Source organism: Vitis riparia, chromosome 4, assembly GCF_004353265.1.
Source record: "Vitis riparia cultivar Riparia Gloire de Montpellier isolate 1030 chromosome 4, EGFV_Vit.rip_1.0, whole genome shotgun sequence".
Classification (NCBI taxonomy): Eukaryota; Viridiplantae; Streptophyta; class Magnoliopsida; order Vitales; family Vitaceae; genus Vitis; species Vitis riparia.
In genome coordinates, this window is record NC_048434.1 from 19,516,271 (window position 1) to 19,638,570 (window position 122,300).

General features: G+C 34.3%; 11 protein-coding genes and 1 non-coding gene across 25 annotated transcripts in view; 9 read left to right on the forward strand and 3 right to left on the reverse strand.

The window, feature by feature from the left end:
- LOC117912830 (geraniol 8-hydroxylase-like) overlaps nt 1-2,477 on the forward strand; it is a 3,790-nt gene extending 1,313 nt beyond the window's left edge. For all 3 annotated transcript variants that reach the window (XM_034827567.1, XM_034827566.1, XM_034827565.1), the window contains 3 exons: nt 1-51; nt 478-1,491; nt 1,645-2,477. The exon at nt 1-51 is cut by the window's left edge and continues 40 nt beyond it. In XM_034827567.1, coding sequence (XP_034683458.1) covers nt 598-1,491; nt 1,645-2,250 — 1,500 coding nt within the window. In that variant the 5' untranslated portion in view covers nt 1-51; nt 478-597 and the 3' untranslated portion in view covers nt 2,251-2,477. The remainder of the gene's footprint in view (nt 52-477; nt 1,492-1,644) is intronic.
- A 5,215-nt stretch (nt 2,478-7,692) lies between these two features.
- Nucleotides 7,693-10,425, forward strand: LOC117912831 (geraniol 8-hydroxylase-like). Of its 2 annotated transcripts, XM_034827569.1 has the most exons (4): nt 7,693-7,841; nt 7,952-8,102; nt 8,436-9,448; nt 9,603-10,425. In XM_034827569.1, exons 3-4 carry the CDS (start codon nt 8,555-8,557, stop codon nt 10,206-10,208), a joined length of 1,500 nt encoding a protein of 499 aa, XP_034683460.1. In that variant the 5' UTR covers nt 7,693-7,841; nt 7,952-8,102; nt 8,436-8,554; the 3' UTR covers nt 10,209-10,425. The 2 variants fall into 2 exon arrangements, with proteins under 2 accessions (XP_034683460.1, XP_034683459.1); XM_034827568.1 differs by having other exon boundaries at nt 7,693-8,102.
- A 6,215-nt stretch (nt 10,426-16,640) lies between these two features.
- LOC117913173 (disease resistance RPP13-like protein 4) lies at nt 16,641-20,103 on the forward strand. Of its 5 annotated transcripts, none has more exons than XR_004651084.1 (2): nt 16,641-17,081; nt 17,177-17,296. XR_004651084.1 is itself a non-coding variant. In XM_034828124.1 (2 exons), exon 2 carries the CDS (start codon nt 17,332-17,334, stop codon nt 19,882-19,884), a length of 2,553 nt encoding a protein of 850 aa, XP_034684015.1. In that variant the 5' UTR covers nt 16,662-17,081; nt 17,308-17,331; the 3' UTR covers nt 19,885-20,103. The 5 variants fall into 5 exon arrangements, 4 of the variants coding, with proteins under 4 accessions (XP_034684015.1, XP_034684016.1, XP_034684013.1 ...); XM_034828124.1 differs by lacking the exon at nt 17,177-17,296 and adding an exon at nt 17,308-20,103 and having other exon boundaries at nt 16,662-17,081; XM_034828125.1 differs by lacking the exon at nt 17,177-17,296 and adding an exon at nt 17,308-20,103 and having other exon boundaries at nt 16,662-17,063.
- Nucleotides 20,104-22,556: 2,453 nt separating this feature from the next.
- LOC117912213 (thioredoxin domain-containing protein PLP3A-like) lies at nt 22,557-27,395 on the forward strand. The gene is made up of 9 exons (XM_034826720.1): nt 22,557-22,821; nt 24,264-24,352; nt 25,118-25,192; nt 25,280-25,327; nt 25,433-25,575; nt 26,187-26,259; nt 26,341-26,402; nt 26,764-26,861; nt 26,932-27,395. Exons 2-9 carry the CDS (start codon nt 24,269-24,271, stop codon nt 27,039-27,041), a joined length of 693 nt encoding a protein of 230 aa, XP_034682611.1. The 5' UTR covers nt 22,557-22,821; nt 24,264-24,268; the 3' UTR covers nt 27,042-27,395.
- Nucleotides 27,396-33,038: 5,643 nt separating this feature from the next.
- On the forward strand, nt 33,039-38,479 carry LOC117912246 (phosphatidylinositol/phosphatidylcholine transfer protein SFH12-like). 4 transcript variants are annotated; one of them, XM_034826761.1, is made up of 15 exons: nt 33,039-33,177; nt 33,503-33,621; nt 33,830-34,076; nt 34,326-34,425; nt 34,530-34,796; nt 34,889-34,966; nt 35,063-35,164; nt 35,247-35,296; nt 35,456-35,555; nt 35,702-35,797; nt 35,932-36,024; nt 36,309-36,432; nt 37,512-37,906; nt 38,111-38,185; nt 38,309-38,479. In XM_034826761.1, exons 2-15 carry the CDS (start codon nt 33,594-33,596, stop codon nt 38,324-38,326), a joined length of 1,773 nt encoding a protein of 590 aa, XP_034682652.1. In that variant the 5' UTR covers nt 33,039-33,177; nt 33,503-33,593; the 3' UTR covers nt 38,327-38,479. The 4 variants fall into 4 exon arrangements, with proteins under 4 accessions (XP_034682652.1, XP_034682650.1, XP_034682653.1 ...); XM_034826759.1 differs by having other exon boundaries at nt 33,040-33,177; nt 37,509-37,906; XM_034826762.1 differs by having other exon boundaries at nt 33,040-33,177; nt 37,668-37,906.
- A 626-nt stretch (nt 38,480-39,105) lies between these two features.
- LOC117912247 (transcription factor bHLH110-like) lies at nt 39,106-42,616 on the reverse strand. Its single transcript, XM_034826763.1, has 7 exons — nt 41,945-42,616; nt 40,857-41,529; nt 40,164-40,289; nt 39,998-40,063; nt 39,771-39,836; nt 39,511-39,570; nt 39,106-39,317 (listed from the first exon to the last, which is right to left on the reverse strand). Exons 1-7 carry the CDS (start codon nt 42,073-42,075, stop codon nt 39,189-39,191), a joined length of 1,251 nt encoding a protein of 416 aa, XP_034682654.1. The 5' UTR covers nt 42,076-42,616; the 3' UTR covers nt 39,106-39,188.
- Nucleotides 42,617-45,378: 2,762 nt separating this feature from the next.
- Nucleotides 45,379-45,450, forward strand: TRNAH-GUG. The gene has a single exon. It is a non-coding gene; the product is annotated as a tRNA-His (tRNA).
- Nucleotides 45,451-49,059: 3,609 nt separating this feature from the next.
- Nucleotides 49,060-53,772, forward strand: LOC117913136 (mitogen-activated protein kinase 7-like). The gene is made up of 3 exons (XM_034828072.1): nt 49,060-49,838; nt 50,345-50,771; nt 52,652-53,772. Exons 2-3 carry the CDS (start codon nt 50,349-50,351, stop codon nt 53,333-53,335), a joined length of 1,107 nt encoding a protein of 368 aa, XP_034683963.1. The 5' UTR covers nt 49,060-49,838; nt 50,345-50,348; the 3' UTR covers nt 53,336-53,772.
- A 6,425-nt stretch (nt 53,773-60,197) lies between these two features.
- On the forward strand, nt 60,198-61,358 carry LOC117912275 (bZIP transcription factor 44-like). Its single transcript, XM_034826804.1, has one exon. It carries the CDS (start codon nt 60,664-60,666, stop codon nt 61,135-61,137), a length of 474 nt encoding a protein of 157 aa, XP_034682695.1. The 5' UTR covers nt 60,198-60,663; the 3' UTR covers nt 61,138-61,358.
- Nucleotides 61,359-64,041: 2,683 nt separating this feature from the next.
- On the forward strand, nt 64,042-84,489 carry LOC117912378. Of its 2 annotated transcripts, none has more exons than XM_034826943.1 (6): nt 64,042-64,506; nt 73,919-74,000; nt 78,482-79,420; nt 80,622-80,882; nt 83,431-83,909; nt 84,044-84,489. In XM_034826943.1, the coding sequence occupies exons 1-5, from the start codon at nt 64,119-64,121 to the stop codon at nt 83,588-83,590; spliced, it is 1,830 nt and encodes a 609-aa protein (XP_034682834.1). In that variant the 5' UTR covers nt 64,042-64,118; the 3' UTR covers nt 83,591-83,909; nt 84,044-84,489. The 2 variants fall into 2 exon arrangements, with proteins under 2 accessions (XP_034682834.1, XP_034682835.1); XM_034826944.1 differs by having other exon boundaries at nt 84,056-84,489.
- Nucleotides 84,490-85,018: 529 nt separating this feature from the next.
- LOC117912379 (cysteine protease RD19A-like) lies at nt 85,019-87,854 on the reverse strand. The gene is made up of 4 exons (XM_034826945.1): nt 87,357-87,854; nt 87,119-87,238; nt 85,728-85,974; nt 85,019-85,589 (listed from the first exon to the last, which is right to left on the reverse strand). Exons 1-4 carry the CDS (start codon nt 87,813-87,815, stop codon nt 85,312-85,314), a joined length of 1,104 nt encoding a protein of 367 aa, XP_034682836.1. The 5' UTR covers nt 87,816-87,854; the 3' UTR covers nt 85,019-85,311.
- Nucleotides 87,855-89,643: 1,789 nt separating this feature from the next.
- Nucleotides 89,644-106,214, reverse strand: LOC117912782 (uncharacterized WD repeat-containing protein C17D11.16). Of its 3 annotated transcripts, XM_034827490.1 has the most exons (18): nt 106,155-106,214; nt 104,996-105,128; nt 104,723-104,866; nt 102,451-102,644; nt 102,191-102,270; nt 102,006-102,101; nt 101,760-101,883; nt 100,365-100,423; nt 100,200-100,265; nt 93,955-94,025; nt 93,732-93,828; nt 91,375-91,449; nt 90,984-91,082; nt 90,662-90,805; nt 90,537-90,566; nt 90,369-90,431; nt 90,086-90,163; nt 89,644-89,998 (listed from the first exon to the last, which is right to left on the reverse strand). In XM_034827490.1, the coding sequence occupies exons 3-18, from the start codon at nt 104,839-104,841 to the stop codon at nt 89,915-89,917; spliced, it is 1,479 nt and encodes a 492-aa protein (XP_034683381.1). In that variant the 5' UTR covers nt 104,842-104,866; nt 104,996-105,128; nt 106,155-106,214; the 3' UTR covers nt 89,644-89,914. The 3 variants fall into 3 exon arrangements, with proteins under 3 accessions (XP_034683381.1, XP_034683380.1, XP_034683382.1); XM_034827489.1 differs by lacking the exon at nt 106,155-106,214 and having other exon boundaries at nt 104,996-105,463; XM_034827491.1 differs by lacking the exon at nt 106,155-106,214 and having other exon boundaries at nt 104,723-104,891; nt 104,996-105,463.
- Between the last annotated feature and the right edge of the window lie 16,086 nt (nt 106,215-122,300).

Genomic DNA, 122,300 nt, shown 5'->3' on the forward strand with positions numbered 1-122,300 from the left:
GAGACGGCTCGCTCAGAGTTGGAATGGAGGAGCAAAAGGACTCGGACCTAGGTTCGTTTGCACACCAATCACTGTTTCGTTTTGGGTTACGAAATATCTCTCTCTCAAGTGGGCGTTGCCCGTGGTAAAAGAAAATGATATTTTCTCTTACAAAAATATAAGTCGCGTATATGGTGGTTTCTATCACTTGATTAGATGCAATGGAAAATTGACTAGTATGAACTGATAATACCAGCACTTCTAGCTATGATCACCGGTCAAGTTAATTAGTAGGTAGTAAGAGAGAAAGTAGTATTTTACTTAATTAATGGGTATTTCTTTGTTTTCAAATGATCATTGTGCAAAAGATACATAAAAAATGAAAAATGAGTCTTAATTAATTTTATGCAAGCATTGATAAACAACTGATTAGTTAAATAACTCAATCCGAATATAAATTGGGTTTCTCTCTTCTTCTTTTTTTTGGGGTTTTAACAGGTATTTGTTCATAGTAACAAAGAAAATTAAAGCCCGTTGGTATATAGAAGTTAAGAACTCAAATCGTAAAAGTCGAGAGATACTGCTTGTTAGGGACCACAGCGAAAGAGGAAGAGAAATATGGAGTTGTTGAGTTGTCTGCTGTGTTTTCTTGCTGCTTGGACTTCAATTTACATCATGTTTTCAGCCAGAAGAGGAAGAAAGCATGCTGCTTACAAACTTCCTCCGGGACCAGTTCCGCTTCCCATAATAGGAAACCTCTTAAACCTGGGTAACAGACCCCATGAGTCCCTCGCCAATCTTGCAAAAACTTACGGCCCAATAATGACTCTCAAACTCGGCTATGTAACCACAATAGTCATCTCTTCTGCACCCATGGCCAAAGAAGTCCTCCAAAAGCAGGATCTCTCCTTCTGCAACCGATCCATCCCTGATGCCACCCGAGCCGCAAACCACAACCAACTGTCGATGGCCTGGATACCTGTTTCAACAACTTGGAGAGCCCTTCGAAGGACATGTAATTCGCACTTATTCACTTCTCAAAAACTAGACTCTAACACCCATCTCCGCCACCAGAAAGTGCAAGAGCTTCTTGCGAATGTTGAACAGAGCTGCCAAGCTGGTGGTCCTGTAGATATAGGACGAGAAGCTTTTAGAACAAGTCTAAACTTGTTATCCAACACCATATTTTCTGTGGATCTTGTTGATCCAATTTCTGAGACTGCACAAGATTTTAAAGAGTTGGTGCGTGGTGTGATGGAGGAAGCTGGGAAACCCAACTTGCTAGATTATTTTCCGGTGCTCAGACAGATTGATCCACAAGGTATAAGGCGTCGTTTGACAATTTATTTTGGAAGGATGATTGAAATCTTTGATAGAATGATCAAGCAACGGTTACAGTTAAGAAAAATGCAAGGTTCAACTGCTAGCAGTGATGTGTTAGACATTCTTCTCAACATCAGTGAAGATAACAGCAACAAGATTGAAAGAAGTCACATGGAACATTTGTTATTGGTTAGTATCTTCTATATCTATCAAAATTTTCTTTCTTCTTCCTTGCTTCATATTCCGCTATGAATTTGCTTTGGTTTTTAATGATTCAAATAGCAGTTGGCCAAATAAACACTATATTCAGGCCTATTAAGGCACTCAGAGACTATGTTACAGGACTTATTTGTTGCGGGGACTGACACAACTTCCAGCACATTGGAATGGGCAATGGCAGAGCTGCTGCACAACCCTGAAAAACTTTTGAAAGCCCGAATGGAACTCCTGCAAACCATCGGCCAAGACAAACAGGTTAAAGAATCAGACATCACTCGACTCCCTTACGTGCAAGCGGTGGTGAAAGAAACCTTCCGATTGCACCCAGCAATTCCATTTTTACTCCCACGCAGAGTTGAAGAGGACACAGATATAGAAGGGTTCACAATCCCAAAGAACGCACAGGTGCTGGTGAACGCATGGGCTATAGGTCGAGACCCGAACACATGGGAGAACCCCAACTCATTTGTGCCAGAGAGGTTCTTGGGGTTGGACATGGACGTGAAGGGCCAGAATTTTGAGCTGATTCCGTTTGGTGCTGGCAGGAGAATCTGTCCTGGGCTGCCATTGGCAATCCGGATGGTTCACTTGATGCTGGCCTCGCTCATTCACTCCTATGATTGGAAACTTGAAGATGGGGTGACAGCGGAAAACATGAACATGGAAGAAAGTTTTGGACTTTCCTTACAGAAGGCTCAGCCCCTGCAAGCTCTACCTGTACGGGTTTGAAGTTGTTGATCTTGTGTGCTGAAGTAATGTCCTGATTCTTTCAGTGCTCTGCTGGGTTTCAGGCTGTGTTGTCATTAACTAGACGTGTCAGTCCAGTTCGTGTTAAATAAACAAGTAAATCTTTCAAATTTCCAATCTAAATGGCTATCAAATATGCATGCTTCCACTCATAGCAGCAGAGGTTATCTTTATATTTTTCAATTGAAGTGTCAATTTTCGTTCATAAATGTTTTTTCCTCGTATGGAGAATGCCAATGAAAAAACAAATTCCGTGCTCTCTAAAAAGAAACTCTCCATCTACTCTCATATTTCTTCACTTTCAGAGCTTCTATTATGATCGGTTGGACAGAGGGTTGAACCTTTGGTTTTTTTTTTTTTTTTTCTTTTTTGTTAACAGAGACTTGAGGCTGCCCAAGTGGAGGGAGGAGAGAGAGGCTCTCTAGTAATTTTCAAATCAAATAAAAAATCAATTTTAAATAATTATTTTCAAATCAAAACCAAATATCAAAAAATAAAAACCAAAAAGTGAACCCATGTCAGGTTGTGCCAGGGTTCACAATGAATCTAAGAAATTTTAAAACTAGCAGCATGAAGCTCAAAAATCAACTCAATTACTATCAACATTTATTAAGGTTGATAAACACACAATTATATTTTTTCGAAATTTCGCTTTATGTTAATAAACTTTAAATCAAATAATGTTTCATGTGTTGAATTCTTTAATAAATCCAGTAACCTTTATTTTTAAACTAAAAAATTAAACCAATTAATAGTAGAATTTGCAGTATTATAATTGACTCATTCTCTTATGACATACAAATGGGTCATACTAGACTTCAACCATTCATGGATGGGCTGGTAGGCTCGGGCCGGATTCTTGTTAAATATACTGTTATTAAAAAAAAAATATTTAAAATACCATAGTTTGGAAAATAATTCCAAATCTACGGCACTTTTGAACACGTAGGATGAGATATGAAAACTCATTCCCCCCTTTCCATTTCCCTTCCCGTTTTTCTTCTCTGCATCAAAACTCCTCTGCCCGAAAACCCATTATCCCGCACGCTGATCATGGGGTGAAGATCCTTGCCTCAACACCAATAGGAAGGAAGTGAAGTGTAGATCTGAGAAACCATTGCCCCCGGTGTTTTCTGTAAGTTTTGTGGTTATATTTGGTGGTGCGGTTGTGTTTGGTCACCGAGAAAGTGTGGGAAAGTTGTAAAAAAAATAAAGTTTTTGTTTTTTTTTACAATGAAACTGAGTAGACTAAAAATAATGGAGAAAGTTTTAATTTTTTTTGTGGTTCGACTTGTTGTGATTCTGTTTGGTTGCCAAGAAAGTGTGGGAAAGTTGAAAAAAAAAATTCTCAATATTTCCTACCAGTCCAGCCTGCGCACAGGGTATCTGCCCAATTTTTTTTTATAAAAAAACATAAGCTATTTGGTAATCTGATCATGATTTGAGGGGAAAGGTGATCATGATTTGAGGGGAAAGGTTGTGTTTTTCAGCGTGGCTCAAAAATCGTGGATTTAGGGTTTGTGAAATTTAAATCCAATGGCACAAAAGCAAAGAGACCCCTGGACAGATCCAGAAAGCACGGAGCAAAAAAAAAAAGCCTTTTTTTGTTTGTTTTTTTAGGGGGTTTTGCATGGACTTTCTCGGAAATCAAAGGAGGATGAATTTTCCCGGAAAGCAAATGGGGGATGGATTTTCTTGGGAATCAAACGGGGATTGCAAAAACTTGGGAATCAAATGGGGGTTGCAACAAAATAAAAAAATAATAACCTGATTAGATTAGTACCTGCAATAATTGAAATTGAAATTCAAATTCAAATTTAAATTCAAGGAGATTCTTCACTTTTTATTTGTTAAAATAAAAAATAAAAAATACTATCTTTTTTTTGTTAAAATTAAAAACAAATAAGAAATATTTTTATTTGTTTCATTGCTCTCAACTGTTGCAAGAAGGTATGTTGATCTTTAATAGGCAATCCACATACATTAGTTGAAGAAATTCCCTTTTCAAAATTCGAAATTTTCACTGAAAAATTGTTGAAAGTGTCTCTTGAAGAGACACTTTCAGTATAAACCCAATTTTTAAAAAATTATGAAAGGCGTCCGAATATAATTCCATTTTTTTGTAATTATGGAAGGTCAGCATAAATTCAAAATTTTCCACTGTTTGAATGGAAATTGTGGAAAGTGTCTTTTGAACAAGCACTTTCAGTATAAACCAATGTTTTCAGAACCGGACCGGTGATCGAACCGGAAAAGTTACCGGTTCACGGTTCACCGGTCGGACCGGCGGTCGAACCGCTATCGAACCAGTGACGTCATAAATATATAATTTATATATTATTAAAATTAAAAATAATTATAAAAATTTTATAATATATATGAATAAATTAAACATCAATAATATTATTTTATATATTTGATATTATCAAATTAAATCATATTAAATGAAATGTATACAATATTTAAATGTGAATATATTAAAAATGAAAATTTTAACTAATTTATAATTTTTAAAAATATTATATTATTTTTATTTAATATTATAAAAAAATTAAAATCCAATATATATTGTTTTGTTTGGCATATCAAACAACAAAGCACGTGTAGCCCAGTGGTGTCCTAGTTCACTCACCAAACCTGAGGTCCCAGCTTCAAATCCTCTTATTGCATTTGTAAAATTTTTTTCATTGATATTAGTTTGCAATCCCACATCGGTTTGTGAGAGAAATAAGGGTGCAAAGGATGCCTATAAAAGGTATCCTTGTTGAAAGCTACGCCCACCTTGTGGGCTCATTAAATGGTTTGGGTGTGGGCTTTGTCATGCAAAGACATGGCCCAGTTGGTTTATGACCTACAGCTTTTAATATTTTATACAATGGGCTTGCAAAATAATGGGCCAATATGGACTGTTCGGTTCGTTTGGAACCGTCTGGTTCTACCGGTTCGACCGCTGGTTCAGGCGGTTCGTAACCGGTCCAATAGCTAAACGGTTTAATAGAGTGGACTGGACCGGAAATGTGACCGGTCGACGGTTGAACCGGTTGGACCGGCCGGTCCGGTCCGGTTTTTAAAACATTGGTATAAACCCAATATTTTTAAAATTGTGGAAGGTATCAAGAGACACATTTCACAATTCCCAAAAAATGGAATTATATTGAAGGTGTCTAGACACCTTCTATTATTTTAAAAAAATTGGGTTTATACTGAAAGTGTCTCTTGAAGAGACATCTTTAGCTTTAAAATCATTTCCACAAATAAAATACATATTGGATTTTGTGGAATTGTGTAAAGTGTCTTTCCAAGAGATACATTTAGTATAAATCTAATTTTTTGGAATTCTAGAAGGTGTCTCTTGAAGAGACACCTTTGGTATAAATTAAAATTTTTAGGAATTGTAGAAGGTGTCTCTTTAAGAGACATCTTTAGCTTTAAAATCAAATTCATAAGACATTTAAATTTGTCAAATTGTGAAAAGTCTCTTCAAGAGACACCTTTAATGCATATTGGATTTTTTGTCACGTCGAAAGTGTCTCTGCAAGAGACACCTTTAATGTATATTGGATTTTTTGCCACGTGGAAAGTGTTTTTTCAAGAGACACCTTTAATATAAATCAAATTTTCTGAAATTGTAGAAGGTGTCTCTTGAAGAGACACCTTTAACTTAAATTCAACCATGATTTTGAAAATTGTGGAAGGTATCTCTTCAAAAGACACCTTCCACATGGCCAAAACTGTCGTAAATCTATCAATATTTTCAAAACTACCATTTTTCAATTATAATTTTTTTAAATTGCCGCAAAAGTTAAAAAAGCCCGGCTCCGGCCACCCTAAGTTAAGCCTCAGTTAGGGCTAAGACATTTGAAAATAAAAATAATATAAAAGTAGGTTTGATGGTTTGTATATCAAATTTTCAATCCATGTCTAGTATTTTTCCGTATATCAAGTATAATATTTATAATTTTTCATTTTAATCCTCTGGTATCACTTGGGCCAGCCATGGGTCGGTATGTGGCTTAAATTTTTCAAAATGGAAGTGGAAGTGAATGGAATTTTTTCTGTAAATTTTTAAAATAAAAAATTAAAGTGATAAATATATTTAAAAAAATAAAAATAAAAATAATATAAATTAAAAGTAAAAAACTTTAGTGCCAATTGGAGTGTAGTGTGTTAACTACAAAAATTATTGAAAAAAAACTAAGTTTCCACACAAAATTTTGAAAAAAAAAAGAATTTTTTTTGAGAAAATCATTAAAATTTTATATATTTTTAATTAAATATAAATAATATCTAAGCATGTATAACATAATGAATATTTTTAAATTATGGATTAAAATATCGATTAAAATATAAAAAAAATAGTTTACATTTTGCACATATTTTTCATAATGTTTTAAAAACTAAACTGATGATAATTGAAAAAATTATTAATTCACGATTCAAGAACTACAGTTGATCCAGTAATATAATAAATATATAATTTGTATACTATTAAAATTACAAATAATTATAAAAATTTTAAATATATATATATATATATATATATATAAATTAAAAATGAATAATATTTATTTTTAATATTTAATATTATCAAAGTAAATCATGTATAAGTATAAAAGTATTAATATTTTAAATTTTATTAAATGAAATATGTATATTAATATTTAAATGTGAATATATTGAAAAAAAATTCATTTGTTTAATTTTAAATAAATTTATAATTTTAAAAATATTATATGGTTTTTATTTAATATTATAAAGTTTTTTAGAAAATAATATTTTTTTATTTGCTATATTAGCCATTAAAAAGTGTGTAGCTGAGGGGTACCCATGTCATCTCCTGAACTCCGGTTCAAATCCTTGCAGGTGGGATTTTTTTTTTTTTTTTTATTGCTTTGTTCTCTGGCACTGTTCGGCTTGCTCGCGTTAGCAATGAGTCAATGACTAAAATCCATACATTCATCCATCAAAGATAGCAAAGAACAACACAAAGTCTAGCACGTCTCCACTAACAAAGTACAGCATGAAAGACAAAAATAAATAAATAAATAAATCAACACATCATCTATGGAAACAAATACATGCGTAACGTTTAAGTTACTATCATTAAAAAAAAAAAAAAAAACAGTCAAATTAGTAGGAGATGTTTTGCTTTTTTCTGTTTAAAGAAAGGAAAGTCAAGCAATAGTTAGACTTTGGACATGAAACTTTTATACAAAATTCACTGAATCAACCGATTTTACAGTATAGACAATTAAAAATTTTAAAGGATCGATCGAGGCGCCCTCTTTTAGACGACAAAAAAGATATTATATGAGGTGCAGGATAGGGGGACTATAATGTCTTTGTGTTGTAGTGGGGATATAGGCGGCTATCGCCAAAGTAGACTAGCAAAAGAAAGTGAGACTTGGTCTTCTTGGGCACAATTTTGCCACCATGAGTTTCAGCACAATTTGGTTTTGGAAAGCGAGTATTTGTTTGGCTTCCTTCATTTTTCTTTTCTTTGATCATTTACTTTGAGTATTGGGTCTTCACCTTGCTGGTTATTGAGCTCGCGCGTCCTTCGGAGGTGAAAGGTGAAAGCTTTAGAATGACCTAGTAGGGCTTGGTCCGCCGTTCGGATACCTTTAATTTCCTTCCACTCTATTTGAAAGCTCTTCTGTTGAACATTTAGGGGCATTTTCAGGTTCTTTCCCTTGTGGATTTTTGGGTGATTCTGCGGGAGATGGAGGAGCAAAAGGACTCGGACCTAGGTTCGTTTGCACACCAACCACGGTTTCGTTTTGGTTTGCAAAATATCTCTCTCAAGTGGGCATCGCAAGTGGTAAAAGAAAATGGTATTTTCTCTTACAAAAATATCACTGTCGTATATGGTTGTTTCTATCACTTGATAAGATGCGATGGAAAATTGACTAGTCTGAACTGATAATATCAACACTTCTAGCAATTGGCACCGGTCAAAAGTTGGTGGATAGTAAGAAAGTAGAATATTCCTTAATTAATTATGGGTATTTCTTTGTTTTGAAAATGAATTGTGCAAAAGATACATAAAAAATGAAAAAAGAATCTTCTTTATTAATTTTATGAAAACATTGATAAGTAACTGATTACTTAAATAGTCATTTGAAAATAAATTGGGTTTCTCCAATTTTTTTTCCCGGTTTTAACAGGTGTATATTCATAGTAACAAAGAAATTCCTGCCCGTTGGTATATAGAGGCTGAGAAATCAAAACGTAAAGGTTGAGAGATACTGCTTGTTGGGAACCAGAGAGAAAGAGGAAGAGAGATATGGAGTTGTTGAGTTGTCTGCTGTGTTTTCTTGCTGCTTGGACTTCAGTTTACATCATGTTTTCAGCTAGAAGAGGAAGAAAGCATGCTGCTTACAAACTTCCTCCGGGACCAGTTCCGCTTCCCATAATAGGAAGCCTCTTAAACCTGGGTAACAGACCCCATGAGTCCCTCGCCAATCTTGCAAAAACTTACGGCCCAATTATGACTCTCAAACTTGGCTATGTAACCACAATAGTCATCTCTTCTGCACCCATGGCCAAAGAAGTCCTCCAAAAGCAGGATCTCTCCTTCTGCAACAGATCAATCCCTGATGCCCTCCGATCCGCAAAACACAACCAACTGTCGATGGCCTGGCTACCTGTTTCAGCAACTTGGAGAGCCCTTCGAAGGACATGCAATTCGCACTTATTCACTTCTCAAAAACTAGACTCTAACACCCATCTCCGCCACCAGAAAGTGCAAGAGCTTCTTGCGAATGTTGAACAGAGATGCCAAGCTGGTGGTCCTGTAGATATAGGCCAAGAAGCTTTTAGAACTAGTCTCAACCTGTTATCCAACACCATATTTTCTGTGGATCTTGTTGATCCAATTTCTGAGACTGCACAAGAGTTTAAAGAGTTGGTGCGTGGTGTGATGGAGGAAGCTGGGAAACCCAACTTGGTAGATTATTTTCCGGTGCTTAGACAGATTGATCCACAAGGTATAAGGCGTCGTTTGACAATTTATTTTGGAAGGATACTTGAGATCTTTGATAGAATGATCAAGCGACGGTTACGGTTAAGAAAAATGCAAAGTTCAATAGCTAGCAGTGATGTGTTAGACATTCTTCTCAACATCAGTGAAGATAACAGCAATGAGATTGAAAGAAGTCATATGGAACATTTGTTATTGGTTAGTATCTTCTATCTCCATAAAAAAAAAAAATTATTTTTCCTTGCTTCATATTCCGCTATGAATTTGCTTTGGTTTTTAATGATTCAAATAGCAGTTGGCCAAATAAACACTATATTCAGGCCTATTAAGGCACTCAGAGACTATGTTACAGGACTTATTTGTTGCGGGGACTGACACAACTTCCAGCACATTGGAATGGGCAATGGCAGAGCTGCTGCACAACCCTGAAAAACTTTTGAAAGCCCGAATGGAACTCCTGCAAACCATCGGCCAAGACAAACAGGTTAAAGAATCAGACATCACTCGACTCCCTTACGTGCAAGCGGTGGTGAAAGAAACCTTCCGATTGCACCCAGCAATTCCATTTTTACTCCCACGCAGAGTTGAAGAGGACACAGATATAGAAGGGTTCACAGTCCCAAAGAACGCACAGGTGCTGGTGAACGCATGGGCTATAGGTCGAGACCCGAACACATGGGAGAACCCCAACTCATTTGTGCCAGAGAGGTTCTTGGGGTTGGACATGGACGTGAAGGGCCAGAATTTTGAGCTGATTCCGTTTGGTGCTGGCAGGAGAATCTGTCCTGGGTTGCCGTTGGCAATCCGGATGGTTCACTTGATGCTGGCCTCGCTCATTCACTCCTATGATTGGAAACTTGAAGATGGGGTGACACCGGAGAACATGAACATGGAAGAAAGATATGGCATTAGTTTACAAAAGGCTCAGCCCCTGCAAGCTCTACCTGTACGGGTTTGAAGTTGTTGATCTTATGTGCTGAAGTAATGTGCTGATTCTTGGTGTGCTCTGCTGTGTTATCATTAACTAGAAATGTCAGTCCAGTTCTGTCATAGTGTTAAATAAACTCGGAAGTCTTTCTAATTTCCACTTAAATGGCTATCAAATATGCAAGCATCCATGCATAGCAGCATAGGTTATCTTTGTATTTTTCAATTGAAGTGTCGATCATCGTTCATAAATATTTGTTCCAACACAGAGAACGCCCGATGTCAATGAAAAGGCAAATGAAATATTTGATTAAAAGAGATGAAATAATTTTTAAATTATGGATCCGATCATTTTATATTTTTTTTTTTTTTTCATAGTAACTTATTTTTTATATAAATATTTTTTATTATTTATAAATTTTCAAACAAAATTAATTTTATTTTTACTATAAAATATCAAGACATTTTAGTTAAAATGAGATATAAAAAATAAATGCATTCATTAATTTCAAATTTTGAATTTTCAACACTTTTAATCACATAACCCAAAGCAAATTTCATGCTCTCTAACAAAGAAACTCTCTTATCTCGTAACTTTGAGAGCTTCTATTAAGATCGGTTGAACAGAGAGTTAGAGACTTAAGACTGCCAAGCGGAGGGAGGAGAGAGAGGTTCTTTAGTAATTTTCTAATCAAATAAAAATTCAATTTTATTTCAATTTTAAATGTTTAATTTTAAATAGAAAATATTTTTTTTGAGAAAATAATTAAAATTTTATTATTTTAATTAAAGATAAATAATAACTAAACATATATAACATAATAAATATTTTGAAATTATGAATTAAAGATAGTTGTCGTTTTGCACATGCTTCACTTGAATTCAAGTGAGAATCCATTTCCCAATAAAATTCTTCTTTCTCTGGCATCAACGGCTAGCTCGCTTCTATTCTTCCCAAAATATTTTCTTCTTTCTGTGACATATACCATATACTGTTCCCAAAATTTTCTTGCTCTGTACGGCTTGCTCCAACCAAATAAAGTCTAACACGTCTCCAGTAATACATTCATTCAAAAGATTCCATTATTTTCTCAAAAAGCAATCAAATTAGTCGGAGATGTTTTCCTTTTTTCTGTTTAACGAAAGCAAAATCAAGGGACTTTTTTCTTACGGTAATTTTAAAAAATTATTCTTAAATTATTATAATAGAAGAAATTATTACAAATATATTATGAGAGAGGGTGAACGGATAAATTTTTTTTAACCAAAATCGTTTATTTCCATTTAAAAAAAATTAAAAATTTAAAAGGGAAATTGTCTCTTGATGAGACGATTTCTCATTAAAAAAAATTAATATTTTTTTAATATTTATTACAAATTATAAATAAATAAATAAATAAATAAATAACCCAAGGGAAATTGTCTTTTGAAGAGACGAGTTCCCATGAAAAAAATAATTTTTTTTAAAAAAGTCCCAAATTAAAAAAAAAATCCTCAAGGGAATTCCCATGAAAAAAAATCTCAAATTATAAATAAAAAAAATCTTTAAGGGAGAAGAAACGAATTCCCATGAAAAAAATATATATATTTTTCTTTTTTTTAAAAAAATCCCAAATTATAAAAAAAAAAAAAAAAATCCTCAAGGAACTCATCTCTTGAAGAGACAAGTTCCCATGAAAAATAAAATAAAATAAAAAATTCTCAAATTAAAAAAATTAAAAAAAAAATCCCAAATTAAAAAAAAAAAATCCTCAAGGGAACTCGTCTCTTTTAAGAGATGAGTTCCCATGAAAAAAAATTAATATTTTTTTTAAAAAAATCCCAAATTAAAAAAAAAAAATTCCTCAAGGGAACTCGTCTTTTCAAGAAACGAGTTTCCATGAAAAAAAATCTCAAATTAATATTTTTTTCCCTGAGGATTATTTTTTTTATATTTATAATTTGAGATTTTTTTTTAATGGGAAATTGTCTTTCCCTAGAGGATTTTTTATTTATTTATAATTTGGGATTTTAAAAAAATATATTATTTTTAAAAAATATATTATTTTTTTATGGGAAATTGTCTCTTTGAGAGACGATTTCCCTTGAGGAATTTTTTATTTTTTTTATTTTATAATTTAGGATTTTTAAAAATATATATATATTAATTTTTTTCATGGGAACTCATCTCTTCAAGAGACGAGTTCATTTGAGGATTTTTTTTTTATTATTTATTTATAATTTGGGATTTAAAAAAAATATTAATTTTTTTCATGGGAAAGAGACGAGTTCCCTTGAGGATTTTTTTTTTTTTTTAATTTGGGATTTTTTTCATGGGAACTCGTCTCTTGAAGAGACGATTTCCCTTGGGGATTTTTTTTTTTAATAATTTGTAATAAATATTAAAAAAAATATTAATTTTTTTTAATAGGAAATCGTCATACGATTTCCCTTTTGAATTTTTATTTTTTAAAATGGAAATAAAATCGTCTTTTCAAAAGACGATTTTGGTTTAAAAAAAAAAAAAATTATCCGTTCACCCTCTCTCCTAGGTGGCAAAAACTACCATATATTTGTAATAACTTCTTCTACTACAAAAATTTAAGAATAATTTTTTTAAATTACCGTACTATTGAAAAAAGTCCTAGCGTACACTACACTCGTAACGTTGGGTCCAATTGCTGCACAATCCTTCTTCTGCACTCGTAACGTTGGGAACAATTGCTGCACAATCCTTCTTCTGCTAATTTTAGCAAACCCATAATAGATATAAAATCTTAAGAGGAAAACAAGTCCAAATCTTTAATCTTTTGTGGCTTGCATCACATTCACTTCTTGAGAATACATTTTGGACTGGGGTATTTTAAATTTTTTTACACTTAATGTTGAATGTAATTTGCCTTTAGATTTTTAATTTTTTTTTCTACTTATTATTTATTTTTTAAAATTATTTTATTGAATAAAAATAATCAAAATATTTAATTTTCTACTGAATACTAAAAATAATATTTTTTAAATAATTTAAACATAATCTCAACACAACCTTCACTTTATTAATGCTTAATATTTAATAGAAATAAATAATAAATAACAAATAACTTAATACTTAATAATATTTAGAATTAAGTTAAATTAATTTTTATTTAAATTTAAATTAAAAAAATTAAGATTTAAAAGTGTTAGTTAATAAGTTATTCAATAAAAAGTAGTAATGAATAAACAAGAAGTTTAGGAGTTTTTTTTTTTTTTTTCAAATTTAAGATTTTTGCAAATATAGAATTATTTTTTCTCAATAAATGTATATGTAGCTGTAGGATAAATGACTATAACCTCCTGCTTCATAATTTGGCCATAGTGAGAATGTGAAAGTAGGAATGTAAACAGATTGGATCAGGATGGGTCCACCTGCCCCTGTTCCACCTCCAACTACCACAGAATAGAAAAAAGTGAGGATCCTTCCTGCTCCGCGCCCGACCTTCAGATATGGGTCGACTTGAGCCTTTCTAAGCCAATCCAAACAAGCCTTCCAACTAGGTCCAACTGAATGGATCACAACTATGGATAACTCCTAGAGATGGGTGAATAGGTATTTTTTAAATCAATTTGAGATGGTACTATTATGAATACTATCTTTCAATCTTACCATCAAGTAAGTCGGTATAAGCAATAATAGTTGCACTAACACTAATCTCCCAATAAAATCATCGATATAATTCATATACAAATGAATCAACACTTCTAACCAAGATATACGAGGTATTTGGATCATTTAAAACAAATTTTCTCATGTCCATTAACATCAAAACCAAGTCAAAAATTATTTCACACTATTCTAAATATTAAGTGATTCAATTTTAATTCAGTACATTAATCAACCGATATATTAAATCAATGAAAATTTCATAAGTTAAAATAAATAAATGAAAAGATGAGATAAAGGTAAAGAGTCAAGAACACCAAGATGAAAATTTCTAGAAGATAAAAAATCATGGGCATACAAGTAACCAAAAGCATTCCTTGTGAAAAAAATAATTAAATACAAGGATTTACCTAACCTAAACCTTAAATTCTCTACCAAACTACTTGTCTCAAACATTCTTAGTTCAGATAATCACTTTCTTCTTCCCAAGTATATTTAGAATCTACATCAAGTTTGATCTTGACCTTTTTTTGCATGTATAAAAGAAGAAATTTAAGTACTCCAAAGATGATGATGAATATAAGAGTATGGGGTGAAATTTATACTAAATCAACTCATTTTGAAAGATTTTTTTTTTTCATTCGAAAGATGATTTTTAATTCAAGACCCATAAAAATTTCTTTCAAACCAAACAACTCTAAAATAGTTAAAGCACTTGAAGCTTAAGGGAGGCCACCTAACTCTTAAAGTTGTATTTCCCTCATTTGAGAAATGGTTTAAATTCTAGGGTTTCGAAACCCATCAAATAGTTGAGATTTTTTTTAAAAAAAAAATATAGATGTGATCAAATCTTTATTGATTAAATGAGATTGCAAAATTTTGGATATAACAGAAATTATTACCTGTAGTTTGATGAACCAATAATTGATTCAAATGTTTTAAACACAAATTTTTACTCTCTTAAATTTCAACTTCATTTTTCAACAAAAGAACAAAAGTTTAAAACTTGAATTGATCGATGTTTGATATCATCCATCACCTTAAAAATACTTATCATATCTTGTACCAACCTTCATTCACAAATAATTTAGAAATGACAAAAATCCAAAGGGGATTTGACACAATGGGAATTTTGACTTGAAATTGTCAACACAAAAAAGCACTTATACCAATAATTTAATAAATCTAATTAGAATTATTAATAAATATGAGGCAAATAATGGTGGTTGGTTTCTCACATCTTCCACTTATTTGAAGATTCTATTCTATAAGGTATCAAACAAAATAATTATTGTAAAATTTATAAAAAAAAATATAGATTATATTATCAAATATAGATTATATTATCAAATAAGAAATTAAAAATCAAATATTTTAAAGTTATGAAATAAATATCAATTAATAATTTAATATAAGTAATTGTTTATAAATCAAACTTTTGCTGTCAAATATATTTTAATAATTAAAGAAAAACGACAATCTCTTTAATTTGGTATAATTAAAAAGTGCAAAATATTAAAATTTTCTTTTACTATCGAACTTAGTACAAAGATCTTTGAGTCTACGCATTATAATGTCATATGTGAGTTTTTTGAATGTTGTAGTTGATAATACCTTTGTGAATAGGTTTGTTAAATTATTATTTGATCTTACTTATTGAACATTAATTTAACCATTATTATAAAAACTTGTAAATGGAAACGAATTTGAGCAATATATGCTTAGTTTTATCACTCTTGATATATCTTTCTTTTAATCTATGTAATATTTGTGACGTTATTTTCATATTGCAATTTCAAATTATCTCTAATGGAAGATAATCCGTATAATTCTCAAATGTATTTGGACTATAAATCCCAACCATATATATTCTGAGCTTGTTTCTTATTTCATGAAAATATTTCTAAATCATTTGAAAAAATAAAATCAATTTAGGTAGGTGACAACTTAATATACAAGCTAATAATCAATACATATTGACGATTATATCAAATATTGACTAATATATATAAAAGTTTTTTTTTTTTTATGGGAATTGCTTTAACTCTCGTTATATATTGATTGATATACCAAATTATTTAATATAAAAATTATTATATTTTATATACAAGTTTCTATTATTATCTAATTTTTAAAAATGAAAATATTCAAACAAACTCTAAGTTTTTCCTCGATCCTTATTAAACATATAGTATTCACCTGGTTTAACAAAAATGTTTACCCCCATGATTTTTCTGCACTACATCATTAGTCATATGAAAATTGAGATATGAAAATAAAAAAGTATTGATAAAATGGGTTTATGGAATGAAGAATTAATTCTTAATGTAATTTAAGAATAGGATGGTAATTGGAAAAGGAAAATAGAGGCAATAATAGGACTTAAATTAACTATTGGTTGTTAGCTTTTAAATAAGTGACAATCAATTTTTGACACAGACATTTTATTAATGCGAGGGTGGATCACCCATAAACAATTCAAATTTCTATAAATTATCATAAATTTTGTTCTATGAGTTATCAAACAAAATAATTATTTTAAAATTTATAAAATATAAATCATTGAAATGAGAGATTAAAAATCAAATATTTTGAAGTTGTAAAATAAATATTAATTGCTAATTTAAAATAAAATCAAATCAAATTTTTACTATCAAATATATTTTAACATTAAAGAAACATGATAATCTCATTAATTTAATATAAAAAAAATATTATTCTTTCTCTTCTCTTCTCTTCTTTTCTTTTATATTTATTTTATATTTACAATATATCTTACATAAAAAATAAAAATAAAAATTGCTTTTGACAAACTTTACCACCTCCACCCCAAACAAGATTGAATCGACCCAGGCCCCAGGCTCCAGGCTACCATAATCCTGCATGAATGATGAAAGTTCAATAGGATAGTGTAATAATTGCTTTTTCCACTCCAAAACCTAGTCAACAGCAATTTCCAGGAAAAAAGAGAGAAATTTCTTGAGGTGAAAAGAAAGTAGGGATTTTCCAATGGCATCGGCCTGTTGTTTGGTTTCGTTCTGGACCGAGTCCAAGCAATTGCCCAAAACCGTGTAAGGTAGGGTAGGTCCCTCGGTATCAGAAGCAGAGAAGCTTCTTGTATGGCGTTGACTAGGGACCTTGCAGCCCATATTGTTTAAGATTCACAGCCTCCTTTGTTGTAGATCTCAGCCTTTGCCCCTCTTTTTTCTTTGATTTCTGTTCCTTCGTTTCAGAAGGGGAGATGCAAACGTAAGGCTCTGGAAAACTGTTCCAAGCTCGAAAACTGTAAGTGGGCTTTGAACTCGTCATTTATCTTTATGTAGATAATTATATTTTTTTGTTCTGATTGGGGATAATCCCGAAATTCCACACTACTGCAGATCTATTTAGTAAAATTCCAGACATCGCTATTCAACCTTGAAGCTTTCATTTCCTATTGTCTTTTGAATGTATCGAGGGATTGTTAGAGTGTAAATACATAATTTCTGATTTTCTTTCTTTTTTTTGAAAGAAGATTTTTGTAAGGTGAGAAGAGATGGTGGATGCTGTTGTTACTGTGTTCCTAGAGAAACTGCTCAATGCTCTTGAAGAGGAGGGCCGCGTTCTGTTCGATTTCAGAGAGCAGTTTGAAATATTACGAGATGAGCTGCGGCTCATGCAAAGCTTCCTCAAAGATGCAGAGAGGCTGAAAAGGAAAAACGAGACTCTTCGGACGGTGATGATTGGTTTGCGGGAGCTGATCTATGAAGCTGAAGATATACTTGCGGATTGCAAAGTTCAATCGGAGGGGAGCCAAGACATCTCCGGTTGGTATGCTGTGTGTTTCTATCCTACTAACCTTCCTTTCAAATATCAAACTGGAAAGCGCCTCAGAGAAATCAACGAGAAGATCACTCGGATTAAACAAAATATCCCGTCTTTCCTTGGAGTGCCGATTCTAAGCCAAGCCGAGATTGCAGATTCACGGAACCTCCCAGTAGATAGATGGAGCTCTTCTGTGTTTGACCATTCCCAAGTGGTTGGGATAGAGGGTGACACAAGGAAGGTAAAGAACTGGCTGTTGGAAGCCAAGGATGGAATCCTAGCAATTGGAGTTGTGGGCATGGGTGGGGTTGGGAAGACTACTTTGGCTCAAGTGGTCTTCAATGACAGGGAAATGGAGGCTCGTTTTGAGAGGAGGATGTGGGTGTCTGTCACTGGGACACCTAACGAAAAACGGATTTTGAGAAGCATGTTGAGGAACTTGGGTGATATGAATGTGGGAGATGATTGTGGTGAGTTGTTGAGGAAAATAAATCAATACCTCTTGGGCAAGAGGTTTTTGCTTGTCATGGATGATGTGGGGGAAAACACAAATACTTGGTGGCGCAAAATCAGTGATGGATTGCCTAAAGGAAATGGGAGTAGTATTATTATCACTACAAGAACTAAGGAAGTCGCAACAATGATGGGAGTGGAGGAAGAGAGAACACATCGGCCCAAAGTCCTCAGTAAGGATGATAGTTGGTTGCTCTTCCGCAATGTAGCATTTGCTGCCAATGGAGGCATTTGTACTTCCTCTGAACTGGAGAACATTGGGAGGGAGATTGTACATAAATGTGGGGGCCTCCCATTAGCAATTAAGGCAGCTGGAGGAATGATGCTCTATCAACAACCTTATTATCATGACTGGAAGCGAATTGCAGACCATTTTCGGGATGAATTGGCAGAAGAGGATGGTTCTGTCATGGCTTCACTCGAATTAAGTTATGAGGAACTCCCATCGCACCTCAAGTCATGCTTCCTCTGTTTGTCTCTTTATCCAGAGGACTGCGAAATAACCAAAGAGCAATTGATTCATTGGTGGATTGCAGAGGGTTTTGTCCCACTGAGAAGAGGCAGATTATCAACTGAAGCTGGGGAGGATTGTTTCTCAGGGTTAACAAATCGTTGTTTGATAGAAGTGGTTGAAAAGAGTTATACTGGAGCAATACAAACCTGCAAAATTCATGATATGGTTCGGGATTTAGTGATCAAGAAGGCAGAAGATGATGCGTTCTCTGGACCAACAACTGCAAGTTGTCGCCATTTGGGTATTGAAGGTGATATCGACAGAAAGTACGATATGCCAAATCAGAAGCTGCGTGCATTGTTGTCCACAATCAAGACTGGAGAAGTGAACAAGGTTGCTTCAAGCAATGCAAAAAAGTTCTGTGATTGCCGATACCTGCGGGTGTTAGATGTCTCCAAAACGATCTTTGATAAGTCTCTCACAGGTTTATTGGATCATATTGGATTCCTCCAACACTTAACTTATCTCAGCTTAAGCAACACACATCCATTGACTGAAGTTCCACCTGCACTAGAGAAGCTCCGCAACCTTCAGGTATTGGATTTAAGTTACTGTCAGAATTTGAAAATGCTCCCCTCTTATGTTACAACTTTTGAGAAGCTCACAGTGTTAGATGTGAGTCATTGTGGTTCACTTCGATACCTTCCCAAAGGCCTGGGGAGCCTTTCAAATCTTCAAGTATTATTGGGGTTTAAACCTTCAAAATCAAATCAATTAGAAGGTTGTCGGATTGCTGAGTTAAGAAGCTTGACCAAGCTTAGGAGACTTGGCTTACAACTAACTCAGGGTGATGAGATTGGAGACAATGACGACAATGTATTGGTAGGTCTCCGAGGACTTCAATTTCTGGTAATTAGTTGTTTTGACAGTCATGGTGATGACCTGATACCCAAACTGGATAAACTCTCTCCTCCCCAACAGCTCCATGAGCTCTCTCTCAGATTTTATCCAGGAAAGATGAACCCAGGCTGGCTAAACCCTTTTTCACTTCCTATCTTAAGGTATCTTTCAATCTCTTCAGGAAACCTTACAAACATGAGCCAACGTTTTTGGGGTGATGGTGACAATACCTGGAAAATTGAGGGCTTAATGTTGGAATCACTATCCGATTTGGGAATGGAATGGTCTATGGTGCAACAAGTGATGCCAAGACTGAGAATTGTGAATGTTAGTTGGTGTCCAGATTTGGACTCATTTCCAATTGAAGATGTTGGATTCAGAGGGGGAGTGTGGAAGAAGGGAGAGCGCCCAAGCTAGAACTAGAAGAAATACAAAAAAACAAGCTTCTGTGTCATATTATTTGTTATACCCTGTCTTCTGTATTTAAGTGTGATAATTCTTTGGCTTGCATTTTTCTGTTATCCTTTTTTGGTTTAGGTGTAAACATAGGACACGCATCTTTTGTAAGCCTTTTTTTGGTTTAATTTTTTAGCTTTCGTTCATCTTTTAATGAAAAGCCAATGATTCATAAATAAATGAGTTCGAACCCATCAGTTAGACTATCAAGGTGAAAACTAGCAAGTGTGGTATCAATAAATAGCACATGGTTTTAGGTTCAAATCATACCATTAATGATATCTTGAATTTACTCGGTGTTGGTTGTTGAGCGACGGTCAACACCCCGAGTTTAGTTAGGATGATGATTTTATTGTATTAAATTAGTTCTTATAAATAAATGAAGTAGAATTTATTTTTAATTTTAATTTTATTAAACGAAGAATATAAGAATTTTGATTTCAAATAATCATATACTCAAGGATTAAAATATTTGGATATATCGTCCATATTTCCGCGATATATCCAATATCATGGATATCGATACAAAATTTGGGAAGATATGGATATCAACCGATATTTTCAAATATTTTATCGATATTTTATTGGTTTTTCGATTTTTTTTCATGTTTCAACTGATATTTCTAGATATTTCACTGATTTTCTGATTTTTTATTATTAAATAAATAAATTATAATTATTTTATTTTTATAATTGATTTAATTTATTACCAAAAATATAAAACATAATTTTTTAATAGATTTTTTTGTATAATCTAATATTTATTAAATATAATAAATATAAATATTAAAAAAATTATATATATATCGTAATAATATTATAAAATAATCTATAATACAACTTAATAATAAATGTATATATAAAATTTATATTTTTTTTATTGATGTAAAGGATTTTATTATCAAATATGACAATATATATATATATAATTTTAAAATATATATTTTTATTTCTTATATAATTTTTTAGATTTTTTTTAATACTTTAAAAAATTTTAATAATTCTATTAATTTTTACGTGATCATATTTTATGTCAAAATATCTATTAATATATCTTTTATATATCTTATATATGCATAAAATCAAAGTAACGAGTGATTATCAATATTTTCATCTTGCATGCTCTCATGATTGGTTCTTTTGGTTTCAAATAGCGTACTGCTTCTAGTAGGGCTAATGGCTTCTAAAGAGGTGAAAAGACTTCAGCACCCTCAGAGCCTAATTAGTAATTATAGTTTAGGGCTGCCAATGAAGTCAATGTTTGACAGGAAGCATAGGTAACTAAACGGTAAAAGTGTATCTTAATCAAGGTTGGTAAAGTTTTGGTGCAATAGTTATGGGTCAATTTTATGTCATCTTATATAATTTATTTAATAAATTGGTAGTTTTTGAGTCAATTTATATAATATGAATTCAATCATCTATTTAACAATCTGATTAATATAATTATAACTTTAAATTATTTCACCTATATTTAATTTATTTTAAATTTATCTTTAAATAAATATGTCAATTAATTCATAAACATATGAGATTGAAATATTAATTGGATGAAATAGAATGATTTGATTATTAAATGAATTAAATGAGTTTCATGAGATGTTACTTGTTTAATAATTAAATAATATTTTGATTTATGATTTTGATAGAATTATTATTCATGTCGAATTCTGGTTAATCTATGTAATAAAATATCTATATCACGTTTGGAAACTATTTTCAAAAACACTTTTAGAGAAAAGTTTCTGAAAACTGTTTTATAATGTTTTGTAGAATAAAAGTCCGTTTGGAACTTGAAATATTTTTAACTTATTTTTTCATATTTTTAAATATGTTTTAAAAATAATTTTTATATCAAATACTTTATTTGTAATTATTTTACATGTTTATATAATTATTTTCTAAAATAATGACAAGTGAAAACAACTAAAAAATGTTATTTGAAGACACCATATTTTTTATTCTTAAAAACAAAAAACGAAAAATAATTTTTAATTATTAAACATGTTTTTTTGTTTTTTGTTTTAGAGAACAGAAAATTGTTTTTGAAAATAGTTATCAAACAAATTTTTAAACTTTGACCCAATATAAATATAATCTAGCAATCTACCAACACGGTTCATCATTGTTAATATCAATAAGAACCAAATTTATCATACTTAAATTTAATGCATTTCTTTTAAAATAATTAAGATTATTTGGAATTTTGGATCATTTTGACCAAAAATAAAATAAAATTGGGACCAAACTTATATTCAATGTAATTCTTTTGTAGTTGCTTAGCATTGACTTTCACAAGTAATATTATTTTTTAAAATATTTCTTTTAAGAAACCGTGTGATAAAAAATAATTTTAAAATTACAATGCTTTTAGATATTATTAAAATTCTTTTTTTTTTTTTTTACTTTTTTGAAAAAATAAGTTGAGCGTAAAAAATAAACTTAATAAAAAAAATTCAAGATGCAAATTTAATGTAAAAATAAAATAAGTATTTAAAAGTGATAAGTTGTTATGTTTATTTTAAAAATAATTATTTTTAATAATATTTTAAAAAATAATAATTTTAAAAAATCATGCCACATGGATTTTAGTTATTTTTATTTCAAAGCGGAATAGGATTTTGAAAATGCGATCTGACGTCGTTTCCCGTTTCATCTTCCTCAGTTTCTTCTCAGTTTCCCCGAATTCTATTTGAACACCAACCCTATTCACATTTCCCTCTTCTTTCTTCTTATTTTACCCAATGTCTTCCTAAACCCTAACCTAGTCTTCGTGTCTCCATTCGTGCTCATCGCATCTCAAGCGATTGGAAGGTTTTTCAGAGTTTTCTTCTACATTTGCGATCTGAATTCGACTCTTGCTTGCCGGCGGCGATCTCTCCGACAGTCTTGTTATAGGTGAATAAATGTCGCTTTTTCCTATGTCACTCCGTCTATTTTTGCTTTGTTTGAAGATTGTGTATGTTTGTGTCGTGTGTTGGGGTCACGCTTCCTCTCTCCAGCAGCAGGATCCTTCCCTGCCGCGGTAACCCGGTTAGGAGTCGATGGCGACCTACCTTCCTCTCCGGAAGCAGGATCCTTCCCTTCCTATGGGGCTTCAAAAACAGTTTATTTATTCATTTTTTTTTTTTTCTGGAAATGACCCATTTTTGGAAGGTGGGAAAATGCTGATCCATTGGACTAAGCTCGTATTTCTTCAATTTTTTGTTTTAGAACCTTAAGCATTGGTTTATGACCTGTTGTGGAGTTATCTTTTGTTGATTAGATGAGTCAACATTAAAGTCCATGACATTTCTCTTCTTCTGGTGGGGTTTTCAATTGAATTTCCCATTGCTTGTTTATTTCCTCGTTTTAGTTCCTTACTATTTGAGGTTCTTACTAATTGTAGGAGATTTATTCATAGTTTGCTACCATATAGAGTCCAGAAAGTATCACTTCCACACAATAATGCATTTTAACCCTTCTGTCAGTGCTTAGTGGTAATGCTTATTTGGCATCTCCTCACTCTTAGAGAGACTAATTCATCTCTGCAATTGCCCATTATTGCCTTGAGTAAGTTGTGAATATAAAAGCCCTTAGTTTCCATTCCTTAAACGCCTTACATCTGTTGCCTTTTTTCACATTGCAGTACATTCGAAAACATTTTTAAGTTATCAACAATTTACAGAATTGTAACCTGTGTGCAAGTGATGAGGAGTATTCAATTCTGTTCGTTGACAGTTTCAAGTGGAAACTCTTGGTTTTCTTTAGAGTGATATAACCGTAGTTAGAACCATTTACTTTATCGATTATGTATTTCCGTAAGTATGTTGGACTTTTTTTTCAACTGAGTAATCAGTCAATTCAGGAAAAACCCTTATGGTATGGTTTAAACAGAAAAAGACATACACATATAATGATTTGGGTGGGTATTAAGAAATACTCCATTCCATATTAACTTGTTAGTACTTGACCAATCCAGTTTTTTCCTTTGCTTCATTGTTTGGGCAAACTAATAATGGCACACATACATTTGTTCTCGGCACTTTGGTTGTTTCTTTTTTACTGGGGAATGTAGAAGCCTCAGTGTCTGATGGAAAATCATTATTTCTCCTGCATAAGAAATTAGTAGCAATACATGTTGTTTTGAAATTGGTTTCCTAAACAAAATACATTGTTGTTTCATTAACTATGAGCTTTTAGAAGATGACTCTATGAGTCTATGTGGCCTTATCACGAACTAGTCTGTCCTTGAATTTAGTCCAAGAATGGTGCATATGATTTTCTTTCTTGTTTTTTTAAACTAAGGTCATCTCTACTAGAGTATTTTCTAATCTTTATTGTGCTATAATTTTTCACAGAGAAAATGGATCCTGATTCAGTTAAAACGACCTTGTCCAATTTAGCATTTGGAAATGTAATGGCAGCAGCTGCTCGAGATTATCAAAAGGTGCCTCTTTCATTTTCTTCTTTCTTTCATTTAAGAACAGTCTCTTCTCTGGCTCTTAGTTTGCTACTGGCTAGTATCTACCATTCAGAAGCATGATATGAGACTATCCATTGAAAGGCATGACGTGGACTTGATCTTAATATTTCTTGCTGCTTGCTGCTTGGTACATGATGAAAACTTGATTTTAGCATTCCATGCTATTTGTTACCAAAAATCACCCAGGCAATGCACAATAGTTATTCCACAGGATGATTTACATTGCCTATGTTCACGGATTCGATAGGAAGAATTTCTCTTTCTTTAGGAACAAGACGTGAATGCTTCTTTCCCTCAGTTGTTAAGAAACTCAAAGAATGTTATGTGCCTTTTTTTCCCCTGGAAACTGAAAGGTGTAACATTGTCCCTAAGAGGGGCTTAGAATGGAGTGTGTTACCTGTTGGAACCACCTTTCAACATCATGTCTCATAAGTAATGCAATATTTCTATCCACTAATGTTTTGATTTTAAACCTCTTGCACTGGAGGGAAGGGAACTGAGTACTATGGTGAACCTGAAGACCTGACATTCTTATGCATAAGCTAGTCATCCATAATAAGAGGCTTAAAACAATGATACTAACTTTTTTTCCTCCATGATTAAGTGTTTTCAGAGGTTTCCGTAAATATAACAGAATAATGGTGAAGGTGGCAAGTCTGATAGCTTGCAGCAAACCTTCCTCATAATTCATGAAAATTAATGCGACAACATCTTATTCTGGTCTTGCAGGAAGTGCTATCTCAGCAGAAGGCACAAGCTTCCAGTTCAATCAATCAGGAGGTTGATCTTGATGAGTTAATGGATGTAAGTGGGATAATGCATCTATGTCATGTCTTCTTTTTAATGCACTTATTTCTTTTTACATGAATTTACTTGCATGGGTGATATCAGGATCCAGAGCTGGAAAGATTGCATGCAGATAGGATTGCAGCTCTTAAGGTCAGAATTCGATCTTTGTGAAATGAACCTATATCTTTAAATATTGAGATATGTGGTAATCTTTCTGAGAATGGTGAAGTATTTACCCTATGATTTATTTGATAGAAAGAAGCTGAGAAGCGACAGGCTTTAAAGAAGCAAGGGCATGGAGAATACAGGGAGGTAACTGAGGCGGACTTCTTGGGTGAAGTCACTGGGAGTGAAAAAGTAATTTGCCACTTCTACCATCGGGAGTTCTACCGGTGCAAGTAAAGTTTATCTTCATACTTGCACACAATCTTTATTCACACATGTCAAAAAGGAAGGGTGTTTAGGGGTTGGATATGACCATGTCCCAGCTCTTATTGTGCTTTTTCCACTCTATCTCTCTCTCACACACACACTTATATGCACATGTCTAAAAGAAGTGTCTTGAGGGGTTGGATATGACTGCCCCAGATCTTGTTATGCTTTTTCCAGAATTCATCTAGTTTCTCATCTAGTTTGCAATAGGCGAGGTTAAATTTATTGCAATGAGTTAAGATTTTGTTTGGGTAGATTTCCATAGAAGAAGATAAAATTATGTGACAGGAGCGTTAGTTTCTCTCTATCAATGATGCTTATATTTCAAACATCAGTAGAGGAGAGGCTAGAGTGAAAAATGACACGTACATGGACGTATTATCTTTTGGCATGAGCCTTCATAAGCCCATGTTTAGAAGCAGTTTTCCTGACACTTTCACATTGATGTATAAGCCTCTCTCACATCAGTGAGCTTGCATTTGTAAGCCATTGTTGGAGGTGTTCTCTTGAACCTCTGTTTACATGGATGCATGTATTTGCAGATTAATATTGTGTTCCTATTGATTGATCTTTCTAGGATAATGGATAAGCATTTGAAATCCCTTGCACCAAGGCATATGGACACCAAGTTTATCAAGCTGGATGCGGAGGTCAGTTTTCGTTAACTCTTTTGTTCTTGTGCACAGTGAAACTGAGGAAAATAAGATCTCATTGTTAAAAGTGAAATGCAGAATGCACCATTCTTTGTCGCCAAACTAGGAGTCAAAACTTTGCCTTGTGTCATCTTATTCAGGTCAGGCTCTCTCTAGTACTTTTTCACTGCTCCATTTTATATTTTATGCTGCTCTTTGTAATTCTGTGAGAAGCATGTCAGTGATGTAGAACTTCATTTGGTTCCCAAGAAGAGAAAAATTGGAATCTCATTACTACCCTCTACCTCCAGTAGTAAAATTCCAGAGTTTCTTGTCTTGTTGCAAATGGGGCAAAATAATGCACACTTGTATAGACTGCTTAAAGAAAACCCAAGCAGAAAATCAATCTGAAAGATATGCCAAAGTGCACTGGCATATATGCTTGACAATTTCATGCCATATCAGACTATTTCTTTTTTGGATTAAATATATAACTTGGAAATATACAACCATCTCTTTCAGAAAAGGGATTGCAGTAGATAGGTTGATCGGGTTTCAAGATATGGGAGGAAAAGATGATTTCGCCACAAGGACACTCGAGGCTCTGCTTATAAAGAAAGGTAAAACCTTTGTCCAGTCTAATTTGCTATATCTACTGGGTAGTGCTGGCTCTAAACCATTATTTTACAGGTATAGTTAGTGAGAAGAAAAAAGATGAAGATGATGAAGACGGGGGTTATCCTGAAAGTAGACGCAACACAGTGAGATCATCTGTGGATCTAAACTCTGATTCAGACTGAAATGGAAAAAGTAATTGAAGAGTTCAATTGTGATTGTGAGTTGCTTTTGGAATGCTTATTAGTGTGATATCGGTTTCATAGCCATAGGCATGAACCAATAAACAGCTGAATTAATGATGGTATTTGGGGAGAGAGGAAGTGTGAGTATGTTCCTGAACCTCCATAGGATATCCCAGAGGTCATTGTAGATTATTTGGTTTCATTTTAATTAAAGCCTTGGAATGATCCTGTACTTATGTATGGATGTAGAGGCTTGGCCTACAGGGCGGAAAGAAAATTCGAGATAGAGATTGAGCTTGGGTATATTTGAATATGAGAAAAACTACTATTTTTGGTTGCCTTGAGGCAGTGGAATTGGGTATATTTCAAGTTAGCCATATAATGAAATCAGAAAAGCAGAAAATTGGGTCCGTTTGGGTCAGTTCACTTGGAACCTATCCGTTTCTGTAAGTATTCTGGCTCAAAGCCCGAGTCGGACAAGATCAAGCCCTGGATAAAAGATCCGGTGGAGGGTGAAGTATAGCTGATTTTCAAACAATTTATTGTGAATATATTGATGATTTTTTAAATGATTTGTTTTTTCAAAAAACGATTGCTACCAACGGGCAACTACTCATGCTCCTTATCCAAGGGTCAGAAAAGTTTTATAATGTCTAACTACTCTTGCTCAAAATTAATTCAATCAAATCTCAACCGCTCAAAATATGTTATTAAATTACTAATACTTGTAGTTAAATGTCAATTTAAATACTTTAATCAGTTGAATTTTGATATTAATTTTATATTTATTTTAATATACATTTATTATATATATATATAATTTAAATAGTAGTTTACTTTAATATAAGACAATTTTATATCGATTGAAATTTACACTAATACATTTACAATTTAATTGAAATTAAATTTTAGTTTTATATTAATTTAATTTTATAATTTATTTGCTTTAAATTTAATTTTTTTAAATACCTCAATTTAAATATTATTTTAATATCTAATTTAATTAAACATGTTTTGTTATTTACATTTTCAAATTTACAATTTGTTTACTTAAAAGTAGTTGTTTAATTAGTTCAATTTAATTATTAATTTGATATTGAATTAAAAATTAATTCATTTGTATATAGTTTATACTATATGCACTTTCAAATTTACAATTTGTTTACTTTAATATAATTGTTTAATTTCCTTTATTTAAATATTACTTTTAATTTTAATTTAATTTAATTTAAATGTATATGATTTGCAACTTATGCATGTAAAACTCCGATCTATTATTGTAAATTCACAATTCATAAGCAATGACAAGTCTAAGTGAAAGTATAAGTGATGTAGAATAGAACAAGCCAATATCTGCCCAGAGGTTGCCAAATGGCAAGTGTAGCAAAGGTCACGCAACTACTATAGTGGTATTAGAGGTATCAAAATTGTGATATTGACTCAATCAAGTGCAGTTTAATTAACTATACAAAAAAAAAAAAAAAAGTGAAGAATAAAACGGTTGAAACCTGGAATTGGTTCTTGCGAATCAAGGGCATTTGTTATTATGAATCTCTTGCTATAACATTATTGTATCCTAATGAAAGGGAATAGAAAAAGCACAAAATGTTTTTTTTGTGTGGCCGTGCAATTCAAAGTAAAGGCATCATCTAATTTAAGTGTCATTTATCACACGCAAACTCACATTCAAGCCTAAAAAGGTATTTATCATCTAAAAGGAGCAAAAATAAAAAATAAAAAAACATAAATAAATGAATTTTAGTTAAATTGTATGACATGAGAAAGTGAAAGGCAAATCATTGATGAAGATAATGATATCTACATGTACCTCGTTGATATACATCTTGACAAGCAATAGGCATATATATTGAGTTGCGATTTGAGTATTCAAGGCTTTTGAATGTAAATCACAACAATAACAAACATGTCTTTCTTAAAAACAAGTAAAAGACAAAAGAACCTTAAGATATAGTGGAAATCTTAGTGATGTGCTAACACGCATATTTGATATACACAAAGTATTCAAGTCCCAAATGTAGTACTGCCCATTGCACTATCCTCATACAAATCATTTAATACAAGACAAAAAATGTTAAATAAGTTCAAATGACAAATTCCTTTTTTATGAGAAATTTTTTTCAAAGGCATGAATGACCTCATCACTTAAGAAACGTGATGAATCAGTGCACAACAAAAATGTAACTAATATTTGATTCTAAGAAAGTATTAACGAAAGAAAAAATGTTAAAAAAAAGTAATTTTTTTTCATGTTTAATACTTTTACTATAGAAAATACAAAAGAAATCAAATATGAGAAAATTAGTTAAAATTTTATGAATTTTTCAAATGATTTAATCTTTATATAAAAGAGTTAAAATAAGTCAAATGAGTTTAAATCCATTTTATTTTCCTTATTTACTTTCCTCTCCATTTTCTTTTCCTCAATTTTTTTAGGAATCAAACATGATCTAAGTGTATAATTACTATTAAATATTTAAAATATGAATATTACTTATTAACTATGTTTGTAGTAACATTTACTTTTTTCATTACATATTAATATTGTAGGTAAGAGTATACCCACTCTACCTTTTTTATGAGATAAATAATAAGACCTAAGATATGAAGTATAAGGAAATGGAAGCCTACATTGATAACCAAAGAGAAAAATGGAAGACTTATGAATGTATCATAGTGTGCGATAAATGGATGGGGCTAACCAAGTTATTAATTTTGTTGTGTATTCCAAAGGCATCACATGCATGTATGGTTTGCTATATGATGATATCAAAGATGTTACCCCAACAAATATGGTCTAAATTGTCATAAACAATGGTTTGACATTTGTGAAGTTCAAGTAGTTGTTGACGTGAAAGTTCAACTTAAATTGAACTTTATGCCATGACATATTGCATCAATTTAATGTTTGAAAGCAATATAAAAGAGAGAATATTGTAGATGTTATAAACGTGACTAAAAAATAACCAATTTTATATATAATCATGGTTGGTTACTTGTGCAAATGAAAAAGATTTATGATGAAGTTATAGTCCAACTTAGGATAACATGATTTGCCATTATCCTATACAATCATTTTTTTTTTTTGAAAAAAAAGAAGGCCAAGTTGAAGAAATTGTTTATAAGTAATGAATGGGGTCTAGAGCAAAGTAAGTTGTATGACAATGGGAAGTGGAACAAAAAATGTTTGACCACTCTTTTTAAGAGTAAGTGGCAACCATTGTTGCAATTTATGAACAATACATGCAGATTAATTTTTTACCATAAATCCCTTCATATACAAGTTGGTTGCCATGATGAAAGAGAATTTCAAACATTTAAAGGGCATAACTTGAGTCTAAAACACATCAATGAACCATGAGATAAAACATTCGTTGATCCACTTCATGTGATAGGAGATTCTATTTATTATCAAGTTATTAACTACTATTAAAATTAATAATTGTGAGGTACAATTTTTGTGATAATATTCTTTTACAAAAAAATATCTTTTTGATTCTTTCGCTTTGATCACAATACAACGAATAACGATGAAAACGTTTTCTTGATTTCGTAAATCAATCGAATGCTATAAATGACTTATTCTTAAATGAACTTATTTCACGATGAAGATCATGTGTGTAGATGATGAAGGTTTTTTTTTTTTTTTTCCAAAATCAATTGAGGGCCTAGAGTGGCATATTCCTTAATGACTTTGTCGAAAAGTAAAGAACATATATGTAGTTCTTCTACGATTTCTTAGATTTGAAGAAAGATTTTGTGAAACTTTTTATTCTTTGTAAAACCTCTTTTCCTCGTATAGAGTCGTTTTTGTCTATCCAAAGTCTAATTTGGAATATCTAAGATTTGATTTGTTTAATTCAAAGAATATTGTCTCCTTCATTAAGGAAAATCACCAACAAGAGAATTTTTTTTAGTTCTCTTTTGACTTCAATTAGAAGATCTATTTCCTTTTCAACAAGAGATTTTTTATTTATTTATTTTTTTAATTTTCTTTTGATTTCAATTGTAAACTTTGATTTTATTTGTAAGACCAATTTTTGTAGTATTCCAAATTTTGTCACTTGTCACTTTTGGATATATGTCATATGTCAAATGTATATATGACTCATCACTTGTCAAACTTAAATTTTATTGAATTGAGAAGCCATAATTGAGGACGAATTTTATGATAATTGGACCAATTTCGTAATAATTTAATTTACTAAAAGTTTTGATGTCTATAAGGGCAACATATGGACATGAGAAAGAATAAAATAATTTTCAAAGTTACAACAAGTTTCATCATTAAAGCAAAACATACATCCTAAAACAACATCCAAATAATCACCAAGAAGCCTAAAAGTTTTGAATTTAAAGAAACATTAGAAAGATTCAAAATAAGACAACTCTAGGCATTCAACCATGCAACTAGTCAGAGCCTACATAGGAGCATTGTCCAAGACAATCATACATAAACAAATGCTTTCAAACAAATTTGCAAACAATTGTGCCAAGATATTGGTCTAATTAATTTATTTTGTAAGAAATTCTCACTTTCTCAAGCCTCAAATCATTGTTAGGAGCTAAAAAGGCTAAGAATAAGTCCCATAAATTCTAATTTGAAAAGAATTATAATATCAAGAAACAAGAAATCAAAGATTTGGAAAGAAAAAAAGAAAAAGAAAAATGGACTTGTATAAGTGTTGGCCAAAACATGGGTCTCAATTAATTTATAAAGCTCTAATCCTTCTAATTCTATTAAATGAATATGAAATGAGATTCATAATATATAAGTATCAAAAAAACATTTCATCACATTCAAATTTCAAAAAGAAGGCACAAAGGCATATAAGAGCATTCACAATCAAGCATACCCTTAATTAATAGAGTCTTATGTGTCAAAGCCTATGCCTGCTATTAATGAGCATTAAACCATCACAATTTTAAGCCTTAAATGAATATGAAATGATATTCAAAAGGATTGAAATATGGCTTATAAAAATCAATTTCAAAATTCTTTGGAAATGGGCAAAAGTTCAAGAGCAAGATTAAAGCCCGTGATCTTGAAACCAATCTTTGGCCATCAAATGAAGCTTGAACAAAAATGAAAATATGATGGTTACAACCAGTAAGGTTCAATTCGGGAGAAAAATGAAAATCTAAGAAAAATGACTCTAAATGACATTTTTCAAGGAAAATGATTTAGATTAAACATCTTATATATGTTCCTTTGATTAGTTTTTTTTCTTCAAAAATAGTGAGAACACATCCAAAATCTGAGAAAAATAAAAATGATTTGTGTTCATCAAGATTTAAATATAAATAACATAATTCACGAAATAATTTAAGTCTCATATCGTGTTTAAAAGTTTAATGAACTTAAAAAAGGAAAATCAACTCCAAAATCAAGCAACATATCACCATCCTAGGCTCAAGCAACAAATAAACATAAAAATAAATATATAGATATGCATCTAAAACCAATCAAAGGCAATAAAAACCGAGAAAATCGGTTTAAAGGCTATGATCAAAGAAAAACTATATCTACATGCCCAATAATCTTCTAAAACCCATATCTCATGAATTCATCATCAAAGAAAGCTAAGACAATTCAAAATTAGCCCAAACATACCTACAAATCCTATATTTAAAAGTTTATAAATAAAAAATCACTGATCTAAGCAAATGTTTGGCTTCTAGTATGTAACATAGTCTTCCTTGAGAGCACTCCTTAATGTAATTTCTAGTAACAAGTCTCTTTATATTAAGTGAAATATATTTTAATCTTTTAATATTAAAAAAAATTACTCTTTTAAAAAAAATAATTTTTATTGACATTTTATCCCAAATTTTACTTTTAAAATCAGTTAAGGAATTGGGTGGAACACCTTGGGTTTCGGAACTCCCTGTCTTCATCTAATTTACAAAAAATAAAGACAGAGAGAAAGAGTGTGAGAGTAAGAAGCTAAAAAAGGGCATGGAGAGAAGACTGGGTCATAATGTTTCATGGTGATGGTTTACATCCAACGCATCAATCTTCCATGTTTGTTTTCCAAGTGACCTCCATCCCCATAGAGGATTCTTCGGTCATTTATACTCTCCTTCTCTCTCCCTAACCCCTAATTTTTTTCCAAAGGTATTGTCCATCTTACTTTCTCTCCTTCTACCTTTTCTTCCTTTCTCAATTTTGTTCTATTTGCTCAATGTAATTACATTCCTTCTATCTATTTGTTCCTTGAATTTATTTTTTGGATTCATTTGTTTTATCTGGTTTTGGGTTTTTGGAATTTGTTGTAATTTTATTAGCTTCATTTTGATTGCCAACAAAATGAGAGGAAAAAAAAAAGCCAAAATTTGGATGTTGTATCAAAGCTTTTTTTAAGATCCAAGTGGTAATGATTTAGAGAATGAGCTTTATATTGTGTTCTTGGTTGCTAAGTTTTGTGCGGTGGGATATGCAGGCATTTGCCAAGGCCTTTGGTTCTGGCATCTTGATATGAGTGCTTGACACTTCTGCCCTTTATTGTCTCACAAACCAACATTTGAGGGATCATGTCTGAACCTCCCTCTCGAAATATTGGTAAATACAATGTTCTCTTTTCATTGCTACACCAAAGTGTACAAGATTAACAATTAAGTCATTAAATCTTACAACTTAATCATTAAAAATTCCGGGACCATAGATCATACATTGTACACACCTTCCATCACAAAAATCTGTCAGTTTTGTGTACAACAATTAATATTTAATTTATGATACCTGACATTGATTGTCTATGTATATACAGAAGTTGACCACTCCGAGTGTGAGAGGGAGAATAGAATTGGTTCTTTGAAGAAGAAAGCAAATAATGCCTCCAGCAAGCTCAGACATTCATTGACAAAAAGGGGTAGGAGAAGTGGTAAAGTTATGTCTGTTGACATCGAGGATGTGCATGATGCTGAGGAGTTGCAGGCTGTCGATGCACTCCGTCAAGCACTTATATCGGAAGACCGTTTACCCTCAAGACATGATGATTATCATATGCTGCTCAGGTCAGTGACGGAACTCCCCCTATATATATATATATATATATATATGCGAGATAATTATTCGTAATTCATGAAACTATAGTTGTAGAATGGTTGAAGTTTTGTATAGAAGCTTGTTATGGTGGAGTTATTTCTGTATTCTAATATTGTGAGGCAATTCTAATTTCTACTGTTCCTCACCCAACTGCGGAGACCATTATTTTATGCTTCATTTCTTTAACTAGCCTTCCAACGTACTCTTTCGTAATCCAGATTTTTGAAGGCGAGGAAATTTGATCTTGAGAAAACAAAACAAATGTGGATTGATATGCTTCAATGGAGGAAGGACTTCGGTGCTGACACAATTATGGAGGTATTAATGAAAGAAACTGGCGGTTGATGCTTGAAAAGTTTGGATGCATGACAATGAGATCCTCTCTTGAGTTTCCCATCTTTTGCTTCTGTTATTTTTGCAAGGACTTTGAATTCAAGGAGCTCAACGAAGTCATTGAACATTATCCTCAAGGTCATCACGGAGTCGACAAGGAAGGCCGACCTGTTTATATTGAGAGATTAGGGAAAGTTGATGCTAACAAGCTGATGCAAGCCACAACGATGGACCGCTATGTAAAATACCATGTACAGGAGTTTGAGAGGACTTTTGTAATCAAGTTTCCATCTTGTTCGATTTCAGCGAGGAAGCAAATTGATCAAAGTACAACCATCCTAGATGTCCAAGGAGTGGTATGTTAGAACAATAAACAACTACTGCAATATGGTTTTTTTCAGTCGATCTTATAAAGAGAGTTCGTATACATCATTGTTTAATACTTCAGGGACTTAAGCATTTCACCAAATCTGCAAGGGAGCTTATCGTAAACCTTCAAAAGGTTGATGGTGACAATTACCCTGAGGTACTAATTTCTCTTGGTTTCCTGAGTTGGCTTGTCCTGGGAGTCTGGATTTTTTCTTACAGGTTTATGATGTTATGTGCATTTTCGTCACTGTAGACATTGAATCGCATGTTTATCATCAATGCGGGTTCTGGATTTAGGCTGTTGTGGAACACTGTTAAATCTTTTCTTGATCCCAAAACCACATCAAAGATCCATGTAAGTATACATCTCCTTGTGCTGAAACTTTTACTTTTAATCAAGGAAATTTAGTTAATCTATGAGAGGCAATATTCACCAGGTTCTTGGTAATAAGTTCCAGAGCAAGCTGCTTGAAATTATTGAAGCTAGGTAAGCTTCTTAATTATTTCAGTCAAATAATTCAACTTCTGTTCCATTTTAGTTTCTTTTTTTTCTTAAATCACTGCTTCAAAGGTCATAAATTTCTATGCTTAAAACTTGTGTTTATGGGGCTTCTTAGTGTGTCCTTTTTACTTGGCTTCTTTCTAGTGAGCTGCCAGAATTTTTAGGAGGTACGTGCACTTGTGCTGATCAAGGAGGCTGTATGCGTTCTGATAAGGGCCCATGGAAGGACCCAGAGATTTTGAGGGTTATCTACTGCTCCTAGTTTGTTTTAAATTTTTTTTTTTTTTTTTGAATGATAATTCAATTCATATATTTCTAGTTAATTATGTTTTATTAAATTCACAATCCTGTGGTGAGTAACGGACACCTAGTTGATGTTCTGACTTGCAGATGGTTCAAAGTGGTTATGCCATATGTAGAACGAAATGTGAGAGTCAATCCACTGCTGAAAAGACCATCTCTGAGGATGAGATTGTTTACCCCAAGGTCTGTCTCATGTTGTCTTTGAACATATTTCTGCCTTTACTTTTTTCCTTCTTGCTATATACTGTTGGCTGCATGCTGAGTGCCAGATGAATTTATTTTGCTGAGTTATTTGGTGTTTCTCTTCCAATGTGGAGGTTTCTCGAGAGGTAGAAGACATTCAATCACTCTCCCCTGAAGTTCCTAGGAGCTACATCGAGCATCCGAATCTCTCTCCTGTACACGAAGAAGTAAGTATTGTAAATTCTGGCACAAAAAGATCCAAGAAGGAATGCACATATGCACAAATAGAGACTTCCTTTTAGTAAAACTAGAAGAAGTGAGGAATCCATTTTTTTTTCCGTCTGTAAAAATTTTATGGATCCATGGGGACCTAAAAACCTGCTAGACTGTCTTTCTTCCTTGACATTTTTCATACCAGTCATTTTCCCTCTTTTTTTTTCCTACATTATCATCGTCAGGTTGAGTTGTGATATATTTTCTTTCGTGTTTCCTTCTTGGGCAAAAATTGCAGGTCAGGATTAATCAAAATTTCCATAAATCTTACAATTATGAAGATTTCATCCCAATCATTGATAAGAGCATGAACGCACCTTGGCAGAGTGTCATGGAGAATGACAGATATGCTCTCTCCAAAGGTACATTACCTACTTATAATTCTGCATCCACATATATGACTGACTCCCTTTGAATGAGTTATGAAGCTACTACATATGAGTTTGAGAAAATGATCATAAGAGAAAATGATCATAAAGCATGTCTTTTTTCACTTCCCGAAATTCTTATGATGGAGTTTGTCTCTTCAGCATGTTCTTCAATCTGGTTTCATTGTTCGCAATGTTATTGACTCCTCTGATGTGTGGAATTGGATGCTTTATACAGCATAATTTTAATCGACTACTAAATCAGTATGTTGCAACATGTTAGCACAGATAAACAACATAAGAGTTGAGGATTGGATCAAATGGCTAACATGGATCATGTCAGGATTCTTCTTTCAGCTTAGATTTTTAGGTTTGCAGTAGCTTTGTGATATGACCATTATTCATGCCAATTAGTGCACCAAATGCTCTTCTAATATTTCATGATATGGAGGCTGCTTCCTATTCTTGAATTGGATTTTTATCTTTGACATTAGTTTGATTTACTCCATTGGTTTAGCTTGTTGCCCAACGGCTTCTTTTCATGGAGTGAGATCTCTCCTCTGGGATTTCCCCTAAGATTTCCCCTTAGTTACAGAAGCAAAACTAAGAAAAAACAAGAACCAGTAGGCAGATAACACTTGAAGAAAGCAACCATACTAATACTTCGAAGCTTTGATATACAAGCCAGAGCTTAAGGATTCCCCTATTTATCCCCTTCTCTGAAATGGCATCACAACAACCAGGACCAATACATCACACTATTTTAATAGTTGTTTGCTCTAAATACTAGTGACTTGTATTCCAAGAACCTGCAAGCTGCTCCAAAGTATTCTTTAAGGTTGTAGAAGAGTCGAGGTCTAGAAATCGAACCCTGGTCTAGTACTTATTTCCCATTTCTTTGTTTATGTTTTGTTGTTTGCCTCTCCAAGGTCTGAGCCGCGCAAGGGAAAGTGTTGTTTCGATTACATAGTTGGCAACTGCTGGTCTAACATTTAACAGGCTGCCCAATAAGAAATTATCCATCTTTCCTGAACCAAAACAATATATAGTAACTTTTCTATAATTTACAGCAGCGGATTGTTTCACCATACATGATGCTTACAAGGCTCCTGACGGTTTTAGCACTCAGATCTTCACTGGTGTCATGGCCTTGGTTATGGGCATTGTGACCATGATCAGACTGACACGAACAATGCCCAAGAAGTTCACTGATGCCAACCTCTATCCAGGTCCCATCTACTGTGTTGATGCAATGATTAAAAGCCACCCATATGCACACCAGCTAGCTGCCCCTGTCATTACCGGCACAGAGTTCTTGGCCTTCATGAAACGCATGGCTGAGATGGAAGATAGAGTGAGTGTTCTCAGTGTCAAACCTACGGCCATGCCAGCTGACAAGGAGGATTTGCTGAATGCTGCTCTTATCCGGATCGACACCTTGGAGCGAGAACTTGCAGCAACCAAGAAGGTACCCCATTGTTGGCTTCTTTTGAGTTCTGTCGTTGCCTTTATAATTCAATACAGCCTAAAAGATTATTCAGTTTGTGGGTTCAGCCCACAAACTGAATCCATATTACACAATTTGGTATCTAGCCTTCCCTGGTAGATGAAGTAACTACAAGCTTTAAATAACCTTTTTATTGATATCATCCACTGGCCATTGTTCGTGCAGACTCTGGAGGAAGCCATGGCCCAACAGGAGGAGGTCCTGGCCTATATTGAGAAGAAGAAGAAGAAGAAGAAATTGGTATTCTATTAAAAGATCCAAATATCATTGCTCAGCTAGTTTTTGCTCATTGGCATTTGTACCTAGTTGAAGTCATCTCATTTTCAATTTTTTTTTTCTTTCTTTTTTTGGCTCATAATGTAGAATCCATTCAGCTGGTAAATAGATGCAGGCTTGCCAAGAGATGCAGTCAAAGCAAGTTGCAGGGCGATTTTCAATTCTCCAAGGCCATCCAATGCCCTGTGACTTAAATGTTCCACTTACCATATACTAAACCCAAGGCTTTTGTCAAATATACAACTTGCAATTCTTTCACGGTATATATATAAATAAAACTCCACATCATATCAGTCTACTTAAAAATGACAGAATAGATTTCAACCTGTATATCCACTACCCTTTTCTACTTAAATTAGTATAGGGGTCTCCAACCCGGTAAATTTTTCACTTGGATCCTTAAATAATATATCATCATTCATCAGACATGATCCTTGAATTTAGATTGAGCCCAGTGTATATATTAAACAATCAGTCATGCCTTGTTCTTTTTCCCTTACTCTATATCCCTTTGGTTATCCCCTTAGACCAGCAGAACCAGTAGTGTGAAAGGAAATAGCGGTTAGTGGCCTTGTTTGATGGCTTTCCTCCATAGTTATGCAGTTTTTATTTATTACAACTCAAATGTATGAAAATGTTCTCTATGTAACCCAAAATTCATTTTTAATTTTTACCCACTAGCCTCTCCTTTTTTTTTTTTTAATAATAATAATTTGGTCTGAGTTTTTCCCCTATTTGATCCACAGCCAAGATGTGCTGAAGTTATGAACATAGATGATGCTTTTACCTTTACAAGATTAGCTTTTGCGGCCCCATTAAAGCATGACCATTGTTCATATACACCTCTGAAGGGCACATAAAAGAGCAATCAACTAAGCAAGAGAGTAAAAAAAAAAGGCCTTCAAACCTTTTTGATTTAGGAAACCAAGAAGAGTTTTAGCATCTTTTTTCTCTTATTAAGACTAAGTCAGAGAGGTGTCCAAACGCCCCCACTGCAAGCGGTAATATATGATGTGCAAGACACGGGCACAAGGCATAGTCCTCTACTTCTAAGATCTCGTTTTGCCCCTTCCTTTCCGTCCTCGTCACTTGAACCCTGTCAAGTCCCATCATTAACATTCAACAATCAACACTAGTTAATGAGATTAAAATAAATAAAAATCCATATAACCAAAAGAAAATAATACTGGGTCAAAATCTGTTCACTCTCCCCTTAATTATTGGCCCAGATTTGGGGCTTGTGTGCTTTGTTCTAACATAGGAGAGAGAAAGAGTATTTTGGTCCTTACCCATTGCATTGGAACAAGAGACTTGCTCTGGGATGACTTCATGTAAGGCACGCTCAATGTCTGCAGGGAATAAACATTGGTTTGAGTTTCAGGCTAACCACATTCCCTTCCTTCAACCGTGTTTTTTATAATATTTGCCCTGGTGTTAGTGTTATTTATCTTTTAGTTATCCTCCCGGCTCCTTCACAATGTGTTAGAACACCAAATTCAAACTGAACAAATGAGAAAGCAAAACAGAAGGTTGGGAAATGAAAAATAACCTGGATCTGGTCATGAAGGAATTGAATGTACCCAATAGCCTCTGTCAATACGGAGGCAGTATCTGTCTGCAAATTCCTCCACACGAAAAAGTTCTCTATCAGCATCACAGCATGGGCTAACAACTTAATATAATGCTTATTTCTCTCTCTCTCCGTTAGTGGATTCTGATGAATAAGGTGTGTGTGTATATATAGATATACACATATATGTAATATAGAAATGGTACCTTTCCAAAGGGTGCCACCAGCCTCTGAAGAGCTGCAATCCTGTCTCCTAGTTTCTCCTTTCTAACCTGGTGAGATGCCATATATATCTCTCATAATCACTACAAAGCCACGGCATATGATAAAGAAGTTTCAAGCTTTGGTTTTCATATTTAAAGTTATTCTTACCTTCAGGGGTGGATATGAGGATCGTGGTCCGAATCCAGACATCTTAGTTGCTGCATGCAAAGCCTTCGGTGCAGTTCTACTGCGGGTTACCTTTGTTCTTGAAACTCCATTCATGAAGGCTGATGTCTATAAAATTAAGTAAAGAAGTAAAGTTCAGTTTATGGATGATAATGACATGAAGATTTTGCCAAAGTTATCTCAAAGAAGAAACTCATAATTCTTATAAAGATCAGTGTTGTGGAGTGCAGAGAGCTGAAAAGAATGCTCAGCATGTAGCAGAAAGACAAGGCTTTCCTTACCCTTTCTTCTGATTCTTTGACATATTTAGGATATGTGTGTTTGCTTTACATTATAGATAGTATCAGTTCTGAACATTTTTTATTAATTAATACCTAAAAAAAAGGAGCACAATAAATTAAATAATGTGCAAATTAATCAAATAATAACCGCATTTCAAGATGTATTAAAAGAAATTAATTATGACTGATATTGATAGTATAAGGTATGCATATATGTCTTAATTTCCACTGCCCTAAGTTAAACTATAATCCAATGTATAGCCTTATACATTACTAGCTATTACTATTTTCTATTATTGTTATTGTTATTATTATGAAATTAAAGGAGTATTAACAAAGGCACAGCAACATATATGCTAATTCTAAGAAGAAGAATGTATAAAAATATACCAACCATTTTAGAGCTGTTTGATGGATTGTGACTTGATTCTTGCATATGATCATGATCTAAAGGCATACTTTCTTTAAAAGGATCAAGATCATCATGTGAAGATTTGCTAGACCCACCACCATAATTTGCAGAAGCTAAGAGATCCAAAGTTTGTAAATTCAACCCCAAGGAATTGGAAACTAATGAAGACGAGAAATCCAGGTTGGGAAGATTTGTACTTGGAAACCCATGGCTGAAGTTGAATCTGCTAGATGTGTATGCACTTCCATAACCTTCAGATTCTCGAGCATTTGAGTAAGAATTTCCGGCCAAAAGTTGAAGTCCCTCAGATGAGTTGCTGCTTAGCCAACAGAGATTCTCACTTAGATCTCGAAAGGGCTGTTGGCCATGTTTCATGTAGCTGCCTATGGAAGGTACTAAATGTAATTCTTCTACATTGGAATGATTGTCAACCATTTCACCAAACTTGGGAAAAGAATTGGGCAACTCCTCTTTGATTTTGGTAAAGTTCAGTACCTCAGTGGGTGACTGATGAGTGAAGCTTCTTGCATCATGAAAACCCAAGTCCTGAATCATGGAAGCTTTAACAGGAGGATCCATAATGGCATTCTTTAGCCATACCTCCCTTGAGTTTGGGAGGAATATTTCGTTCCCATACGTATGGTTGCTACCATTCCTGCAATAATCATACAAAAGAAACTATTAATATGTGTACTCTGAATCCAAAATTCGTCATGGCCAAGAACACTTAGAAACTGTAGGCCAAATAGATCCGTGAACTAAATCCAGAACAAGCCATGTTAAGCAACTAAATAAAAATGATATGTTTGATTGAAGAGGACGAGAAGTATAAAAGAAATTTTGGAATTATTACACCTACCAAAATTTGCTTTTGTCAGTTCCTATTGTTGGAGAATAAATGATACATAAAAGAGTTAACTCCAAATCCTATGACAGACATACTTGATAGGTGTTGTTGAAGCCATCATAAGAGTCAAAAACGAGTGAATTGCAGTTAAACCCTAGGAGCACTGAAGCTTAATGTTCAGAGGATTTAACAGTACTGGCCCTAGGAAGATAGGTTTACTTACATGGTGATGCTTGGGCTCCGGCCATGGATGGTTGGAACTCCATAAACAGCATGGGTGTCCAGAGAAGAACATCCATTAATAATAAACTGTTCCTGGAGCTGACGCTGGCGATGGACATCTACAGACTCCATAATGATTCTTTTAAGAGACTTGAAAATCCCAAGAAGGGTAAATAAAATTAACTTGCTCTAGAAACCCTTCACTCTATTCAAAGAAACTGTTCAGACGACACCCACAAAACCTCCTGCTTTTAGCCACACTTTTCTTTCTTAGTTTTCTCTCTTTACTTTTTCAGGTCTCAGCTTAAAGCGGCCTTTAAAAAAAGAGATGGGGATGAAGATACCATGCGTCTCTTGTCTTTGAGAAACCTTTTGCAGCTTCACCTGCTCTTGAAACCCTATATTTGTCTTCCTTAAAAGACTTTTCCGCTCTCTGCAATAACAGGGATATGATTATACTTCCTCTATGCCATGATTAAAATCACTGTCTTCAATTTAGAAGCTTATAAGACAAAGGGTGTGAAGAGAAAAATCATGGGAACCATGCTCTTGCTCCCCAGATGTTGAAGAACCTAGCTTCCATCATTATGCTGAGTACTGTGGGCACCCAGCCTATAACGTATATGGGCGTGGCGTGGGCTGAACATATCAAGGGTACATAGTAAGTTTGTGTCCTACATGCTAGCCCACCTCAAACTATTATCAGGATCCATGTCCTAGTTAATCTGCTTCTTTATTTCTTCTTCTTCCTTTTTTTTTTTTTTTTTTCTTTTTGGGTACTTGATAATCTTCAAGTTGTAAAAACTTTGTCTTGCTTCACTACTTATCAGTAACATGCACATAGAGCATTAAGCAAAAGGCTATAACCCTTCTGTGTAAAATTTTCAAGTCCTTTCAATGTCAAAAAGTGTGGAAATAAAATTTTCAAGTCCTTTCAATGTCAAAAAATGTGGAAATTCACTCCCAACCATATAGATATCGAGGAGATTATCACACAATCACTCTTTTCATACAAACACAATATCTTTATTGTATACCATAAAATTATGGGACCATCAAACAAACCCCCACACGTCAAAGATTAGTTTTGATGCTATTTTGTGACATCTTACACCTAATTGTATAGATATTATTTATTGTAAAGCCAAATAACTCTTACGGTTTTAAAACACTTTTATTAAATAAAGAAGAGTTTATACATATATGGTATCAAGAACTTTCTTCTTTATCATAAATATAAAAAAAAATCATAAAAGATATAATTTTAATTTTTTAACCATTTAATTTTTTGTTGATTAATGCTAAGTGTTTCCCTTTTTATTTGGGAGGGGATTCCGCTAGTTTATTGGTGTATAAGACATGTTTATCTTCTTAGTATATGAATAAAATAAGTACATAATCTCCGATAACAATTTTAGCATCAGTAAAGATAGAGCAATGATGATGTCTGACGGGACAAATAGACAGTTGGTGAGCTAGAAAATTGAGTTCGGCAAAAACAAAAATAATGAACTCTTAGGAAGACAGGTTCTTTTCTTTTTGTGTTCACATATCCTTATTGAAAGGAAAAACAATTTTATGCTAATGTTATCCTAAAATTCTCAAAACCTTATTCAAATTAGATTTAGAGTATATGTAATAATGATTTTAAGAAGTATTTTCGCATGTCTAATATTTAAGAAATAAAGATTTTCAAGTTTTAGAAGGGTTAAAAATACTTCCAACATTCCTTACCTAACACACTCTTAATAATCCATTATATATAGTATAATATCAAGAAAATACTAATTAATTTTATTATTGCATGAAATTGGTTAGCGGATAATAGCTGAGGATCGAGAAAAATGAATTCCATTAGGAGCAGAAGAGAGGAAACCATTTCATAGCAGTTCATCTCCTCTCTCCAGACCAACCATCAAAGATGCCCACCATCGCCATACTAACAGTAATAATGGTGATGGAGGGGATGGTTTTGCATGAAATGGGTGTCTAGAACAACGGACCCAGAAGAGTATAGTACTCTAGAATAGTGTATCATCGTCCTCCCTAAAGTGGGTTTGATAGAGAGACTGATTGGCGATTGTGCAAAACTGATAGAAATTGATTGATCAAGTAAGATTAAGCTGTCTTTTAACAAACTGAGAAGGCTTATAATAATGGGATGAACCCCAGAAAAGCCAATGTCAGAGAAAAAGGTAATGGGAGAATGTGAGATAGCTAGAGATTATGGGCAAGTTTTGTCACCGCATTCCAACCTCCGCTTTTGGCCTTTCCTTTACTCAACCAGTCTTCCCACCACCGACCCTTCTTTACCCTTATTTTATACCTATCCATACACTCTTTTGTTTAATATTTTACTCACAATAATTACAATATATATATCATTTATTTTTATAGCATTTGAATTAGGTTTATGGAAGAATATCCAATTATTGGGAGAACATGGGGGTTCAAAGATGCCTCCTCTTGCAAGTCCTTAGCCACTTTGGAATTTCAACATTCAGAGTGGGATTCCCTATTCTGTCTACATTAATCCACTTGCATTCATAGGCGGCACCAACTGCAAATCCGCGTTGGACGCATTATGCATTCGGCCTCATTTTAAAAATGTTAACACAATCGTAATTTACTATCATTCTCTACCCCTCTTTTTAGCCTTGGCCGGCCCTAATATGTGAGAAATAATTAGGGATTGACATAGACATGGACAGAGACATAGGAAGGCCACCAATAATATAGGCAACCGTACAAGTAAGGGGATGCTGCCGTATTTGTAGCCCTTGATCCATGCTATATCATATGGAAGCAGAATGTCTCTTTTGTATTGCCTATTATGTTAATGGTCATTCATAATGAATTAGATTAAAGAAGTAAAATTAAGGTGAAAAAGGAAAAATAGAATAAGTTATTTTCATGGCAAAGCCCCCTGAAAAGGAGGTCTAAAGGGATAGTCAGGGTTAAAGATGTTTGAGAAGAGGACAAAGGCTTTGGAGGGTGAGAGAATATATGCTTTGTTTAATGTAAGTTTAGGGCAAGAAATCAAGTATTGGGGGACCATGGTCTTCTTGCTTCCCATGCCCACTCCCACACACACTATATTATATTCCTCCATTATCAAATTTTCAGGCTTCACCACATGTATATGCATCTAGTACAGGCTGTACAGCTTCCTTGTTCACCGTCGCTCAAAGCATCGCAGCAGGCTCATAGAAGCATTCTCCGGACTTTTCTCTGCTGAGTTCCAAATTCCAATGACAATTTATTTTCCTTAAAGCCTGTGGGATTGATTAGTCTCAAAATCATTATTCAATGTAAATAATATTAAATTTGAAAGAAAAGGGTTATATGATGTCATCAAATAAGTAACTAGGAAAATATACCTTTCCCTATGCTTTATTTGTCAACTATTGATAGTGTATCAATTCATATCATCCAGTGGCTGTAGTTTAGTGGTGAGAATTCCACGTTGTGGCCGTGGAGACCTGGGCTCGAATCCCAGCAGCCACAGACTTTGAAAGGTTAAAGCCTTTTTCCAACTTACACTAATTCCAAAAATTAATTTTTTTTACACTTTTCAACAAATTAGGTGATGTTTGTTGTGTATTGTTATGACTTTGGAGTTTAATTGTTGCTCACATGACATGAGTTATAGTAAAATAACTTTAGACTTGTATAGTGCTTAAGATATTTTATCAAACTATAATAATATAAAAAAACAAGTCATTAAAACTTTTAATTGAACTAAATCAAATTAAAATAAGTCGATTTAGTTACTGTTCGGGCATTACGTTTCATTCCATTCATTAACAATTTTATTCATTTTCATTCTTAAGAAGTGATTTAGTAGGTGTCTGATAAATCAATTTAAGGACTTAATGTAACTCATTAAATAAATTAAGAATGTTTAATAAAATGAGTTAATATCATAACTTAAAGTAAAAAATAACTTTAAATATTAATAAAAAAAATAGTTATTTTTTTTTAGTCTCAAAACTCTTTTAACCTCTTTTACCCATGTTTAATGAAAATATATGTCACAATTATGACTCTGCATTCATAATATTTTTATAGTTATCTCATGTTTCTACAATACTTTAAATATGAATATTTAATAAATAAATTTATTACTTAAGATTAATGAAAATATAAATAATAGTTAAATTACCAGGAGTAAATATGTTAATTTGATGATTTAGAATAAAATTTAAGTTAATTTTTTCAAAGAAAAATAAGTAATAAGTTTAAATTGACAATTTAACTTAAAGTCAACCTAAGTAATAAGTTTTATCATATACCCGGTTACTCTCCATTGAAGATTTGAAATTATCAATTCAATTGAATTATCAGAGGTAAATTTGAAAAAGTTTGTTAGAGGTTAGTATGTAAAATGGTATAGATTAAATCCATTTTAAAAAATTGAGTGAAAATGTCTTCATTAATTTTTGGGAAGTTGAAATTTTATTTTTTAAAGAAAATTTCATTTGTAACTTATCCTATCATTTCGTGAACTCTCAAATCTCATGATTTTCATCTCCTTATAATACATGGATGACAACATAAATACTGGAAAGTAAGCATTTAGGATAAGCGGTCAAGTAAATATATGCATCTTGATCTTATGTAATGGATTACTAAATTAGAGATCCTAAATTGCATGGTTTTTTTATCACCATAGTTGGTGTGAAGATTTTCTAAGAAACATCTTTTCAATCCTACTACAATATAGGGTTTTTCTTTAGTTAGTATATAAGAACCAAACTAAATTATTCTTAGGCTACGTTTGGTTGACGGGATAAGATAGATGAGAGATTTTACAAAAAACACATTTTCAATCCTCTAAGTGTTATCCTATTGGAAAATGGGATTTTCGTTAGTTAGTATACAAGAATCAAACTAAAATGTTCTTAGGCTACGTTTGGTTGACAGGATATAATAGAATAAGATATATATATATATATATATATATATCATAAGACATCATATCCCATTAGATATGATATACATATAATAGGATATGATTTTCAATAAGACAATAATCATATCCTACGTGGATATGATATTTTAAAGTAACATATCTAATGGGATATGTTATTTTATATTATATTTATATTTAATTTGTGAAATGAATAAAAAATAATATGAAATATATATTTTTTTCAATGTTTAAAATAAAAATTACATCACATTCAAATATTTTCTATTTAAAAAAAATGAAAATTTTATTATGTTTGATAATATTTATGATTAAAATATTTAAACTTTACAATAATTTTTTTATATTATGTTATTTAATATATAAAAATAATTTATATATCATATATTAATATTATTTTATAAATATTTTTTTTTGTTTTTCATTTTTAATCATAAATTTAATTTATAATAAATAATAATAATTTGTAAAATGAGGATATTAAAAATTAAAAGAATTGATAAAATAAAAAAAAAATTTGATACACGAGATATGTATATCTCATCTCTTACCATAGGATTTACTTATCTACTGAAGAGAATTTTAAAAAAAAAATGGATAATATATTTCATCATTTATCATATTCCATATTTGATTGAACATGAGATAAAGTAAGTAATGAGATAACTTATCATATCTCATTGCTAATCAAATATAGGATATGATATAATATTCATTCTCTTATCTTATCTCATACTATATCCGATCAATCAAACATAACCTTAGGGTATTAAGATTGATTAGATTTTATTACTCAAAAATCAAACTAGTTATACATACCCTAATATTAGGTTGCGAAATATATTTATTTAATTTAGTGTAAATAATAATAAAAAACCATATATTTAAGCACTTTTTCAAATGTTTTAATAAGTATTTTAATGTTGTAATATTCGTATTTCAAAAAAAAAAAAAAAAACATTTAACGCCTTTTGATAACATAATATTTAAAACCAGTTTAGTAGTGATTTTAAATCAATGTGGTATTCAATAAAACTAAAACCTTGGTAGTTATTAGCTTAAAATGACTAATTAATGTAATTTTATTAAAATTTATTACTTGATTTTTTATTTTTCAAAATATTAAAATTATTTAATTTATACCTATTTGCCAAAAAAAAAAAAATTACTTGTATCATTGTATTAAATAATTAGCTTATAAAAAAGAGTCCAAATAGAAATCGATAAATTCATCTTCATAAAAGTGAATTAAAGGGAAAGTAACGATGGATGTGGAAAAAGTTAATACGGAATTAAGATTTAGGGGTTAGGGGCATTCATTATTTTGATGTGCTTTTTGACTTAAAATAATATTAATAAATTAATTTATTAAATGGTGTGGTAGTTTTTGATAATACAAGTCCATTTTAATGAATTGGACACAGCATGATTTAGGCGGCTGCCGAACAAAGGCAAAAAAAAACATGGAAGGAAAAATGAAAAGAGGCGTTAGGGATGATGAGCGGCATCAGCAGTAGAGCACATGAGAAATTGGGTAAGGAGGGAGAGCCGGCCATCGAATAGGGCGCTTCCACGTGGCATGAGAGCTTGCTTATGATTCAGGAAAAGCGAGCATTCATGGAATGTTTCTTCGAAACATTCACGACAGTGATGAATTAAAAGTGAAGCAAAGTCCCATATCTTCACTCCTCCGATCATTTAAGCAACTCCCCGCACCCCAGCTGGCTTCCCTCGCCTTCCCACTATCATCTTCCTTCCTTACTAAATCCACGGTCCCATCGCTCATGCCACCGCCTCAATTTCAACCTACCCCACAACCATCAACTAGGAAATCATGTGTTCATTTTATATATATATTTTCTTTTTTTTAATTTTTAAAATAAAATAATTTATCTTATTATTTCAAAAAATCAATTTTTAAAATTTGAGATTTTGTTTGATATTTCAAAATTTTAAAATTATTATTTTTCAAAATAAGAATCTAAAATTTTTTGTAGATATATTTTATTTTTATTTATTTAATATATTGTGAATATAAATTTTGTTCAGGAAAATGGCAAGAAAATGACGAAATTAGGTATTTTTTTAAATGTGGGCTGAGGTGAGGGGATAGGTCCATAGGACCGTATCAGTCAAATATAGCAACTTTCTAAATTTCAACAACCAACGGCATAAGAGGCGTGAGCCGAGCTAACATGAGCCGATGATGGGCGGCGTGCGATTTGTGAGTTTGTGCATGAATATGGCGATATTTCTTAAACAATTAGAGATCCGTTGTTGTCGTTCGTGGAACCAACGCCGTGGGGTGTAATGCGCCACCCCCAACCCCGTATTTATCTTTCTATCAGACTCTATCTGCTTTAGCTCGTTACTCCGATCACGACAAGATAACGAATCCCAATTTGAAAAAGATATCCCAATCTATAAGAGATCTCACAGCTCTCCTCTCTATAGATAAGGGAGATGTCTGGTTGTTTTCCGCGTCTTCAGATCCTTAAATAGCTTCGGCGGATATTCGTTGGGGTTAGGGTTCTGATTTCTAAGGAAACAGTGGTTTTCAGAGCGAATTCCAGAGTTTGTGGTTATTGTTTTTGATGGAGAGAAAAATTGAGCTTCGTTTGAATGTTTTGGGCGAAGAATCCGGAGCAAGCTAAAGAGTTTTTTCTTTGAATTCGAAGGAATCTGTGTGCGTCGAAGCTTGAGTTGAGAGAAATTCAAAGATTCAAGAAAGAAAATCGCGGTGAAAGATCTAGAATTCGTGGTTACAAGGCTTTTTATCATTCGGGATTGAGGTTTTTTTGTGCTGGAATAAGTTAAAAGTTGAATGAGTGGTGAGAGATTGTGAAAAAAAGCGAAGGAAGAAAGTGAAGAGAATAACATAAAATCGAAGAAGAGAATCGCAGAAGATTGAAGCGAAGAGGTTGAAGTGTTTCTTTAAAAGATTGCATTAGTACTGCGGCAAGTAAGGATAGATTCTAAGCGCTTTTTGTATAATTTAAATCCTGTATCTTGTTTTGCATAGCTTTCAATATCACTGCCTGTCTCACTCACTTTCTCAATTGGTTCCCTGCTACAAAGTTAAACTGCTGTTTCCTATAGGTAGAGTTGATTAGAGTTATTCGTGTTGTTATTAGCTTTTGCTCCATGAGATTTCCATTTATTACGGAATCAATTGTTCATTATTTCATGGATCTGGAAGAATTTAGGGCGTTCTTCTATTGTTTAACTCTCACTTTCTTTCTTTTTCCTTTTTCAAATGCAGCAATATGTTCAGTGTTGTGATTTTGAAAAACTATTTTTAAGAATTTTCCTTAAAAGGACTTTTTTTTTTCTTTTAATACATCAAACAACAACACGTCCGTTGTCAAAAATTCAATGATTTCAGTTTTGATGTCTTTGAGAAATTTTAACGAGTTCTAAAACACAAACCAAACGGACCCTTATGTTCTTTCATGTTCTGTTTCTCAGGGAAATGGCCACTCGAGTTGAGCCTCCAAATGGGTTTAGGTCACAAGGGAAGCATTATTACACAATGTGGCAAACATTGTTCGAAATTGATACGAAGTATGTTCCAATCAAACCCATAGGTAGAGGATCCTATGGGGTAGTGTGCTCTTCCGTAAACATGGAAACAAATGAGAAAGTTGCAATCAAGAAGATCAATAATGTATTTGAGAACCGTGTTGATGCTCTGAGAACACTGAGGGAGTTGAAGCTTCTTCGACACATTCAGCATGAGAATGTGATTGCTTTGAAGGATGTGATGATGCCTACCCATCAGACAAGTTTCAAAGATGTCTATCTAGTATACGAACTGATGGATACGGATCTACATCATATTATCAAGTCCCCACAGCCACTTGTGAATGAACACTGCAAATATTTCATCTTTCAGGTATTAAATTCTCTCAAACAATGAATGGATCTTCATCTGTTGTCTAGTTTTCACAACAGGTCAATACAAATGTGGTACTGAAAGAATAAAAATCTACGTCTTTGCTCATATGTTTCACTCAAGAATTAATATTTGATTCAATGCCTCTAAGTTGCTGGATTTGTGCTCTCTTCTTTGATGAAGTGATGCTGCTTTGGTACCATGTGAGTTTATGATATTGGCATTTGTATCCTAACTATCATTACATTTAAAACTAACATGTTCACAACCAGACTAATTACTGCGAGTTATGAACATACCTTGGCACTGAACAGGCATTTAGTGGTGGATACGATCAATTTGGATAAGACATGATATATATCTTTTTATGATTACAATGTTACAAACATATGCAAAATTTGTGTCGGTCATAAAGTGGGATTTATTAGATATCTATCAACCTTTAGCTGGCATTATATTAGGTTTAGGTATATTTAACATGCATATGTAAACATTAGATCAGTACGGAGTAATTTATGCGCTACTTCTAAGTTCATGGATAAATAATGAATTGCGACAATTGATTCCAGTTTGTATTTGGATTTTTTTTCCTGCGGTATTTTACATGTCAAATAAATACAGCTTTAATTAAGATCATTATTCAATAATTTTTTTCCCAGTTTTCTTTTGTTTTTGTTGATTTTTTGGCTCTTCATGAGTTCTGTTGCTTCAATGTGTAGAACCTGCTTGCCTGTGATACTCCTGTATTTCATCTGGTTGATCTAATTTTTAGCTTTAGAAAAATTAAACATCTTTGGTTGTGGTTGAAAGGTAAAACTAGATACATAAAATCACTATGCATACTGTAGTGTGACAATCAAGCATTATTCAGTCAAATTGATGTGCCTCTTTGGTTCACCTTTTATGGTTCAATATTATTGTTAATCACTGGGTGCCACTCCAGGATGGCATGATATCCGTTTCACCAAAAAGCAAGGGCCTTTGGTAATTTACTTATTTTCTTTCCTATTTAAATGACAAGTGCCCCTTTGTCCCCTGTTGTGGCTTCCTGTGACTGTGAGCCAAAATAGATTGTGAACTGTGGACTGAGGAATTTACGAAATTGTGTACTAAAAGGTAAATGATTCTGTGCCATGCGAAGCAACTCTCATACTCCCGCCATTCAAAATTTTTGAACTGCATGGAACATGGTGTGTTTTGGAAAATATCAGGCAAGATTCCTCTGTTTTACAGTACACTATGGATACTGTCATTGTTAATCTTGACAGTTAGTGACAAGGAGGCTGGCTGCAAATAGAGAGAACGGTAGTTCCATTTCTTGAAGAAAAGTTCCCTATCTAGGGAATGATGTCTATAGTATCATGTCATGCCTTGCATGACTAGAAAACTTTTGCACATGGTGCAAAGAGATCAAGTGTTCTTGCATCTTTAGAACAAGTTTCATGAACTCCTCAGCTGGGGAGGCATTTAAAATGATCTAGGGAGCCTCTCCCTAGACTTGTGTCATTCCATTACAACAACTAATAGAAATATCCAATTTTATTGATCTATCTTAAATATTGAAACTCCCTCGTGTTAAATGTCACCTTTAAAAATATTTTTCTATTGCAACGTTTCTTGTTGATTCATCCTATTGCTATATATACATATATATATTAATTATGTGGCTTGAGTTGGTCCCATTTTTTTGCTTTTGTTTAAACCTATAACAACATGCTGTAAATGTCGAGAACATGCAAAATTTTATCTCTGGTACACAGTTACATGTTGAATTTTTGAGATACTTAAGCTTGAAATATGGTACTTTCCTTAAAGTACCCCTCCCCCCTTCAACTTTAATGCCCTCTTGCTTGTGGCTAATCTTGCATTACGCAATGCAGTTGCTTCGAGGGTTGAAGTATCTCCACTCAGCAAACATCCTTCACCGTGACTTGAAGCCTGGGAACCTCCTTGTGAATGCAAATTGTGACCTGAAGATTTGTGATTTTGGGCTGGCAAGAACCAGCAAAGACAATGGCCAATTCATGACTGAGTATGTTGTCACCCGCTGGTACCGTGCACCAGAGCTTCTCCTCTGCTGTGACAATTATGGAACCTCTATTGATGTGTGGTCTGTAGGATGCATATTTGCAGAGATTCTTGGCCGGAAACCAATATTCCCTGGAACTGAGTGCCTCAACCAGCTTAAACTAATTATCAATGTTCTTGGCACCCAGCATGAAGCTGATCTTCAATTCATTGATAATCCAAAGGCCAGAAACTATATCAAATTACTCCCATATTTTAGAGGGGTTCACTTTTCTCATCTTTACCCCAGGGCTGACCCTTTAGCTATTGATTTGTTGCGGAGAATGCTTGTGTTCGATCCAACCAAGAGAATTACAGTTACAGAGGCACTTCAACATCCATATCTATCAAATCTGTATGATCCAAGCTGTAACCCTTCTGCCCAGGTCTCAATCAATCTAGACATAGATGAAAACTTGGAGGTGCGGATGATTAGGGAGATGATGTGGAGAGAAATACTTCATTACCATCCTGAAGCTGTTTCTTCTCATGCCTAGACATGCCTGGTAAAGCCTCATCTAGCTGTTTTGCATTGGAAATGCTGTAAAATGAGTTCCAACTATTCAGCAGAGAAGCATCCATTCTAGTGTTGTGCTGTTATCACTTGTTGTTTTCAGGAAGATTTTGTTTAATGTTTATTAGCTGAATATTGTCTACATGGTATGCAGCCTCTTGTAGCTTGTAAATAGGCAAGTTGATGCATTCCAGGCAGCACGGTCAATTCTCTTGTATATTCATTATGCATCTAGGTCAAAACCAAAGTTGGGCCAGGCGGCTCAAGTCTTTGCCTAATAAGAAACACCTGTGCAGATAGCTGTTCACTTTTGGTATCATTGCATTCTCCACTTCATGGGCGATTTAAACATATTTCCTTGTTAACATAGCCACCCAAACTGTACGGTCATCGCAAACAATAAATGTATTCAGTTTTCAAGCCTGTGGTGTTTAGAACTGATGGTTTATTTCTTGAACGGTTTAAACTTTTTGCCTGAACTTTTAATACTAGTGACGGCTTAATATAATATCAACTTTTTGTTGCATTTGGTACAATATCGGGGGCACTGGCGGAGCTAACTAAGGACCAGAGAGGCACATCACACCCCCCACCCCCCGCCCCCCCCCATCTTAAACTTAAAGGGAAAGACTGTTTTCCATGCCCCTCTCCAAAAAAAGAATTTGCAATAGGGGTTTTGAACATCTTCTGCTTATAGGGAAAAACTGTCTTCCACTGCATTATACACCATTGCCCTTCTTTTTATGCCCCTTGAAATAATTCCTCTATTTATACTCCTCCTAGAGCGCATTCTTAGCTCTGCACACCGATTGGAAGACTTGAGTTCATTTTATAGTGATTCTAAGATTCGTTTTCGACATTTTTAATATTTTAAAATTTTTATCTTTCAAATATAACAAAATTAAAAACACTTCATAAAATTATTGTCAAATATATTTTAATATTATGAGAAGGTAAAAATATTTTTATTTTTATTTATTGGTGATTATTTTTCATGGCCATCGTCAAAATTTTAATTTTAAATAATAAAAAATATTGTTAAGGGACTTATTGCAATGCTATCGGAGACATGTTGCAATTATAATGAGGACTAGTTTTTGACCAGTGGCAAATCAGTCGATATTTTAAATCTACACAATGTATGAGACCTTCAATGATACCTAGAATTTGCTAAATATTCCTTTGTACTATTATGAATGATATAGTGCAATTTGAAATATATATACATACAAATATAAAGGTCAAGGGCTTCAAATCATTGCTCTCATTGAAGTCTATGGGTGGTTTAGTGTTGTGTGGGTTGTCATAAGCATTCAACAACCAAAAATGAGTGTCATAAAGAAATATTTCTATGTAACAATATTAATTCTGGATGTCATCAAGAAATTGATTCGACCTCCAATTATTTCACAACATTCTTCCAAATAATTAATTTAATATTTAATTAAAACAATAAATTTGCTGGTTTGATTCCACATTTTGTACGAAGGAATGGCCAACCCAAGAGGGCCACCAACCCAACTCTGGTGTGGGGACCACTTAGGCAGAGAGGCTGTCCAATTCACTGGGCTTTTGAGTAGTGGGCCCGCCCAAAATCACAGGTCAAGCACTAGCATAATTTGCAACAAGTAGTGGAAAGCTCCCCAGCAAGCCACTTGCAAAATGTGATGGCCTAGAGATGCGAGCTTTTTTGCTTAGCTGGGCTAGCAGTAGCAGCCAGCGGAAGTATTCTATTCCCTGTTTGGAAGCAAAGTCCTTGAGTTGGCTTGTCACTGAGCCAATTGCCAGTTATCAAATCCTATACCAAACCACTGAGATCATAACATAATTATAAAAACATCCAAAGCACCAATATTACCGTAAAACAAATAATTTTAAGTACCTCTTCGTGACCCGAAAGCTTATACAATATTAAACGTTGATATCCGGGAGAGTCTAGAAGCTTCCAGGCTTCCAGCCACCACCCACTGTCTCTCAAAGAAACAGATGAATGAAAAAATAAGATGAAACTTTCGTTAATTTCTTTTGTAAATTAAGCAGTCAAAAGCTTTTGGGAATCTTGAGATCAGCTTCTAGGTAGATTCCTTATAAGCAAAAGCTTCAAAATAAGCATATGCTTTTCATGTTCACTAAATACTTTAAAGTTAACAGATTAAGTAGCCAAGTTTGAATGCTTTTGGCCGCCCTCTCTTCCTAAAGCAAAAGCTTAATTTGAATGAAATAATGTGATGAATAGGTATACGTGACGATCCACTTTCAATCGTATAAATATTGTCCATTTTGGACTCAAAAGGACCTTATAATTTTATAACGTATATACATAGTTAAAAGGAGTTTATATTTAGATAGCATAAAAAATTCTTCTCTATCTGATTTGAGATATCACAATTTTATAGGCATGTTTTAAAGTCGTAAGGGTCTCTTTTACCGCAAAGCGAATAATATCTAGCTATATAATTAGGTATGGGTCATTGCAAATGGTATTAGAGTCGATTTTCAATCTCGGTATGAAGGTTTGTTTGGCTCCATGACAAATATCTGTTTGTTTGGTCCTACAATCTTATGGGACACTGTAAGGACGTTGTGTCTATATGAAGTGTGTTTAAGATATTCTACATTGGATATGAAAGAAAGTTTTTAATGTTATATAAGTATGAACTTCTCTTAATCATGTAAACACATTTTAAAATCGTAAGAGTTCCTTAATCTTAAAGCGTTATACGGTTAGGTATTATCAGAGCCGATCCTAATGTAGGGATTTGTTTAACTCAATAGGAAGTGTTTGTTTGTCTGTATAACGAAAAAGTTTTTGACACTACGTAAGTAAGAACCCCTCTTAACCCGTAGATGCCTTGATACTATGTGACTATGAGTCTCTCTTAATCTCATAGATGTGTTTTAAAACTGTGACGACCTCTTTGCGTTCAGAACGAAAAACATATACACGGTTAGGTGATTGTTAATCGTATACATGCACCACCTAATATAATTAAGATTACAGCAGATCGACATGCAAGCATAGATATGGTTTAAGTCTGCTGGCAGTGCGAAATTCTGGGTCGGTGGTTTCTTTCTAGTCCCAACTGCCCAGGTCCATATCTTAGCAGCAAAGCAAGGTACTGGACCATATAAAGTAATACAAAACCTAGCTAGAAATATTGAAGTACAAGATTCAACCGCCAATGGATGGTTGGTTCCTCCACAGAATTGCTCATCTTACTCTACTACGTTTAGTCCCTTTTATAGACTACTGCTGCATGCATGGCTTTTGAAAGTGATGGAGGAATCTTTGCTTTTGGGACATGGATCTCTCTCACATATAGCTCGTGGGTGGCTTAAAGCCCTGTGGTGACGATCATGACCCGTAAAGTGTCCCATACACATCTTACCCTGGTGGAAAGTGCTGCAGTGGAGAAGACTAAGGGAGGAAAATGATGGATATTTACTTGATAAACTATATTAAGAAATTGGAGCACATTATATTGAATGCAGTTGAATTTGCTCTTTTGGAATCAAATGGTTTTGAATCCGCCATATTTTTTAAAATGTAAATACTTTCTTGGGGGGTAAATAATGTGAGGCGAGCCCACGATGTGCAGTCATCGATCTCTCTATCAAGAGGCCGCCAGCATGGTCCCTTTTCCTTTGTCAGTGTGCGTAGGTGGGTTAAAATATATTGGGATGCTAGAGGAGTAACCCTAAAAGAAAAGGCCACAGGAAAGGAAAAGAGACGAATATTTATCTTCTTGCTGCTTTAGTGAGGTCAGATTGCAACTTTTAGCAAACAAAAGAAACACTACCCTATTTTTAACTCAGAATGCTTGTGTACTATATATATATATGTCCACAGAGAAAGAACACCCACTTGAGATCTTGCTCAAACCAGCCTAAAAATAATAAGTAAATCCTTGGCAAAGTTGAATGAACATTGACCCTAGAAAGAGACCCACTATCACCCCACCCCTCTTGCTGTCCTTTTTGACCGTCCGGCTCAAAGCAATCCAAGATGACAATTAAGAAAATACAGTAGAAGCCTACCATAGAATACTGTGACCCGTCTCCTCAATTATTCCACCCCCAGCTGTGAAGGCAGTCGAGATAAACCCTAAAAACTGTGGAAAAACATTAGAGTACAACAAATAATGCAGTGCCTGTGGAAAACCCTAGAAACAACAAAACTTCAATCCTCAAAGAATACGAGTGGGGCTAAGTAAAATCTTCAAAATTTAGAGCGATGTCTTGTCTAGTGTTTTCTTTTTTTGACGGTTCACATAACATTCACCTTACTCCCAATCTGCTACTTCGCAAAGGACCAAGAAGCTTGTAACTAAGGAATTGTCTAAAGTATTTGTGTCAATATAACCCAGTTCTGCTCGTAATTCCCAATCAACCTCTATTCACTTTTTTAAATTAATGGTCATGATCAACATGGATAATTGATTTCCCACTAGAGTAAAAATCTGTGGCAAAAAGTTCATATGAAGTATTAGATACTGTACACAAGCTCAAATATATTCTTTTTCTTGGTGTTAGTTATGTTCAGTACTGTTCTTTCCCTTTCCTTCACGATGTTACCATTGTTTTTTCTTATATATGCATGAGAGTTGTACAGGATTCCCTACTATTTTCAAAGCCAAACAGATACCAACCACTATGTTAGGCAATTTGATTCAGTTCTCGTAAAAGAGATGCAGCCCAACAGCAGCATGCGCAACAGTAGTTTCATTTTTCTAAGGTGGGGTTCCCTCATAACTTCTTTTTCCTAATGTGTGACTATTCAATTTTGTCATGGTTTCTAAAGCTTTTGCGGTTCAATTCAGATCTGAGATTCCTTGCTCCAGCTCATTTGCCACTGTGATCCTGAAAGAGATGCCCCAATCAACACCAACACATCACATATACATGAATCAAAATAAAGTTTCCAATTTTTTAAAACTTTCTAGCATCTTTTGCAAAATATATATATTTAGTTCGTTGGCATTGAAAATAGAACTATTTTGAATAACTCTTTGACACACAAAATATTGAATTTGTCCTTCATATTGATCTTTATGCCATTTTCTAAAAGCATTGATTGAATATTGGAAAAGGGTGAAAGATATTGCCCTAAATCATAGATTTATACACCAGTTTCTTTTACTTGGACATGTACTTTTGTTTCCTATCCTGTGAATATGATTCCTCTGGCAATGAAAATGGATTTGGATGTTTTATGCACTCGAGGGCTTTCTTTGGTTTTACATTTTTGCTTAAATAAGGAAAAAAAAAAAAAGGAAAAGTAAAAGGAGCACACTTAAATAGAGATAACCCCATCTAAGCACACAGCATCCTGACAACGAATATGCTATGGGTTAGTGGAGATTATTGGAATCTCCATAATCACTAATCCTATTTTTAGAAAAGAAAAAAAAAAAGTGAAAAAGGAAAAACCATAAAGGAGGGCTTGGTATAATGGTTGATGCATCAAGCCCTTATTCAACTTTTAGTTTTATGTAATCATGCACTGAAATTTAGGTTGCAAATTTGTCAAATAAATATCTTACAGATTGAGGGCACATCCTCTCATATGAAGGTGTGGGGAGTATGGTAAAAATAATCAATTTTCCAATCAACCGATCTAGAAATCATGAGATATGATTCTATCATACCAATTAAAAACAAGAAAACCGAAGAAAAGGATTGGGCTCTGGGATATAATTCTGAAGGTTGAAGTAGGTAAGGATACAGCTTCAATATTACACTGGGAATGGAGGGGCGCAAGAGAGGGCCACAGAGCCAATTCCAATTGGGACCCCAGCTCCAAAGTCTGACATGATTGCATGTGATGTTGTACCGCACACAGATTATACAAAGATCCAGTACTGCTCTTCCTCTCACCTTTTCCTTGAAATTTGTGGTGTCTTCCTCAATCATGGCGTCCTCTTCCACACACTGCTATTCCACCCTTGCCTCCCCAGAACCCCCTTCATTATTATTTTTAACTTCCAAGTACAATATTTGAACAGTGCCAGTAACACGCCCCTTTTAGTTTCGTTGCAACTTGCAGGTGGCAGTGCCGTAGCAGTGACTGGAGGAGCAAGAGAGGCCACAAGCAGCAGTCTGCTCACTGCTTACACACACCGCTCATATGTAAACCCCAGCGGCCATACGTGGAATCCGAGGACAACAAGAACTCCTCCACATTAATCATATAGTACTTATAAAATAAGCAGTTTAGTAGTGGCAAATTAAACATGGGTTCTTCCTCCCAACAAACGAATCCTGTGATCTGCCACTTTGAGCCACTTGATTTGTAATCTTGCTTTTTCTTTTCTTTTTTCTTTTTTTTGGGGCCTTTTTGTCAAGTCTCAATGATATAAAATTTTCACACAAGGTGGGTCATGGGTGCCCATACATTTCCCTGTAGAAAAGCATATGATAAGTGGTGTCTTTTTATATATGTATATGCATGGTGCATGTGCCCATTGATACAAGCAATGGAAATAATAAGTTAGGTGCATGGTATTCCACCAACTGCGTTTCCAGTAAATAAAGATATATTATAGCTTTTGAAATTGCTATTCTCTTGCAATTATCAAACCGTAAGCTGTAATAATCATGCTATAGTGTCAAAACGACGACGTTCTATGCATATGCCTAGGGTATATTTTTAGTCCACGTAACTCTCAGCTCTCCAGAACCCTTCTAGATGGAAGAAAAAGACCGTCAAGACAAAATTCCAAAAGCTTACACTTTTTTTAAAATAATAAAAATAACAATTTTTAATTTATTTTCTTCCTTTCCAATGGGCTGGCCTGGTCTATAAATTCCAGTATTAAGAGCCACATAAACCTCTTCCACTTTCTTCTCGTCTTCCTTGTAGAATTTGAGGGTCTCCCTGCTCTTTTTCTGGCTCTCTCCAGATACTTTGCCAGATCGAGGTTCTGAAGCTCTTGTGTTTGAGATTCTCTCTCTCTTGTATTCTTAATTCATGATTAACATTTGGTTACTGATGTTTGAGATTCATGTCTCCAGTACTCAGTGAAGTTCTCCGTTCTGGGTTTATGATAAACTCTACCCTCAGACGCAGGACCCACTTAGTTCAGTCCTTCTCTGTTGTCTTCCTCTACTGGTTCTATGTTTTTTCATGAATCACTGATCGTCTTTCTTGGCCTTTTTATTTTCAATTTTCTTCCTAATCCGTGAACAGTTATACTAACACCATCTGGGTCCTGTGGACCTGTGCCTGTTCTTGTTCAAGCATAGTCCACCCACAAAAAATCTAGGTCTTTTTTAGCTTATTGATTTTCTTTTCTTCTGAGCCTGCATATTATGGGTTCTTCTAGTGGAGCTTCTTCAGAGGCCAGCCAACTTCAACACTCAGGTTCCGAAGAGGATCTCCGGCAAATTATGGATCAAAGGAAGCGGAAAAGAATGCTTTCGAATCGCGAATCAGCGAGGCGATCGCGGATGCGTAAACAAAAGCATCTGGATGATATGATGGCCCAAATGGTTCATCTCAGGAAGGAGAACAACCGCATCCTCACAACCATGAACGTCACCACACAGTTCCATATGAACGTTGAGGCTGAGAATGCTATTCTGAGAGCTCAGATGGCTGAGCTTACCCTCCGATTACAGACTCTCAATGAAATCATGGACTACCTCAACTCAAGCAACGTCCCCTTTGGAACTGAATATCAGGGTACCCAGATAGCTGATGAATGCTTTATGAATATTCCATGGGTTCCCCCCTTCATCAATCAACCCATCATGGCTTCTGCAGACGGCATGTTCATGTACTGAAATTCATAGATCAATCTTGAGTAACTTTATTGTAATTTTGCTAGTGGGTGTTCCTTCAGATTCTCAATAAGTAGTCAGGAAAAAAAAAAGAAGGCGGTCTTCATTTGTAAAATAGGCGGTCATAAATATGAGTCCAGCTAAGAGCTAAATGTATGCAAGTTGTCATTCTGCAATTTTTATTACCAATAAAAAGAACACTTTAGAAGGGTGTTTTTGATGTATGCATGAATGTGGTTATAGCAATGTTTATTATATAGAGTTACAATCACCAAATGAACTGTTATTATTGTTGAGCATATATAAAAAGGTAAGAATATATATATAATAGCATCATTATTGGCCATGCATGGCTTCCCATGTTGGACCTCCCTCAAAATTAATATTATTTCTGGATGGTGGTGGTCTTTTGTTTGATGAGGTGAGCTCTTTGGACATAAAGAGTATTATATACCAAAGTAACGAAATCAAACATGGATGGGCTGTTGACAATAAGAGGATAAAACAAAATCCAACTCCTAAATAATTATGCCTAAAGAACTTCAAGAATATGTGGGTCTATAGTCATTGATTGTGTCATGGTTTTTGTTTGGTAATACAATCATGTTGCAAACCATGCCTCAGAAACCCTACCCAATTCTTATGAATCATTCAGTGTGTTTCAGTGGATGTCAATTCTTGACCCATCAATCATACCGAGCCTAAGGGTCGACCTCTTTGATGATTGCTTGATTTTTAGTACTAGAATGATTTGGGTGTTGTTCTTGAGGTAGGTGCTTGTGCATTTCCTGAGCCCCATCTCACCTAGATTGAAATGATCTCTAAAATAATCAGAGATTCCTCATTAAATTCAGAGAGTCACTCGTCTCTTCAGGCCCCATATTTCTTCAATAAATTACAAGTATTGCAAAGAGACAACCACTATGGCATTTTGGTCACCACATGATGATTAGATTATACCTTTTTTAATGCCTGGTACATTTAACTTTACTGCATAAAATATACCCACCAGAGAATTAACCATAGTAATTTGACTTGAGGTTGGAAAGGAGGGCTCCCGGAAAAATTGATATTCAAATCATGATTGAGTCAACAAGGTTTTGTGATTTGTACTGCAAGTAGAATTTGACACGCCTTAAAGAGCCCGGATTTTGAACATAATATAAAATAAAGCACCTAGATTATGAATATAATCTAGATTAAGAACCTCATATTCTAACTGTATGTGCTTTGGTCTAAAGGAAATGGAATGAAGAAGTGGGACTGATTGGGTGAAGTGATCTCTTCTTGAACCATGTTGTGACTTGTGCAAGAGTAGACAAGGAAGATGAGATCACTGATTAGTAATTACCATGTCCATGTCCTTCAATCCCTATTATATTTGCCTGCATTCATTCAAGATATAATTAAATGTTCACAGTTAAAGAGGGATGATGAAAGCATCCATGTGGGCAACCATCTGCGAAACACAGGTCCACATCAGTCGAGGAAAAAGGGTGGTCGGTCACCTAACTGGGTTTAGTGGGGGGTTAGTATTAATATTAGTTTTGTGTGTCCATGGCCTGACGATAGCCTAATACTTAATGTCCAGTCTTTCTTGCCACTTGATAATTGATTATAATATGGGGGATAAAGTCATGAGCACGCTTGATGCATTAACAGCTAAAAATAATTGAAATGGAGATGAAACTCAGCCACCCATTTCAAAATATGTATATATTGGGGCAATTGTATATATATATATTAATTATTAGCATTATCTTTATGGATAATGAGAGAGAAAAGCTAGGTAGGTAGCATATATTGTCATAGGAAAGAGAGAGCAGTTGCATGGGTTTGAACTTCGTGAAACCAGGAAATGTCACCACAATACCTAATTAGAAACTTTAGCTAGCTATTCTAATCATTTTCTATGCCGAATGGTGCAATGTCATTTTCCTTAAATTTAGTTCGGGATTCATATGAATTATTAGGTACCTAGTTTGAGTAATAAATTTTGTTTAAATTAAAAAAAAAAAAAGAAAAAAAAGGTTAATGCAATGGAAGGGGGAAAAAAGTGGGGAAATAGCTTTAGAAAACTTTGAACGTTAGGTATTTTGAGCATTTTTAGACTCCCCTGCTTCATCTAATATTGGGCTTGGACAACGACAGCCCAAGGGTGAATTGTTAGGAGCTCTATCTCAGACTTGATGGTCAGTAGGCCCATTCAGCTAATGTGGGCTTTTCTATGCTTTGGGCTGATTATGGAAAATATTGGGCATCCGCCACTTCAGTAAATTAAAGAAACTGATGTAGTCAGTAGTCCTACTAAAACAAGTGCAATTTGAAATTTTTGATATCCATGGAAAATGTACTAATAAGAGATCATATCCACCGGAATATATCCGGTACAATTTAGGTCATTAAATAAGGATGCAAATAAATGAAATCAAGATATAAAGGTATAAATAAATGAGATCATGTTATAAATAATGAGACTAAAAGTTATACACATAATACCACCTAATTAGTGGTACATTTTCAATAGGTATCCAAAAAAATACCCTTCATACTATAGTTAAGCTTTATTGATTTTATGAATATGCTATTTCTTTTTCCTTAACTTCTAATTAATAAAAATACATCTAAATCAACCGTTTAAGTTTTATTTTTATGTGATTTATGATTATTTAGGATTTAATAAGTTTTTTTATATATATTAATATATTTTGTAAATTTTATGAAAATAATTATTATTATTAAATGATAAATTAATTTTTTAAATATAGTGATTATATTTTAAGCTAAAAGTTTTAGATATATTTGAAAAATAATTTTATTTATATTTTTGTTTTAAAAACATTGATATTAAGACCTAAATTACCGTGCATCTAACCATATTGGTATTCATTCGATTTTTACACCCCTTGCTTAAACCCAAAATCCTGTTCTGTTGAGCTACGAGTAGGAGTAATCAACTGAACATAGGGTAAACAGATTTGGCGATGTCATCAGAGCTTGGAACCTCCGAAAACCCTAGAAAATGGCGGTTCACTTGGGAAGCTCAATCTCACATCCCAACCCTCCGATTGTTTCTCTTCAATCAGGGCACCAAACCCTGCATTCAATGCAAGAATCTGAAAGTCGATTTGAATTTCGAACGGTCATTACTTTTAGTGAGCTGGTTCGAAGAAGAAACAGAAATGTCATTTAGGGTGCCGGTTCCAAGGGTTTTGGTTGACATTGAATCACCGATTAGTTTTAGAGCCATGGAGGATCACATTGAGGTTAAGCTCGTCCTGCTTCTTCCCGTCGATCACCACATCGTTTCGAACTTTAATTCCATATTGAATATGTCGGAAGCTACCTCGCAGCTGTTTTCTATGGATTCTGGTAAGCTTAAGTTGTCGATAATCTTGTTTATCAACTGTTTATTGAATTAGCTTTCAGTTGGCTTAACCCCCTGCTTGGTTGCTGAGAAAACTAAGGAGAAGAAAAGAACTGAAATTTTAATTGTGATTCTATTTTTTTTTTTATTGACGACAATTCTGCTCAACTAAGCATATATGTGTGTATGTGTATGTGTATGTGTGTGGGGGGTGGGTTGGGTTGTGGTTGTTTTTCTTTTCTTTTCTTACATTTTCTCAACCGTCGACCAAAGAATAAATTAGAAATGTGTGAAATCGTGATGTTTTGGTTGGTTTAACCATGAAAATAATGAAATTTTCAATGTGAATGGTTTGATATCTTTGGCTATTTGAATGCATTTTGCCATAGCTGACCTGTAATGCTGTCACCTTTTAAAATAGACGCATTTTTTTTTTTTAAAAACCAGGAGGAAACCGAAGTACTCAATTTTTTTAGAGGTTGGTCCAAATTCGTCTGAACCTTAGGTGGTGAAAGTAAATGTGAAGGCGATGATGTGAGCATTGAAATTGGAGATGGTTCCTATCTCCAAGATGAACTTAAGATTTGAGTTTAGACTTGCTAGAAATGGAAAGATGCAATTGATGCTATTATAATGTTTATAACAAGTCATGGCATGTAATGACCTATTTCTCAAAGTTGGCTCTCAATTGATCTCTCAAATTTGATAGAAATGCAATCATCCAATTTTTTTTTTTTTTTTCTATAAGTAATCAAAATTTCATTAAAAAGCTCCTAACAAAAGCAGTGTAGCCAAGTGCAGAGGAAGTACACAAGGCATGTTCGTGGTCAGAAAGGAAAGCTAAACAATACCTTAAGCTCTTCCTTAAAAGATAATTCAATCAAACAAGGAGCCAAACACATTCTCTAGTACAACATTAGACCTAGGAAAAAGAAAATCTATCAAGAAGTTTTCATCGTTTATCATGAACTTTATTCTCTTGAATCTTTCATTTCACTTGTTCAAATGGGCCACATCAAACAAAGAGGAACAGGCCTTTAAAGCTTTTTTCAACTCTTCCCCATGAAACTGCCATGCCAACCAAAGAGCAGGGAGCACCCACAACACCCCAAACATAACAAATAGCAAACCCTATGGAAAGAAAGTACTAACTATGAAGCACCAACCATGATTCATAAGCCGATTTGAGGTAAGAATCTTCTCCCAAACAACTGCCCAGGCCAAGAAGAGAGAGAGAGGGAGATAATATGATTAGTTGGCTTCTCATCCCACTTGCAAAGGAACTGACTAGGAAGCACCAACCTTGTTTCGTAAGCTGATTTGACTAAGAATCTTCTCTCACATACCCTCCAGGCAAAGAAAAGACTAATGGAACCCAAACCTTCTTAGCAGGAAAAGAAATATGTACCTTGCGGAAAAAAATCTGGAAAAAAAAAATATAATTTTGGTTGAAAATTTGCCATTCTTAGTCATCCTCTAGCCCATCCTGTCAGGAGAAATCTCTCTTCACAGCCACTGATTGGATGCACTCAAGGAAATCTTGCACCATCCCCTCCTCCCTTTCCTGGAAATTTCTGTTAAAGCTGGGGGATTAGTGATCCTGATTGGCCCTCCTCTTTCAAAGATCAGCAACTTTAACACTTCCATTACAAGCAACATCAAACAGAAGCACAAAAGAGTTTTTAAATGATCACTTCTCACAACAATTCTCACTCCAAAATTTGATTTGAATGCCATCTCCAACAACAATGTTCATACAGGAGTGAAATGCTTCCCATCCTTTTCTAATTACTTTCCAAAGACCAATCTCATAATCACTTCACTCCACTCCTCCCCTCAACGATAAAGGGGCCCAACCTCCTTTACCTCGCCAATTTTTCCCTGGATGACTGCCCTCAAAAGAAAATGTCACTCCTCCATAAAACTTTAGAACCGTTTTCCAAGTACGGCCTTGTTTAGCACTAAGAGAAAGAGAGGCTTCAGATTCCTAACCCTCTTAATTTCTTAGAGCAAACAGATGACCATCTTACACTGGCATAAAATAAATAAGAACACTTGAAATGGTGCTTTTGATCAGTGTAAGTTTCCCTCCCTCAGATAGATGTTGCATCTTTCATCAAGCTGGTGAAACTTTTCCTCAACTGAATCCAAAATCAGCTGTGACTTAAATGGAGCACTCAGCTGTATCCCCAAGTAAGTTTTTTTTTTTGATAAGTAAACAAGATATGCATTAGAAAAGGCTAAACGCCACAAAGCATACAGGGAGTATACAAGACGGCTACAGCCTCAAAAAGAGAAAAAGGACCAAAAAGAACTACCTCCCCTTAAGTGGAAGCTATCCACTCCAAAAAACCTATAAGGGAGAAAGACTCTTCACCTAAATACACTTTGGCCCAATTCCATAAGTTACAGACAAAAGAATTCTTTAATTTCTGAATATTCAACGCACCCCCCCTAAAGGCTAACCTATTCCTCTCCTTCCAAACCGTCCAAAAAATACACAACGGAATGGATTTCCAAATCTTTTTCCTTTTCTTCTCTACAAATAAACCCCTCCAGGAGATTAAAGCCTCCTTTACAGTTTCTGGGAGGACCCACTTAATATCTATCAACCCAAAAATGATATCCCATAGGGCTCTAGTCACTATACAGTGTAAAAGAATATGATTTACATTCTCTTCTTCACAACCACACAAAAAACAACAATTTGGGAGTTGCACCCCTCTTATCTGGAGTCTAGCCAGAGTGAGCACTTTCCCCTACGTAGCCTCCCAAGAAAAAAGCAAACTTTAGTTGGCACCCTATCCACCCATATTCTCCTTGCGGGAAACACTGTGGCATTAGGCTTGTCCAATAGCCTGTAAGCTTCTTTAACCCTGAAAAGACCATTTCTTCCCTGCCTCCATTTAACTGAGTCATCCTCCAGGGAAGGCCTATGACCCCTCAAAGTATGGAGCAAATCACCAACCATATCCATCTCCCAATCATTGAAGTCCCTCACAAAAACAAGATTCTAACCTCCTTGGCCCGAATCTTGGTCCCACATCTCCTCAATCGTAGCGTCTCTATGCGCGGCAAGGACAAAAAGATTATTGAAGCATTGGGACAACGGAGTATCAGTGCACCAACTATCTTTCCAAAATTTTTGCGAGGCAAAAAGAGAATCCTTGTTGTATTTGAGCTGGATCCTCTTTTGGTTTGAAGCGGCATCTGGTTTAAAGATTAACTTGGACAAAAGTGAGGTCATTCCGGTAGGGGAGGTGGAAGGGGTTCTTGATATGGCAGCTGAAATCGGGTGTAGGGTGGGACAACTGCCCACAATTTACTTGGGGCTGCCGCTTGGGGCGTCTAATAGGGCCTCATCCATTTGGGACGGGGTGGAGGAGAAAATGAGGTGGAGGTTGGCCCTTTGGAAACGCCAATTTCTGTCCAAAGGAGGGAGACTCACGCTTATAAAGAGCACGCTGGCCAGCATTCCTTTGTATCATATGTCGTTATTCCGTTTGCCTAAATCAGTGGCAAAAAGGCTTGAAATGATTCAAAGGAATTTTTTATGGGGAGGCGACAATGGGGGGAACAAGGCTCACCTAGTCAAATGGGAGGCGGTGTGCGCGGACAAAGAAAAGGGAGGGTTGGGGATAAGGAAGCTTGTTTGTTTGAACAAAGCACTTCTAGGCAAATGGATTTGGAGATTCGCGCGTGCAAAGGAGGAGTTTTGGAAAAAAGTGCTTGAGGCTAAGTACGGGCAAGAGGAGTTTGGGTGGAGGACTAAGAAGGCAAATGGGGTTTTTGGAGTTGGGGTTTGGAAGGAAATATTGAAGGAGTCCGATTGGTGTTGGGAGAACATGGTGTTCAAGGTGGGAAAAGGCAATAAAATAAGGTTTTGGTTAGATCCTTGGTGTGGAAACAGTGTGCTGTCCCAAGGATTCCCGGACCTATTTTCCATGGCTGCCCAAAGGAACGTCACTGTGGAGGAGTATTGGGATCAGAATGTGGGTCAAGGAGGGTGGAATTTAAGGCTGTTAAGAGACTTCAATGACTGGGAGTTGGGGTTGGCGGGTAATCTATTAGTAGAGTTGAGGTACCATAGAGTAACCTTGGAGGAAGACGCGGTTTTTTGGAAGGAAGGAGCGGACGGGCTGTTTAAAGTAAAGAAAGCGTATAGGGTGTTGGATAATGCTGATGGTGCGGATTTCCCTCATAGCAATGTATGGGTGGGCAAAGTGCCAACCAAAATTGTTTTTTTTGCTTGGGAAGCTACATGGGGGAAGGTTCTCACATTGGATAGGTTGCAAAGAAGAGGGTGGCAATTCCCTAACCGGTGTTTCTTGTGTGGGTGTGAAGAGGAAACAATCAATCATTTATTAATTCATTGTACAGTGACAAAAGGATTGTGGGATATCATACTTGCGTTGTGTGGTGTACAGTGGGTGTTTCCTTATACTGTTAAGGAGGTCCTTAGAAGTTGGAAAGGCTCTTTTGTGGGGAGAAAAAGGAAAAAAGTGTGGAAAGCCATCCCGCTTTTTATTTTTTGGACAGTTTGGAAGGAGAGGAATAGGCTTGCTTTTAAGGGGGGAGTGTTAGCTTTTCAGAAGTTAAAAACTTCGTTTGTGTATTTTTTGTGGGGTTGGGCTAAAGTGTATATTGATATGGAGTCGAACTCCCTTATAGACTTCTTGGAGTGGTTAGCTTCCAAGTAGGGGTTGGGTTGTTTGTTTTTTGCTTAGGGGTTGTAGCCTCGTATACTTCCTGTATGCTTTGAGGTTTCTTGCCTCTTTTTCAATACAATTGCTTGCTTATCAAAAAAAAAACTATCTTTCCAAAATTTGATTTTGGAACCCTTCCCAACTAGAAAAGCCAAATTTTCCCAGCACCATTCAGATTCTTTCATAATCTCCTTCCAGACCCCTACTCCAGCCGCCCCACTAGCCTTCTTAGACCTCCAACCATATTCCTCTTGCCCATATTTCGTAGTAATCACTTGTTTCCAAAGGTTATCCTTTTCACAAGCAAACCTTCAAGTCCACTTGCCCAGCAAAACTCTATTCAGAGTGGCTATTCTCCTTAATCCTAGCCTTCCATTGAGTTTTTCTGTACAGACCACATCCTATTTAACTAGATGAACTTTTCCCTCCAAGTTTCCTCCCCCCCATAGGAAATCTCTTTGGGTTTTCTCCACTCTTTTAGCAACGGACTTGGCCATTCGGAAGATAGACATTTGGTAAATTGGCATACTAGCCAAGGTACTTTTTATGAGAGTGATCCTCCCCCCTTTGGAGATGTACTGTCTTTTCCAAAGCGCAAGTCTCCTCCTGACCCTCTCTTCCACTCCATCCCACATAGAAGTAGCCCTATTGGGGACCCCTAAGGGGAGACCCAAATAATGAGAGGGCAGAGACCCCACCCTGCACCCTAGCTCAATTGCCATCTCAAGAATCTCCTCCACTTCTCCAACTGGAATGATTTTGCTTTTGGCAAGATTAATTCGAAGACCCGAAGCCGCTTCAAACCAAAAGAGAATCCAGCTTAGATGAGAAACTTGCTCTTTGCTCGCCTCACAAAACACAATTGTGTCATCAGTAAAAAATAGGTAGGAGATATTCAAGGAAGTTCTACTACCACCCCGAATGTTGCATCCTGATAGATATCCCCCCTCCACCGCTCTCCTGATAAGGACGTCCAGAATCTCCATTCCCATAACAAAGAGATAAGGGGATAAAGGATCCCCTTGACGAAGCCCTCTAGTGCTAGGGAAAAACCCAGCTGACACTCCATTAACAAGAATAGAGAATTTAGCAGAAGACACACAGCTCCACATCCATCCCACCCACTTGGTCCCAAAGCCCATTTTTTGAAGGACCTTCATTAAGAAATTCCAATTGATGCTGTCATAAGCTTTTTCTATATCCAATTTGCAAATAAGGCCCTTTTCTTTTCTCTTCTGCCACGAATCTATCACCTCATTAGCAATTAAGGACGCATCCAGAATTTGTCTTCCCATTACAAAGGCATTCTAAGCAATAAAGACCACCTTACCAATCACTTTTTTGAGCTTATTAGCTAAGACTTTAGCCAAAAGTTTATAGAGCCCCCCCAACAGACTGATAGGTCTAAAGTCTCCCAGATCCTCAGCCCCGCTTTTCTTAGGTATCAACACCAAAAAAGTATTGTTGAGGCTCCTAACAAAGGAATTATGCTCATGAAATTCTTTAAACATCTCCATGATCTCCTCTTTGGTAAAATCCCATGCGTTTTGCCAGAAGGCTACAGAAAAACCATCCGGGTCAAGGGCTTTATCCCCATTCATCTCCATCAACGCCAAGTGGATCTCAATCTCTGCAAATGGGATTTCCAGACTCTCTGCTTCTTACTGGCTGATGCAACCCACCGGAATTCTACCAATATCCGCCTGCCAAACCATATCTTCAGAAAGCATCTGCTGAAACGAATTCACAACTCCTTCTCTCACCTCCTGCTCCTCTACTAGCCACTCCCCATTAACCTTAATTCTGTCCATAGCGTTGTTTCTTCGATGAGCACTTGCCATTCTATGGAAGAACCCCGTGTTTCTATCCCCCTCCCTTAACCAAATCTCCCTTGAGTGCTGTCTCCAATGGGCTTCCTCCAACAGGACCCATTTCTTAAAGGAGTCTTTAGCTTCCTTTTTTAATTCAGCTTCCTCCACAGTCAAATTTCTCTCACTTTCCACCCGATCCCAAAAATCTGCTTGTTGTAAGGCTAAAGCTTTATTAGTTTCCAGCCTCCCAAAAACCTCTTTGTTCCAAACTTTCAGTTTCTTTTTAATTTCCTTCATTTTAACAGCCAATCTATAGCTGGCGTTGCCCCTGACTTCAATTCCCTGCCACCAGGTTCTAACAATGTCTTTAAACCCCTCAACCTTCAGCCACATATTTTCGAATCTAAACGGGGTTGGGCCTCTTCGAATTCCACCCCCTCTAACACAATTGGGAAATGATCAGAAATTGGCCGAGACAACCTGCTCTGAGTGACTCCACTAAACTGATCTAACCAGCTAGGGGAAACTAAAAATTTGTCTAGTCTTGCCCACGCCTGATTATTAAGCCCCCCATTCCAGGTGAACTTTCCCCCCTGAAGAGGCAGGTCCACCAGCTCTAGATCATCCACAGTCTCTGCAAATCTCCTCATAGCTGAGTTGATTCTTCTTTGGCTACTCCTTTCTTGTTGAAACAGAGTGATATTGAAATCCCCACCGAGACACCAGGGATCATCCCAAAGGCCTCTTATTGCCCCAAATTCCTCCCACATACCCTCCCTTTCCACTTTGGTAAAAGGACCATACACTCCCATAAAAACCCAAGTAGCCCCATTTTCTATAGTCTTGAATCTACAAGACAATGAGAAATGACCCTCTTCCCAATCCAAAATATCCAAGACCCTCTTGTCCCAGCAGATCAAAATGTCACCCGCAGCCCCCTCCGCATTTAGGGCTCTCCAATCTATAAATCTCTCCGTGCCCAGGCTTCTCACAATGCCCTCCGACATCTCCTGAATCTTGGTTTCCTGAATACACATTAGATCCACCCTCTGGTCCCTTATATAGTTCTTAATAATTTTCCTCTTAGAGCTGTCATTAGCTCCCTTCACATTCCAACTTATAATCTTCAGCTTCATTGGGCAACTATCAACCGATTCCCTTTGCCCTGTGAAGGACCTTTCTGCTTATTCCCCCCCTCATAATTGACAGAGCATTCTAGCTTCTTAAGTTCCCTTTCAAACTTGGACTTCTCCAAGAGCTCTTTGTTGTGTATCTTTTCCCGCCTCTTTCCGATTTTAATCAGAAAATTCAATATCTCCTTTTCCAGCCCCTCCGTAGAGAATCCCAGAAATTGGCTAAATTTTGCTAAGCTACAGTCCTCCCATAGTTCCTCTTTCTCATTTTCGGAATCTTGAGATCCAGAGGCACCAGTATTCCCCTCCTTGCCCCTAACCTTGTCTTTGTTTTTGTTGGCCTCTCCCAACTTCCAGGATCCATTCTCGTTCTCAACGTTCCCCTCATAGACTGTTAACCAAGTAAGTTGACAGCAACTTTACCACCTTACACCCAGGGATTGCCACTAGCAAATCCAAATTCATCAACATCTCCTACCAGAATAATCTCCCTCTATTGAAAATTAATTTTAAGGCCACAAATCACCTCAAAACAAAAGAGTGTCCACCTTAGAAACAAAAACCAATCATGATGTGCATCACAAAAGAAGGGAATCATCAGAAATAAATAGGTGCAAAAACTCTACTCTCTTTCCACCTCTCCCTCCCGTCTTGAGATCTATAATGAAACCACCCCCCACGGTTCTACTGAGAGAACAGCTCAAGGTCTCCATGACTAATACAGATAACAACGGGTAAAGGGGATCATCCATCATCCTGGCACATGCTACAAGAACTGAGACATAAACCAGTTGGTTTTCCATTAACCAACATTGAGATGCAAGAGCCTCCATTTTTTTTTTTTTTTTTAATTTTGTTAAATTATACTTTCTTTGTCAAATTAAAAGAGAGTCAAATCCATCCTTCATGTTGTTTGTTTGTAATGAGTGAAAAATGTGAACCTGTATCAATGCCCTTGTCTTATAGAAGTTTGTCTTAGCATCTCCATTTCTTTGCATCCTTTTCAAACCCGATGAGATCAGTTTGCAAATTTCCCTTATATCTTTTTGATTGAAAAAAGTTGAGGTGGATCAACCTTGATCAGGGTATTTTGGAAGTAATCTAATCTAATTAATATAATTACCGAACAAACTGTTTTCAGCAATGGTTGAATTTGCTTCTCCTATTAATTCAATTGGGATAGAGCTCAGTCTTTCTTGCTTTTGTTCTTTTTGTTTGTCCTACTGTTCTTTTCAAGATTAGCCTAAGCATGGAGTTTGGTTTTGAAAATTGGTGGAAGAAAGTCCTATCAAAAAAAATTTGGTGGAAGAAAGGCAGCATACTTTGTTAGGCTACTATTTGGCTCTCAGAAGCAGGATAATGAAAAAGAAAGCCGAGGCTTTAAGAGTCTTTATAGAATTAAGGCCTTTGAATATTTTGTGCTTTTATTTCCGTCTGCAATTTTACCATATCCAGCACATTATTGTGCTTGCTCAATATTTCCCATGAAAGGCATGCCATTGCTCTAAGCATGAAACCTATCATACACTGGAAGGAGTTCCTGTCAAGTTTTTTGTGATTGGAACAGTTTGGAAGCTTTTCACCTATGAAAAACCCCACTGGTTGTTGGAACAGTGTGAGCTGAGACAGGCCATGCCTAACCAGTTCTTGGTACCTTAGTCTTTAGAAGAATCTAGAAGAATGTGCTTTTTGGTAGGCTCTGATTTATTGTTATCTTGTCCTTTCCTCTATGCCTTGTTTCTAATCTGCCATGAGTTTTTGGTTCAGATATAAAGAGTCTATCTTCCAGAGGAGAAGTGCACTTCTACTGCAAAAGTTGCTCAACTAATTTAACTAAAAAGCCTCTCAGGTAGGGTTTGTCCCCCCAATTTATGCCTATTAAATTGTCACTTTCTATTTTCTATCATGCTTGTGCTGCTGTGCAGATGTTGGATGTATTTATGACATTGCCTTTGAACTTTGAGTTGTTTGACATGCGTTTTATCTCACTCCTCTTTATTTTTATGTTTATCTTTTGGCCACAAATATTTCTTCTTACATAAATAAGCAAACCAATATGGTGTCTAGATGCTAATCGCAGTAAAGTCAGAGTGGCCAGTAAATCAACTTAAAGCATCATACTTTTGGTTCTTAATCCATGACTTTATTGATAAACGATATGAAGATTTTATTGTCTATAGCCTATCAGAAAGATCTTTTGCTTTATAAAATGCATATCTCCCTCATTCTTTGCACAAATAGTTGTGAGGGTCTCATTGTTATACCTTCTTGTGAAAACACTGCCGATCTTATCTGAGGTTTGATTTAAAGATTATTTTAGCAGTTTCAGGTCAGGGTAGGGCAGGGCAACCAAGTTCTGTTCGATTCTGAAGATTGCAGTTTGGCAAACAGCCCATCCCCCCACCTGCCCTGAGTGCTGGCCCCTCATACCTGTCCAATTGTGAGTGCAGCAGCTTAGTTTTTCAATCTACCCATACCATTACCATCCCCATTGAGAATTCTCTCTGCCTATACTGTATGTTTTGCCGGATGGCCCCATTGAGAATTCTTTCTGGTTATGCTGTTTGTTTTGCCCTGTGGTTCCTAGATTTTAGATCATTGATTCTTTGAGAATATCCCCTTTTTTGGACAGGCTACCAACCAGAATAGATTAAAAAACGCCTGCTAAAAGAGTGGGTACAACCCAAATGCACATGTATACAGATCCCACAAGAATATGAACTCTGCTGATTGAAAATGTGTTAGGTTGCTCCAGGGAATTAGAGATTGTGTGTTGTTATATACAACGACCTTATCTCTCTCCACACCCACCTCTTTTTTTTTTTTTCTTCACTGAGGTGGGTGTGTAGAGACAAATGATGAGTGTTTTTTTTTTCTTTTTTTCTTTTTCTGATAAATAAGCAAAATGAATATATTGATAGCACCAATGAAACTATACACCAAGGTAGATAAGACAAATGTAATAGGTGTCACTAGGCTTTGCCAACAAGAGAGAAAACATAAAAAAACTACTCCCTCCCTTACCCAAACCCTACCCAATCGACAAAATCAATTAAATACATTGATGCTTCTAATATCTACATCCTAACCAATAACATCATACTTCTAAGCAGTGTTTGAAAAATCGCAATTTTTCACCAAAATATTGGAAAAAAGTCACTTATCAGCGGTGTCTGAAACAAAATCGACCATGGATAATCTATCTGGCGATTTTTCAGGAAATTTCCCAACTTTTTCGGTCAGTCAATTGACGGTCAACGTGCTGCTGCCCGTTCAAATTTCACCTGTGCCTGCCCCTTTAAATTTCAAATTTTTTAGGTTTAAGTTGCAGTCAAGGGGGGTTTAAGCTTGGTTACCACCGGACCAAGTTCTCCTTTGTTAATATATGATGATAATAAATATGTTAAAGTTCATTATTAAAAAATAAATAAATAAATTTTAATTTTTTTATTTTAAATTTTATTTATTTAATTAATAAATGTATAAAAACTATCATTATAATTTTCTTAATAAATATTTTTTAATATCATTTATATGATAATTAAATATTAAAAAGTCATATATGCATCATCATTTATTTTACATTATTAAATGCATTTGAATTAAATTAATTATAGTTTTAATATTAAATGTATCATCATTTATCTCATTAATCATATTTTAAAAAATTACTATCACTTCACTTTTAAAAATTTTTATATTTATTCTTTTAATTTTGAATGTTTTTGTTTAAAAATATTAAATATATAAATTTATTCAAAAAATACTAAAATATAAAAATAATAATAATAATAATAATGATGTTCTAATATTTTGGTAGGAAGATTCATTTAATTAATTGGAAGGTGGTGTGTACTCAAAAGGAGAAGGGGGGCCTTGGTATTAGAAGGTTGGGGTTATTGAACAGGGCCTTATTGGGCAAGTGGGTTTGGAGATTTGTCGTTGAGAAGGATGTTTTGTGGAAGAAGGTAATCGGGGTGAAGCATGGGATGGAGGGGTGTGGCTGGATATCTAAGGAAGCCCGGGGGCCCTTTGGAGTGGGAGTTTGGAAGGAGATCTTAAAGGAGAAGAGCTGGTGCTGGAATAACATGAAGTTCAAGGTGGGGAGGGGAACAAGATCAGGTTCTGGACTGATCATTGGTGCGGTACCGGAGCGCTGTCCAATGCATTCCCCCTGATTTTTGAACTGGCAGTGTGTAGTAATGATCTGGTGCATGATGTGTGGGACCCAAGGCTGGGCCAAGGAGGGTGGAATATCAGGTTGATTAGAGATTCTAACGACTGGGAGCTGGTGCTAATAGAAGACTTGCTCCTTTTGCTAAGGACATCAGAGTAAGTCCAGAGGAGGACTGTGTGCTATGGAAAGGCGGGGTTTCTGCCAGTTTTAGGATTCGGGAAGCTTACAATCTGCTGGCAGCCCCTAATTCTTGTGTTTTTCCGGGAAAAAATGTTTGGGTGGATAAGGTCCCAACCAAAGTGGCTTTCTTCGCATGGGAGGCTACTTGGGAAAAAATTCTTACGTTGGATAGGCTGCAAAGGCGTGGTTGGCAGCTTCCAAACTGTTGTTTTTTGTGTGGTTGTGAAGAGGAAAATGTAAATCACATTCTTTTACACTGTACAGTGGCTAGGACCCTTTGGGATATCGTCTTTGCCTTATTTGGGGTTCAGTGGGTGTTTCCAGAGAAGGTTAAAGAGGCGTTGTTCTGTTGGCGGGGTCCTTTTGTGGGCAAAAAGAGGAAGAAGATTTGGAAGACCATTCCGTTATGTATATTTTGGACGGTATGGAAAGAAAGAAATAGGCTAGCCTTTAGAGGGGGTCTCTTGGCTATTCAGACTCTCAAGAAGTCTTTTGTAAGTAGTCTATGGAGTTGGGCTAAGTTGTATAGGGGAGAGGAGTCCTCTTCGCTTATAGGCTTCTTGGAGTGGGTTGCGACCCCATAAGGGCTAGTGAGGTGTTTTTGTTTTTGGCTCTTTGGCCTTGTGGCTGCTTTGTATACTTCCTGTATGCGGTGCGGCCTTTCGGCCTTCTCTAATATATTTTCTGCTGTTGCTTATCAAAAAAATATTTTATAAATTAAAATTAATTTAATTAGATAAATAATAAATTATTAAGATTGATATATCCTTGCTTACCAATATTTTTCTCTTTGACCATACCTTATGTCAATTACACTTAGAAAATAACTTTAATATGCGTATTTTTATTTATTTTATGATTTTTTATTTTTTCTAAATATTTTCATGAATTTTGAATAATTTTCACCTTACTAATATTTTTGTCAAAATATTTACCGATATTTCCGATATATCCGTAAAATCCAAGTACTGATATATTCATATTTACCGATATTTCAAACCATGTTTCTGAGGAAAGAGTAGTATAGCAATTGAACCATTGGCTCCTCATTTTGGATTGCTCTTCCATTTCTTTCCTTCCAATTCTCAAAAAAAAATGTACAACGAAGCAGTTCTACACACCTTGCATTTTCTTCCCACAAAAAAGTCATGCCACCTAAAAAGACTCTCCATAACTGAAGAATGAAGGGGTCCCAAACAATGCCGAACAAAGAGAAATGCAGCCGTCATAACACCCTTACTTTGGCACAACTCACAGTGAAGGAGGATGTGATCAATTGATTCTATGTTCCTCTGATGTTGGTCTAACATAGGAAAAAACTGGTGTATTTAACAACATCCTTAGAGATCTTATAGTTTGTTAATTTGGCATTGACAAGGCAGGTATTTTTTTTCTAGATCATCTACTTGTTATATGACTATATTTGTGATTTTTCTTGCTAAATGATTTTTTTATTTGGCCCGAGCTATGGCTCCACATGTCTATTGCATGTCCAATTGTATCCGCCATTGGATATATGCATGTTGGAGTATTAAGTCCGACCATAGTACCATTTATGTATCAAAAAGAAAAAAAAAGGTTCACCATAGTGTCCAACACAGATGTTCTTCCATTTTAGAAGTGTGTCTGCTACTGTGATTTTTCTTGCTAAATGATTCTTTATTTGGCTTGAGCTATGGCTCCACACGTCTGTTGCATGTCCAATTGTGTCTGCCATTGGATATGCATGTTGGAGGAGTGTTAAGTCCACCATAGTGCCATTTACCTATCAAAAAAAAAAAAAAAAAAAAGGTTCACCATAGTGTTATAATATATATTGGTCAGATTTAAAAATTCTGCTGCTATTAATGCTACTTTAATGACTTTCATCATTTCATGAAGACTTTTAGAGACTGTTCTTATACATGTTTATTTGAGTTTGCAAATTGCATGAAACAGGTTGAATTTAACCTTTTTTTCTCCCATTTATGTAGTTCTTTTGCTGAGATGCCATCAATCAATTGGCGAGAGGTTGCTGACAACTGGTTTGGTGCTTGTTGCTGTTCATTTGGAGGCATAAGTGAGAAGCTGGTAGCTAGATATGCAAATTCCTATTCATGTGGAGAGGAATCATGCCTATTAGACGCTACATCTGTTATTCTTTGCAAGGATGACCTTGTGGGATTTGAGTTTCCAGACAGGGATGGTGACAAAAACTATGAATCTGAACCTGATTGCACTGAAGATGACTGTATAAATGAAAATATGCAAGATGCTGGAGGCAATCATGATGGAAGATGTGTGTGCCCTACAGTTAAAAAAGAGAAAATGTCTGATCTCAGTGGAAAATTAGACTCCTTGCATATTCAGAAGGAACCCTTTGTTGATAGCCCAGGATACAAAATTATCGAAAAGGAAATTACTGTTCCCAGTTTGGTTGGCACGGTTCCAGTATCATATTTTTCAGAAAATGTAGCATCAGCACCTGGATGTTGTGCTGATAACAGAATTCATGTTCTGAATCATGATAAGGAAGTCTGCACACCTGACACTGTATCATATTTTTCTGAAAATGTAGCATCAGCACCTGGATGCTGTGCTGATAACAGAATTCATGTTCTGAATCATGATAAGGAAGTTTGCATGCCTGACACATCCGAAATCTCAAAGGAACAGAAGGTTGCAAAAGCTAGTGAAGTCCTGGCAAATAAGAAGTCTTTCCTTAATGGCTTTCTTGGAAACATTTTCATGGCTAGATCCTACAATCTTTCAAAAGATGTTGAGTGGATTAAATTTGCATGCACCCAGTGTTCATCTCTTCTGGGAGCATACCCTTGTGCTGATGGTTATGCACCCTTAGATGGTGGAGTTCGATTGTTTAAATGTTATATCTCCACTTGCTTGCCAGTCTGTGAATCAGGTGACCTTTTTAGGTAAGCAAATAGATGTCTATTATCTGCTTTAATTCTTCCACTTAATTTTGTGGATGACACCTGTGGGAGAATCTATTTTTTGGGTTTTGCTGCATTCATCATCTACTTAAGTTAGCCTTTTGTTTTAATTAATTATAAGCTTAACATGTCATAAAAAGTATGGCATGAGTTTGGGTAAAAGGGTAATTACTTCCTGAGTTCTCAAGTATTGAGAGTATTTATCAAATATATATATATATACACATATATATTATGGCTTACAGTGTTAGGTAAATGTGGATAAAGTTGACTTTTACTGGTGTGGAATATAGAATTAACCTAAAAAAACAAAAGGCAGTACACCACCCCCCAACCTCCATCAAAACAGAAAAATAAAAAAAAAAGTAAAAGGAGGTTTTTTTGCTTTATGATTAGCTTTTATGTAGTGAATTATATAGAATTCAACACAACCATTATTGGACAAGGTGGAGTGTATACATATAACCTTTTTATACCAAGGAAAACCAAAAATCCCGCTGCCTGGACCAAGGTTTTGCTTGAACTACAGCCTCATTATGAACTTGACTTTTAAATGCCTAAATTGGTGACAAAAAAAATCCCAGGACTGCTTGTATTGTGTCCCATTAACACTGTTAGTTAGGCCGGGCAATCCAGTTGGTGCTCGAGCACATTATGGTTGGGTCGAATAGTATCCAATCTAACCTGGGCTCTCTGGTTTAGGGTTGAGCCAAATGAATTAGAAAACTTTGATTAAAGAAATATATATTTAAATGATTGATAATTTAACTATATAATGAAGCCTCTTTATAACAAGGTTTCAACCTATAATTTAGTTGACTTTGATTGGTGAGTTGGGAAAGCATACTGCTTGATTCAACCTGTTCATAATCACTAATCAGGTTGTGTTTAAGTTAACCTGAAATCATGTAAGTTGCATGAGATGGCAATATAAACCTCTTTATTCCAGGTTTGTCTTTTGATAGTTAATTTTTCGGTTGATGGACTTAATTGTCATGGTTATGATCCTCTCTCTCACACATATATGTGATTTTCTGCTATCATTTTATTTTCACTCTTAGTAATTAGCATCAATATGCTCCCTAAAAGAAACATTTAATTGAGAAAATCGAAAGGTTCTAAGTTTAGAGGTTGTTTCTTCAGTATTAATGTAGAGTATATGTTTGTTTAATCATCATGACAGGAAGTATACCCTGGAAAGAATGTTCACAAGTCAGCTGTTGGAAAGTGCAAAGGATGAATTGTCATTTAGGACTGTGGTTAGGGATTTGAGAACCAAATCTCCAGTGCTTCAAATTGTTCTTTTAAATCCAAATTCCTGGTGCTGTACTGGCTATTGTTTGGGAACAGAGGACACGGTGGATCCAGTTGCAAACATAAATCTGTACCCTGCCATCAAAGTTCTTTTTTCGGACTGCAGTTACAGGACTGAATCTCAAATAAGGTAAGTTTATCAACTTAGCTCTTCATGCACTCTGTTTTCCTTTTTTTCTTTTTCTTTTCTTTCTTTTCTTTCTTTTTTTTTTTCCCCCTTTTTCTTTCTTATCAAAAACAAATCTACTCTGTTTTCCTTGAACTATCATAATTACAGAGTTCACTCATTGAATTTGTTCCCAATCTGATAAGAAAACTCATGAATGATGTGATGTGAAGGAATATTATCTCCATTGATAATTTTGTCATGATAAAAGCTTCCTTTGTTCTACATCTGATATGCTGTAAATCTAGACTGTTAGACATTATTTGAGTTAGGTTGTAATCCCATTTATATATTATTTCTCTGGCTGTTCACTTCTAATCAGCTATTGAATTCTAGTTTCATAAAGTGGAAATATTATGTCTAATACTATTTTTACACGGACTACTTGGATTGCACCCCTTTTTTTTCTAGGCTATATAAGATGGTATCCCTTTTGACTATTGGAAAGCAAGAAAAAAAATACTATGTTACTTGGATATGACACAATGAAAGAAAAACCAATTAGAAGCAAAAGTTAACATATCCTTGATTTTAAAAAATAAAAAATATAAAACTTTCTGCTCTCCTTGGCTGAAGTTTTTTTTTTTTTTTGATAGATAAAAGGATGTATTTTAAACGAGAAGAGGAAGTACCAAAAACAGTGCCCTTAAAGTACAGGGAGTATACAAAAACAGCCCAAAATCGCAATCCGAGGGGGAAAAGATAGAAACACACCACCTTCCCTTACTTAGAGCCTAACCAATCTAAGAAACTTACAAAAGAAGAAGGGTTCAAAACTATAGACACCCTAACCCAAGACTAAATATTACATGCAAAATAATATTTCAGTTTTTGAAGCAAAAGCTCCTCATCCCCAAAAGTTAACAAATTCCTTTCTTTCAGACTGACCAAAATATACATAAGGGGGCCAATTGCCCTTGGCTGAAGTTGGGTGATGCAAACGAAGAGTATCACACCCTTGATTTAAATCCAAATGGTTAACATCAGAAGCAAAATGAGAGTATTCAATGAGGATCCTATACTCACATTTTTGTCCTGTCGTATCAACACAGGTTTGTTGGGTGAAGTTGAAGAGTCTGGGTAACACAGGATTTGGGTAAAGGGCATACCTAAAACCTTTATTTGAATCTCTTAAGAACATGAATTTGAAAAATACTTGGAAATTACATTTTGTTTAGTCAATATTACTTAACCAAGCTAAATAAGATAATCAAATCATTATTCCTTGTCATATCAGTAGTTTCAAACTGGGAATTTGAACTAATTCTTATCTCTTGAAGAAAATGGTGTTTATGTTGACCTTCATTTGGTTGAACAAAGTGTGAACTGATGATGATGCCATTAATCTCTTCTAGGTTATGGATTATTTAGCAAATAATTCTTGCAACCTATGTTGGGTTAAGAAGATGGGGAACAAATCTTATATTTTAGAAGCGTTTATCTTCATATCTCACTTAATGAGGCTTATTTTAGTTTATCTGATGGGTATTCTATAATGTCTCCTGTATCAATGATATTTTTGAAATCATCTCATTGTAATGAGTAGATTGCCTCTTTCACTTAACATTTTTGTATTGTAGAGATCATGAGGAAGTAATGGGACATTAAACACATGACTGATTGCTGTTGAAGTGTTCAGTTCCCCATGCATGATGTCTTTCTTCCATCAAACTTTTAATGTTGTCAGAGTGTGGGAATTGAGATTGGTGTCACACTAACTGCAGGGATGAAGTATTTTGTGTACTAGGAACCCCAAAGCTTTAGGAGATTTGTGTTGGAGTCACCAACTAGTTCAGTTTGGCTGGGTTTTGTCAGTTATAATCTAGGTTGGGATGAAAACTTCCCAGACCATACTCTACTATTAAGGGGTAACCAATACCAAGAAATTTGTTCACAAAAAGGTTAAAGAAACATACAAAATGTTCTATATATTTTTACATAAGAACTAATTAACTGGGCTGGGTTCAAGTGGATTGCCTTTTGGAAGCCTATATATTAGAATATAAAAGATAAATAAAAGAAAAAGAAAAGTTGATTGCCTTTTGGAAACTAGCTTAGACATAACTTGTTTATAATCTGTTTCAACTTGTAAGCTGGCCCATTTAGCAGAACATTGATCCTAAACCTGTTTCTTGGCACACTGGAAATTTCATGCCAGATTTACCCAACTCTGGTTGTCCAAAGATGGTGGATTTGTATTCTTTGGAGCCAGAAGAAATCAATCCATCTGCACTAAAAATATATGCTTGGAAGAATGCTTAGAAATATTTTAATTGGGGATATCAAATTTTTTGTTGTACATGTAATATCTCATTAAAATACTACTAGAAATATGTCCGACATGACCAAAGAGCCACAAGTAATTATCACATGCTGTATACCATGATTTGCATATTTACATTCATTTTTTCACCAAGTCCATTAAAGATTCACCTAAAATGATTTCCTTACCTCCCACCTGCCCTCTTCTTTTGTGATATGTTCTGCTGTCTAACAAACAAATTTGATGCAGGATGATAGAAGAATGGGTAACAAAAAATCAAGCTGATGAAGTCTACATGTTGGACCATCTAATAAGTGAATTAATTGTATCCTTGGAGGCAGCAATGGATATGTATCCACCTTCATACACCTTCCTACAAGGTTTGCCTTTATCATCCTTGCCGAGGTAATGGTAACCTCTTGATTTGCATTGAACTTTAGTGGGATACCAATTTTATTTTAAAGAAGGGTGTGGATTCACTCCAACAATGGATGGCACTAGTAGTTTCTGCATGGTAAAGATTGGATGTAATTTTGAAGATCAATGGTTCACTCTGGCGATCAGTTTCATGGCAAGAGTTCTAGTTCTTTGCAATATGGTTTTTGTACTCTGGGGTTTGTTATTGGGCAAAAGTCGCAGCAAGTTTCTGAGTTTTCATAAAGGTTGCACGTTGAAAACTTTTGCCTTCTTCCTCTAACATCAATCAAAGCCATCAAAAGAGTGAGATGGTAATCATCTAACTTTATGCATATCATTTTCTGTTTTCAATGAAGTTCATTGATGATATTATCTGTCCACAAATTTAATAGATCATGTTTGTTTTACATTTTCTTGGTCCTTCAATCCCCTCATATTGCATTAGATTGTCATGCAGAAAAGAAAATTTGTATTTGCCGCTCACATCAGTCCAAAGCACCCATGCTGTTTGGAGATGAATTGCTTAACTGTATGCAGACGCAGGCAGAATCAATTCAAGAAGCTTAAGGCTGATCGTAACCTGGTGGATCAGCAAAGAAATTTGAAGAGGCGAATCCAGTTTAGCGATTGGACTTCAAGTTCAGACAATGTGAATGGAATAGAGGTTGAATCTCAATTGGAAAAATTGGAAGTAGAAGTAGCATTCAGTCAAAAAATATCAATAAATGTATAATTAGTTTGCAAAATTGCTTTATTTGTGTTTTAGAGAGTTTTAAAAAAGGTACTATTTGGATAAGTATTATCGCTGCAAAATCATTAAACTCTCTGAAATGATCAGGATTTCAAACCTGGTTAGGATCCCGCCTCATAAATATAAAACAACATTTTAGATGAAGGTAGTGATTACTGATTAATGCTTTGTAGTGGCTCCAAGGAATGGAAGAGAAGTCTACGAGTGGAGCAGAGGCCATACATTTTTTTGTTTATTTGCAGGATGATCTAGTTTTGAAATGATCTAAAACTATAAAAATCCGTACCTCCAAATTCCTCAATAGACTTATATGATATAATATCTATATCTGTTAGTGTGAAAATAATATAATTTTCTAACCATATTAATAATAAAAATTTAGTAACCATGAATGGTAGATGGGTATAAGGTGGGCTAGGCAGGGCTGCCTCAGGAGTGGGGTTGCCTGAGGGAGACAGGGAGTAGAGTGTTTTTGGGTTGGGGTGGGCTGGGTCTGAGGAAGAAAGGAGGAGACTAGTTCATGGATGGGCCAGCCCACAAGCCAGGCCTGGCCTGAATCAAAATCCCAGACGAGACTGAAATTCTCCGACTAATTTTTTGTCGTCCATGCCAATTTCAAGCTAATAATTGGATTCAAAAGTTAAGCTGTCAGGCAATGAAATAATAATGAAAATCAAGTCAATTTAGGTTAAAACCCTAATATCACTGGCTTGCCTCCACATAATTATATCATCAAATCAAACATAGGCGAAAAGACAGTTACAATATGAACGACACATACTGGACTAAAAACTACATGCAGCTCCTGAGGCAAGTTTTATAGAATGACTGCTGGCTTATTACAATCCATTTGACCATGCCTACGAGAGACCCCTTTTCAGATGTATTATATTATATTATATATATATATATATATATATAAGGGTGCCACAAATCTAGTACCTTCACAAAGGATTCATAATCTATTGGGTGGTGGTCTGGATAGCTGCTACAGTTGAGACCATGGAATCCACTCCACATGCGTTATGACCTCTGCAGATCTTGTAATACCCATCTTCTCCCCAGCTTTCTCCCCAAGAGTTCTTTATGATCCAGTAAGGCTTTTCCTTGAACCGGATAGGGGCATAACCAGCAGAACCATATCCAACTAGAACCACTCCATGATCCAAATTTCTTGAGCAAATGTATGGGCATGAAACTCCCTTCATGTATGTTTGCATGAAAACTGCGTTGATACCCACTGTATGTACAAAGCAACAGAATTATTGAAATTTCAAGTCAATCATGAATTTAGTTCATCACTAAATCAACCTCATCAAGCCAACAAAACAAACCTAACAAACAAGGGGAAAAAATGCCTGCAAATGCAGCTAACTACCTGCAAGAGGGCCATTCTTCACCAAATTTGCAGCAATTTGATCTTCATCAAGTGAAACAACACTGAAGTTCGATACTGATGCAACAATTTGGCTTTTGTTAAATTTGCAAGAACCACGATCAGATCCAATATAAGGATAAGTCTCTTCTCGCTCAACTCCCCCTGCTTTTAGTATGTACTCAAAAGCACTTGTCATCAACCCGCCATTGCACCCTTGGTCACAAGCACCATATTCTTCTGGATCACACTGCAAAAGGTACAAGCTTAAGTTGATTAGAGATGGCACTAAATTTTTCGATTCACCATGGTATGAGGCAGAGAATATAAAACAAGCAAGTATTATTTTTACCCAGAGTTATAGAGAACCAAGCAAATTGTAATGAATTTGAGGACAATGTTTTGGACACCTCTGGAGAAACTATTAGCACCAATCCTACTAGTATGCATGAAGTGAAAGAAACATAATTTCTTGTTCCAAATGTCCACAACTTTGGATGTATGATTCAGAAAGTCTAGTACCCATAGTTATTCTACTATCCCATAGGAAGAACATATTTTCTGCTCTTAACACATGCATTCTTAAACCATATGCTTTCACAGAAAATTATGCGGGCCTCTTGAGTGTTGATTACAGTGTTGGTAAGATGTAAAAGGAGATAAAAAGTTAAAACAGTTCTGCAAGCACCCTCAAATATACATCAATACAGTCAAAGAGCGCTAGCATTCTCATCCCCACGCACCCTCAAATGTTATATATTCAATATGGCATCAGGAATTTTTCCCACGGAGAAAACACGAAAATGCAAGGGCCAGTTTGTTCTTCTTCCCACAAGGATAGTGGGATGTCCAAATTGGAATGAATAGCCACATAGGTTGAGAGGTGGGATGAGGGTGGAGTATGGTCTCAAGCGGAGGTACCTCCAAAATCATTAAAAATTAATGCTAACCAGTTATCCTATGTGAATTGTGCTAAAAGGAAGCATTTTTCATTTGGAAATTAATTGGTAATCCTCTCTCCCTCTTAATCTGGTCAAAGCAAGCTTACCAATGTTTGGTTGTTCTTGCAATGAACCTCTAACTTTACGGATCAAACCATCTTATGTGCTTGATGGTCGGTCCAACCCACCAAGAAGGTGCACGATGCCTATGTAGGAATCCCAAGCATTCCCTTTAACTCGGGAAGCACTTGATCCTTTGTAACTTGGAATCATCAAGGGAAGTGTAAGAGATAAGTTCAGCTTTGACGCAATTGAGACATTCTTTGGCAACCACCTTTTTGGAAGGGTGCAGAAGTGTAGGCAAGTTCATGGTCATCCTTCCAGGTAAGTGTTACTATCAAATTACACACCAACACAAATCGAAAAGTAGTGGGAAAAGAAAGAATATCCAACCTCATGGTCACAATCCACAAGCTGTTGCTCACTCATGCTAATAAGATTTCCAGTCGTAAGAAAATGAGATCCTTCCAAGGCTCCAATTGCACTGAAGGACCAGCATGATCCACAGGAACCCTAATATCTCAAATTAAATCAAACAATAAACATGAGTGTTTTGAATCAAATTCTTTGAAAATAAAAGTACCATCACCCACTAACAAAATCTTTAAAGCAATAGAGATCAATTTCATACTTGATCTTTAACTGGGGTTACGGCACCATGATCTCTCCAGTCAAAATCGGCAGGAAGATCGTTGGTCGGGAGGATCGGAGCCTTTTGTGCATCGGCTGGGAGCCGGAGCGGCTTTAATCCGAGATAATTCCGGCGAAACTCGTCAGGAGTTAAATCGGAGAACCGAGTGACGCCGTGTACAGCAGAAGGATCAAGTAACTGGTGCCTTCTAGCGCGACGCAAGTTAGCCTCGAAGACGCTGAAGCGGTAGTCGTGCTCCTCCACAGTGGAGTAGGTTTTGCCGAACTTAGCCTTGAATAAGCCGAACTGGTGTTCAGCGCTCAATAGATCGTCCCCCTCCGGCACGACTTGGCGGATCAATAGGTCATCGGATTCATCGGAAGATACGTCGGAGACGGCCGCAGAGAATAATAGTGTGGGAATGAGAAACAGGAGAGCGGAGCGAGAGACGGTACCCATAAGCACTTACCAGCCACAGGATTACCAGCTACGGAGCCATATTGGGGCGCTCTGATATTTATCTTCGCTTTCCTCCCATTGGATTTCTCTTGACACGTGGCTTCTTATCTTTTGCTAGTTGTCCAGCGAAGTTGGACTCGGAGCAAAGAAAAAAAAACATGTGGTAGGTATTTGATTACAAAAATCTGATGTGGACCAAATTTCTTCAGTTTTCAACAACAGTATCGAAAGTTGTAGCGTGACGACAGAACATCGTTGTGAATTTGTGCACTACGTCTCTCACAGCTTCAATTGAAAACAGCCAAACGTTTTTATATTATTGTCGCTATGTTTATAATTTAAGGGCACATACGACAATTTACGAAGATAGAAAAGTGACATGGCGGCTGGCCTCCGTCATGGATGGCGTCATCCTGTGCAATAGATTAGGAAAAAAAAAAGGTGAATAATAAGTTTATGAATTTATTTTTAAAATATCTCTGATTAAAAAGAATTAAATAATAGCTGTATTTGGAAAAAATACTTTTTATGTATTAAAAATAATGATGAATATTTTTATTTTTGATAATAATTATAGACTTCTCATATGTTTGCTGGCAATCTATGCTTTGGTCAAAGGCTTCATCTACAAACTGTCTAATTATTTATTCCCCTAGTAAAATTTGCAATTCATTGGCCAACACGCACATGTTAAGTAACTTATCAAAATCATCTATAATAATAGTAATGCAATAGTTAGAAAGCAACATATTTGCAAAATATTTGGAGGATCCAAATAAATTGTAATGATCACGAGATTGCTTTATAATGATAAATATTGAGAACCTTTAGAGTATTTTTCATCAATAATTACTTTTTGTTTTATCATCATACATGTACTTTTATCCAACATTTTATTTTATCTTATTTCATGTTGTTGAATTTTATAATTAGTAAGCATGTTTTTTCTTCTTTTTTTTTTTGGATTAATTTGAGAGATTTTAAAACCAACTATAATGGCATGCAAGAAATAATCCTTAATTCTAATCATTGCAAGCTTTCAATTAGAAAAATGAGGAGGAGACACTTTGTCACCTACCACGAAATTTTGGCTTGTAATAAATCATTATAACTCTTTTTGTTATATATTTGTTAATTCCATGGACACTATGGGGTGTTCAATTTCTAATTCATACATTTTACACTAAAGTTTAAATTAAGAATGATATGCAATTAACAAAAAAACAATGTGCTTGGCAGCACCGAATATAAAATTCTAATATACGAAGATAAGGGATGCAATATCATGGGAAGATCTTGATTTTGCAAAGAAAATCATGTGTTTCAGTTGCATGTGGATTAATCCTCATTGCTTGAATTTCTACTTCGCTCATCATACAGGCGAATTTGGTGTTTTTTTTTAAATTAATTTACATGAAACGAAAAATAACTATAATGGCATGCAATAACTAGAAAACAATCTGAAATTCTAGTATGGTCAAGTCAGCTGGTTGGAGTCTTCTTATCAAAAATTTCCTTAAACATTAGCTTGTCCTCCACAATTTATTAATATCTCATGTTTGATGAATTAATAATCTCATTTAAATAATAAGCTTAGTATATACATAAAATAATAATTTAAAAAAAAATCCTTAAGAATCCAAGAAAATATAAATTAATAATAGATGAAATTCATAAACAAGCTATTATCCTTATTATTGGCTTAGTTGTGTTTAATTTTTGGAATTGTCTACACCCCATAGGCCGAGGCATCACTGGGTGGGGGTTCCAGAACAGGCTGTGTCCAATAAGGAGGAGGGTGCATCGATGAAATGGTTATGTGCTCAAGTACAAATAAAACATTTCTCTTCACATACTGAATTCCATTTAGAACTTTCATTATAAGATCCATCTGAAATTTTCAAAAGCTTCTAAACGTCACTAGAAAGATTAATTTATTTTCAAGTGGTGCACAGGACCATTATAATCATGTACTATTTCATTTTCCAAATCACACACACAAAATTGGCTGATGCATGAGCAAATACGCTTTCCTATCACATTATCATGTAAGCTCTTAGGCTGAAAACCAAAACTGCATCCTTAATTTTCTAATTCAGTCAAGCCTCGGGTTTAGATATGCTCTGACTACTGTAGTTGCCAAATTTTCTTGAGACTGCAGCTTCAGATAGTGTATCCCATACCTGCAAGTAATCAAAACCTCAATAGAATGGATTAGACAGATAAAATTACAGATGGACCAAAAATTTGGGAGGGAATTTCCACTCTACCTCCAATTTTCCCGTAGAACCCCCTATAGCCAGCAAAAAGGGTCTGTCCTCTGAGAAGGAAATGGAAAAGACAGCTCCCTGATAGCATATTCCAAAACAAATCTTAAAACCCACACACATGTATACATGCTTACACACACATGGAGAGGAAAAAACAACACACCAAAACCTATTTGGATTGGACTTGAAGAATAACAACGATGAAATTGTCCTAGTAACTCTAGAAGACTCCCTGACCCAAAAAATGTTCACAAGAATAAATACAAAATTGAGGGTTCCTTACAGCTTTAGGATTCCTGGTTGCAACACAGGAAGGTTGGTTATTTGACAAATCCCAAAGTTTTACCTGAGGCAAAATGGAAAAAAGTTCAATCAAGAGTATAGAACCATTTGTGTAATATGCATGCAGGGTAACAAGGTAGAGGCCAACACAAAGATCATAGAAGATTACCATTTTATCTGTGGATCCGGTTGCAAGAAGCTGTAGAGAAAATCAGAAAAGAAAAATTACATAAACCAAATGTAGGAAGCAAGCATGCAAATATTTTTTCTAGGAGTGCCAAGATGAATATATACATTAGGTGCCAAGGGATTGTAGGAGATTGTGCAAACAGCTTGGTCATGTGCATGGAGAGTGAAAGCTGGCTTTGACTCAGAAGCCGAATCTGACTTAGCAGTACGAACATCAAAACCTTGAACTGTACCATCCTCCAAACTGACCTGAAAACATATTTGCAAATTATAAATCCTAGTTTTTTTTTTTTCAATGCTACTTAACTAAAATCTTAACAAAGAAATGTCATTCAGTGCAAAATGACTTCTGCATTGCTTTTCTATTTAAAAGATCATGCAAATAAATTAAGGAAGATAGTCATGGATACAAGATTGAAGCCCGCACCACAAAAGAGTGATTAGTGTGTGGATCCCATGCCAAGCTTTCAACATCAGCTGTGACTGACCACTTAAAACCAGCATGCGTTGGTATCCTCCCATCCTTCTGCAACAGATAAGAATAGTGAATGAATCACTGCAGTTCAGAGAACCAAAGGGCGGCACACTTACAAGAAAAGGAAGAAAAGAAAGGAAAAAAAAAAAAAAAAAACAAAAACAAATACACACAAGATAAGAAAAGAAGGATGTGGGTTGAGGTGCTCTACATCAGGCTGGATTTAATGAAATGACATTACGAATAGCAAACTAGGATCTAATATCTGCTCATTAATAGCTTTCATGAACGTGCAGAATATTAGTTCATTATGAACGGTATAATAAGCAAATATCTCCATTACCATAACTACTGAACGATCAAATGATCCACTTAGAAGAACTTGGGGCTCATGGTGATTCCAGGCAACTGCTTGAACCTGTAAGAAATTCATTAGAAAGAAGGTAGCAACACAAATAATAACATATGGCATTGTAAACCAGCTCAAATAAGTGAGTGCAATAATCCTAGAAGGTCATTAATCAGTAATAAAAGACTGATAACAAGTTACTGTAGCAACCAATTGCCAAATATAATACAGAAACCAACTTAAGTTTGTCAACAATATCCAGGCAGTATTATGACAGGGTTTGGCACTACAAAACAAGCTCCAAAAGCTCCTGCTTTCATATTCTATATTTATCCAAAAGTTTACAACCTAAAACAAAATGGTCATTGAGGCTTTTAAACCCCAGCAAAATCTGGGGTTAATCCAAGGCCACAGCCAAACTCAACCAGATTAGAATTTATAAATTATTGATTTTTTTAGAATCTTATTATACTTCAAAATCATCCATTTTAAAACAGTTTATTAACATATTTGATGTAATCTTTAGATATAAGTGGCATGCAGCTTCACCCAAAAATACATGGATCGGGTTTAGGATGCATCTCTCAAACTGATGATTAATAAGGTATGCTCAAGAGTAGCAGCTCTGGACATGTACTAAACCCGACCCATTTGAACCCCTTAAATCAAAAATTGAGCTTTCAGCATAAGGACCTTGCTACAAGCATGTTGATGACTCAAGTGGCTCGCTCTACCACTCCAACTGCCTGTTTACAGCTACTTGCTGAGATTCTCGACTCTGAACTGATGCCTTTCTTGGTACTCACGAATTATCACTCAGTGGATTATTACAATTTTTTTTTTTAGATAAATACTCAGTGGATTATTACAATTGTGATAATAGAATACTTGTATGCCTCTATCATGAAGTAACCATCTTTCTATAATCTTAATGTGAAAGTGGAGTAGCAAGAAGTTCAGATCAAAGTTTTTAAAGGCGAGGTGTAAGCCTCAAGGCGTTGAGGCTTAAGCCTTTTAGGACTCTAATTTTCATAGTTAAATAAATATTTAAAATAATTTTAAATCAATAAAATTAAATTAAATCAACAATAAATTCATTTTCATAAAAAACCATATTAATAATTCCATAATGTAAAATAAAAAATAATAATAATTGCAGTACATAGTTATTTTTATTTGAAAAATAATAATAATTCAATCATAAATTTGAATATAGAAAAAAATATACTATAAAATAGGAAAAGAAAATAATAATAATTAATAAAGTAAGTGACCTATATTTCTATTTTTATTATAATATTCTTATAAATTTTATAATGATTTAATGGAATGGAAAAAAATTTCTTTCAATAAATTTAACTATAAAAAAGGGAAAAAAAAATAAATTCAACCACTGGAAATTGTAAATAAGAAATAATGATTTAGAATTTTAGATGCATTAAAAGGGCACATGATAGAGCTTATAGCAGGTTGACTTTTTCCACAAATAAAAGAAAAAAAAAGACATAAAACAAAGAAACGAGAGAGATGAAGAGGGGGAGAAACAAAACAAGAGAAAGAAAACGAGAGAGATGAGCGGAAAAACCAGAGAAATGTGAGAAAAGCAAAGAGAAAATCTGCAACCCGAGAAACAGAAAAGTGACGACCCCAATGAGAGAAAAACAGACCGAAACAATGAGGATCTTCTTGTATCTCTCTTTCTTGATCTATTTCTATTCGATTTTTATTTTTTTGGGCACTTCAGTACCTCTGTTGAGGCTTACGCCTCACCCAGAAGGCGTGAAAACCGCACTTGAGGTGCGCCTCAGCCATGTGTTAACCCCTAAGGCATACACATTTTAGGGTTTATGTTTTTTTTTTTTCTTATGCCTCAAAGCGTTTGGCAACCGCCTCGCCCTGAAGCGTGCCTCGATGTGCGCTTGAAGAACGCCTTTAAAAACTTTGTTCAGATTTCATAAGCAAAGAGAAGAAGGATCAACCCTCCAATCCTAAATTATGTCCAATATCAATATAGCCCCATCTATTAGGATTTTATGTCAGAAATCGATGAAAGAACCCATACGACAAACACGTGGGCATTACCCAACATAGACATAAATTTTAATTGATATTGTAATGTTCATGTGCCTATATCACATACGTTTTCGATTTATTTTTGATGAAAAATTACAACAAAAGTGCTCATTTGACCTTTAGACATAATTAAAGTTTGGCATTACTTTAAACAAAAAAAGACTTAAGAGGCCAAATTGAGACAATAGTGAAAATATAGAGAGTTTTTGTAATTTACCCTAAATTTTTTTTAAGCCATGAAGTAAAATACAACGGTGAAAGTACAAGCCAATACTTGCCTTGTCCGTATGGTGATCCATGGTGATATTGCATTCTCCTGAAGTGACATCCCAAATCTTGACTAGTTTATCAGCACTTGCACTAGCAAGTATATTCCTGCATTTAGATTTAAAGAATTTAAAAATTAAAAAAGAAAAAAAAAAGTAAAGAGAACAGTAGATCTAGCATAGACCTAGTATTATAAATTTATATATATATATATAACCATAGACAAGCACAGACCTGTATTCCTTGTTCCAAGCAAGACCAAGCACTGAATCGGTGTGACTGCCTTTTCTGTATTTGACCGATGTCTAAATAAAGCAAGTATGCAGATTGGTAAGAGAAGTGACAAGAAATCAACCATCTTCAGAATCAAATCACAAAATTTTTAAAAATTGCTGCCAATATTCTGAAAACAGAATTATCATGAAAACTGGCAACAAAATAAACTTCCATTGGGATAGCACCTTACTACAGATTAAAAAAAATTGAAAATGGAATTATTTATAATATACAAACAAAAAGAAAATTCATAAACAGCTAGAAATTTTTTTTGTAGAAATGATCATCATTTTATAAAATATCAAGAGAAGTACCGCACAGGAAGGAAATCACAGATCCAACATTGCACTTCTCATCAGGAAACAAAACATTCATTGTTATGAACTGTTCACTGTTATGAATAGTTTTAAGCACATGTAAATAATAAGAAATCCTTCCAAAAATAGAAGGATGATAAAAAGAAAATGGAGGAAATACCTAACAAAACAGCTATATAAATCAAGGATGAAACAATAACATATACAAAATATAGACACAATGTACAACTTAAGCGGAAAAAAATCCACTAAAAAAAAAGAGAAATTTGATGTTTGGCTTTGTGTATTGGTAATCGATCTACATCATTAGCTAAAAGTGGGAACCAAGAAAATGAACCCAATTACTATAGCTAGATCTGGAATTTGATGAAGCCATTAAATGATTCTAATATAGGGAAATTCTTTCTGATATAGTATGCATAGATATGACCAATGCTGGAGATTTTTCTGACTTTGGAATTGGCTGAAGGACCGTTTTTCTCTTCAAAGGAAGTCTGTGCCTCTAAAAACATGGGTTTCTTCAAGTGGGAAGCTTCATGGAGAAGAATCCTAACCTTGGATCAGTTCAAAAGAAGAGGGCTGTTTTTGGAAAGTAATTATTATATGTGCACAAGTGCAAAAGAATCAGCTGACCATCTCCTCATCCATTATGGGAAAGATAGGAGGCCATAGAGCTTTGCACAACATTTCCTGGATCCTCCCTTCTTTGATGAAAGAGTTACTAATGGGTTTCCATGGGAGTTTCATGGATATGAAAGAGAAAGAAGGCTAGGAGAACAACTCCTCTATGTTTGTTTTGGACAATCTATATGGAGCAAAATCGAATATCCTTTGAAGGGGTGCAACACTCAGATAAATCCCTTAAGGATTCCTTTATTTCAGACCTTTATCATTAGTCTCACTGCTCCCTACAAGACTGTTCCCTACCAGACTTGATAGACTGGTTATGCTCAAGTAGTAAGAATGTTGATGTGGAATATGTTTGTGCTTCTTATACTTTGTGTTTCCACCAAAAGAATTTTATTTATTTTACTTTAGGGGCAGATATCATATAAGAGCCCAGCCAGGAGCTTGCATGCACAAAAAAACCTTATCCCAAATGACAATGATAGCCCAAGAGATTTAAAAAAAGACTGGCACAACCATTTTTACTCCCAAAAAATGCTCTCTCTTAAGAAAAGCTTAACCTTAACACAAATAGCAACTTTGACCTTCCATTAACAACCAAGCTTCAGCTACAAAGCTCTAGTCCTTTATACCAGGAATTTAAAACTCTAATGCAATGTTCAGAGATTGATCATCAGGAATGTATCACCACCACACCTTCCATTTAATAATGAAGTTTCAACTACAGTGCTTTCATCCTTGTTTACCAAGCCCCTAAAACTTCAATACAAGATGTTGAGATCAACCATCAGCAGATGCCACATAATTCAGATGGAAAAACCAGAACCAATTGGAACTCCACAGCAAAAACATATCAATGCAGGTAATTTGTGTTTAAATCAACAAAAAACACCCCATTCTTACTGAACAAGAGCAGGTTGTTATTCCTGTCCATAGGACAACTTATGCATAATTTCTTTCATTAAACCACATAGCAAAACTTGATTCTACTCATTTGAAACCCTGCTTCTTCTCCCAGCTCTAAATTCCAAATACTCAGTTTTAGCCATTGCTGATAACAGACCTGAAAATGGTAGGCTTTTTGACAATTGTATATCAGAGTTACAGTCATATTCATCTCAGACCCTCTTCAATAAAGTGTCTTTCTAGAAGGTAGGAGTTTGATGTTGAACCTGACATAAGCAACAGAAAATACCTTGACTTTTTTTATAATAGTCAAAGGCACACTACACATGTGCATGGTCATATTGATAAATCTCTTCAATGCTCCTTTCATTTCTCTAACCTACCATATTATCTCTATAGCATGCTGGTCATATTGTTTATCTCCATAAAGACCACACTAAGTTCTTTCACTCTAAACCTTTTGATTAATCAACCTTGAAGTTAGCTTCTCCTTGGTCTGAAACCAAACTAGTTTTAGATATTCTTTCCAAGATTCAGATCTTTGGCAATATTTTCAACCACTATCTATTGAAGCTTCACATAATAACTCTTTATTTGATATAATAATAGTTCAAGTAACTCTAAACATCTCCTTTACTCTTAAAAGTGCAGTAAATGCTTTTTCACCATTCACTTTGAAGTTTATGTAAAATTATGTGCTAAGGGCTAAGGGTTTTATCATTTTAAGAACTATTCCCACCATGAAGAAAGGTGGACTGTGAAAGTTGAATAAGTATCTTAAAAACTTTTGGGAATTCATTTATGAGCATATCCGCCAACCATATGTTACTTCTCTCAACTTAACAAAACCTTATACCAACAACTTAAGATGGGGTACATCCTCTACAAGATCAAATCAAAATGTAACCTTAAAATACACATTGGAACCTTGTCCAGCATGAGTTTATGTTTGGGTGCATCTATAGAGAAATATGTATCAGCAGATACTTTTCCTTTCAAGAAAAACTGCACACACTCTTAATATCCACATAACCAACAAGCTGATTTTCTATATGCATTTAATAACATATACAGAGAGAAATACTTGAAGCATAGTTGCACTTATGAAAAAATCAGAATTCCAAATAGCTTAGGCAATATCAACACAGTAAACATCTTGTGAGAAAATATCCCAACACTATGTTCTTAAATCTAGGCATACTTTAAGTACTCTTAAGAGAAAGGAAAAAAAAAAAAAACCAGGGCCAAACATGCTTCCAGTAAACCGCAGAAGATGAATATTCAGTAGCATATCCTATTATACATCTAAAGATGGTCCTTCAACCTTAATAGATTTTGTAGTTTGGGTGGGTTTGCGATGAGGGAGAAGGTTTTTTGTTTTTCCTTGTTGTTTTGGATCCAAATGTAAGAGGGTGAGTGTCTCTATACTGTATTTGTGTGGGTCGCTATTTTAGCGCCTCTTCGTAATACATTTCTTTTGCTTATTGATCAAAAAAAAAATAATACATCTAAAGAACCCTTATATGCCTAATGACATGCAGCTGACATAAAACAAGAGCTGTAGCATACAAACGTCAGACCAAAAAAAGAAATAAAAATTTTAAAATAATAAATATTTTAAAATTAAAATTTATAATTTAAAAATTTTGAAAACAAAAACCAAAAATATAAAATAAAATAAAAATAAAAAGCTTGTAATATAAAAGCCAAAAACCGTTGTACAGTTGTACTCCACAATCTTCTAAGTGAAAAAAAGATGTTTCCAGCAACATACTAGTGCACCCAGCAATCAAAGAAATAAAACTTCAATAAGATAACCACAACAGAACTTGCAAGATGAAGCCAATGGGAAAGCACATGGAAATACGTGCTGGTATTCATTCCATTTGGAGAAAGACAATAGATCTTCCTGAACACAAGGAACTAATAGCACAAAGGATGGGAGAGGAAGGAGGGGAAGGGGAGGAAGAATATTTTTGAATAGGCAGTGAGGTGACGTATTAAAACAAGGCATAAACCATATGCACAGGAAGTATACAAAAAAGTGCCAAAGGATGAGAAAAGATGAAAAGCAAAGGAAAGAACAATTGGCTTTGAGTCCAAGGGCCCCACCCAAAACATTAGTCCAAAAAAAGGAAAGATCTAGACCTCCTAAAGAAATGAGAGGCCAAACATATAGAATTTTGGGGAGAGCCTCTTTTAGCCACTGATCAGAATGCTCCTCCTTATTGAATATTCTGTCATTGTACTCTCTCCAAATGCACCAAACAAGCAAAAGAGGAGCAAATCTCAATATTTGCCTATATTGCTTGACAACATACCTACCATGCCATCTAAACAGAAGCTCTTTGATTGACAATGTGAACATGCAAGGGATGCCAAACAGAGATCACAAAAGATCCCACAGCAATAAAGTTTTTGCATGACCAATAAAATATAATAGCAACTCAAAACTGGTCACAATTCAATTTTCACAGAAAAAGGCGATAAAGTGACATTAGTTAAAAGATATATGGTTCATGATAATAGAATACATCTTGCAGTTGGAGATCAATGGAATCAATTTTGAGCTCTAGAGCCACTGGAATAACCAAAATGATAAGAGAACGTTCTTAATTTGATTCTGGAAGTTCCTGTTGACTCAAGTTGATAGGATCAGCTCAAAGGGCAGAATTCAGGCAGAAGACTCACAACAGGCAGCAACCCAGATCAGTATTTTGTTACCACATTCAAACTGGTTCAGACCAGAATTTGTGAAACAATGATCATTCATTCCATGATGGATGGGAAGACAAATCAGTACCCCAAAGGCTTGATTGTGGCTTGGCCGAACTAATTTCTTCAAACATAATGAACAACATTGAGCATCCACAAAAGCTAGTGGAATGTACCAAGATAAATACTGTGTCTGAACAAGGATACCATAATACTTGTAATTAAGTTGAAGATGGGGCAGCATAAAATTTTGGATAAAGCTTAAACACTATAACTTCAACCAGGTTATAAGGGGGTTAAAATAATATTTCTTTAGGCCACTAAAATAAGTTGAATCGGAGGTGGAGGAAGGGAGGGAGACTAGTATTGCAAACAAAAAAAGCAAACCAGAGGGAAGAGCTGCCAGATAAAAACAACAGAGGGCATCCTGGCCCCTTTGAACACTTCCTATGTCGGTGGGGAAGCTCCCATTTTTTATTGGTGTTTATAATATGTTTTTTCTTTCAAATGGCCACAAATAGCACATGCTTTTTAAACATAAGTTCAAATAGCCAAGTATAGTTGAGCTCATCAATCATGCCCATTGACCAATAAATATAGCCTAACCTATACTGTTTAAGACCAATGGGTTCTCTGCCTTTACTCCTGCATCAGATATCCTTGATTACAGGATAATTGATCATGCATGGACACAAAAATGGGATACCACATGGACATGGTGACACAGTGAATCCAGACCAAAAGAGAAACAAAAAAAACACAGACAGTGAGAAACAGCAATGAGTACACGGGTGTCTTTATCCCAATATAATTATATCCAACATTTCACTGTTCCAGTCTTCATGCTTCTCTTCCTTTTTTTTTTTTTTGATAGGCAAACACAGAAATATATTAGAAAAGGGCACCTTGAGGCTTGACCCAAAAGCATTCATGCTTCTCTTCCTTTGACAGAGAACTTATTTTACATTACTTCTCACTTCTAGTAAAACTTTAATTGTATACCACTTAGTCTTCATAACTCAACTCTTTTATAGTATTTCAAAAAAAGCATGTCCTTGTTAAACTTCCTATGTGATGGATCCACAAAAACAGATAAATTTATGTCCTGGGCGCTCCTAGGGTCGGTCTGCTGCACATAGCACATCAACAGACACATGTTCAACACAGGCGCATTTTCTGTCCAGCAGTCTAATACGCTACTTGAAAACTAATTCATATATGGAGTTCTAGGGACTCGCCTACAGGGCAAAACATCCACTAAATACTGACCAAAATCGTTTCCAATGTGTTAATAAAAAATAGATTTGGCTTTTTTTGAGTAATTGAAAGCACTTGAAAAGACTCATTTCATAAATTTCATTTGCTCGATGATAGGCATATTAAAAGAAATACCATTAACAGGGAGCTTCATCATCAGTTTTCCCTCCTTCCAAACCATTTCTAATGCTAACAAGTCAATGCAATTTCAAAATTAGAAGAAGCACACTGAGACAAATATGATCTCGTACCAATAAATGATATTAGAATTCTAGATTTACCTAAGCCTAACACTTATTTGCAATGCATGAAGAAGTGTTAATTTGAAAGCAAAAAATCAGAATTCAAACCACCCAGCTTATAAGAATTTCACAAGCTGACCTTCTTTGCTTTCTTCTTCTTCTCAGCAACACCACCTAATACCAAAAATGGTTGGACTTCATCAATCTGAGAACAATGAAAACAGTAAGAGATTTTGCAGTAATATCTCAAACAATAGCTTTACCAACTATAAACCAATGAGATCAAGGTCCATAGCTCACATACAATGTCAAGGTCCCATATCTCAATGGAAGTTTCCATTGAGCCTACAGCTATAAAGTTCCCTGCCAACATATGAAAATCATTTAATAAAAAAGAAAAATACAAGATAAACATCAATCTGAGAAAAATACATTGAATAAATAAAAATTGTTTGCAACAAAAATGATCAAAGATGATGTTGCATATTATTCAAGCTCAATGAAAGGGAAGATGATAATGAAGTGGTTAAATTTGCATTTTTCTGAAAGACAACAGAGAAGAACACAGATAGCAGATTCCAAACAGTGTGCTTCAGCATTGCCAGCTTACAAATGAACTAGAACTGGTTCAGAACATCACAATTGAAGCTTGAGTCTACTATCTTCACACACACACACACACACATATATATATATATATGATCTTCTTGTACTAAATTCTAAAGCATTGTGAGAAATATATATCTTAGGTCCAAAACAATTCTATATAAAGGTGTCCTCACACATGAGAACCTTCTTTCAAAGGTCTACTGATTTTTTTTTCCTTTTATTTTTTTCTTTGATAGGTACTAAAGGTCTACTGATAGATACCCCACCTCATAAAGATCCACTTCTAACACCATTATTTCTGCAATTGACGTAATTTTGCACTACTGACTGCCTTAAATGCAATCATTGGTAAACAAATTAACTTCCCCAACAAAAAGATTATTCTATAGTATGGTATCACAAAAAAGTGAACCAGGTAAAAATTTTCAAATAAATAAAAAATAAGAAAATATGAAAATTCAACAAAAAAAAAAAAAAAAACTCACATCCTCATATGATACAGAGGTGAATGACACTATTGGATGGTTGTCCACATTTTACAGATGTTCTTTAATAATACAGCACACTGACAACCCAACAATAATGCCTCACCCACCATCCAAAAGCAATGGTATGCTTCTTTTCCAGAATATAATTTTACATAGCAAAAGTAGACTCAACGAAAATTAGAAATCTTTCTAAAGCAAGTTCCCCAAAAAACCTGTTCTCATGAAGTTGTAGGATTTCTTGGAAGGAAGTCAGCAAGAAACTACAAGTTACAACCATCATGATGCACACATAAAAACACCATACAGTTTTCTTCTTTTTTTTTTTTTGATAGGTACACATAAAAACACCATACAATCCAAAAACCACAATCATAAAGGTACATAACTTAGTTAATATTACCAACATAATTGTCCTTTTATTTCACTTTCCAAAATAAGGTAAAATTTGTAAGGCCAATGGGAGATTAGGCAATCATTCTTAAACAAAATTAGCATAATAAAGCAATAAACAAAAGACATAACTTGAATGAAAAACAGAAAAGTCCACATGTGCCTGCACGCACAAATTTCAAATTTCAACCAAGAAGTGGAATGAGACGCACCTTTTTCTCCACCTTTAAGTGGGCAATCAAGCCATGCTGTGCAAAGGGGAAATGCTGGGATTATGACATCATGATGTACATACATGTTTGAATCACCATCCTCTGATTCCTCAAATATCCAAACCTGCTTGTACAGATATTGAACTAACCAATGAGGGGCAATAAATAATTGGGGGGGAGGGAGGAGAGGGAGAGGAATGTGGGAGAGTTACTAAAGCATGTAGACTCTAGCTAACTATTACATGCCTCAAGATGACTGAGATCATCCGCATTACGTGCACAAACAATGACTGAATCCTCTGCTTTTATAGTCATATCCTCAACCTCTTCAGAGTCATCATCCTGTCCAAAAAAAAATTGTTATTCTAGCATCACAAGTCAAAAGACACCATCAATGCCATAAATGGTATTCAAAAGTCAGTCAAACTCACATTGTTATCCTTCAGGTATGGATCCATGTCATTACTTGGGTAGTAGGTGTCCCCAAGCCCCTTGCTAAATACCTCAATGCCTGAGTTCACAAATGACAATACAACATTTTTCACAAACAAATTATGCTATAAAAAAGTCATGATTTAGAAATGCTTCCAGACCATTTCCCCCAACTCACAACCACAACAAAAAATTAATAATAATAATAAAATTAAAAATTAAAAACACCACCAGCACAGAGTTTTGGATATAGAGATACCATCATCCTCATCATCATAATGATCCATGTCAAGTTCCTTCAGACCATCAGTTATGTCCAGGAAACTTGTTCCTGAGTTCTTTGGAGTCTTGCCCAGGGCATCTGCAGCAGCTAATGCATGGGCAACTGTATCATCCTGCTTGGCAGCATCAGCATCCATAATTTCATCATCTTCCTCGCTTTCACTATCTCCACTGCATAAAAAAAATGCATCAGAAGTACAGAATGGGCTGCAACATAGTACTCAAAACAACAATGCAGACCCAATTCTTCCAATCACAGTTTTTTTTCTTTTTTTTCCATTTAGAATATAACATTTTCCACGTATATCCAAAAAAATAAAATAATGGTAATAGGTAATATACTTAGTTACAAGCAAGGATGAAAATATTGGTTTTGAGAGATATATTGGTAACTTGATTTTACAGATATATAGGGATATATCAGGAAATATCGATGGATGTTTTTACATAAAATAACAATAAACCAAAAATTAATCAAAACTCATGAAAATATGGGTAAAAACTCTAAAAAATGATAAATAAGAAATAATATATATATTCAAAATTTTCTTTAAAAAAAAATATATGTATAATATGTTTTGTGACATTTTGTAATAATAGACCAAATTTAAAAACAAATTAAATTTAAAATTATAATATATTTAGTTTGGAATAAGTTTTTTATTTAAAAATATTAATAATCTTATTTTTAAATTTATATTTGTTTTGCATTAAAATATTATATAAGGAATCGTAAGATGATTAAAATTGATTTATTTATAATAATTTTATTTTAATTAATTTATATAGTATATATGAATTTGTATGTGCAAACATAACACAACAAGACATTCAGTCTAGTGGTTCCCGCAATCGAAAATCACACTTGAGCACTCAGGTTCAAACCTTGGCTTGGTAGTGTTTGTGCACCTTCATTTTATATTTTAGCTTTAGCTTAAAAGCTATCCCACATCAGAAATAGAAAGAGAAAAAATGGTGAATTTATTGAGGAACCCACCTTAATGGACTACAACTACACTTGGGCTGTGTGGGCCTTCCTAATGGGCTGGATATAGATCCAGCCATATGAGAGATTTTTTAAGAAATAGTTAATGCTGACATGACACTGATTAGATCAGCAACATTACTGAAAAATCGGTATAATATCTGTATGCCACCAAAATATCGTTGATAAATGCAGAAAAAAATCAAAATTTCAGTTGAAGGAGATATCGATGCACTTATCATGTCAGGCAGGCCTGACACCCAATATTTCAACTAAAAATTGGGGATATATCCCAATTTTTCTATCCTTGGTTACAATAATCCATAGATAACCCAAATGCCAGATTGTTATAATAAAATGAACCCATACATATATGGACTGAAGGTAGATCTCCTATGACAAACAAGTTGGTAGGACTTTACTCTAAAGAAAGCTGAACCACAAAACATGGGATCAAGCAGAATAAAAGTGGGAAGCAGCATTTCCAGCCTCATGACATGTAGAACAAATAAGAACCAAATTCCAAGAAGAAATAGCAATCATGTAACAAATCATTCAAAGATCTTTTCATCACTGGTAATATACCTTCGCTTGTCTTATTTAAGTGAATAACTGGCTCATGCCAAAGTTTTATCATGTAGACTGGAGGCCTATAAGAGCCAGGAAAGTAAATGATTGAAAGGAATACTGAGACATTAAATTTCTCAACAGTGGAAAAATATACTCAACTCAAAAGGTAACGCTTTAGATTTAAACAGTTTACTGTGGGCTTTACATTGATCAATTTAGAATAGTTTAAGAAGCATTGCTAAAGTTCTCCTGGCTAATCAAATAGCCCTTTTCCTTTGAAGTAACCAAAATTTAATTCAGGATCCAACAAATAAGTAAACTAGCTTAATGAAAAATAAGTAAATATACTTTAGGCAAAAGAGCTTTGACCCACAAGGAATCTTAAGGAAATGCCCTTCCTACATGATATCAACCCTAGCCTTTTGTATAGACTTCTTATTCTTGTCATTGCAATAGCATTGGTAAACATTTCCTACTAATTGTTGTGCCCTTATTTATTCAGTTCTTTCCTAACAGACTCATTTCTTCAGTGCAAAATGCTTATATACATGCACACAATGAACAATATAGGAGTTTAATCTGCAAAGCAACAATAGTAATGACTTGTCAAGGTCAACCAATATGGGACTAAATACGCCAGAGGAAATAAGTATGAATACACAAACATACGGAGGGCTAGAAAGAAAAATTTTACCATCTCTCCAAAGCACCGTTCTTGAGCATCTCTTCAATTTCCTCCTTTGAAGGTGGCTCAACCACCGAAGGAACAGACTTTGACACCCCTTTTGGGATCCATGAAATAGCCGCTATCATTCTTATTCACACCACAGTGTTCTATCTGAAACCAATTCAAAACCACAGCTCTAAAGGATGAAGATATAGGAATTTAAATGGAGATATCCGGATTGCTGAAACGATAATCATATTGAAGAAGAAGAAGAAAAATAACATTAAGGGTCAGGATTACCTCTGGGATGTGAATGGGGGGTGATTGTTTCTTGTATCTCCGTCCCCTCTCCCTCTGAGAAAAAGGTGAAACAAACCCTAGCTCTTTGAACCGACCAGGATAAAAAAAACTCCTACTACGACCTATACCGTATCTACAAATTCAATAGAGCCACCATGTATTACTTATATGATTTACAAAATGGAACAAAATCTTAATGAATCTCCACCTAAAATAAATTTCGGAAATACTTTCGGAATTTATCCGAGATATTTTGGAAATCTCTGATCAATCCGATAGCAAGAGAGGAGAGTGGGAGAGGAGAAACCGGAGAGTGAGACAGAGGCAGCGCGAACAGAGCATAGGGTTTTGGAGAGTTGGGTTTTTAGATGAAGATGGGTATAGCGCGTGGCCATCGCGTGACTGCCATTCATGGGCCGAAGAGGTGCCAAAAGTTCACTGTGGGCTTAGAATTTGTTAACATTCTCATAGCCCAAACGTTTGCATTATGGGCTCAAGCAGTGGGCCAAGCCCCAGAGTCACTTTGAAAACTCAAGGTAGCCATCAGAATTGCTAAACAAGCAAAGGATGAAAATTTCTGTTTTTTTCGCCGAAATTTCGGCGAAATTTCGTGTTTCGGAGGTCGGCGAAACGAAAGAGGGGGGCGAAATGTCGACGGAAGAAATATCGTAAACTTCGCCAAAATCGGAGAAATTTCAGATAAATTTCGGTAAAAGGAGAAATTTCGGCGATTTTTGAAAAAATCGCCTCCGGTTGGAAAATTTCAGAGAAAAATCGTTTTGTTTCGGTTTATTTCGGCGATTTTTCGGCCAAAAAAACAGATTTTCCTACCAGTCCAGCCCGCGCACAGGATACAAAATCTGATCATGATTTGCAGGCAAAGCTTGTGTTTTTCAGCCTGGCTCAAAAATCGTGGATTTAGGGTCCGTGAAATTTAAATCCAATGGCACAACAGCAAAGAGAACCCTAAAACAGATTCAGAAAACACAGGGAGTAAAAGAAAAGCAATTTTTTTGGTTTTCTTTGGGGGTTTTGCATGGATTTTCTCGGAAATCAAACGAGGACGAATTTACCCTGAAATCGAATGAGGGATGGATTTTCTATGGAATCAAACGGGGGTTGCAAAAAAAAAATAATAATAACATGTTTAGATTAGTACCTGCGAGGATTGAGAGTGGCAGAGGAAAATAGGGTTTTTTTAGGGATTCTGTCGGAGGGCATCTTCAGAAAAGGGCATGCCCGGGTGAGAGAAGTGGTGTGGCCCATTTGATTTTTAGATTTAGTAGAAATAAAATAAAATAAAATAAAAATAAAAATGGAAACAAATCATGACCCATGTGCATATGATGGTCCAAATTGAAGCCAGATGTGATCCAACGGTCAGAATTGAACCTCAAGCTATATGATAATATGTACAAATTATTGATATTTACTAGAATAAGTTTTTCATAAAACTTTATAATGAGTGTATAAGTACAACCGACATAATATAATTATGTCTAATATTACGATTCACAAATCATATTATATATATATATATATATATATATCAAAATTTTCAACAAAATAACTTTAAATTGTCTATTATACTTCTAATTACATTACTACAAGGTTTTTTTATATTTCCATGAGTTTTGATCAATTTTTTGCTTACCAAAATTTTTTTCCAAAATATCCGTCGATATTTCTCCGATATATCCGTAAAATCGAGTTACCGATATATCCGTAATTACCGATATTTTCATCATTGTAAACAAGGCATCCTGATTCCGAAAGCTGGTCACTTAAATCAGCCATTGTCATTATCACAAAAATGGCGACAACCCTTTTGGACACCACCCCATCTTCACTAGTCTTGATGTGCTTCACTGTAAACCCTATCTCCCAAATTCTAAATCCATCAGATAACAGATTTTTGTCCCCTCCCACTCATCTATTGTGCATCATGTCTTATAGGAGAGTATATTTGAGGGGCATTTCATAATTTTTTAACACTAGTCAGTACAAAAAAAAAACCCTAAAAAACACACATTGAGATCGGGGATGTGGAGGAGGTGACTATGGCAAACAAGCGAAAAAGGTAGAAGCAATGTTTTCAGAACCGGACTGGTCATCGAACCGGAAAAATTACCGGTTCACGATTCACTAGTCGGACTGGCGGTCGAACCGGTGATGTAATAAATATATAATTTATATATTATATAAAATTAAAAATAATCATAAAAATTAAAAATATATAAAATTATAAGTTTTAATAATGTTTGGTTTTTATATTTGGTATATTAAATTAAATGATAAATTTTAATATTTTAAATTTTATTAAATAGAAATATGTAATATTTAAGAATGAAGATATATTTAAGATGAAAAAATTTATAATATTTAATTTTATCTTTCTTTTCTGTATTTTATTGTTTTAAAATTATTCTATTAATTAGTTTATATTATTTTTTATAATTATTATTATAAAAATAAATAGGAATTTAAATATTTACATTTCTTTAAAGATTTTATATGATAAAAATTTGAAATAAAAACATTAATCTTAAGTCTTATTATATATATATTTTAACAACATTGCAAAAGTCCAGCCCTCATGCTTCCAACCCTCAAAGAGGCCATGTTAGTACTATTCCCAGTCCCACATCGGAAGCACATGAATTCCATGTGCTTCAAGTGCTCTATAAATAGAGACCTTGCAGCATACTTTTCAAGCCAAGCAAGCCAGCAAATTGGGCTTGGAGGCATGGCCCAAGAGAAAGATTTAGAAGTTATAATTTTATTGGATTGGGCTTGGTGGCTTGAACCAAATATGGGTTTGTAATTAGTTTAGTTTTAATAGTATTGGGCAAGGAATTGGGCTCGTTAATGGGCCTCTTAATAGTAACAAATATTTGTAGAATAGGAAAAAAAAAGTTTGGCCGGTTCGTAAAAAACCGGACGGTTTGACCGGTTTGGCGGTTCAACTGGCGGTTTGACCGATTCAATACCGGTTTGACCATAAAACGGTTCATTGGGCTGGACCGAACCAGAAAGGTCATCGGTCGATGATCGGTCGGTCCGATCCGGTTTTTAAAACATTGGGTAGAAGTAAAACGAACGTGTCGAAAATGTCAAGTTAATTTGTGGACCCTGCATTTTGCTCGATGCGTTCTCACTCGATTGATTTTTAGAAGAAAAAAAAAACTTGGAGTTATCACTTATTTTTGTTTTATTTTTTAAGGGAAAAACAAAATAAGAAAGACAAACCCTAAGTATAAGAAAAGATGGTCCGTGAAAAACCAAACCTGGGTTCGGGGGTTAGGTTACTTACTGGGAAGGTACGGTAAAGACCATAACACCCTTTAAACCCCTAAAAATGGGTCTTTACGAAATAAGGTGAAGCAAACATGACAATTAACTAGGAAAGTAATGGATACCAATGAAATTATCAAATAATAAAACGAATTATGCATAAAAATAAGAAAAGTGGGAGTGATAGCATACCTTAGCAGTAAGTAAGAGTGCCATAAAAATGGAAACAAGGTTTGCTCAAATATAAAATTATCGCATGTATACCAAAAAGCAAGCCAAAAATCAAGTAAGATCCATTAAGCGTGACAGTCAACAATCAAAAGAGAAAAACTCATATGTAAGGCCCCCACTAAAGCCCAATTGATCTTGCATGAATTAATCACACAAATTCCTTTGTTTTGGAATTATAACAATTATTTTCATGCTTATTAAAAATCAAGGAAAACGAAAAATTATTTTAAAATCAAAGAAAATTTATTAAAGTGCTTACATGAAAGGAAATGTAGCAAGTTTATTAAAACAAAATAAAATCCTAATAAACAATAAAAAGTCGTAGGATTAATGAGAACTAGAGTGGACTTAAAATTATTTGAAAGAAAACTAGAATTTAGAAAATTATTTGAAAATTGAAATTTTGAAGATTGGAATTTTTGAAAATTAGATTCGAAAGAAATTGGAGCTTCAAAAATTATTTTAAAAAATTGGAGTTTTGAAAATTATTGAATTTAAGAATTGGAATTTTAGAAATTAAATTTAAGAATTGGAATTTTGGAAATTAAATTTGAAAGAAATTGAAATTTTGAAAAATTATTTGAGAATTGGAGTTCTAAAAATTAAATTATGAAAATTGGAAACTTGAAAATTATTTAAAAATGAAAGTTTTGAAAATTAAATCTAAAAATTGGAATTTTGAAGAATTATTTGGAGATGAAATTTTTAAAAAATAAATAAATTATAATAATTAAATAAATAAATGTGAAAATTGGAATTTTGGAAACTGGAAATTAAATTTGGAAATCAGAATTTTAAATAATTATTTAAAGATAGAATTTTAAAAATAAAATAAATAAATAAAACAATAATAATAACAAAAATAATAATGATTAAATAAATAAATATCAAAAATGGAATTTTGGAAATTGGAAATTAAATTTGGAAATCGGAATTTTAAAGAATTATTTAAAGGTGGAATTTTAAAAATAAATAAATAAATAAATAATAACGAAAATAATAATTATTAAATAAATAAATGTGAAAATTATAATTTTGGAAATTGAAAATTAAATTTGGAAATCAAAATTTTGAAGAATTATTTAAAGATAGAATTTTAAAAATAAATAAAATAATAATAATAAGAATTTTGGAAGAATTATTTAAAGATAGAATTATTTAAAAAATAAATAGATAAATAAATAAGTAAAATAATAATAATAACAAAAATAATAATAATTAAATAAATAAATGTTAAAAATGGAATTTTAGAAATTGAAAATTAAATTTGGAAATCAGAATTTTGAAGAATTATTTAAAGATGGAATTTTAAAAATTGAATTTAAAAATTCGAATTTGAAAAATTAAATTTTGATATCAAATGGTGGTGAATTAATTAAAAAAAAATGTAGTCCTTGAGTGATATACTATACAATGCAAAAAACCCTATTCGGATCCCATACAGTTACATTCTTGCTGCATCTTCAATTTTTCACCTTTGCTTTGGCTAAAGGAGTAGACTTGGGCTATTGTGTCATTGTCACTAGCAGGGAGCACCATGTTCCTTGTTTACCAAAGTTACTCTCCAAGTCATGATCAGTCGCTTTCTACACACCCGTGTAACCCAACAAATACATGTAAAGATAGTAAGACCCCAAAACAGTAGCATTCAATATTAAGAGAATCACTTAGAGGCTCGACGAACACCGTAACCCTTGCTTCATCTTCCTTCTCACCATTATACCAAGCGAGCACAAACAAAATTACCGCAGCCCAAAGTAGAACCCGAACCAAAATATCCTGAAGTTGCTCCAGAATCGAACTCCAAAATGACTGCTCTTCTTGATACCGACGATGGTGCATCCATAATTTGAGAAAATTTGAACGATGGTGATGACATTTGCGGTGTTGAAGAAGCCCCGAGCGTGAGCGGCGATGAACATGAATGAGCACATCAGCTGCACTACTAGCCGATGAGTAACTCCAGTGACAAACAACCATATATGAAAATAGCCAACGAAGCACCGTATCGCCCCTGCCACGCACGCGGTTTATCGGCTTTGGACGAATAATCAAGCAGGATAACCAATGTAGAATCATCCATCTAGGCTTAAGACTCCAGATTTTCATCTTCCAATATTAAATCCTCAACTTCTAGAACAAGGTGAGTAACATTTGATTCTTTTCTAACGAGGATTGTGAAGACTTGATGCAGCAAACCACGAGACTCCTATTCATGCTGAGTAGAAGTAGCGTCATGCATGGATACGTTCCCCAAATGGATTGTGGCTATGGGCATATTGGGTGGTGAAAGGAGCAGGTTTAGTAGGTATAGAGAGATGGAGATATGGTAGTGAAAGAAAATGGGTTTAATGGGTTTGGAAAGATGGGAAGTGATGGTGGGATGGGTGTCGGCTGTTGGGAGTGAGTGTGATAGATGGCAGAGATGGTGATCAAATGGGAAATGGGTAATGGTGTGGATATGGGAGAGGAGGCGACCAGTCTTGAACAATATTCAATGGATTTAAAATTCCAACCTTACAGCCTCCATCGACGAAGAAAGAGAAATACAAACAAAACAAAGAATAACCCCAGGAAAAGCGAACAAGTATTCAAACCCTTAAACTAAATCTTGTTTCATGTGTTAATCAAAAGATCCAGAACAGATGGGAGAAATAGGGAGCAACAACATGATTAATAAAATTTCGAGCTCCAAAACAAATCTATACAACGATTATTTATTAGAGAAGCCCAAGGAACCAGGAAACAACCAAAACAGAGCAAGCATGGAAGTAAACTTGGATTCAATACAGCTCAATGTGCAACAAAAATAAACTAATGATGCTCAGGCAATAGGAAGAGATGATAAAAACCAGTGATAATGGGGAAGAATGAATAACAAGTGCACAAAAAAAAAATATAAAAAAAATTACCTGAAATGCTCATTTCTCCCGAATATTTGCAGAGAACCCCCCCTCCCGCGCTACCAGCTCTCACCCCACTTATCTTCCAAGCTACCTCCAATTTTTCTCTGAACCCCTCTTCAACCTCTCTTGCTCTCTTTTAAGTTCCCTGTCCCCTGTTTCTTCCTTCCTCCATAAGCTACCACCAACTCTATTGCTCCTTGTTCAAGGAAGATGTCACCACCCTCAACCACCACCATGGTGAGTTGGTGAAGTCCTCTGCCACACGTCTGAGCATGCAAATCACCTAGCCCTCCACTTATTGCCTAGCTCACTCTCGGGGTGATAAGAAGAAAAAAAATCTTCCATCTGAAGGGGTCTACATAATTATTTTTAATTATTACTTAAAATTCCTTTTTATTTTAACTCATTATTAAATTATTTTACCTAACACCCTTTAAATTTGATATAGTGTGTATCTAATAAATATTAATAAATAAGCATACATTATTTATTACGAAATTTAAAAAAAAAATCAAAAACAAAATTATTAATATTCATTAAATAAATTTTATTAGAAATAATATTTCTTAAATTTAAAAAAAAAAGCTAAAATAATAATCAAACTATATTTCTAACTTTTTATTAAATTAAAATAAAATAAATTATACTTCAATCATAATCTTTTAAAAAATATATTAAAGTTATGTATAAAAGCAATGACATTTATAATATTAAAAAGAGGTAAATCAAGTTTTATACCATTATTACAAGTAAAAAAAAAAAAAACTAAAATTTAAGTTTAAAAAAAAAAAGCTTAAATTTTAAATTCAAATAATTATTTGAATTTTGAAATTAATTTATTTTTACCTATAATTCTATGTAAATAAATAAATTATTTATAGAAAAAGGAAATGAGAGAAAAGTGAGATAGAATTTTTACGGTTCTTTGAGGAATAAGAAGATTATATACATATATTTTGTTCTAAAAAATATCTTAAAAGAGTAGTTAATTTTATAAATCGAAATTTGCATGTACAAATTTTATTATGTCACATGTATTTTTTCTTTTAAAATAACAATATATATATATATATATATATATATATTCTTTTAAAATAATAATAGTAGTTTTGATTAAAAAAAATTATATCTCAGTAGAGTAATACCATCTCCATGGATAGTGTGTGGGGTTCCCCTCCACGTGTCCCTTTCAAACTCAAAACCCCTTGGTCGTCTAGGACAAGTATGTAACCTGTTTGGGATTATTCCGTTCAGACCAAGATAAGTTTATGTAACCTGTTTTGGATTATTCCGTCCAGACCAAGATAAGTTACTTTTGATATCATAAATGAGAGGGTTTCCTTCTCCCACAAGGTCAGACGGAATCGACTGGGCTCACTGGACTCTTAGACGGGAAGATCTATCTAGTCTAGTCTTTAAGACTTTTGGCATATGTGATCAATCACGCATGACGTCTGATCGCTGGCCCAGACACCTAACATTCGAGCGATGGACATGACTCCATTTACATCCAAAAGTATCATGCATGACATTTGATCGCTGGCCCAGACACCTGACATCCCAGCGATGGACGAGACTCCATTTACGTCCAAAAGTCAATGTCAATTAATTGTTGAATACAATCCCAAACACTAACAGGCTAAATGGATGGTCAGCTGCACGGTCCAAGACTTTGGCACGTCAGCAGATGACACCTCTCAGCTACCCTGATTTGTGATGATTGCCCAGCCGCCCTAAGGCAATCATCATTACCATAAAGGGTAGAGTGCATAGTTAGCACTAGACGAGCATACATACGTTCACTCTCTCCCACAAAATAGTTAGAGTTATTCTTGTCTGACTTAAACTTCGGAGAGGCATGCTCAAACCATCCGTTAAGATATTTTTTTGTGCAAGAAAGAAGTCCTTCTGGTTTCAGTGCATTTGGACAGGTTCCTCAAGAAGCACGAAGAAGGGAAGAAGTCCGTCTAACTTCAGTGAAGCTAGACGAATCTGGTTCCAGTTGGCTTGACGCTAATAGATAGGTGAATTTATAAAAAGAATTATGAAATAGGTAGTCGAATTTTTAATCAAACTTCAACCTACTATATATTAGGAATAATCACTGTAATCAAAATAAATAAATAAGTATGGAAGGGATAAGATTTTTTACATGGAAACTCCACACTAAATATATCGTGATAAAAAACCATGGATCCAAAACCTCAAATTTAAATTATATGAGAAGATTTATAACTCTAAAGACTCATTTTTTAAAACCTATCAGAATCATTTTGAAAAATTGAAAATTGTAGTTCAAAAAAACACGTTTAGGTAGGGTATATATTCTAAAAAAACTAGTGGAATTTGAATCGATTTAGAAATCATATTTTATTAAAAACAAATTAAAATTTTAAGAGTTTTAAAAAGATTTGAAATATCTTATATTTTAAATCTAAAAAAAAAGATTTGTAAAAAAAAATTCTATTTAAAATTCTTAATCTTAAATCTTTAATTTAAAATTTATTTCGAAATTATTTTTATTATTTGGAAAGATTTTTTTATTTTAATTCTTAATTTTAAATTATTTTCAAATAATTTAAAAGGATTTCATAATTTCAATTAAAAAATATTATTTAAAATTATTATATTTTAAATCCTCAATTTAAAATTTCTTTCAAAATTCTTATATTAATAGCAACCTTGAATTTTAATAGAGAGTAAATCACAATCTAAAGATTTTCTTAGGCCAGGAAATAATTAGAACAAAATTACCACATATAGACTCATTGCCTTAATATTATATATTTTTTATAAATATTAATTTTACCATTATTAATGTTTGCATTTGATAAATATTAATTTTTATTTTTATTTTAATTAAAAAAATGAAAAAGGGATATGAATAGGAATTTATAGTTTAAAAAAATATGTTACTTTGATCTAAATAAGTGCAACTATCTTAGATCTTGCTCTATTTTCCATCATTCCCTTTCATATTTTGAAAAAAAAATTCTAATTTTGGAAAAAAAAATTGATTTTCATGTATAATTTAGTTAAAGAGCTAATTGCGATTGTGATCAATACCTAATGTCAACCTTGAGGGGTAGCTTAGTTGGTCCAAGGTTTGCATCCAATGGTCACCAATTCGAGTTCTCTCAAAGCCACTAGAGATTTACTTGGTTAACTTTAGGCTACTCAGGATTAATGGATATTTTTACACAAAATAATTAATAAAAATTCTAAAAATATTTTTAAAAAATTATATAAGAAGTAAAAATAGATATTTTAAAGTTATATATATATATATATATATAATTTGTTTTATTTGACAATAACATCCTCTACAATGATAAAAAAATATAAATTTTATAAATATACATTTATTATTAAGTTGTATTATAGATTATTTTGCAATATTATTATGATAATATGTCTAATTTTAAAATATATTTAATATTAAAATTATGATCAATTTTAATTTAAATATATTCAAATAAATAATAATATATGGATAATTTTTTTAATATTTATATTTATTATATTTAATAAATATATAGATTATATAAAAAAACATGAAATTAAGTTTTTATATTTTTGGTAATAAATTAAATCAAATATAAAAATAAAATAATTATAATTTATTTATTTAATAATAAAAAATTCGGTGAAATATCAGTAAAAGTATAACCAGGATGGAAAATGGTAGAAGAAAATACTTCAAATTTTGAAAATCAATTGAATGTATCAATTGATGTTCTTGAAAAATATATCAAAAATTGGGAAATGCCTAGGCAAGAAAAACATAAAATATATCAAATAGGAAGCTTTGAATTTAGAGCAACCTAAAAAATCAAAGTGTCAAAAAATACCCATTCTATAGGATCACAAACTGAAACTATAGAACTCTTCAAACCTAGAGACATAGAAATTTTAAGAAATGAAAAATTCAAAATTCTTCATATAGGAGCCATACAAGTAGCAATCAAACCTTTAATTAGATTAGGGTTAAACAAACCAGTTTGTGTTTGCCTAAGGGATGCAAGGCACAATAACTTTGATGATTCCTTGTTAGGAATCATAGAATCAAACATGGCACATGGCCTTGTTTATTTCAATTGTTTCCCTGACTTAGAGTTAAGTTGTATAGATGATTTATCCAAACAAAAGGCTTTAACTCTAAATATTCAAACCAAAGGTTATGATATGGACCCTAGAGCCAAGAATATTCTTATAGTATATCGAATATACTATAAGGCAATGACTACTGCCGTTGACGCAAAGTGTCTAGTAAAACCAAAAAAGGGAATGACCCTTTTGTTCCAATCAAATGAACATTCTTCTGTTATGACACCCCTAGAGATTCCTTGGGCATCTCTAACTCATTCAAATACTTGGAATTTCAAGCAGATAAGCGTTCCAAAACCTATTAAACATAGGAAGCCGCTCTATATCACTCAGGATGACAAAGGAGATGTCGTTATCCAGTTCCTTCCAAAAGAAACTAGACAAAGTAGTAGAATCTCTATCCAAGAGTCAGCTTAGGGGAGTACAACTTTTTCCCCTCCAAGGTATTCCTTAGATTCTCGAAGACCACCTGTCAATTTGGATAACGTAGATTTTACCCCTAACATTCCTTATCCTAGGTATGTTAAGCAAGAGTCTTCACCTCCAACCTCTCCAACACCCTCTCAAATGTTGCCACATGATGAACCTCATCAATTAATGGTAATTGATGATATTACAGAACCTTTTCAAATAGATAAAGATTATCTAAACAAAGAGTTACATCTTTCAAAGCATAGGGAAAAAAGAGAATGGTTTTTCTCTACAAAGCTTACCACCCAAACTAGACATAAGTTTAGGAAAGAATGGTATAGGAGTATGGAACGGAATGGAATAAATATTCCTATGTTCACTTATTTGGAAATTTATGCTTCAAATAATAACCTTGACTATCCCTTTGGGGAAGTCAACATGCTTCATAAGGGACAGGTTTGGAAAACTGCGTCCAAAAATATTACAGCAAACCATCCTCCTTTAGAAGAAATAACCATAATCGCTCAAAATATGGAAGTAATAGCTTCTCCGTTCAAAATCATAAACCCTAAAGATGATGAAAAAAGATCTGTAACCCTAAAAGATTGTAAAAATCTTCAACAACAGAATAATTTTACAAATCAAATGTTAGGAACTATCTCTTCCCAGCTTGATAAGATGGAAGATAAGTTAGAAGACCATCAACCTTCTCGTCAAATAGTTACTCCACATTTTCTAGATAGAAATCTAGATAAAAATTGTCCAATTTTCAAACCCGCGAAGGTAGGGAATCATAAGTTAAAATTTTCAAATGATCAACAAGATTTACTTCAAACTTTAACAAGTAAAATTGCACAATTAGATCTTTCAAACAAAGCCTCATCTTCAAACACAAAATCAATCAGTGTAATAAAAAAGATTACTCCTGAGAATGTAAATGAGATACAAGCTATGTTTGAGGATAAGGATCCTCAGATAAATAAGATTGTTCATAAGTTCAAACAACAAAGTAAGACTAGGAATTTCTATCCTAGACCCACACGTCCTAATCTTCAATATGAAGAAAGAAGTCAAATAGTCCAATCAAAGTATGATGGAGATGACATCTATGAATGGAACATAGATGGAGTTAGTGACTATCAGGTCCTAAACATCCTCCAAGAAATGATTATGGCCTCTCTACGGCCTATAAGTCAAGAGGAAACCTTGATCCAGCAATCTGCTTTCATTTGATAGCAGGATTTACTGGACAACTCAAAGGATGGTGGGATAATGCTCTCACTGAGGAAGAAAGAAGATTCATTCAGAAAAGTATAGATGAAAGCGGAAACCCTAATGCGGTTCATACTTTAATCTATGCCATAACCAATTCCTAGGAGATCCCCTTTCCTTTCAATCTCGAAGTTCTGAGATTCTTCAAAATTTACACTGACAAATTGAGTGATTACAGATGGTATAAGGAAGTATACTTTGCCAAAGTACACTTAAGAACAGATTGTAACCAACCCTATTGGAAAGAGAGATTTCTAAATGGGTTACCCAAAGTCTTTAGTCAAAGAGTTCAGTTGAGAATCAAAGAAATGTACAATGGCATAATTCCTTATGATTCTTTGACATATGGACAACTGGCAAATTTTGTCAATCAAGAAGCATTGAACCTTTGTTCCCTTGCTAAGGTTAATGTCACTATCAAAAAGGACTTCAAATCTGCCAAAAAAGAGTTAGGATCATTCTGTGCCCAATACGAGTATGATACTCTTACCCCTCCCTCTAGACATGAAAGATTTCATAAGTCAAAAAGAAGAGATTCAAATAAAAAATATTCAAAACAGAGAAAAGATCCCTACTATAAGAAATCTAAACATAAGAAACATTCAAATAAAAAATATCAAAAACATCCCTCTAAAAAGAAGGATAAAGATGATGTCAAATGTTTCAAATGTGGCAAAAATGGGCACATAGCTCCCAATTGCAAAGTCAAAGAAATCATAGCAGATTTAGACATAGGAAAACGTTTTAAGAAACAAATGATAAATCTTATCAAATCAGATACTGATTCATCTAGCCAGTCCTCTGAGTCTAGTAACAATCAGTTCTTTCTCCTTGAAGATAGCACATCCAGTGATTTAAATAGCTCGTCCTCCCAGTCCTCATGTGATTGTGTAGGAAACTGTCTTTGTCAAATACACCAAGTTAATATGATCTCTAGTGAAAACAACTTTCTCATAGAAATCATAGAAAACATTCCTGATCCAAATCTTCAAAATGAATACTTTAAAAAATTCTTAGAAATTCAAAAGCAAAGTAACCAAAAGAAGTTAGAAAATAATAATGACTACAGCCTAAAAACCGTGTTAGATAAATTTTCTAACAAACCAAAGACTGTAGGAATACAAGATCTCCAACATGAGATAAGTGAAATCAAACTTCAAATTAATACAATGCTTGAACAAAATGAAAATTTAGATTCAAGACTAAAAGTCTTAGAAAAAAGAAAAAATCAAATTGAAGAATCAAAAGAAGAAGAACAATTAGAAGAAGGAGAATCTTCTCAATTGTTTGTAAATGCTATTACAAAAATGATTAGACAAAAATGGCATATCAAAATAAGAATCTTTATTAAACCTGATTTTTCAAAGAATATAATAGCATTAGTTGATTCTGGTACTGATATTAATTGTATTCAAGAAGGATTGATTCCCTCTGAATACTTTGAGAAAACCTTACAAAGAGTTGTTGGTGCAAACAAACAAGCTCTTGGTGTAGAATTCAAAGTTTCAAATGTTCATGTTTGTAATAAAAATGTTTGTTACAAGATTTCTCTTCTTCTTGTAAAAGACATGAACAAAGAAATGATTTTAGGAACACCTTTCTTGAGCCTTCTCTATCCTCTAACGGTTGATGAAGAATGAATTAAAACAGTTTATGAAAACCAAGAAATTTGTTTCTATTTTCTAAATTCTCCATAAATAAAAGAATTAAACTCTGTAGACAACCAGGTAAACTTAATTCAAAAGAAGAAACAACAAATCAAATTTCTATGAAAAGAAATACATCATAAAAGAATAGAAGAAAATCTTTTAAACAAAGATATTCAAATCAAAGTAGAAAAGATTAAAAATCAAATTGAACAGGATTTATGTTCTTCTATTCCCAACGTTTTTTGGAATAGAAAGAAACATAAAGTTTCTTTGCCTTATGTGGAAGGATTTGATGAAAGTCAAATTCCTACCAAGGCAAGACCTATTCAAATGAATACTCAGTTACTTGAGTATTGTAAAAAAGAAATAAAAGATTTATTAGATAAAAGTCTTATTAGAAAGAGTCACTCTCCCTAGAATTGTGTTGCTTTCTATGTTCAAAAACCTTCGGAAATTGAAAGAGGCGCCCCTAGACTTGTTATTAATTACAAGCCTTTAAATAAGGTTCTCAAATGGATAAGGTATCCCATACCTAACAAAAGAGATCTTATTGGCCGCCTTCATAATGCTTCAATTTTTTCAAAATTTGACATGAAGTCAGGATTTTGGTAAATTCAACTTCATGAAAAGGATAAGTACAAAACTGCATTCACTGTTCCATTTGGGCATTATGAATGGAATGTGATGCCTTTTGGTTTGAAAAATGTTCCCTCCAAGTTTCAAAATATAATGAGTGACATTTTCAATCCCTATACTAATTTCTCCTTAGTATATATTGATGATGTACTCATATTTTCAAATTCTTTAGAACAACATTTCAAACACTTAGAAACCTTTCAAAAAATTGTCAAAGAAAATGGTCTTGTTATTTTCGCCCCTAAAATCAAACTGTTTCAAACTAAGATTAGATTTCTAGGATTTGAAATCTATCAAGGCACCATTAAACCTATTCAAAGATCAATAGAATTTGGAAGTAAATTCCCTGATGAAATCAAGGACAAAACTCAACTTCAAAGGTTCTTAGGAAGTCCAAATTACGTTTCAGACTTTTATCCTAACCTTAGGACTACTATCAAACCTTTGTTTGCTAGGCTTAAGAAAACTCCAAAGCCTTGGACACAGGAGCATACAGACATAGTCAAACTGGTCAAAATTCAGGTTAAGAGTCTTCCTTATTTAGGAATCCTCCACCCTGATGCCTTTCCTATTATATAGACAGATGCCTCTAACCTAGGATATGGTGGCATACTCAAACAAGATTCTCAAAATAAAATCTCCATTATCCGATTTCATTCTGGAATATGGAGTGGACCTCAAGAAAATTATTCAACCATCAAAAAAGAAATTTTAGCCATTGTTTTATGCATTCAAAAATTCCAAGAAGATGTTTTCAACAAAAAATTTCTTCTTCGTGTGGATTGCAAAAGTGCAAAAGAAATTCTTCAAAAGGATGTTAAAAATATTGTTTCAAAACAAATATTTGCAAGATGGCAAGCTATCTTGTCAGTCTTTGATTTTGAAATTGAATTTATCAAAGGTAATTCAAATTCTCTCCCTGATTTTCTTTCGCGTGAGTTTTTACAGGAAAAATGAGTAATCAAAAGCCCAAAGCCTCAAAAACCTCAAAATCCTCATATGCAATGCCTCAAGCCCATACAAAAAAACCTCTTTCTCAAAGTCAAAACAGGTTCCAAGTCCTTGGAACTTTTCCTCCTTTACAGTCCAAAGAAACTTTTGCTCAAAAGGCCTCGTCAAGTCAAGCCTAGCCTTATGTTGATAAGGCCCATACAATGAAGGTACATGTTCTTGAACCCTTTCAAATCACAAACTTTGGGAAACCATATCTTTCAAAAAATTTTGTAAAGAACAAATATTTTCTACAAAACCATCTAGATAAAACTAGAAAATTTTATGAGTTTATTCTAGTTGACACAGATTCTGTAGAGATTTCTCACTTTCAGAATGAAAGTTCTACAGATATTTGTTATTCAAAATGCAAAATTTTCAAAGTTCTTACTCACAAAATGTGGGGTCAGTCTCCTGATACTCATAAAACGTTTCAGAAAACTTCAAACCAAAGTCATATGATTATTATGATTATATGGACGCTTGGTACTTTACTTTTTATTTTCGTCCCTTTGATCACTCTTGGTTCTTCCATTGGGGGGATGAAATTAAAAGTCAAAATGATTTTCCAAATTGGTTCCAAGAATGGTGGTTATTCTTTGGTGCCACTCAGGACATCCTTTGTCCTCAAATCAAGGAAGACTTCAATTACTTTGTTGAACATGGTAGTCATCTTCTTCCGGCTTCATGTTCAAGAGTATTATTCTTCCTTTCAAAGTTTCAAATTCCATGGATTCTCTACTGGGACTTTGTTCTCCTGCAAATGATTCCTGCTTATTTTCCTGTGCATTTGGCCAGGAAATTCAAAATCAAATGGTGGTCAAGCTTTCCGCCTTAAATTCTCAACAAATTCCTGCTATCCGCCAGTGGATCTCAGGAAAAAATGTTTCTTCAAAACCCTCTAGTTCAAAAGTTCTTGCTCTAGTTCCAATGGATGTTTTGCTTTTTTCAGGACTGTTTTTCCTCTGGATAAGGAGTTCATTAAGCATCTCAAACTTCTCAAAAAGAAAGCTTCAGAAACCTTATCCCAGTACTCTGGTTCTGGTTTTGATAATGATGATACTGCATCTTCTACCTTTTTAGGAGATGTTAATGAAGACATGTGTCATGGATACCCTTACACACCCTTGGGTTGATGTATCCAAGACTTCATCAAACGGTTCTATCTTCAAAGCTCTGCAGAAGCGCCAGATTGGCCTGCCTGTCAAATCAATAATAAGAGACGCCGTTCACGACAAATGTGCCCATGATATTTGGGGATACACGCGTCCCAGCTTTTCAAAGGACTGCCGTCTGCTCAAACATCTCAAATCAAAAGGAATGGGATTCCTCGCCAACAAACTGTTGATTCACAGCTCAGATTCACAGTACAAACTGCTCTTCGAAACTATGGATCGTTTCAGTGGGCGTCAAAACCGCCTTTCAAAAGCCAGAACAGCTGTACAAAAGGACAACAAACTTTCGGTGGATTAGAAAAGATTTCAAATCCGTGGACCTCAAAGGGTTTCAATTCCGTTTCAAAGAGTCTATAAAAGGACTCCATTTCTCATTTGTAAGGCATCAACAATTTTTAAGAGAGAATTCTAGTGAGAGAAACTTGTGAGATTTCCTCTGAAAGCCTTGTATTGAGAAGCTCTCAAAGTTTTGTTTAAAGCTTACTTCAAAGATTGTAAGTTTTAAATTTCAAAGTTCTTGTATATGTTCTTAGTTTAAATGAAATTTCAAATTTCAAATTTACTGTGTAATTGTTTTTATTGTGCACCATATCCATCTTCTCTTTCATCTTTTTCTTGAAAGTCTAAGTACTTT

Excerpts from the sequence above, each read along its gene's own strand:
- LOC117912379 (XM_034826945.1), bottom strand. The coding sequence starts at position 87,815 with ATGGGTACCGTCTCTCGCTCCGCTCTCCTGTTTCTCATTCCCACACTA. Across the intron at positions 87,239-87,356 it reads TAACCCCAGTTAAAGATCAA|GGTTCCTGTGGATCATGCTG; the intron begins GTATGAAATTGA and ends TTGAGATATTAG. Across the intron at positions 85,975-87,118 it reads TTGTGGATTGTGACCATGAG|TGTGATCCAGAAGAATATGG; the intron begins GTTGGATATTCT and ends TACCTTTTGCAG.
- LOC117912378 (XM_034826943.1), top strand. The coding sequence starts at position 64,119 with ATGTCATCAGAGCTTGGAACCTCCGAAAACCCTAGAAAATGGCGGTTC. Across the intron at positions 74,001-78,481 it reads TTAACTAAAAAGCCTCTCAG|TTCTTTTGCTGAGATGCCAT; the intron begins GTAGGGTTTGTC and ends CCATTTATGTAG. Across the intron at positions 80,883-83,430 it reads AGGACTGAATCTCAAATAAG|GATGATAGAAGAATGGGTAA; the intron begins GTAAGTTTATCA and ends AATTTGATGCAG.
- LOC117912782 (XM_034827490.1), bottom strand. The coding sequence starts at position 104,841 with ATGATAGCGGCTATTTCATGGATCCCAAAAGGGGTGTCAAAGTCTGTT. Across the intron at positions 102,271-102,450 it reads TTATGATGATGAGGATGATG|GCATTGAGGTATTTAGCAAG; the intron begins GTATCTCTATAT and ends TTGTGAACTCAG. Across the intron at positions 89,999-90,085 it reads GTTCTACGGGAAAATTGGAG|GTATGGGATACACTATCTGA; the intron begins GTAGAGTGGAAA and ends GATTACTTGCAG.
- LOC117913136 (XM_034828072.1), top strand. The coding sequence starts at position 50,349 with ATGGCCACTCGAGTTGAGCCTCCAAATGGGTTTAGGTCACAAGGGAAG. Across the intron at positions 50,772-52,651 it reads GCAAATATTTCATCTTTCAG|TTGCTTCGAGGGTTGAAGTA; the intron begins GTATTAAATTCT and ends TACGCAATGCAG.
- LOC117912246 (XM_034826759.1), top strand. The coding sequence starts at position 33,594 with ATGTCTGAACCTCCCTCTCGAAATATTG. Across the intron at positions 35,556-35,701 it reads AGGACCCAGAGATTTTGAGG|ATGGTTCAAAGTGGTTATGC; the intron begins GTTATCTACTGC and ends TCTGACTTGCAG. Across the intron at positions 35,798-35,931 it reads ATGAGATTGTTTACCCCAAG|GTTTCTCGAGAGGTAGAAGA; the intron begins GTCTGTCTCATG and ends TCCAATGTGGAG.
- LOC117912213 (XM_034826720.1), top strand. The coding sequence starts at position 24,269 with ATGGATCCTGATTCAGTTAAAACGACCTTGTCCAATTTAGCATTTGGA. Across the intron at positions 25,328-25,432 it reads ATAGGATTGCAGCTCTTAAG|AAAGAAGCTGAGAAGCGACA; the intron begins GTCAGAATTCGA and ends TTTATTTGATAG. Across the intron at positions 25,576-26,186 it reads CGGGAGTTCTACCGGTGCAA|GATAATGGATAAGCATTTGA; the intron begins GTAAAGTTTATC and ends TGATCTTTCTAG.
- LOC117913173 (XM_034828124.1), top strand. The coding sequence starts at position 17,332 with ATGGTGGATGCTGTTGTTACTGTGTTCCTAGAGAAACTGCTCAATGCT.
- LOC117912247 (XM_034826763.1), bottom strand. The coding sequence starts at position 42,075 with ATGGAGTCTGTAGATGTCCATCGCCAGCGTCAGCTCCAGGAACAGTTT. Across the intron at positions 41,530-41,944 it reads CGGAGCCCAAGCATCACCAT|GAATGGTAGCAACCATACGT; the intron begins GTAAGTAAACCT and ends TGATTATTGCAG. Across the intron at positions 39,571-39,770 it reads TCCTTCATGACCAGATCCAG|ACATTGAGCGTGCCTTACAT; the intron begins GTTATTTTTCAT and ends TATTCCCTGCAG.
- LOC117912275 (XM_034826804.1), top strand. The coding sequence starts at position 60,664 with ATGGGTTCTTCTAGTGGAGCTTCTTCAGAGGCCAGCCAACTTCAACAC.
- LOC117912831 (XM_034827568.1), top strand. The coding sequence starts at position 8,555 with ATGGAGTTGTTGAGTTGTCTGCTGTGTTTTCTTGCTGCTTGGACTTCA. Across the intron at positions 9,449-9,602 it reads ATATGGAACATTTGTTATTG|GACTTATTTGTTGCGGGGAC; the intron begins GTTAGTATCTTC and ends ACTATGTTACAG.